Here is a 144,179-nt window from a genome sequence, read left to right on the forward strand (position 1 = left end):
GTGTGAACTACGAGCCCAGAACGACCAGCCTTTGAATTGATTGTTAGCCTCGTGGCCTCTCGTATGAATCTCTTTCGCTGCGTAATAAGTGAATTAGTGGGATGTAGAAGATGATGTATGACGGAGGCTGGCACGTCTAATACCTGCTGTAAATCCACATGCCTCAGCCACTTAATAATGCGGTCAAAGAGTCCTGGCATCATTCTTCACTGTACCCATTGACAACCTGAAGCTAATAAATCTCTCAGATTAAGACGGTGCTCTGAGTTTTCTGTTAAGTCATTTGTTCTAAAATATCTATGTTAAACGCTTTGTAAGAATGGCCCAGTTCATTTTAAAGGACTTTTGAACACACTGCCAGCTCCAAAATATACTGAGCAAGACAAATAATAAATTAAAAAAAGATCCTTTTCCTGATAATGCAGCAGCGTGTGAAAGTAATGCTCCACATGTGTAGCGGTTTTTCAAATTGCAGTATGTCATTTGCATAGGCTTAGACACATTTCCACAAATGCAGCAATGTTTTCTACCGTGTCGTAGCGGTTTGTATAATCGTTCTTCTAAAAGAAAGTTCATTAAGTTCATTCAGTGGGAGCATAACATTAGCATTAGTTAAACTGTGACTTTTGGCTTCACCCTCAGTTTTTTGTGGGGATTTGGAAAAATCCCAACCATTGAAATATGCTCAGTAAATTAGATTTTCATCACAAAATAATATTAAGTCTTATTTAATGCAGGAGGAATTTCTTCAGACATTCCTTTTATCTCGGAGTAAGACCTCCTGCTGCAGCCCACAGTGCTATAAATTACAGTCAGGAAATTACAGTCGTTTGAATTTCGTGGCAGTTTCTACAAATCCAAGTGTAGCTGAGTCGTTGGCTCGTGTGTGTGTGCTGTGTCCTTTAACTTTTCCCATACGTCAGATGCCTTCCCAACCTCCAGCCTCCAACCCCCCACCACAACAGCTGGCGTCTCAGCGAGGGCCCTGACGCTACACGGCCACCCCAGCCTTTCAGTGCGGATCAAGTGCTGTGGTGTCAGGGGCCCCTAATGGCCCTCACAGAAACATGCACACGGAGAGACCCAAATACAAGCAGATGATGTGTCCCTCCAAACAATGATGAATAAAACTCAGTGAACATTATAACATGGAAAAAGCATAGATAAACTTTATGATGTTTTCTTCCATAAGTAGGCTATTAGTTATGTGTTAGCATATGTTAGAAAGTCATAGAAAATGAAATATTTAAACATAAAGACAACTTTCAGTATGACTTCAGTTATGTGATTTACATATTGCGTAACAGCCACAGCAACATGAACAAAACAGAATTGTTTTCATTCATTCATTTTCCCTGTGTGCCTTCAAAAAAAAAACAAAAAACCTGACTGCTCGTATATTCTGCATCAGTTTCCCTGTGACAAAATAAAACAAACAACTGGGTTCTGTTTGTTCCATAATGAGGTTAAAAAACATGTCCCTCCTGGCCATTTCAAAGTCTGCATTAAAAATGACAGGATCCTGTTGGCTGTTCCAATTTCTTGATGTAAAACAAGTGGGTAACATCGGTCGCTCCGGAGTCAAAATTAAAACCAAGACGTTCCTTATGTATGATTCTAAATCACAGACCACTTTCGGCTTTTTTTATATCTTATTGACTGTCCCACTGTCTTGTTTAAAAGAAAAGAAATTCTTATTGTCTGTTCAGTACATTTGATTGTTGTTCTAATAAAGGCCTGTAGATCCTGGATTGAGCTGCTGTATGGGCCAAATAAAGCCTAAGTGACATTATTATTTAAATAGTTTCCTGCGAGAGTGAAGCAGAGGAATAAGTGAAAAGATATTTGGTAAATGTGATTGAATTATTTCAGTAGGTCACAGGAACATGTTACCCTTTTGTTTGCAGATAGATTTCTAATGTTTCTCTTGGTCCCTGCTCTCCGTTTTAGTGAATCTAATAACAGTTTTTGCATTGGCTGTAAAATATGTTGAATGGCTGCGTTTGTCATTCACGTCCAGAAGACGCCTGTGGTGAAGGATCTAAACTGACCTGTGGTGAACTCGGGCGCTGTGTTTTGCTGTCTGTCAGACTCTGTAGGACCCAGCGGAAAACTGCTCCAACCGGAGGGAGACGGAGCAAGAGAGAGGGAGAAAGCTGAGTGGAGAGAAGACGCTCTCAGATCAGTCAGTGGCTTCATGGAGTTATGTACCTCTGATCCGCCGCCATGGATTGCAATCCGCGATCACTCCTTTTCATTTTACCCCTTTTACTGTCCTGCGTTGTTCCTGCGTTTCCCATCATCTACCCCCCCAATGAAGGTAAGGGCACTCTCCGTCTGCGGACATGTGTGTGTTTCTGTGTCCTATGCGTGTGTGTGTGTGTGTGTGTGTGTGTGCGCGCGTGTGTGTGTGAATGGTGCGCCACGGCACGCATCTCGGGCAGCGCTGTGCGCTCGCCGCGGACTTGCTACTGTCCAAAATTATAGTGATAACAATAACAAGATGATCTAAAGCGCGCGGAGGTGACGCCGAGGATCACGGAGAGCCGGGTTAAGATCACTAACGGACGATAATTAGACGATAAACTTGAAAGTAGAGCCAAACAAGGCAGACAAGGGAGCCTCATTTCGGATCATCTCGCGAACGGGGGGGTTAATAGTTGTTTAAACAGGGATGAATGAACTGAGCGATATGGCGACACAGCTCCAAAGCGCCCATCGCAGAGTTATTACGGGGCGAGGAGATGCAAAGAAACTCCGTGTTTCCATCAGAGCTCCATGTTGATCTGTTTTATCCAAGAACCCGTTCGGGGTAGACGCCCCAGTTAGGCTCACAGTCACGCCGGTTTTAAAGGCAATAAATAGAAGATGAGCACAATCGCACAGTGCGTAAAGACGCGGATGTCTGCTTTTATTCCTCTTACCTGAATAAATCCAAACCAGTTGACTTGTACGCTGCTGTGGGGGTCCTGTAGACTGTCCATCTCATGAAGTCATGTAACGGCTGCGTTTAAAATTAATTTTAAATCCGACCTTTCAATTAACGAGTGGGAAAATGACGAAGGTGCAGACGACTTAATTTCACTTGTTTGAAATGCAAGATTATAAGCATGTCTCAACATTTAGAAACCCGGCAGGATGAAGGCACATCGGAGTCGCTTCCTCAAACAAGTGAAACTGCGCTGGAAACAAGTGAAACAGCCTCCTTCTGAAGGCTACTCGCAGACGTGCTTAACTTTATTCAAATGTTCAAATACATTGCCACTGTTACGCCCTGCAGTAAATACCTGTCGTGGTTAATGTCTTTGGTACAAGGAAAGGCACCCGCGAGCTGAAGGTGCTCTGTAAAGGTTAAACTGCCCACAGGGGGGGGGGGGGGAAATACATTTGGTTGAAGATTTGGGTCACACTGTCTAAAAGGGACAGGGATCACAATGACCCCCTGCAAAACGAATAAATCAAATAGTCACTCTACATGTGGTGCATTGATAGTTCCCTCATTCTGAAATGGAGCCTTATGTGAATTATAAAGGAAGGTATCAACCTTAATACCAATGAAGTAATTAAATGAAACGGAATGAGCCTTTAGTGGGCGTAATCTACTCTACAGTAATTACGTGCTCCGAGAGAGACAAGTGAAGCAGCGAAGGCACAAAACCATGTTCCTGATCCTTCTGACGCCCATGCAGGGAAGTGAAAGAAAGTCAGTAACTCATCCTGGTGTTGTGGGATGAGTCTGGAAAGTTTGGGTCTGAAGGCCACGTCAGGAGAGCAGTCCTGATCTAATAGAAACCTTCTGAAGGGGAAGCTGCCCAGAACATACATGTAACCCAAATAAACTATCGATCGTGTTGTTTCCGTTCACTTTATTTATACTGCGCACAGCTGAGGACTGCTGCAACTGAAATGGCCAACAACCAGACCTCTGAAACCGGTTTAATTTTCATCTGAGAACTTACGCCGGATTTCCTTCTAAACTTAAAGCTTACTCTGTCAAACACAGTTATTTAAGAAGTTCAAACCTGAAGCCTGATTGAGTCTTCTGAACGAAATTGTTTGTTGTATGTAGACTATTCATCCACTATTAAAAAAAACGCCTTGTTAACAGTTTTGTCTTTTTGTGTCCGACAAAGTTCGCAGTCCTGCTCTTTGCTCAGTTGTTAACGCAATGCAAGAGATAAATGGGCTTCATTCGTGATACTTTCAGGGAAAACCACTGATCGGTGAGTGGCTGTGCGTCGAGGTCAGCTGGGCCTACTGCAAATCTGTTCTTTCATTTTAAACATTTAATATGTAATTGTTAAGGTTTAAGTAGTTTATTGAGATATAAAGCTGATGGACATTTAGTATCAGCGACCTCGGCACTGAAAAAAGAAACAAAACCAGATAAAATACACACCACCCTGACGAAATATACAACAGTCTACTGGTAACAGTGTGTGTGTATGTGTGTTTGTGTGTGAGAGAGAGAGAGTAAGAGTGTGTGTGTGTGTGTGTGTGTGTGTGTTAAGTATTAAAAGCGTTATGCAGAAAGTAAAAAAAAAAGAAAAAGAGAGAGACAAATCCTGTAACACCGATTTACAAGTTAGCAGGGACAGCAACAGTGCTAAGTTTCATTATGAAAAACAAATCGGGTAATTAAACTTACCTTTCCAAGACATAAATCTGCCAGAGAGTGTCAGTATCGAGCCGCTCCGTCTCCATATTGTATAGAAATTGATACAGACTGCTACACCGCAAATGTGACCCTATAACAGGACCAGTTTAAATCCGAAAGAACGGGTCCTGTCAGATATTGTTGAATAATAATGAAGGGTCGTAAAACCAACATACAGTTACAAACTCACTGATGAGTATTTCTCCTCGTAGAATAAAGTAAATCAGGGGACAGAGTCCCTTTTGACCATCTGAGACAACCAGATTTGGGACTACTTAACGTAAAGTCACTAAACATGGCAGGCAGCAGGCTATCTATCTTTTTTAAACTTATATTCATGTTTATAACGACGAATCACAAAACCTGACCCTTTTTTTTACTCGTTGTTCTGTAGGTCAGATTGAAGCATGAACAAAGTTTTACTGGCTTTTATTTCTATGCCGCCTGCTGATCACAGCAGATCGTGACGGAGCATTCAGAGTTAATCGAGGACGCCTGTTTGTAAACGTCAAAGTCGATGGTCATAAAAGGACGGATTTCTGTAGTTTATATCAAAGCTATATCATTAAATTAGGGAATTAATTAAAGGCCTTATAGACTCCATGGGACCTTTCATGGACTTAATATAATAAATGCATTAATACATGATAATTAAAGAAAAGCATATTTTCATGGAAAACAAACCTGAACTTTGAACGTGATCACGGAAAACTCGTGTTATAATTTTATTATTTTCTTCCCATTTATGAGGAAACCAGAAGTCTTGTTATATTTCTTGTTGTCTTCTATCCAATCCCGGCACTGTGCCTCGGCCAACATTTACTGTGTGGCTTTCATTAAGTCGTAATGATCTTGTAGGCAATACAACTTTGGAGAAAAGTTGAGGGAAATGCAGAGAAAATCCCTGAGAATATCATTTAGTGGCGCGGATTCATTTCAACTTTGGGCAGATATCAGATATTATTTAAACATATAAAAAATATGCTCCATATTTAATCGAAAAAGAAAATGTATATATAAAGTTGTTAGTTGGTTTTGCTGTGGTGCAGCGTGTCCCTTTGAGCGGTTGCGTGGTGTGATGTTGGCCCGCTGCGGGGCGTCGGGAGGCCTCGAGTATTTTTAGCCGGCGGTAGGGAGGCTTGGCCCGGAGAGCCCGGCGCAGCAGTCCCGCTGGGACCGATGGGCGTTTGTGAGCGATGGTACCTTTCAGAGGTGCTGGAAATGTGCTTACACATGCCCCTCCTTTAAAAATAAAACCCCTTTCTCCACACACACTGCAGGCCTAGATAGTTATATGTGTGTGTTGGCCAAACATTTGAGCTGAAGATGGAGAGTGGCATCTTCAGTTTAACAGCATGCCTCTCAGGCTCCAGAGTTAGATACAAAGAAAAGGGTTTTGTGTGTGTTTTTGTGTGTGAGTGCGTGTAGGTTTATGTGTATGGATATAAGATGCTACAGTATGTGTGGAGGAGTGCTGTATGCCTTTATGTGAGTGTTTAAGTCTATGTGTGTCGGCAATAAGGCATATAAGTAGAAGGCGTAAGGTATAAGAATAGAAGAAAGAAAGAGAAAGAAAGAAAGAAAGAAAGAAAGAAAGAAAGAAAGAGGAATGGGGGCAGAGGGGTTGGGCAAGCAGCAGCAACATCAGACAGAGCGACTCTGCACTTGAATAATTCATAATGGGAGGTGAACACTTCACCCTTTAACACAGACACAAGTCGCCTTGCTTTGCCTGCACTGCGGCCTGCCAACCTCCACATGCACAGAGCCAGGCTGCGAAGACAAAGCCGTCTCCACTTGGTTCACTCTTAACTAGACGGGAGGTATTAGCAGAATGTGCATGTAACTTTTATTCTATTCTATTCTGAATGGAGAGACTTAGTCCAGATGGGAGGGTCCCCGCTCTGCTGATCAAGCCATGTGTTGATTCTGGACCAGCTTCTCTGACTGACAGCTTTGCTTCTTCCTCCTCTCGTCCAACATTTTAATTGTGTCTGTGGCTGAGGATTAAATTTCCATTTACATCTGCCGTGAATCGTTTTCCCCTTCATCACATTTTACTGGAAGTGAAGGAACTATTGAATTCAAGTTGGTGCTAGACAGTGATAAATGTTAACTTAGCTGTTAAATTGTGAGAACATAGACATCAAAATCGGCACCCCGTAGTTCTTCGCTCCAACGTTTCATGTTAATATTTCAACATATGCTATGCCAAGCAATACTAGGTCACTAGCAAGTGAAAGAAATGAGAATTAATGCTGCATGACGAGTGGTCTCAACTTGTGGTTTTCACTGGGTTTAGTGTCTGGATGATACAAAAAAAAAGGAAAAACAAATCTCTATATTCAGTTTATCATGCAAACTTGCAGGACGTTCTGGTTGCCTGTGGCATCTCCTGCTTCCATTTTGTCAGGGTCTGTTTACGTGTGTGTGTGTGTTTGATGGTGGCCTGGGTATGTGTTATATATTGATTCACCTGTTTCTACCTCTGTGATGTTTTGCTCCCTCCCAGACAGGCTGGCTCAGTTTGCTATTAATACTCCTAGTTCCCGTTTAGAGGCACTCTCTGATGGGGCAGGGTCTATATGCTTGGCTGACGCTAGCTTGCTAACTGACTGTGTGTGTGTGTGTGTGTGTGAGAGAGAGAGAGAGAGAGCGAGAGTAAGAAAGACTGTCAGAGAATGTTTGTGTATGCTCTTATTTTGTGCCCGCTTGAGTACGCATGTGCGGGAATATGTGCATGTTTTGATGAGTGTGTGCATTGAGTATATGTGGGTGTGTTTGTAGATGCTTTTATTTGGATACATAATACATGTTTCAATGTGTGTTTACGCCTCTTGTTTCTTGGATGGGGTGCATCTTTTGGTGTGACTTTGTATTTTTCTGTGCAACTGAGCATCGTGTTAGTGTTTATGCATGCATTTGTGAGTGTGTGTTAGTGTGCGTGTGTGTGGGTGCTGATTTCCCCAGCCAAGTGCAGCTGGAGGGGCTTTTTCCTCCTGCGATATGAGAGCCGTCTAATTTTCTGCTCTCAAATTTCCCTGCTCGGCTCAATTTGAGTGGTGGGCTCGGCTCGTTGAGAAATGTAAATTGGAAGCAATGGTCCTGGATGCTGAGCTGCTATTATCTGACATGAACAGATAGCTTCATTAGACTCTAATAGGAATGTGTCTACTGCCACTCAACTGGCTGAGTGGCTTAGCTTGGCTACAGCTCAGGTGAGCCTCGCTTTAGTAGCTTTTTGAGCCTGGAATTCGATAATAAGTCTCCTTGTGTGTCTTCCCTTCTCCGCTTCCCTTTCAGGCTCTTTTTTTTTTTTTTGCCACACTGGCTGATAGTTATCAGACTTGCCTGGAGAAAATGATGATTTCCATCTCAACCTTTATTCTAGTGTGAAACAATTAGTTCACAGAGTGGCAAAATCACTTTTCCCTGCAAATTCAGTTGATGCCGCTTGTGAGGGGTAAATTTTGCTCGACTCAAATCGTTTTCACAGTGCCGCTGCAGTCCTTCCTGACCCACTAATACTCTCTTTGGAGATGTGTACACTCTTGCCTACTGAAGCTTTGAATGGGAGAATAGAGGGAGATTGTATTCCTCATATTTTCACAGTGAATAGAGTTACAGCTGCAGGGCCTGACTGCACTGCTGCTTCACTTTGTTGTGTAAGTGTACACTTGTGTGTGTATGTATCTGTGTGTGTGTGTGTGTGTGTGTGTGTGTGTGTTGAGCTGTGGACTGATTTGCTCTCAGCAGGAGAAAGAGGAGTGAGTCAGTTTCAGGTTCAAACTTAAAGGAAGAGACCATCGAGACCAACTTTATTGAGCTACGATCTATTTACATCAGCTGATTATTTATCCTCTACTTTTTCATGCAGGTCTCTTAGTGTGCATGTTTGTAACCGCAGCAACATGTAAATTCATGTGTTTTTTTGATGATTGCTAAGTCAAAATGTGGCACAGTAAACATAAATCAGTTACGTCAGGAACATTTTAAAGGTTTGTACCCCAAAAGAGGCTTTGGAAAAAAGCAGTTTTAGAAAGTAAAGTCAGTTTTTTTACACATCAAAAACAGAAAAAAACTTGAATATCTTCCATCAAAATGTGTACAAATGAGAGTCTTGTTCGCCATGGTTGTTTCACCATTTGTCACACTTTAGTCCACTGGGTTTATCTGTTTGTTTCTTCTTCACACTACAGGCGCTTCTCATTCACACTACAATAAGGCATTGCATTTATTTTTTCTATTTGAGAAACTGAATGAAAAGGGATAAATCTTAAACTCCAAATGTAATTGATTTAAATGAATATTGCCAGCTTATTTCCATTAGTTGCTTTCTGTTGTTTTATCTCCAGTGGAAATACTCATATAAGCTGCTTTTGGTTATTGTTTCTTGATTGACCCTTAAAAGAATCTAGTGCTATTAGTATTTCCGGCTCCATGTGTCCGTCCTGACAGTCGTGGTTGATGACAATCATTCACACCACAGCCATGTGTATATATAAACTAAGAATAGAAAATGTTGTAGCTCATTTTTCTATCTGAGTCAATTTGGCCAACATATGTACATAAAGGGTTGGTAAGCAGAATCTGTTTGTGTGTGCACAAAAGTCACCTGCACTTTGCTTGTACTGATGATTTTGGTCTGAAATTGCTCTGTGCTGCTCCTTAAGTGCTGACACGGCTGCTACTTTGGCACCACACCCTTCACCATAGGAAAACCCGGCCACCAACCCAAAGCCTTAACTTACACCGTCACATTAATGGAGTCATATTCCATCTATTAGATATGGATTTTCCTCTCTGCATCTTGGTTTCAGTTTGGTGTGAATGAATTCTTGGTGGGACACGCATAAAATTGTATTTCCATTCATTATCAATTGATGCATATTTTGTTTTCAGTGTGGCCAATTGCATTTCTGACCACCTCTGAAAGTGGCGATTGCATCTGAGTTTAGATTGGATGCAGTTTCGCTTTACCTGGTGACAGTCCAATCATCATGTGAACGCAGGGTCCAAAGCATGAGACTTGGAAAATAAATACTTCTCAATATTATAAAGAGTACAGTCTAGACCTGCTCTATTTGACAAGTGCCCTGAGATAACTTCTGTTATGATTTGAAATTCTTTACTTCAATATCTCTTCAGGATATCTGTGTTGTAGCCAGTATGCCTGGCCAACCTCTGCTTTGATGCTTTACACAGCAAGACAAGAAAGCCAGCTCTCGCTGTTGGTTAGCATGGGATATGTGTAGTGTGTGTCTATGTGTGTGTGGCAGCTGAGTAAACAGAATCATGATCAGTGCTTGAGGTTGGTGATCTCTCCTGTGGGATTAGATGAAGGCTAATTGGGGCTAACAAGGACTAGATACTCATATGTTCTCTTTGTTTTCCCTCTGTCTTTCTCTCCCTCACCACAGTCAACCTGTTAGACTCTAAAGCAAGCCAAGGGGAGTTAGGATGGATTTCCTACCCATCGCATGGGGTGAGTATCCTCTATCTCTTACCCACATCATGTCTGAATATGCTTTACATTTGGGAGACAGATCCACCAACATGAACTGGGAGTGGGATTCAGCCCCACACCACATGAAATCAGGATTTTCAAACTCCTGTGGTTCTCACTGTCATGTCGGCCCAATGAGCCAAATGCAGATTAACCCACTTTTCTTTAGACGTTTTTGTCCATTCTTTGTCTCGCAGGTTAAAGGTTAAGCATTCGGAGCATATGGCCAAGATGCTTAAGGGAAAATGTATTGCGTGTGTGTATGGCCGAGTGTTTAAAGAAAGATTAAGGTATTAAAGGATTTTAGGTTGAAGGCACAAGAATGTGCGGAATAAGCTTACCCCCTTTTTTAGTGAATATTACATCAACAAGAGATATAGCATTTTACTGCTGCTGCATGTTTCATTTTTGAGATTTTCACTCTCATTTGAAAATACACACCACCTCATTCTGTCTTTCTCACTCGTCTTTTAACAGACATTTTTCATGTTTGTGAGTGTTATGCGTCAATAAATTTGAAAAAAAGTAAATTATGAACCTAATCAAAAAGTTGTGTTGCGTTACTTTTAATCAAGACCAACTATAACTGCAAAAATCCACGTATGGCAATCATTTTAAAGATTTTGTTTCTGTTTTTGTGCTGAAATTCTCTCTAACTACCCAGCAATGTTGCAGCAACATAGTCTCATACCTTCAGAAAAAAAAATCACCACAGCCTTGTCTATCAGCGTCTCTCTGCTACCAAAGTCCCTCCAGTGGGCTCTCGCTCAGTGTTTATTTGTCTAACTAGTTAGACTACTGTGCCTTAGGGCTGGCCCACTGACACACACACACACACACATGCACACACACACATACCACACTTCCTTGTTTTTCCTTTATTAAGTGTCAGAATTACTCCCTGGCAATGGCTTAAGGTAATCCAGTCATTTGTTCCGTGGAGCTGCCAAAGCTTGTTTCCTTCGGCCATATACAGTGCTGGCTCCGTCAGAGTTCTTTATGAGGTTGAACCACAATGAAGGAATGACCCAAAGGAAAAACTGCAGGCTGCTTAAAATGCATTTAGTCCAAAGACAATTACAGGCTACAGAACAATTGCGTGACCATTGCATGGGAGAGATTGATGTTGTGCTAATAGAAGTTATTCACGTGTGAGCAAGTAGGCAAATGCATACCGATATCGGGGGCTGGATCCGGCACTGGACATTGGAATGTGTGACAGAGGTTATGCAGCGTGCGCAGCGAGCTCTGCTTTATTTCAAGTTTATTTGCTTTGAACAAGTTCAGAAGAAAAGGCGAGCGGTTAGACAGTTCCTAAAAATGCTGCAGGAATGGAAGCCAATGTCATTCTTAAATGTGAATGACTCCAGAGAGAAAGAGAGGGGATCGGAGAGGATCAAAAAGAGGGAGAGGGAGAGAGAGAGGCAATAAGGGATGAAGAGAGAGAGAGGAAGAAAGAGAGAGGAGAGGAGAGGGGGAAGGACAGGAAAGGATGAGAGAGAGATAGTGCTGATGATCAAGTCCTCAAGGTGAATCATCTGTAATTACTCACGTCATCCACTGACTGCGCTCCGATAAGCAGCCTGCCCTGGGAGACTGCTGCTCACAAATGATTTCTCATAATGTGGCAGTGGCACTGAGCCCTCACACATACACACACACACACACACTCATTCACATTGATGGAGAGGCCGTGGCTATTGGCCTACCGAGACACAACGTGCTCCGGTCACAACAAATTAAGAGCTTAGCCTCCCCAGGATGTTCACTCCGGAGCTACCGACTAGACTGACAAGTGTGTGTGTGTGTGTGTGTGTGTGTGTGTGTGTGTGTGTGTGTGTGTGTGTGTGCGCGTGTGATCCAGATATACAGTTATCTGTCTGGGAGGCAGTCTGATTGCTGAGCAGTGTCCAGGGGGCTTAGCCCTTCACAAGACTAAAGAGTGTTAAAGATTACATTCTTGCATGCTTTGAAAGCATTCTTCAGCAACAAACCAACACCCCAGACGCTGGCTGTGCATACAAAATAGAATTAATGGACACATACAAAGTGCAGTCCATTTTTCACAGGAACCAACAGGGGATACGACTGCACTGTTTTTGCAATGACTGTTGTGTATTGACTTGATTAAAAAAAAAGTAAGGTTTTTGCTTAGCTAGTTATTATTTAGAATTTGTACAATTTGACACGTTCAACTGAAACGCTGAAATATTCAAAACTTTTAAATATTGAAAGTTTAAAAAAGTAATTAAAACCCACATATTTGATTCAGTCACATATATATAAAAACACGTTTATGTGAGATGTTACAAAACACACGGTTCCTTATAGGAAGATCAGTGTGTAATGAAGTCAATTTGTATTGTATGAGCAGTGAAATATCCTGCTCGTAAAGGTTTTTACATGTTTAGTCATGTACCCTCCAGAGGACTGTGTAACAATAGCACTGACTGAACTTTTGTATTAGAATGAAGTGACATCTATGGAAAAAATCCGGCAGTGATGTGTGTGAACTCTGCATATTCTGTCAAGAATAATGAGAAATATTTAACACACACAGACGTTCACATCTCACATTCCAACTGTCGGGTCTGGAAGGAGAGGGTGGGCCGGGCACAGTCGAATGGCATAGCTTTTTATATTTTGGACTAGGTCCACCACTTCAGTCAGCCTGCTTTCTGTGTTTGTTTGTTTTTTTTTGCTCTCAGAGTACAGACTGCTGTTTCAACTTCTTTAGTCACCCAAGGGCTCTTAAAGTCCCCCATGCACTGCCGCCACCCCATCTGCGAAATCAGCCAGACCAGCATAAAACGCTCCCCGCCAGAAAGAGAGAGAGTAGAAAAAGAGAAAAGTCCATCCATAAACGAGGATTAGCAAGGCAAGGCAAGGGCCCAGAGAGGAGGAGGAAGAGGAGGAAGTGTGTTATGTTTTTTTCCTGGTAAAACTAGCTGATGCGAACCCTCTGACTGACAAGCACACAGCAGGGCAAGGCTTTTTAAAAACAGGGGGAAGGAGGAAGAAGAGAGGGCATGAAGTGTGTATTCAGGTTTCTCTTTGGTAAGACCGGCTGATGAAATGTCCTCTGACTGATATGCTGCAGTTGTCGTGTCTGTGACCCCGCTGACCTCCATGGAGCCCAAAATGAAAGCTGGCTCGCACTTGTTGTGGACGCTCCAGATTTTTAGATTACCCCTCTCCAGCTGTAGTGGTGTAAGGGGCAGTTGTAAATGTGTTATATATGAACTCTGTTTCTCCCATGATTTTTATTATAAAGTCCCATTTAGTAATCTCATGTCTCACAAAATTACACATTTTACCACTTATGAATTTAAATTAAAAAATAAAAATATATATACAAAAATGCTTAACTTAAATTACATCATTATGTCATATATTTTGGCAAAAATCACTCCTATCCTAAATTAACTGCTGACAGAGTGACATAGCTAGAATAGAGTCCATTAGGAAAGAAAAAAAAATATTATTAGGTTGTAAACCTCCCCCATCATTAACACTGCCATTATTGATAAACCTTGGAATAGAAGAAGCTCATTCTCAATCTTCTTTCCTAAAAGCAGCTATCCTTGGTATAAATGCATTGTTACCCTACACTTCCCCATTTACTGGCACATTAACTCCCATTGACCTGCATGCCTTTGAAGTGGGTGAACTGGTGCGCTGACTCTGTGACTCTGAGACGTGCCTGTTGCCGTAGTTGTAATGTCATGAGCAGATCAAGTTACCACGCTCCATTTTACTGTCCCTTTAGCTGCTCTACCTACCTACAGCACAGATCAGAGAAACTGAGGGCAAGATCACACCAGGCTGTGCCCCAACTGTGACCATCAGGGGTTGGGGTCAGAGGTCACAAGGACCGGTGTAGGGTCCTAGTGTTGTTATATATCAATTAGAGGGGAGTTACGCCCCCCTGGAGAGAAACAAGGCTGCTCACTTTAGACCTTTATTTATCCTGGCTGGCATACAAACAGTTCCACACATTCACCGTGGCAGTTGCCAGAGCTTCATGCTGTTGCAGAGAAGTAGTCGTGGTAAAAGTAGTAGAGGCAGAATCATCCAACGTAGTCACTGCTGTCCAGCAACAGGGTTGCTCATGAGATAAGTGCGCAGAACATGCTAGAACTGATCTTGTGTCTGTGGCTGGTTATTTCTACATAGAAGTGGCTGCAGACTCATGGGAGCTGTAGTACGTAGTGCAACGTCTTTCCATACAAGTGATAACTTCCACCGGACCATAGAGCGTGTCACTCTCTCCCAACGAATGCTTTTCTGGATAATCATGTTGAGACACTCTATTTATTCCCTCACTCTGTCATCCTCCTTGTCAAGGGAAGGACAGAAAAACAAGCCTCAGCTAACTAACCCAGGGAAGTGATTCAAGGTTGGAGGAGATCATTTTTATGATGTAATGTTTGGGGATGGGGAAGAGGAGGAGGGTAGCTCCGTGTAATAGATGCTATCCTCCAGAGTGGGCTCCTCACATCATAGCGGAGGTCTCATTTACTTTGGCAGAGACTTGCTCAAGTCAAATCATCTCCTCTGGAATAGGATATTGCACACACACACACACACACACACACACACACACACACACACACACCTGGGTTTGATATTGAACCCTGTGCGTGTTTTGCGTTCAGCAAACTTCAGACCCCTCCCAAAGACAGCTTTAAAGGGGAGAGCCGTCATTCGCCGTCGCTTTAGATTTAGCCCAGTTTGCATCAGAGTGGTGGACATGAAAGTACATAAAGGGATAAGACATAAAGCCTGCAGCTCATACAGACATCTGCTTACAAACACAAAGTAATATGCACACACACACACACACACACACACACACTCATGAAGAAAGGCGGATGCACAGAGACACACAACTTGCTCATACACAGGAAAGCAAGTGGAACATCGTTCATATCACAAACACACACAAACACTAGCTCAGTCAATATGAAATATCTAATGTGTACACACACACACACACACACACACACACACACACACACACACTGTGCCCTCCACTTTCAGGCCACTTGTTCTGTTAGAAACCGATTTTGCCAGAGATTATTTTTCAGGGTAAGGGAAAATCAAATGTGTCACAAGGAAATGTAACAATAGTTTTCTCAGTAAGTGGAGAAGCTCTTGAAGCCATAGACAGGGGAGGCACTCAAGTTAAGATACTCAAGTCTGCTCCATTTACATTTGCTTCATCCTCCTTAGTTTTTCATTAGATGGCAGATCGTAGAGAGGCAGAAAAAAAGATTAGCAAATATATATATATATATATCTTTTTCCAGCTATAATACTGATATTTGACGTTTTTATGCGGCTAGAAATTACATTTCATTTGTTTTGACAAATACGGAGGAAATATAATTGTTGCCTGGATCATATTCACTGACAATGTTTTCCTTTCTTTTATAAGGAAGTACTATGATATTGTTTAGACTACTAAAACACTTTGGTTTAGGTTAGGAAACAATTGTGGTTTTTGGGACAAATATAGAAAAAGTAAACACATCCACTGCTTCAAGTCAGCATTAACTTTTGAAATATCAAACCAAGACAAGATCTTTCTCTAATCATAAAGTGCTTTGAGGGCCTAAACATAACCACAAAAGCATTCATCATGCTTTATGCTACAATGCCACAAACATGTATGGGGAGAACAAATGAAATGGAAAAAAAACAAAAACATTTTGCGACTTATATTAAAATGTTTCCTCATTCCTTTGATAAAAAATGTAATTCCTGCAACATTAGGTCTCTCTCAAAACTGATTTGCTGCTGTTAGTTAGTAATATAATTTCTAGGAGACTGTTACAACTAAAGATATGCTGTAATGTGCTCACATCTTTGTGTGATGACGTTGGACTATCCACACCTTCATCACCATCAACACCTTTAGCTAAAACAATGGGTCACAGTTCACGATTCTAAACATATAACTATGTTTTTCTCACATCTTTCTAACCACATACACATCACAGAATGATGTATGGGTACATGATGTATAATCTGAGGTGAAAAGTGCAATAAAACTTAAATGTGTGACGACAATAACAACAATTCCATTGAGAATACATTCGGGTCAGTTTTGATCCATGTTGCGCATTTATGGGGTAGTGATATAAAAATGTATTTTATGCAAAAGTTAAATATTAAGACATTAAAATAAGTGTTTGTGATGTTAAAAAACAACTTAGTTGAAGATATCATGAAATATTGAGAAATAAAATGCATAACGTGCAAAGATATGAAACATAATCAGTCGCTCGGGTCACTTTTGACCCATGTTGTGCACCAGAGGGTTAACAGCGGTGACGGATCACGAAATAAAAAGTTAGATTCTTGGTTATGCTGCTTTCAATCCTGACAGAAAGACATTGTTTAACTGAACACATATAAAGCTGAAGCAGAATAGGATGCTTCCTTCTCATTATGTTCAAGTAAGTACATTGTCTTATCAAACATGTCACCAGGATCACTAATCATAGAGGCGGATCTTGTCTTCCCGCTGCTTTCTGTTGTGTCAAAGTCTATCATCAAACCTTTGTGCATGTCACCACATCATTATTTCTACGTGTTTTCAAACTCAAGCTATCAAACTCGCGGGTAAAGCGAGGTGAAATGTTAAGTTTAGCTTCACCTCTTTATATTTAGCCCCACTCCGTTCTGTCTACTTTCCCCTGTTATTGTTGGACCTATAGAGAGCTTGGACTACACTGATGAATGAGGTGACGCCAAGGAAAGCATGACGGGGGAGACTAAACACCAATGGAATCTCTCCCCTCAATTTTTTCCTCTTACTTTATCTCCCCCTCCTTCTTCCTCTTGCTATTGTTCCGCTCTATCTCTTTTACTTTCTCTACTTTTTCTTTCCCACTCTCTCTTCCTCATCCTCTCTCTCTCTCTCTCTCTCTTTCTCTCTCTCTCTTTCTGTCTCTCAGGGGTGTTTCATTAACTTTACTGTGAGATGAAAAGCAAGTGGCCATCCTTCAGCCTGAGAGCTCCTTGAACACCAGACACTCATAGAGATGCTTTACACCCACACACCCGGGCACACACTCACACAAGGCACACAAAAACATGTAATAGAGAACCTAGACTTTCTTAGCTCGTCATTAATTTCTATGTTCAGGCTGAAAGCACCTGCTGTGTCCGCCTGCTATGGGACTTTAAACACTTCACATGAGCCTTATGTGAATGTATTTGTGTGTGTGTGGGTTTATGTTTCCATTAATGCGTGTGTGAAAGGGGCGATAATTCAGTTTCCACTTACCCAGAAAATGTTTCTATTTCTCTGTCTCTCTGAAGAAAGCACTGCCCATTCAGGCATACATCCATTCTTGAATTTTACAGAAAGAAGAAAACAAAAGCAAAAAAAAAAAAAAGCATCCATTTACACATTTAAGCCCATTCATTCTAATGACTGTCATTTTAACCACAATGAGCCCAGTGTTTCAGGTGTTTGCCCATTCATCAACGCTCTGATTCAGTGTTGATTTGCCTGGACAGCGAAGCCAAAGCGCATGATCAATGAGTCTTCCCGCTGTGTTGAATTCAAAAGGAATGACCCCGCTTTCTTTTTTTCTCCTCTCCTCTCATTGCTTTCTCCCAGTGGAGGGAAAATGTAAGATAGACACGAACGTTCCTGGTATACACTCATATCTGTCTATACTTCGTAGCTTCTTTTGTTTCATAGTGGATTCAGCACGTTTCCTTTAGTAGCAGTAGTACTGTGATGCAAATAACCAAGACTGCAGCTTGAGAGTCCTCACTTGTAGAGAAAAAAAAACATGTTAGTATAAGGGTGGAAAAAAACACTATAAGATTTTACTAATATTTAACAGCAATTAAGCAGCTTCACACACATTTAGTAGGATTGAGATGGGAAATAGCACTTCATGGTTTTTCTCTGAGATATTTTCACAGCGCTCTAATCTAGGAAATTTGGCTAAGGCAGCAAGCTTGCTTTTAATTAATTTGAGTAATTTACAAGAGATCTGGTAGTGTGATTTTTCACCCTTAAGTGTTTATTAGATGCTTAGTATTCAGCAAGAGTGAGTCTGACTTTAAATAATTCATCTGTAAATGCTTACAGGGTGGAGATAACTTTATTTTTCTCTCTGCTATCTTCCCCTCCTTTCCTCTTTCTTCCTCCTTCTCTGACTCCAAATTCCCTCTTTCCTATCCCTTCCACTTCAACTTTCCTCCAATGTCTTTGCTCTTTTGTTCCTCTCTTTTGCGCCTCTTTTACCTCTATCCCCCTGTTTTTTACCTAATCTTTTTCATCACTTTCTTAATTCCTCCTTTCCTTATAACTCTGTCTGCTTCTTCCATTGTCCTCTTCCTCTTTTTTCTCTTTTTACCTTAAATTTGCCCCCTTCTCCCCTTGCATTTGGTTCTCTGTCTCTCTTGACTGTTGCTCCTTCTCGTCTCCCTCCGTTTCTCTCCTCCACCTCTCCCTCTTTCCATCTTTTTCAGTGGGAGGAGATCAGTGGGGTGGATGAGCACTACACTCCCATCAGAACCTTCCAGGTCTGCAATGTGATGGAGTACAGCCAGAACAACTGGCTTCGCACCAACTGGATCCCTCGCCAGTCAGCCCAGAAGATCTACGTGGAGTTAAAGTTCACCCTGAGGGACTGCAACTCCATCCCGTTGGTCCTGGGCACCTGCAAGGAGACCTTTAACCTTCTCTACCTGGAGACAGACGACGACCAGGGCAGCCACTTCAGAGAGCACCAGTTCTCTAAGATTGACACCATCGCAGCTGATGAGAGTTTCACCCAAATGGACCTTGGCGATCGCATTCTCAAGCTCAACACTGAGGTGCGTGAGGTGGGTCCCATGACTAAGAAGGGCTTCTACCTGGCGTTCCAGGACGTGGGCGCCTGCGTAGCTTTGGTTTCAGTGAGGGTTTACTTCAAGAAGTGCCCGTACACTGTGAGGAATCTGGCCTCCTTCCCTGACACGGTGCCTATGGACTCCCAGTCACTGGTGGAGGTCAAAGGCTCATGTGTCAATCATTCCAAAGAGGAGGAGCCTCCACGAATGTACTGCAGCACAGAGGGGGAGTGGCTGGTGCCTATTGGGAAGTGTCTTTGTAACCCGGGGTACGAGGAGAGAAGCAACACCTGCCAAAGTAAGCTCTTTCAGTCATGTATTTTCTTTCTCAGTTCTCTCATACTTTCTTTGTCATCCTTTCATTTTGTCTGTTGACTACATTTCTTCTTATGTAATCTCTCATTTCTCTTGTGCACCTATCCCATCATAGAACTGCAGCCTAAAAAGTCTTTTTTTTGTCTATCTTTGTTTAAAATACTGTGTGAAACAATGCAAAGTTTGCCAAGGCTGCAAAGTGTGCGAAATGTTTGATGAGAAGACTGTCACACTTCATATCTGTCAGGCCAAAACCTTTAACGTCTGATGTGTGTGTGTGTGCATGTGAATTCTGATGTGTGATGCCTTCAAAAAAAAAAGTTGCACATGCATATTCCCATGCATGTGTGTGATGTGTTCTCCAGGTCTTTGAGCCACAGCGTGCAGTAGTCCAATAGTAATCTCCTCTGTGACACATCATTAGCTATGGGAAGATCTTAACCAGAGTAGCGAGGATGGGACTGATAACGCAGAAGAAAGGAGTGGGCTGGAGTGGATGGTGAATAATGGAATAGTTGTGGTGATGGTTGCGGGTGTTGGTGGAGTCATGAGTGGGTAGACATTGGAGTCTGGAGATACTCAATCGCACTCCAAAGTCGGTTGTCGCCTTGGAGGTGGTTGCAAAAGTCCGCCTGACTTTGCCTTTCATTTTCAAACTGTCTGCTATACGTCATCATCACACATGTTTTGCAGGGGGGCTGATTTGAGTTGTTGCCAGTTGGTTATTGGAAAGAATCAAAATGTCACAATGATGGAAGTCACTGAAGATGTGTTTGGCTCCTGGTGCTACAGAACTGGACTGATACATTACATACCTGAGGGTTTCACTCGCAGATGCGTCTGTTTTCCAGACATCTTGCATATTGATTGTAATTGTCCTTGTTCCACTTCATTTCACTTTATTTCACCTCAGCTACTTAGTCAAAAACATTAAGTAAATGGTGCCCAATGACATATGTTATATCCCCTTTGGGATCAAGCAACCAGTGGGTTCAAAGGTTAAATGCCATAATGAGCCTTTCATCTCAGCGCATAACATCCCAGTCTGATTGAACTCTCAGTGTAATGGGTCATAAACTTCCCAAATGTATGTTTATTTTTCATTTATTGCGTTTTTCATATAAACCCACTTTATATTAAGGATTGCACGTAGGCATACAGACATAACACAAGTAGATAACTTTGCTAAATTGAATTTCCAATGTGTGTCTTCTGTGGCTACTGTAACATCTTTCATCAATTACATATGCAGCAGCCCCATAATAGTCTTTCCATAGTGTCTCATGTTTTTGTAGAAAGTATTGCTTCATTTTATATGTAAAAGTACATAATATATTTAATAACCTGTTATATAATTTAAAATAACAATATGTGGTATATACTTGCTCACTTCATCGTCCACTGGTTTATGTTTCTGTATATTTTATTTGACCATGCCAAAGAGAAAACTGCTTACAGTGGCTTTGGCAAAAGAGACAGAAGCTCCAGCTGCATGCGCCATCAAACCCCACCTTCTCTTTATTGTAGCCGGTGTCTGTGGTCCATGTTGTACTAGATGTGCTCCTCTTTTCGCAGTTTCAGCCGGCTCCTCACTCTGCTAAAGAAGCCCGAAACAGAATCTATTTAAAAGCAGCCACCTCTGCCACTGAAGAAAAAGCAGACAGCCCTTAGCTCTCTTAGTCCTAGTTATTGTAGCTGGTCCTAAATGCCCCCATGTTCATCAACTCTGTCCTCTCCAGGGCCGTGCCCAGTGTTAATTAAAGATCAAAGGCAGTCTCCCAGGTCAAGCCCCTGCTGTCAGGGCCAAGGGAAGCTCTTCTTCTGGGGTTGTGGACTCCAGACGAGCCTGTCTCACTGTCCAGATGTGAGGAGAAACTTTGTTGCAGCTGTCAGATTAAAACAAAATGTAAACAGATAGGGGATGACATAAAACTTTAGGGAACAAAACCCTGGAAAATTTGATGGCAACAGTCAAGAGAGACTCATGTTGCCATTTCAAAATCTTTATCGAAATTATATTAATAAATTAAATGGAAAAAAACACTACTTTGTTTTAACATTTTGTACAAAATGTTGACAGCTTCACTCCATAAATTTAGCTTTCCCCCCCAAATTTGAAAGGACAAAAATTGTAGATGCAAGAATGGGACATTATGTTGACAAATGGCAGACCCCTGTCCCCTTTCCTACCACCCTCCTTTCACTTCCTGTCTCTCTGTGAATTGTGTGAATGTTTGGATGTATTTGACAATCTCTTATTGGTTTCAGAGAGGTCTAATGGACTCTAATAAGGTCTTATGTTACCCTAGAGTGGGACAGCTGCACCAACAGGCCCCCACAGCCCCCGCGTGCAGCCATCGGGGGCCCCAGCGCGCAGCCCGCTCCTCAGGCCCTCTGTGTTAACAGATAGATGAGTGCTTGGGGTTAGGTCACCGTACAGACAGATAGCGAAAAAGACGAAAACATATTTACAGTGTGACAGCCAGATAAAACAGAATGAAACAGATGTCGAAAACATGGTCTCTCAAGTGTTTACATGTCACAGACCTACAAACAGACACCAATTGGGCCCCAAAACCCACATGGTCATATTTTATCCCATGACTCCATACAGAAAGAGTCTGGTTGTTGATTTGTTATTAAACTGGCTCTACATAGAAAGATAACATACATTTCGTAATTGGATATATTTCCCTACATTGTTGTTTCTCTAAAAAGGTCTAAAAGACCACAAATGAATAATCTGGTAATTGAACACTCAAGCTGTCAGGCAGCAGTCGCTGGGTAGATTAAAGACCCAGAGTGAAGTGTTTGGATTGCGTTGTTGGATTTGACTGTTAGCTCTGAGTCAGATGTGGATGGGGCACCTTCTCTGAATATTTCATGCTTTGTTTTCTTTGACTGAACGCCTTAATGCAGCATCTTACATTTAACCAAATCTCTGTTTTATGAGTGAGTGTGTGTGTGTGTGTGTGTGTGTGTGTGTGTGTGTGTGTGTGTTTGTGTGTATAGCCAGAAATGTTTGTGAAAGCGAGGATGTTTTTTCAGTGGCGCCTTCAAAAGAACACATGAATTCTGTCTGGCTTTGGCAATGGGACACCATGTGTGAGCTGCTGTTATAAGAGTGTCTGCGCATGTATGTGTGTGAGTGTGGCGGCTGGCTGCAACGCATGTTTGTCATTACATATTTCACAGGATGCAGTGTATATTGCCGTGAGCATATATTGATATTTCATCATCCACATGAGAGCAGAAGATGTCATCGGATCTTTTGTGAGGGAGAAACGCAGTGAGTGGATGTGGAGTTTGTGCAAGGTGAATGGATGCATCCGTCATCGTCTGGATTACTGTATGTTTTGTGAGCAGCCTTCAGCCTTTCCACAGAGAATGCGAGGCCAGATCTAATCTCGCTAAGTCAGTCTTTCATCTGTCATTAGAACAGACTGGAGCAGGTGAACTAACTCCTATCTACCATCAGTGTGAAATTCCTGCAACCCTAATTTGATCCTAAAACAGCAAACGGATGTCTGTCTGTCGAGTTTCTGTGTGTGTGTGTGTGTGTGTGTGTGTGTGTGTGTGTGGTACGAATGCAAGCAGCTGTTCTGCTGTACGTTGAGTAGAGACCCAGGTTTACATTCTTACCAGCTTTATCAAGACACACAATCCTCATACTTGCCAGCACCATAATGCTTATTATAATTACACATTTATAGTAAATCCATACAAGCCTGAGTTGCCGGACTTGCCCGGATTACTTACCATATCTTATTATGAGTCGAAAAATGGAGAAAACCTCTTTAGATAAAAGTAATTGTATTTATTGTAGTTTATTTTTTATTTTATTTTTAAGTTTTATGCCACTATAAAGTAAAGATTTCTATGATTTCTAACAGATCATTTTGCACTGCTGATACGTGTTCTAAAATGAATTGTTTTTCATGACCACAGTAATCTCAGCATGGCCAAATAACAGGGCCTTTTTTCTCCTTGTTTACTACTGCTCCTTCTCCCCTCTCTCTCCGGTCACCCTGGTGGCTGATGATCTTGGCCGCTGGTTCAAAGCCCTCTGTCCATCTCAAGTCGAATGTCTTATATCACTCTCCACCCTCTCCCTTAAGTGATTTAGCTGCTGGCCTCATGCGCAGACATGCTTTGCTTTCAAGTGGACACATTTTACATCTTTCATAGGCTTTGTCACGCAAACCTACATCGTCTCAATGATTCAGCATCCATTTTGTCATTTCAAAGTTGTATTCAGCCTCAGCAATGGATCAAATGACTCCCTGTAATGTTTTTGGGGTTGATACTACTGCCAATGAGTCTCTATTTCTGTTTCAAATATGTGCCATATATGTGGCCTTCCTTCTTAAGAGGCATAAAACTCAATGCTAAACATTTTATTTTGGCTTCCATTTTAAATGTTTATTGATCAAATACTCATTCAGACCAATAAACAAAAGCAGAAGAGCGCCAGCAGCTCTGTAGAAGTCCCTTGGTTATGCTTACATTTTCCGTCTTATTTTTCTCATCACCCACAATGTTTTTTGTACTGTGTTTTTTTGTACATTTTTATTTCTGCCAGATTGTTGAGGCTGAGTGCTGTGAATTCATGGAGCTATTGGCTCTCCTCTGGTCCCTTGGAAGGACTCTGTTTGTTTGTGTTGGCCATTATATAACGGCCCGGCTCTCCACAAGAGCATGTCAGTTCTACACACACACACACACACACACACACACACACACACACACACACACACACACACACACACTCCACACACACAATCTCCTAAATTACAATCACAGTATTTTTTTTAATCCAGCAACAAATTAATATACATCACAGATTCTTTTCTTGTCTCCTTTTGTTGCCAAGTATGTTTTTGCATGTACTGTATGTGTGTTCATCTGCGTGATGTAGCCTTTATTTTTCCAGTTCACTGAGTCCTCTGACCCATTGTTCCCTTTCCCAGCAGCACCCTGCTACACATCATATACTAAAGTTGCACACATTCACAATGGGAGCGGCACAGTCTAGCAGAGTATAACAATAGCTTATTACTGTTACTGGGCGTTTGGTTCTTCCACAGTCGTTGTTGTAAGCCGGTGTTACTCATACTTCCGCCACACACATTTTCAAAGCCAATCCAGGCATTCACATCAATTCATGCTGTCCTGTGTGTGTGTGTGTGTGTGTGTGTTTGTTTGGGTGAATGAAGTGTTATACTGTACATGGCTCTGCTCTAACACTAGTGTTCCATTGCATCAGTCTCCTCCTCTCCTGTCAGTTTAGTTTAGTGTGGAGGCATTCTCTGCTGCAGCTTTTTGGCTGGGTGCTGCCTGGCATTTGGCCTTTTTGGAGCTGAAAAGGAGAGGAGAGGCTTGAGTGAAGGACAAGGCCTGGATTGAGAGCTCCTGTGAGAAAGATTTTGAATTATGATGTTAACACGACACCGTACAAAATTTCCCGAATGTAAAAATACACTCATCTCTTTTTTTTTTTCTTTTTTCGAGTACTCTCTCCAGAGAAAGTTGATGGCAGAAACTTTTCAGGAATTTCTTTGGGATTTTTTTGGGAGTCCAGACCTCTGACATTCATCTCACCACCTATATGTGTCAAGTTGCATTCGATCTTATCGTCTTTCATTGACTTGTAAGCAGCTACTTTGTGGCTGACCATAGGGCAAAGGGGCATCCATGCACTCGCACACAAAGGTGTGCATGCAGTAATGTACGACTGACCGTGTTTAGAAGAGCATCCTCAGTTCAAGCTGATCTATTTGTGTTCATTTTTTATTTTATATTTTGAGCCCCTCCAGAATTGTTTGACTTTTTGAGGATCTTCCATAACCTTGATGTGCAAAAAAAACCCTGAACTAATTAAAGCATGCCAAAAAGCCCGCAGCAATCATACTGACTCTCACTCCACAACACAGCAGCCAGAAGGGAAATCTGACTGGAGGGAGGGAAAAAGACAGACAGTGGGAGAGAGAGAGAGAGAGAGAGAGAGAGAGAGATAATGAGTATAGCGTTAATTAGAGACACCATTCAGCTGTAGTCCAAAGGCGGGAATTACTCACTAAACAAGAAAACTCAGCAATAATGTTGTATATGCTCATATACTGTATGGTGTATACACATCTGTGTGTGTGTGTGTGAGAGAGAGAGAGCGCCTTCATGCATTGCTCAGCCATTGCTGTACGTGGAGATTGAAAGAATACATGAGCGTATGTCTGTTTGTGTCTCTGTCCCTCTTAAATCAATGTCTACTTCTTTATCTCTGTGTGCTCTCATATAGCATGCTGATGCAGCGTCAGTGTGTGTGAGTGTGTGTGTGTGTTTGTGGTACACACAGCCAAGGCGGAGGCTGTAGCCAAAGATGCAGGAAAGGTTTGTTCATTCGGAGTATTATTGCCTGTTTGCTTTTCTCTTTATGGGCCTTCCAGTGCAGGCTGGGGGTGGCGGGTAAGCCTGTCACCCCGGGGCCCTGGTGCTGTTAGGACTTCAAAGCTGTTGGTAACCACAGGCTCAGGAATTCAACTTAACACAGACAGACAAATACATCCACACGCACACACACACACACAGGACTAAAACAGAAATGGAGGGATAGATAGATGGGGTGTTTATTGGCTGGAGAGGCCCCTGCCAGTTGATAGGACAACTTCACAACGGTCAGTCTTTGTGTGCGTGTGTGTATACATATGTGGGTTCGTGTGTGTACTGTACACAGAGATATGGTGTGCAGAATGTGTAAGTGCACACAAAAATAAGAAAAAGAAAAGGACACACATATGACTCATCTGTACATATGTGTATGTAAGTGTGTGTGTCCATGTGGGCGGATGTGGCTTAACACTGATGGATGATCACTGTGGGGCTACTAGTGTGTGTGTGTGTGTGTGTGTGTGTGTGTGTGTGTGTCGGTGGACAGAGGGATGGACACCGCGGGGAACGTCCTGTTTGACAGACACAGTGGATGTCTGGATACACATGTAATGTAACGGGAGGGAAATGCGGGAGTGGAACAGGGGAGTCACTCCATCATTCCTGATAGATGAGAGGGAGCAGGCTGTGGTGGGGGGGTTGTTGGAAGAGGGAGGAGATGGGGGGAGGTGAAGGCAAGAGAGAAAGAAAGCGAGCTGTCACTGGGATATGGACTCCCGCTGAAAACTCTTTGGCGCATAATGCTTGTTTTGTGACTTGTGACGTTAGCGCTATCAATCCAACATCCACAGAGGCCGACATGTCTGTTTTTATTTTACTTATTTATTTATTTTTTTTGGAGCTTCTCTCAAATGTTCCAGTAAGTTGGCTGATAAAATGATTTTCCACCCGCAACTTGAAGTCGCACAGGTCACAGGACATTTACAAAGGTTAATAAATATTTTGCTTCTCTCCGTCACTGTTTAATGCAGTAGTGATTAAAGTAATCACTGGGGCTTATTCCTCCCAGTTTTATATTTATTTTGCATAAAAAACAGATGAAAACATGTTACATTGCAAAATTCCTCCTGAATAATTGATTAGAAAAACACAATTTGTAGGGCGAACATGATGTACCTTCATCATTTTTAAAAATGTATTTATTCAATTTTTTTGTAATTACTACTAGGGACTCTGGGACGCTGTTCTACAGCATAATCAGCAGCTCACTATTATCTCTTTCCAATACTATTATCAGAGCTTCACTTCGAAACTCTCTATCTTTTATCATGTGCACTGCTTTGATGTCCACCTTCAGCAGGAGATGGAGTTTAAATGACTGCACAAAAAGCCATATAATACAGACATGGCCTGTCAACGAGCCTGATCATGCTACCACTAGTCTTACTATAAACAATAGATATTCAATGTAAGCTTGTATCACAACTAATGAATAAAATTCTATTACTGTTACTGTAAATCCATCATATGTGATGTGTGCTGTCCTTGGTGCTGAAGATGTGTTGGAGCCCTCAGCTGCAACCTCAGTCACATCTAGGAGCTGCAGCTGTCAAGTGTCTCACTTATCTAAACCTGTCCTGTAGGCATGCATAGTGACACTGTGAGTAGTTGTCAGAGGCATCATCTCAATATACAGCTGCGATGCGTTCAGTGAGGAGAGGCCTCTGAGTGTCATTTCAGTTTGAAAAACCCAAGCGTCACCACATAAATGTCTGTCTTCCAGCAGCTGTCTGATCTCGCTGTGCTGCCGCATCACAGATGCCGGCATAACAAACCTTTCCGTTTCGACAAACACTGCACTCTTTAATGACAGCCGAGCAAAGACAGCAAAGTCTGTTTTAACACGTCTGAGAGGAAGGGCACAGCATGGAAACCTAGTGGTAATTCTGCAGTGAGGCTTTAGCCAGTTAGCATACAGACAGTAACCACTGATGTAATGACACATTAGAACTGCTGAAGCAAGAGCTGTCCAAGAAATCACAGTCACTCACAGTGTTTTTGGAGATTTTTGATCGATTCACTTCCTGCATTGACAGCGCTAACACTATGCTCTAATGCTAACCTACGTTAGCATATCAATACAACACAATCAAGTCCAAGCAGTCACCCCCAACTCAACATACTGGGATATTGACTGGGATTGGTCATTGTATCTAAAGCCTTTTATGCCTTTATTTTTTAAATGATCAAGGTAATGTTGGTAATACTAAGACACCACATTTTTGAAAAAGAATAAAAGGACATTACTACACACTACACAATATCAGCCTTATTTGCGTATATATTTCATTTTATTTTTGTGACACAGCTCATCCTGATCCATGGATATATGTATACATAACTCTGGTTTTTGTGTGTTTTCAATCAATGTACAAAATATCAATGTATATATTTATGGTCGTAGGTCTCAGCAAGCTTCAGAAACCTAGAGAGTAAAAGTCTGAGACCTAATCTCATCCATGGTTTACCCTCAGCTGCTTTGTATTTTTCAATGTTTATTTCTTCATACCGGTGTCTGCTCGTGTGTAGTTGTCCTTGCTATTGTAACCTTGGTATTTTTATTGTTTGTGTCTTCGATCTTAATCAGGTGTGCAGGAAGAGAAGCTTCAGAGCTCCTCTGGGATTTGTGTGTGCTTGTGTGTGTGTGTGTGTGTGTGTGTGTGTGAGAGAGAGAGAGAAAGAGAGAGAGAGAAAGAAAAAGAGAGAATAAGTGCACAACATAAGTGTGAGAGTCATGTCTGTCAATATATACAGATCATTAGTAAACCAGAAGTGAGCAGATGTGAGGAAAAGAAGACAAAGTGCTTACCACAGCAGGAACTGCTTCTCACTGACACTCTCTCACACACACACACACACACACGATGCTGGAGTTAAAATATGCTTTAACTTGTCCTGTATATTAATTTATGTTTGTCAAACCAATCCTTCATTGTCCAGTGGTACATTCAAATGTCCTCCTGTCTACATGTTTCCATTAAGACATCAATTTACAGTTTCCAAAATGTATGTACGTTTTGCTATGGCAACGCCTTGGGATGGACTGGCTGCCTGTTAATAGTGTTTCCCTTTTTGACCCAGAGCAGGCTGGAATGGATCAAAGGAACCTGGTCAGGGGCGAGTTTTAAAAATCCTGAACTTTCAAGGACTGGAATGAAAGGCTGTGAAAAGGCTGCCCTCGAGTTTTCAGGTCCAGTTACAGGTCCTAAGGTTGTCAAATTTCTATTGCACTCTTTTCATGCACACCATGACTGAGTTTCCCGAGGTATCCTGCTGGAAACATTCTGGCAGTATGGGGTACAAGGGCAGCTCCAATCTATTTGGACATTATAGAGTGAAGTATGTTGGCATTAGATCAGGTTTATGGCCATGATGCACCTTGTGCCATTTTATTTGTAATGTTCATTTAACATGATGTCAACAGCAAAGATCTTGACTTTGCAGTTCAGTTAAGGGTGTCATGTAGGCAAACATCTTCCAGGCTGAGGCCATGGTTCTCTACAGGGAAGAACATGCACTGCTCCACTCTGGCGCCTGCTACCTGGATTTTGTTCACAAGTGTGGGCTAAAGGGATAACGTGAAGGCTATATTGGGGCGGCCATGGTAAAGAAAGAGTGGAGCCACAAAACCACCAAAAGGTCTTTGAGTCACAGGTCAGTTTTTGTGGTGACCATCAAATATGACCTCAGTCACCAGTGTAAGCTTGAGCTTGTGCCTGGAAAAATGACGCTGTGGAGAAAAGCAGCTCTGGTGACCTTTCTTTTTATGGTTGCTGGCTTCCCTCTCAGTGAAGGAGCTCAACGAAGAGAACTTTGGAATGAAGTTGCCACATGGGCACAAGGCACAGGTGACGTGTCCAACACATATTGGGGCACCTATGTCAACTGAAGAGACTTCATTTCTCTCTTTTGGTTTGGAGGCACTGGATGTATGGGTTATGCAGAAGTTAACCTTCTTTAACTCCAAAGAAAGTGGAATCTATTCACTCATCACTGAGACCTGTTGCATGAAATAAAGTAAACCATCTCAAGAGAACTTATTTCTCAGCCTGTGCCCCTGTTGAAGAGTCACCGATGTCCCAGACAGTCCTGTCTCTCTGAAGTGATCCATAGACTCAGACTACATGCATCCTTGACTCTCCCTACTCCCACATTTTATAGAGATAAAGGAAAAGGTCCCTGCACTCATTTATTGCATAATCTAGCCATCCCTATCCACCCGCAAGAAGCACAGTGGTGACATTTTACATTCAGCCACGGCAGTTGACTTAGAAATGGTGTCAGATGGGACGACACGCCCTGTGGTGTGTGCAAGTGTATGTGTGTGCATGAGAGAGGGCGCGGGGGGGGGGGGTCATTTGCGTGTGAGATATGTACTTCTGTTGTGTATGCATATGAGTGTGCGTCAGTTTGTGTGTGTTCTGATTAAAGGCGGTCAGGCCTCAGTGATTACGCCTTTAGCTGTCCCTGCACTCTGAATGGCAAACACAACAGAGCATGCCCAGAGCAGCCAAGCATGGAGACTGAAACGCTAGACCACACCGGACAACCATAAAGGTCTGCAGCTGTGTGTGCGTACGTGTGTGTGTGTGTGTGTGTGTGTGTGTGTGTTTGTGCCTTTATGTTTTTCATTGACCATATCAAGCAATCTAGATAAGAACCATTCGTATTGAATAAACTAGTTTTTTATCTCCCAATACCAATTTCCATCATCTATACAAAACACTACACTGACTTTGTCAAATGCTTTCTCCATCAATTGTCAACCAAACTCATTTCAAGTCATTCACGTTGCTCAGCCACAGTTTCTACAACTCAAAGAATACAATTCCTTTGCATTTGAAAATAAATGTAAACAATTTACATGAGATTTAAATGATTAGGTATAATGAGTCAGAATATTAATGTGTATAAATGTAGCACGGATAATTTGGCCATATCAAGTGCAAATGAAGAAAATGTACTTAAAAATATAGAGGTTGAATGAATATCATATACATGTACAGATAAAGCATTGATTGTGAACAATTCTTTATAAATCTCTATCTATCTTTTAAGTGCTGCTGATGGCCAATACATGAACTTGGTTCTATGGTTGCATTGTCTATGTCTTTCTCTCACATATAGACATTTTATCTGTTTTACTGTTTTATCATGAGCTATATTCATACTTCCCTTACTTCACTTTATTTTTATTTAATTTGATTAACATGCATGTTACGTGGTAAATGTACATATTACAAACAAGAGACATTTTCTTATTGTTGTGCATGTATTTTAAATCTGTTGCTACTTACTTCCCTATTTTCAGCTTCAGATTTCTATACCAGAGCTGAATGCTCCAGTTAATGTGGTTTGTTTGGGTCTCAGTGGTGAAGTTAAAGATAATGGATATGAAATAAAGTTATAATGTTAGTAGTGTTAAGCTGTGATAGTGGGTCATGATATCGAGTTGTTGCTGGTACAGGTGACAAGCCGTGCAGCTCGTTATCTTAAGTTAGCCCCATAATCTTAGTCCCTAAAACCACGACTGTGTGTCAACAAGTGTTTGAGCTGCCAAAAATATTTAATGCCACTGCTCTTAAACTAGAGGCCTCTCTCTCTGTCTTTGTCTACATCTTTCCTCTTGAAGAGGCTGGTAAAAGTGTCACTTATACCAGGACAAAGGATCCAACCTTTAAAGGTTGAGGGATACTGTGGAGATGAGCACTGACCTTTCTTACACATTACACACATTCCCTCTCTCTCACACACACACACACACAAATATGCATGGAAGGTTAGAAGCAGTGCGAAAGATGAACAGAAAAAAAGGGCAGACAGCAGTGTCCAACAAGATTACTGTACTCATCATCCACAGATTTCCCGATTCATTTCCCTTCATCATTCCCTGTTCAAATGGATGGCACCAGGCATTTGTCAAGGTGAAGGTAGCACGGCCCACGCCTAGTGATACAACCCACCAATCTTTCCATTTCTTCCGCTCTGCTGGTCTTTTGCTATTAAGTGTTCAATTTCAGCACCTGGACGCGATGCCAAAGTGCAAAGCCTCAAGGAATGTTAGAGAAATCTCACTGATTAATGCCTCTGCATTGACTGCTGTGTGATTCCCCACTTTTCTGACTGGCTTTGTATTGCTGTTAGTTCAAACTGCTAGATTGATGGCTTGTTACTAAAACATGGATATCAGATTTTGTCCTCTGATATGATTTTTTTTTGTTCAATCACCACATAATGCATAAACAGGAAAGCAGTGTGGTTGAATCTGAATTAGTTTTTTTTGGTTTTAATCTGATTCTGCAAAAGCATTCAGACTTTAGTGTCTCGGGGAAGTACTAGTAGATTCTGCTAACATTTGATGACAATTTTGTCAGTTGTGTAAAATACATAAAGATTTTTAACAAAGTGATGTTACAGTTAAAGAGTCAAATTGCATTATTTATTGACACAATAATAGAAAATGAACAATCTATAGGATAAAATAGCATCATTTAAAAATAATGCTTGGCGGATCGTGAGTTCCCGATCAAGAGGCCTCATGTACACCACTGGTTCTTGTGTGTGTGTTTGTCAGTGTGTATGGGGGTTGGGTGTGGGATGACAGCTCAGTGCCAGGGGTAATTGCGGTGTGTGGTATTGATGAGACCCCAACTCTAATGAGCTTTAGCCAATTAATCCATCGATTTACATGTAAATGGCTCCTGAAAGGTTACTGGCTGTGGCTGCCATCTGCATGTACTTACCATGCTAATGTCGTGCTGAGTGACACATACACTCTCAACACATGCAGAAAATGTTGGGGTTGATCGGGAGGGGGAGACATGACTGCTTGATCGCTGATAAATTGCACTGCATCCCATTATCGGCAAACTAAGGTGTTAATTACACAACTTTTAATTATGAAGCAAACGTCTTTCACCTCGTGTGTCACCCCCCCCCCCCCACACACACACCCACACATCTCTGCACTTCAGTGTATCTGGATTGTTTTTTCTCTGTGTGTCTGATTTTCTAACTTTACAGTTATTTATTCCTTTTGGAATAAATCAATGTCATCCAGTTCTGATATTTAGAAAGATAATGCTCTGTCGCTGGCTCGTGCATCCTCCTTGACAATAACACACATATGTGGTAAACAGCAAATTCTAGGAGGCCAAATAGGTCGAATTTCTTTTACTGCTATTAATTACTTATGAGTATGACTATTTGTCTGCCAGCATTGAGTCTCAGAAATTAAAAAAATGTTGATGAAATTCGTAGCACGCAGGCCTTGAATTAAGGAACTAAATGAAATATTTGAAAATTTTCACATGTAAAACCAACTACATAACTAATCAACAGATTTGGAGACTTCAGAATCTTAAGGGATCATTTGAAGCATCAAGACGACAGTTTACATGAGTACAGAAACTGATAGGAATGATGCCTTTGGGTCTAACACAGAGCTGGAGAGTTGTTCAGCATCGCACTCTTGAAGTGCATTCTCGTTTTACAGTAATTAGTCTTTCACTCCATATGAATTTGAAGTTCTCTTTCTAGTGTGAGGATACTCCAGTGAAGAATAGCTCATTCTGGTTTGCAGAAAAATGGGCTCTGTTAAGTCTTTCACCTAAAACAATGCAGTAATGCAGAGTTCTGCTATCAGCCAGCTAACTGAGTGGGGTTCAGTGTTAATTACCAGTGTGTTCAGCTTAACTGAGATACTCAGTAAATTGTCCCCAGGTGGGGAAAGAATAGGCTATCTTCATTTCTCATAGCTGCAGTTGAGCTAATTATGATGGTGTTTGGTGTGTGTGTGTGTGTGTGTGTGTGTTCATGTGTATCTGTTTAGAGAGTATGTGTGTGCATGTGAATATGGTGCTTCAAAGAGCTTTTGTTAGCTTTCTCTACTTTGTATACTTTGTATGTGTGCGCATGTATGTGTGTGTTTGTACATTCAAGCAAGGCGAGACTAGATTTGGCACATGCGAAAACATGCAACTTCCAAAGCCAACAGCTCTGTTAAGTGAGATGTGCTGCGTTGTAATGATGCCATCTATCACTCCCTTCATCTCTCCATTCCTTTATCCCCTAACTCCTCCATCACTCTCTCTCTGTGGCCTCATTAATTTAGCCCGGACTATTTACGGGCCTATAAAAACAATAAGGAAAGAGAAGACGGGTTTTACTGGCACGACAGAGACGCTTCCAGTGCATGGGAAAGATGAAGAAGCATGGTGAGTTAGATGGCGCATACCACACCACTTTCAGTTAATTGCACTAAATTCTTAACATCTGGTTGACATTGGAAGATGTTTTCATATATGCAGTATGTTTTTTGACATATCACAGTTTGTCTGATGTTTCAGAACATAAGTGAAAATTAAGCCTATCTATACGAACTGCCTGTTGGGAATTGAAGCGGCCAAATTATGTCTATATGCCCACATACAACGCAGTGATTCCAGATTTGAAATGACTGATAGAAGAACCTTCACTGCTTGTACCATAACAATGTATATTAATTTAAATAGATAATAGGCAGTCCAGCAATGTATTACATCTTTAAAAATGTTATGACCAAATTCAAAGCAAGGCTCCAACAATCAAAAATAGTTAAAAGGTAAAGATACGTGGTTGAACCTTTTTTTTTGTAATTATCAAACCTGATACCTATTATCTATTAATGTACATTCCTCAGGTCTTTGGATCCTATATCCCTTATATCACAGTTACACCGTATACACATTATTCAACTTTGCCACAAATAATATGTTGCAAATATAATTTGTCATGTCCTCACATATAAAGTTGTTCTCAGTTTGCGTCTGCTGTCTCATCAGATGTGTTACTTACATAAGGTAACAATCACACTGGGTGTGTTTTTCAGCTCGTGTTTTATCCACCCAGCATACGTCTCCTTTTTGGAGGAGCACACTGAGCGTGTCAAGTCGAGTAAAATTCAGCTCTGAGCAGATAAATTCTCTATATCACAGCGGCTTTTACTCTGTTATCCTATTGGAAAAGCAAAGGGGTTGGTCTTCCCAACAACAATAAAAACAGACAAAAGCCTGGTGTGATGCTTGTCGCTGACAGCCTGGAAATATTTGATTAAACAGCAATAACAATAGCACGACAAAAATTAAGGAATATTAGTAGGACGCTTTGAGCTTTGAATACACGTGTGTTTTTGAATGCATGAACATAGCTGCTATTGATAGTCATGTATAGCTCACCAGCGTACGAGTGATTGACAGCTGACTACCTGCTACCAAGCAACAGCAAGACAAGCCGCAGTGTGATTGGAATCAGAGCTCTAGGGAACGTTCACTGTGATTGTGGCCTTTATGTAGAATATATGGGAGATGGAGCTTAGCTCTCTTTAATAAACAGTTTGATCAAATGTAACAGCACGGCCGCTCATGACCTTGGTGTGAGTGAATATGCAGCTATTGATCTCATAACCTGCTGCCTATTGGACTGTCCATCCTACGCTGTGTGTCCAACAAATGGTTTGAGGCTAAAGGAGTTTAGGCCGCAAGAACTATAGTAACCTGTGGCTTCTGTCTGTGAAGAGTCTGTAACACACACTATAGACTAGTCCATATGGGGTTGTAACATGCTCCTGTTGGCTCCTTTGAGGCTTAAAACATGGGGCCACATGAAGCGGCATGGAGCTCAGGGTCCCCTTCAATGGGAGGCCACTCACACATACTGTTGTCAAACGCAATGGAAGTAAGTAGTAAGAGATAAACAAGTTGGTTTGTACTGTACAGGTATTTAGTAAATGCATCACAGGATTTTAGCTGCCAGTGTGTGTATTATACAATGTATATAAAATAAGCCAGTCATCTCAAAAGAGAGCAGTTTTCATATATTTGCATACATGTCACCATGCAGCGTTCTGCATCTGCTTGCAAAAAGAACCCTTCACCAGGTTTCTTTTTAATGATGGACTGCTCTGGGTGGCAGTTATTGGGGAGAGTGGGGGTTATCACCGTGTTGCAGAGTGAAATACCATGTGTGCGCCCAGCGGGAGAACATTCCTGCTGGCCCCATGATTTCCTCAGGTCATTCATGCAGTCCTCATCCCCACTGTAATGGCATTGTCCTGGGGCTCAGCCGCCCCGCCAGGCCCCCCACGCTTCAGCCTTTGGCCTCCCTGACAGCACTGCCCTTCAGCTGCCTGTCAACCACACCGAGCACGGGGTGGTTGATGGGAGAGTGTGTGTGTGTGTGTGTGTGTGTGTGTGTGTGTGTGTGTGTGGGGGGGGGGGGGGGGGGGGGGTTGTCAAGAGGCTGGGGCTAATGCTAGAATCAGTTAATTTGATAATAATGGTGAAAATGATAAAAATGCTTTGCTTTTACAGTAAATATCAGACCTACCTTCATCAGCTTCTGATGAAAGCTGAATTTCTTATCCAATACTGTTTGAATTTGAGTTCCTTTTCATGAGAGGCATGCAGTGCTTTATTTTCACATAAAAAGAGAAAAGACATACTCAGTTTGCATTCAACCATGAAATGTTTTAACTTCTGTTTTGAGTGTGTGCATGCTTTTCACACCTGGAGAGCTGAGAGCACACTTTAGCATTCACAGCGCCTGGCACTGAGGGTTGCAGTATATTTCTGTCTCAGCTTTCCGTGGAATTTTCTATAGTAAAGTGGCAGTCACATAACAAAACAACACCTCCTTCTAGCATTTGCTGAGCTAAATGAGGACATTGTCTGTTGTCACTTCATTTTGTTATATGGTAAAGATACATGGATGAGGCTGTACGAGCCAAGCGGAGGAACACAGTAGCCGTTGCCTCGTGAAAAGGGAGTCTGCTGCATTGACTAAGTGAATGTATGGGATGAAAGCAGAGGAGGAGGGACGGCATCTGCCACTACTTATGAATTCAACAAAGAGTACGCAACACACATCTTTTCTCAAAGCTTCTCTCTCTCTATTTTCCGCTTTCTCTCTGCATTCTGTGTGTGTGTAAAAGGGGCTGTTCATCATTATTCAAGGACGGGGCTGATTAAAGGTGATTAAGCCCTGCCCATCCATCACTCTCGCCTTTCAGCCTGTCACTGGCCCCAGTATTAAGGGGGACACCAGTGCATGTATGTGTGTGTGTGTGTGTGTGTGTGTGTGTGAGAGAGAGAGAGGATGTCCGTCCAGCTTCGTGTTTTCCAGATATTTTTTGCCAATAATAATTGCAACTAATTGCAAATAATTTCTCAAATAGAAAGAAACAATATACTTGGCTCCTTAATAACGCTCCCTAATACTAAGATAATACACAAAGGCATTCAAATTGTGGTTTGGTTTTAAATGGGCTGTGGCAGTCCATTCTTTACAGGACTCTTTGGCAACCCTATGATGAATGTCCACTTTCTCCCTTGATGAATGGCGGCAGTGAGAGCCTTTCTTGCTCTTGCCATTCCTCATTACATTAACCTACAGTAACGCAAAGCAATGATGCTAAAAAAAAGAGTTAATTGACAGTTAGCCACATAGACTGTAAGTCTTTCAACAAACTGTATAGACCGTGGGAAGAGTTTGACCAAAATGTTTGTGATAATAGCCATTAATTTTTGTAATGAAATCTTAATATGATTTTAATAAGGATTGGAAACAGAAATCTAGTGTTTCTTCACAATGCGACTCTTCCCGGGGCGGGTACAGCTTCTGAAAGAGCATTTAGACCATCATTGGACACTATTAACTTTCTGGCTTTTCAAGACAAGTTTCACTGCAGGTTTTACAGACTGTTGAGTTAAGTTTCACTGGCTGTGGTCAAGGAGGAAGCTGAGGATGACACGGACTGACCAGTATCTGATTTCTATTAAAAGGCCAATATCATCTTGACAATGTGAGTCAGCTTTGGTTTCTGCTGCCCGAAGAAGTGCTTCTTTGATTGATGGTTGGATGTATGTGTGTGTGTGTGTGTATATACTGTAGTATATGTGTCCTGATATTGACATGACACAGAGGCACTCTTTGTATTTAACTCAGTTTGTATTGTTCCCTCAGTCCTCAGGGGATAATAGCTCTACCAGTATGACGAACTCTGTATACACACACATCTACACATCCTGCTTTACAAGATCCAAGAATGATAATAATAGTACAAGGCAATGTGTGAGGCAAACAGTTTTCAATATGTGTGCTCATGGTTGAGTGTATCATTTTGGGCACAGTACAGGTGTGTGTGTGAGCAAGTAAGACTAAGCATACTGTATTTGCTCATAACAGTAACTCCGGTGAAACCTGTAAGCATCGCTTTGGGAGGAAGACGACTAGAATCTGGTTATTTAACTTTTGTTTCCCACTGCGAGGAGCCGCGGCTCCGCAGACTCCCACTAATGGTAGCTCTGCAGGGTGCCACACTGGAAATACACTTCTGCTGAACCTGCACTTCTCCAAGTGTCTCAGCCCCACCACCACCAAACACCCGCTCCACCACACCCTTAGTGCACAAAGTCACGGAAATGAAAGTTTAGAAAGTCCCGACTGACTCATTGTTGAGCAAAGGTAAAACGTGAATGTGACACTCCAGGGTTTTCTTTTACATTTGTTGTATTTTGACTTCAGATGCCAAAATTAAACCAATTTATTTTAATCTATTTGTACCATACGTTTGTATTGTTATCTCAATTAGTCCAGCTTCAATTTGTCACACTTTCTTAGGTTGTTGTTTTTTTGTGAGTGTGTTATATTATCCTCGTCCGTCCTCTTTGTAAGGCAATACAGTTCTAAAGATAATTGTGTTTTTAATACAGCATCACAAGAATAAAACACATGGCCACACTTTGGCTCTACAATGCTGAGTTGATCCACAGTTCCCATGGTGTTTGGATCTTGCCATGTGTTGCAGCTATATTTACGTTGTATCTTCTCTCTTTTCTATACATTTCTCAGGAGTGTCTCTCATCTTAAGTAGCAGTAATATTCCTTGTTGTAGTCATTTGTCATATTCTTAATTGGCCTCCAGTGTGTTCTTTCAGAGCTCTTCTTAATCTCCACAGCATCCTTGGTTGTGTTTGATTTGTGTGTGTGTTCTAAGATTAGTACAGAAAGTGAATACTATCCATGCTTGTGTCATCAGTGGTGACTCATCACTGCACACTCACTATGCACACAGCATGTTGTTTACACACTCAGCGGGATTCTGTGCCTGTGGTTGTACACAGAATACCGTGCTGCATGTGTACATGTGTGTTTGTTTGATTGTGGCAGGTGTGCATTTCTGTGAACATATGTGCACTCATATGGATCATAGGTAACATACAGCGACACATATTACGTCTGATATTTAAAAACACACAAGTGAAGAAATATTAATGATACATCATTAGCACTTTAATTGGTTGTTTGCATCCTTACATGTGTGTGTAATGTTGTGTGCAGCAGCTGAGGATGATGGGAGAGGGAGAGGAGGAGCCAGAGGAGAGGTGGGGAGGGGGGGTAAGGCGAGAGTCTTGATGTGTACTTGGATCGTGCCAGGATGTCTGGCCCTGTCTGTAGTTCACCTGCGCTGGTCTGTCACTCACACACACATACACACACACTTACACTGGCAGAAACGGGGAGCACACATGCATGCAGCAACACACACACACTTCCAAGGGCATAGCAAGTATACATTCAGTCGCTCTGTCTCTGTCTCTGTCACACACACACGCATGACTTACAACAACATCACAAGATGTTGATTTATAGAGAGGTTTATCTCTCTCTCTGTGACCCAGTAACCGCTACCCTGGGTCTCTCTCTATCCCCCCTCCCCCCTCTCTCTCTCTCTCTCTCTCAGCAGTAACACATGGCGGGACACCCTGTGGTGAGGTGTGTCAGTTGAGGAGTGATTTAGCGCTGCTCTGCCCCAACCACTGCTGAGACACCTGCCCCAGGAATCCTGCTGCACACACACACACACACACACACACACACACACACATATTTCTATGGATACACACAGATGCATGCATTTGTACATGACGGACACGCATTCACACAGCAGTTTAGCAGTACCATAACCTCCTAATAATCTGATAGCCCCTATTGCCCAAGGAGCAATATTGCTATTTCCACAAAGTGCTGCATACCAGCTCTCAGTGGATCATGAACTGAGAAGTCCAGTTATGAATTCCTGAATATTCTCTAGACACTTAATCCTTTCCAGAGGGACTCAACATGCATTGGGTTCAAGGGAGGAGAAACACCCCTGAGAGTTCACCACCACCACACATGATCACATTCTCACTTCACTCCAACCAAAACATAGAACTTATATTATTAGCCATTATATACCCAATAAGCCACACATTGTAGCCAAAGCAAATCCCAGAGCTTTGGGAAGCAGATAGCTATTCCATCAACCACCAAACACTGTAAAATAAAATATTTTTATATGTATAAAGTTGTGGTGAAACTGCTAAGATTGAGACACCATGATAACTTCTAAAAGGCAGCTTAAGTACAAATCTCTTACTCCTGTAGGACAACAGCTCAATCCATCTCCCTTAAAGGCAATGTGAAACGTACATGGTCACATGTGTATTCAACATAACATGATAGAAAAGGTACTTTCTAGTCCTTTCTGTTAGGCAGCCAGATTAAGTCTCTTCCATGATTACACGCTTAAATTCTTTCCATCCAGCAGATGTGCTTATCCATGGCAACAGTATAAAACAATTACTGGCTGCTGTTCCAAACAACAGTCCAAAGAAAGTAACACATAATTATTCACAAACGTTAATTTGAAGGTCCTGCTCTTGTTTCAAAACTCTTCTCTTTTGTTTGCTCTCACAAAGGAATGTCACAGATTAGGGACGCCACTGGGGATCATAACAAGGCAAGGGGCTGCAGCATTGGCGTGGAGCTGTGAATGTTATTATCATTTTGTTATACGAAACCTTGATCAAATTGCCTCTCATTTTCTCCCCCTGTGGCATGCAGGAGAATCCTATTAGCCACCTCGGGCATGGGCTACACAGAGGAATTCTCAGACCTTAACAAATAGATTCTGACCTTCCTGCGTCTGTCAGAGATTCATAGTGTGGTGTTCACTTTCAAGGTGAGACCTAATGAGATTCATGTGGAGTATTTTGGTTTGGTTTGATATAATGAGATAAGTTAAGGTGTGCTAATTTGCAATTTGGTATAATATGGTGGTGGTCTTAGATTAATATTTTGAGAAAAGGTACATTGTGCCTTTAGTTGAAGAACCAGTTTGAATTCCTTTGTTCTGATCACTGCTGCCCAAATACTCCTGTATGCCCCAACACACATGCATCCCCAGACAGGCTTGGGCGTATTTAATCTAAGGAGAGGCAAATACACCATTAGAATGCATGAATTGAAAAAAAGCTCTTAGAAACAGTTTTAGCTTCAGACAGTGGAAACTAAAAGTTGATAAAATGGTTATGGATTATATCCCTGTTTTTACGATAGTTTATGTTGCTTCCCATAGCAACAAATGTTAACCAGATGTTGGAATTTCAGACTGCAGAGCTCCAGTTTACTGCTATTTGTTTCAGAATGAAACCATCTATATTCACCACAATATTCAACAAGAAAATCGACACTAAGACGTGTTGAATTAGGGACAGCACAGAGAGAGGGTGAGTGAGAGAGAAAACAGGACACATGTATTTATGAATGATATTTCATCCTGCGATAATCTCCCAATGATGATGCTAGGTAAGGACAAGAAAACAACAGCCAGGAGTTAATGAACTAAATGTTCCTATTCTCCTTCAATTGTCAATTCGTCCCAGCATCCACTCTCCAGTCTGGGTGGTACAGATCCCAGGAGAGTAACACGTTGGGCAATATGAAAGCCAGGATGTCTTGTTGTTTGAAGTGAGAGGAGCCTGGGGGCTCTTTAGCATATGGCAGCAGCCACATACTGAGGCTCGTGTGTAGGTGTCTGTCAGCATATGCATATACGTGTGTGTGTCTCCTTCAGTCATCCTCTGGGCCTCCAGCAGTGAAAGTGGTCTTCCCTAGTGGGCTTTACCACATTTCTCCACCCAGACCTCAGCAGGCAGAGTAACTTCTCCCTGACTGGGGCTCAATGTCAGCAACCATATGGACGCCAGTTCATCTGAATAACAATAGACACTAGAGGCTCCTCAAACTGCAGTTAGAACACCATAGTCATATTTATAAGAAATTAAATCATGACGAGTGAGTTTATTCAAAAATAGACAATAAAGAGTCACTGTATACTAAGTGAAACGAAGCTTATGCTTCCATGCAATATCTTGTAGAAAAACTGTTTATGGATATTACGGTGGAAACGCTTCTGAAATTGCATTTATATCATTGCTAAGACTCAATAAAACCCAAGATGATAATGATGATGAATTGAAAATACTTTAAATGAATTTGCATTTCATCAAAATTCCAGTTAAGAGTTTCCAATGGTAAATACTCCAAGAGTAGTATTTATAATTTTTCCAATAAATTCTGTATGTGTTAAAACATGTTATAAAGATATAATAATATCAGTAATATCATAGGTTTAGAATAGTGCAGTTGCTTGCGTTTGTGAGTTATCTTGCCTCAATGTGATTATAAAAGTGCCTAACATCAATTTCTTTGTGTAAGTCTTGCCGACTGAGCACATCGAGTGAAGTGGGTCAACATCATCATGTGTGTGTGTGTCCAGCAGCATTGTAGATGGCCTATTTTCTCTTAAAGTAGAGAGTGTGTCCTCTCTGGCACTGGTCAATAAAACTGTCCCAGTGTTGCTTGTGTCTCAGAAAGAGGCTCAAAAAAGGACCTGGCACACACACACACACACACACAAGCACACACAAATAGACCCATATTTACTTGATGTTGAAAGATGCATATGGAATTGGAATAACTACGTAGAGCTCCTTTACTTGTTTGCCATCCCTCTCCCATTTTTTCCTCTTTCTCCCACTTTTCTTCCCTATTTCCTCAACCTCTCCCTTTACCCTATACCTTTTTCGCTCCAGTTTTTGTATCCATCCATCTAGCCAGCAGCTATTCATCTATCCATCTGTGCATCTCAGTCAGATTCAGACTGCTGACATTGGTCGCAGCACGTCAGTAATATCAAAATTATGGGTCTTCTCATCAAAAAATATGTTTTTATTTTCCTCCTCATCGCCAAAATGTGTTCTTGTAACTGGTCAATATTCTCTCACAGCGAACCTCTAAAGATGATTTGTATTTCTGCCACTTTCATTTCAAGGATGACAGCAACACTGGATGTTTGGTTTAGCTGAGGTTTGGTTTTCATCATAAAGATCATCCAAAACAGCCTACATACGCAATTAACAGAAAGTAAATGCACTGTAATGTAGTACTTATATACAATAACATTACTTTTAAATTTCACATTAGTAGCAATACTCCCCTACTATAAATCCCCTACTTGCCAACCAAGCAAAGGATGGAAATCTGTCTGAGTTCCACATCAATTTTCCTATATCAGCATGGAAACAGTGACATGGTTGCCACCGGCTACTATTGTCACACATGGGATTATGGTACAATGGTCTGTCCAGCTCTAACTCACCAAGATAACGACAGCTTGTGTGTTTGTGTGAATGTGTGCTTGGTGTACATGGCTGGTTATCGGTTGTATTCAAAGCAGCACAATGGTCCTGTAAAGAATGAGTGGAGGCCAATGGGTTTAAGACCAGTTAAATTGTGCAGTGTGTGTTTCCAGGGAGTGTGAATGTGGAATGTGTGTGTGTGTGTGTGTGTGTGTGTGTGTGTGTGTGCGTGTGTGTCGGTATTTGGGCAAGTGAGAGGGCATTAAGAGGTCAGAGTCATCTTCAAACACAACACAATAAATGCATTTACCCACAGATACACACACACACACATACTGGTGTGTTGGATTTGTGGCAATGTCAACAGTGGTGGTGGTTCTGTGTGTGATGGATCAAGACAAATAGGTTTATTGTTGGTGTGTGTTAGTTAGTGTTTATGCGTGGGAATGGCGCTAAAGTGTTCTCATACTTTTGATTGTGATTTCCAACTCGCTGTCCTTCTGTGTCTCCCTGCTCTCAACCTCCTTCGTCCTCTCATTCTTCTTTCTCTCCATCTCCCCATCTATTACACACACACACACACACACACACACACACACACACACATAGTTTGGGGGGTAACAAAGTCATCCATATGTAACTTGGACAGACATGTAATAAGGACAGAAGATGAAGTGTTCATGTGTGTGGTAGAGTCCTGTCTCCCAACATCTATAGCAGTAAAATTAACATCACCTCAGTGTGTATGTGTATGTGTGTGTGTGTGTGTCTGTGTGTGAGTGTGTGTGCTGGTTGCCCTGGATTCTCTTACTGACCTGGCTAACCTCCGGAGTGTGGAGAGTGTAGGAAACTGTTATTGCATCCTTGATGGGTACAGCAGGGAGTTGATCCATGCCTCTGCGTGTGTGGGGTTTGTACAGTACTTGCCCTGTTTTGCCCCAGTTTATTGTCCTTCACATAACAGCAGCTTTTCTCTCTCACACACACACACACACAAACACATGCTATTTTAATAAAATAGCTATTTCTCTCTCATGCTCCATTTATTAAGTTTTAAGGGAAGGTACCACATGTGGTATCCTTCCATACTGTCATAATGACATTGTAGAGACACCGTTTTCCTTTAAAGTGGCTTGCATTGAGCTTGTTATTTATAATAACAATGCAAAAATGTATCATTTTACATCACTGTAAACAGATGGAGGTTTTAATGGAATCATTAGAGGCACTCGTAAAAGGTGAAAAATCTCCATAAAGCATCTTGAGACGTTAACTGAGTCATGAGTCTGAGTCCATGCCTCTCATTGTTTTTATTAGGTTTAAAGGGTCTCAGGCTGGTACCACAGTGCAGCAGCTCAGCAAACAAGCATATTCTAATAGACGCCTGATGTGTTGATTCTGCTGATTTCCCCTTGAACTGAGCAGAGCTTTAGTGAATATAAAAGAGAGAAGGACGAAACAAAGAGAGGAGTCCAGGCGCCAGTCCTTTTTATCACCAAGGTTAGACAGATATATGGAGGCCAATATTTGCTACTATTAAAATCTAATTTAGTGCACGCAGCATACTTTGGCTGTACTGCTTGTTTGATAATTACATAACATTAATCACTAACAAACTCTTCATCTGCTGCAAATAATTGGGTTTCATTTCAAACAGTAATAATGATAAATCAGAGTGTTTGGAAAATATAGTGGAAAAGATGTATCATTTCACACACAAACACAGTATCGCAGGTCACTTTAATCATAAAACCACACACACACACACACACACACACACACACACACACACACTGTTTGGTCTGTGTTTTTACTTACACACGTTTCCTTTCTGTTTTCCTGTCTGCTACAAAACATGTGATGTAGACCTTCCTCACCTTGCACTTCTTCCTCCTCCTCCTCCTCTATTTCACCTCCTCACATCCTCCTCCTCTACCTCCCATAATCTTCCTCCACTTCCTTTCGTCCTCCTCTTATCCTCCTCATCAGGCTGCTTTATTATGCAAATCAGTGTTGGATCAGATCACTTAATTAAGCTTTACTGTGCCAGTTTGCGCGTGCACTCGCACACACAAGACACACACACACACAAACACATACACATGGTAACTTTCTTTCACACAGACGGAAATTGCTGGTGGTTGTGTGGTATAGTGATTAGTATTCTAGACTCTGACACATACACACGCACACACACACACACACACACACACACACACACACACACAGTGCATCTAGGCAGCAGAAGAGCCTCTTTGAGTGTGTATAGATAAACAAACTTGAATAGCGGGGTCTCTCCAGGCCATTAGCCTGCAGTTAGCATCACAAACTCCAATCTGGCCCTCCACTGCTCAGCTGATGAAGCCAACTGCTTCATTTCTATGGCTGCTGAAAATGCAGCTTATGAGGTCATGGCAATGACACTGAACATCAGGGTCAGAAATTGATCTGTTGGCCCATTTTTAGTTGCTCTGTGAAAGCTAGATGAGCACAGTTGCTTGTTGTCCTATCACAGAGCTGGTTTATTTCTCATTTAAGTGAGAAATTTGAACTGAGACTGAAATAACTAAACTAAAATAAATGCTTTAAACGTCCGGAATCGTAGGATCACCAATTTTTTAGCTTTCTTGGATGGAAATGAAAATGAAAAATGAAAAATCTCCATATGCATTCACTTACTGTATTTCATAACATCGGCCAAGAAATTTAATAGGCAATCCATTCTCAAATGTGTCAATGATGAGCTCAGTCTGTGAAACAGTGTACGATTCCTTTGAGAATTCAGACTTTTCTTTCCTTTATCATTTATCCTTGATCTACAGAATGTGCCAGTTTTATAATATTCCAGCTAGAATTAAGTTTCTGGGAATTGTACAGACATACAGATCTCTAACATATCAGCAAAGAAACCACTAAAGACTGGCTGCTATATCCCAGCCTGATCCTTCCTCTAACTTAAAGCTGTGCCAGTGCAGGACTGAAACGACCACAATATAACATCACCAGCAATTACGACCTTAAGAGCTGAGAGCCTATTACAGGCCCTTGTTGTATTCTGATTAGCTCTGGCAGCTCTCATCACTGTCGCGGAAAATGAATTACTCTAAAGGTTTAGTTTGCACAGTTAATGTGTCCTGCAGTTGATGGATACTAGCTCTGGAAACTCGCAGATATACAGAATCACTTCTCTGCTCAGACTGGCAAGCAAAAGCACGCTGGACTGCCACACTGACAAATGAATAAACTCCAATATTGTTCCCAATGTGACTATCATGGAAGAAAACGACACAATAATTGAACATAAGAGAGATGGAATGTGTAGCAATTCATCCCAAGACAAAACCTGTCAATTTTGATGATTGCTTTCATTTATATTCCTGAAAAATTAATGAATTAATTCTGAAAGTTAATTTTGTCAGGTTACAGGCATATTAGCTTTAACAAATTGATTGTAAATCAGCATAACGGATGTCTGTGTTACTTTGCATGTTAGAGTGAGATAATCATGAACTGGAGCCTCCAGTATGTCAATGTGTCTTTCTTTTTCTGTGACACATGCGCTTGTTATTATGATTATTATCTCAGGATTAAGGCTTCCAGGTTTCTTAAAGGTAATACACAAGATAATGTTTATGTATTGTAGCTGCTTCATTATCTTTAACATGTGTAAAGCATGCAATAAATCCTAGAAATTTCACATTTAAGCTCTCCACTGATATTCAGATGGATGGTATTAAGATCATCATTGCATTGTTACATGAAGCTATGCTTCCATTTTTATGTATTTTCTCATTAGTCAGCAATGCGCCTGAGTCATACCATGATGCACTATTTTTTAACAATGACATAATTATTAGGCAGTGAACATTTCCCACCAAAATGCACCATGGTTTCATAAAAGACTTTGACCATCTTCAGATTTCTGTAACTTGTTACTGGTTGCCCCCAAGGGTGATTTCATGGCGGGGGGCGAGATGTTTACTGTTGCCATGTTTCCAGTAACATTACAAGTGGCTCCGGATAAGACCGCCAGCCAAATGCCTAAGCTGTCAAAGTAAATAACTTTTCCATTTCAAAGAGAGCTATTCCAATTAAGGAAAGAAGGATGGAGGGAAAGAAAGAGAAGGGAAAGCCACAGAAAAGAAGTGGAGGAGGGTGGGCAGGATGGAGGGGAGGTGGAGACGGATGAAGATGGAAGGGGAGGAGAGAGGGAGTGAAAGTCATTGGGGTCTTGTTGGATTGAAAAAGAGGTGGCGGGGGTGGTATGGAAACAGGAAATCAATTGTCGGGTCGTTGTTTTTCTCCGGCTGTGTTTGCAGCTAGACTGAACCTCGAAGTGTGTGTGACAGAGAGAAAGAGCGAGAGATGGAGACCAAAACCTAAGCTTCAGGTTAGGCTGACACACACTTTCCCTGTGTGACACCAATCAATTTGCCAGTAACGAGCGAGTTCAAAAGGACATGAGTCATGTCAGCAGTTACATGTTGAGCGTAATCCTCTGCCACGTTTTTCCTGATGATGACAGTATATTCTATTAAAAGCGTATCTACATTTCTAATGAGATTGTAATCATGTAATTTTACGTTACTGAGCTTTAGGTACCGATCACAAACACGTTCCAGGTTCCATTTTAAAACCACATCAAATATTTATATATTAGATAGATATTTATTTGCTTTAGAATCACCAATTTGGACAATAAATTTTCATTGTCTTCTCGCAAGACTTTGAAATTGGTCCCATATAAAAGATGCATAGTAACAAAATCCGGTCTGGCCAAGGTCACGTCAGGGTTTCAGCTAACATGTAATAAAAAGAGGGACTGCATGTGTCCACGAGACCATCCAGCAGTCATGTTAATTATTGATGAGGGTGTCCTATGATCTACACTATTGATTGAGCAAATTGTAGCCCCAGTTATTTTACAACCACCATATCATGTGGCTGCTGCAGCTGTGTGTGTGTGTGTGTGGGCACGTGTCTGTGTGTGTGTGTGTTGCTCTTTAAGAGTGAAGGATATTGTGTTTCAGCTGTCATTACGTACAAAGTAGCAAGACATTGTGTTATACCCCTGTGAGTGTGTGAGTATTTGCAAGAATTTCAACTTGAATGCATGTTTGTGTGTGTGTGAGAAGTGTGTGTATCACAAAAGACTACTTACAGGGACAATGATACAGTCCTTACATGCTGTTCCTGCTGCTGTTATTGATTTGAAAATAAATAAAAGATGATGCAAATATTATTTTCTCTCCATTTGTCAAGGCAGTGATGCTCGATTCTCTCTGTGAGTTATTTTCACACATGCGCGCGCACACACACACACACACACACACACACACATACGTACATCTTTTAATTAATCACACATAATCTGTCATCTGAAGAGGTGCTGAGTTTCCTCTCTCGGGGCACACATACACACACACACATGCAGCCAGGCACAGTATCATACTATCCACTCGTGCTCCTGCATACGCTGCTGGTGAATGTCAGTGTAACACATCTCGGTTCTCCTCTAGATGAGCAGTTAACCTCCTACGGGCCAAATCTGATTTTACCATCAGCCTCTGTCAGAGCTACTTTTTATCCTGGCAGACACACAGGGAAGGAACAGGACCTTTATTATCCTTTTCCAACTGTTATAAAAATATTTTTAGGGCTGCGGTCAAGAAAATACAACATATCACTATACTGTCATATGAAAACCTCATACTGTAAGTGCAGCTTTGGTTATTAATTTTTATATTGAAAGTTTATGACATCCTCTATGTGCCTAATAAGTTTCACGGCTGTGTTGCGCACTGAAAAGTCCCAGTGTATTTTTAACTTTGAAGTGGAAATGAGGCAGAGTGTTGACTTGCCAGAGTCGTTTGTCCAAGTCTAGTAAGATGTTCCTCCAGCAGTTGCAAAGGACCAATCTTAAAGGATAAGTATGGCGATATTTTATGTGTTTCTTAATATTAACAAATTGATCCTACCAACAAGTATTTTTGGTGTAGCCAAAGAATGATACAGCTCATTCCTCTGTGCTACAGACCTCCATTGTTGTCCAAAAACTATTAAAAACACATCTGAGAGCCGCACCATTGCACAGGGTACCGTAAATATGCCCTAATGCTTTTAATGTGTATTAATCCACAGCTGAAAATAGTCCCCAATAAATGCACCATTTACTCCTGCGTGAGTAATGTTTGCTAAAAGCTACAGTGCCCAGCTGGTTAAGGAAATTATTTAGCTTTTTTCAAAATGGAAGTATATATTTGTGACCAATTTAAAAGAGTTACACCTTCAGTAAGAATCGATGTGCTTGGGGCTGAGAGCCACAGATGGTTTTGGAAAGTCCAGACTTGCAAAGCCTACAAGTGTCCATTTTGGGATAAATTAATTGTCTTGATCTTTCTTCTCTGTCTTAATCTTACAGAACAAGAAAACATTATCCACAATGCATGCAAGTACATACAGCAATGATATAACTATGACTTGTGAATATGAAAACTGAACAATTCTTGCCAACAACTTTCCCTTTGAATATGGATATCTCCATAATTGATTCGTTTCTAATCCGCAGTGAGATTGATGCCAGGAGTTAGTACATACAGTAGCAAAAGGGAAACAGATCCAGTTGGACTCAAGCCCAGCGGTTTAACTGTCCAATGAATATAGTGAAGGCATCTTTGTTTGGTGTTATCCAGGGTTGAACTGTTGGGGGCATGTGTGCTCTGTCAGAGGTTGCTTGGATGGATAGAGGGATCAGACGAAGGCTCAGTCCGCCACTTTTATGAGATTAATTCATTTGAACTTTTGTCTGTTTATCCACACTCCTGCTTTATGTTCCTTGTGCATTTCTGCTGACCCGGCGGCTATCTCGCTGCTTCTTTCACTCGATTGGCTGGGGGTGCCGGCTGTCAGGTCCAATTTCCTGGTGTGTCCTCCAATCAGGGTGGTCTGTTTTGTGTGTGTCAGCAAGTGTTGTGGTTGTCATTCCATCAGTAGGATCATATTGGGCCATTTAAAGCCACTTCACATCCTATTACTCTCTCACACACACTCACACTCACACTGTAAAGGAGTATTCAGTGCAGCATGGGGACCTTGGTGTGCCAGTGTCAGTGATGGATATGGCAGTAGTATCAGCAATGTTGGCTTTTGCAGAAGTGTGTTGTCCACCACTGGGATCTGTCAGACCTGTTCTGCTGAGCCCACACATTCTGCTGGCTCGCTGCTATTGCTGCTAGCCATCGTTTTAATCTAGTGTGCGTGCATGTGCATGTGTGAGTGTGTGTGTGTGTGTGTGTGTGTGTGAGAGAGAGAGAGAGAGAGAGAGAGAGAGAGCTTGTTTGTATGTGTGTGTGTGTGTGTGTGTGTGTGTGTGTGTGTGTGTGCAACAGTATCAGATTACTGTATGTCTGCATATTAATGAAAATAAGGTCTTGTCCAATCAGTGAAAGACGCTTTTTGTAAGTTTAAATAGATACGATGACAAAGGTTTCAACCTATGATAGAGGAGAAGAAAAGAGTAGAAAATAAAGGAGAGTGGGGGAACTAAATAGACAGAGAAAGGAGAGATAAAAAACAAAAGGAAGAGTTGGGTTTTTTTTCCCCCTGGTCCCTTCCCCTTGATCTTCCTTCCTACACAGACACACAAACACACTTACACATGCAATATGCTTTACACAGGTAGAGTGTCACCCTACTTGCACAGATTGCAACAGATTTGTGGTGAGTAGGAGTTAAAAGAGCTGCTGAGTGCAGATTTAATACCACAGATATTTAAAGAGAACAGCCCTTTTATCTGAGGGGACAATTTGCATTATTCATGTTGTGCCTTCTGAGAGATGAAGAGAGAGAGAAAAAGAGACAAAGATGTTTCAGAGAATTATTGTTTTTTTACTAGTAGTCAATGGATTCTTGTTACATTAGCAGCAGATTTACATTCAGTCCTCCTCTTGCAGTTTGCTCGTGTGTTTGTGATCTGTGTGTTAAATAATCTCCATCTTTCCTTTCTTGCTTGCTCTTGTTGGAGGTGCTCTGACGAAGAATGCATCTGTTAAATAGCTATCGATGTGCTGGTTCAGCACGACGCTCATGCATCTGCCTGTGTTCTTTTGTCTCCAGTGTGCAGGGCAGGCTTCTACAAATCTACTCTCGGAAATATGGAGTGTGCAAAGTGTCCGCCTCATAGTTTCTCTCACCATGAGGGGTCGCTGCACTGTAGCTGTGAGAAAAACTACTTCCGTGCCGAGGGAGACCCCGCCTCCATGGCCTGTACCCGTAAGTGTGCTTTGATACACAGTTTGCTCTACATTATTTTGACCAAAGAAGCCCTCCAGTGTTACCTCCATTAGCTTATAAAACATTCACTGAAACCTGTCTTAACCTTGCCTCGAAGAATTGCTGAAACCCATTTCTTAGGCTGTCATTGAGTTTTAGTGTCCTGTGATGGTCCAAATGCTTTCGGTTGCTTTTCACACTGAATTCAATTTGCAGAATACTATGTTTGTCCATGCAAAATCTTATACAACAAAACATTATTCTTGCACTCATACCTATGTAGAACACAAAGAGCAATTTGACAAAAAAGGTGTGTATACGCATTGTATGCAAATTAAATCCAGAAGCTTCAGAATTTTTTGTTTTTACTGTTTCTCATGTAAACAGTCAAACTGTGTTTACAGTGTATTTTTCTACTCAGCGGGATCTCATTTATAGTTAGATACCTACACCTAATACAATTGAAGCTTGTTATAATAGTGTGCAATTTGCCAATTCTCCAGTAAAAATAGCTCACTAATAGACAAAGAGCGTTAAAATTCCTTATTTATTTAAAGGTCACCAAAGCCGCGGCTGCCCCAGAACTCTTTATCACCTTCTCCGCTCCCTACATGATTCCCTTTTGTGTCCGTTTGATGGAAATGGATAGCAGATGCAGATGCAGATGCCTCCTGCGAACCGTCCAAAATGCATTTCCCATAAAACTATAAATCACTGCATTCCCTGATGTCAGGTTATGGATACATCCGTTACTAAATGGGCTAGGAGGAAAAAAAAATGCTTTCACCGTGTGGAGAACAGTAGAAAATATAAATCGACGCCCACAGCCATAGACAGAATCCTAATTAGAAAGACAGTCATGGCAGGTCCCTGTTGTTATTATCTCAACACCATCTTGTCAACTAGGCAAATTTCACCTCATTGGGACAGACTGAGCGACGTGAGGGCTGCAAATGAATAGATAAGTCGTTAGAAGATAATGATCATGATTATAGCGTTAGCGGTGTGATAGAGGTTGTTAAGAATTGACTCTGGAAATTTGAAAATGTTGGCAGGAAAATTTCAGAGGGCAGGAAAATGAGGGAAAAAAACTCTCTAAAAAGAATACTTTCAACCTTATGGTATTTCCTGCTACATTCAACATGAGACATTTCTGTAACAGCTGTCTGAACTGTGCATAAAGTATAGTTTTGTCTACTCCCAAGAATTTAGTTCCACCAATTAAAAATGCATCAATGCATTCCCCTACGTCCCACAGCACCGCCTCCAAATTTGCAGAAAAATGCACAAAAAGTGCTGGTCCGCCTTGCTGATCGCCACCATCGCTGTAAGTTACTTAAAGACACTTTTTTTCAAAATGTAAAGTTTTTGAGTCTGCTGATATCTCAAGTGACAAGTAGGAGGCTGGAAGGAGCCTAAAGAGAATTGTCAATACATAAATCCCTTTGTGAGGGATTGGAGATTACTCACACATCCTCAGTTCTTACACAGTATAATTCATGTCACATGTTAATCTCGATGTCAATATATTATTTTGACATTTGGAATTAGTATATGATTGCCTGCATGTGTACATGTGCATGCCTGTGCAGGTAATATCTTATATGAATTCCAGGTCCAAGAGTTTAAAGTGGTCAGTGGAGTTCGCTGTGTCGGTGAGCCAGAGGATCGTCATGGTGTGATTAGGATCAAAGAGTAATACACTCTCACTTTTAAGAATACACATAGTGGGGTGATATAGACCTTTTTATTAATGGGTGCTGTCGATGAAGAGATAAATAAGCTGGTTTCACTGTGTTCACCTACCTGAGGGGAATATTCTTTGGAAAAGGAGTAATTGTTCTGACAGTAGATCTTGACAAATGATTTAATGTTCATTGCTAAACCAGAATTGGCTGAATGTCAACATCGATCCCAGTGGTTGAGAAAGATTTTTATGAGTATTATTAGTATTATAGGAAGTGCTGCCTATTTGTACTTTGAATCAAATGTGCCTAATCAAATTTAAATTTGATCGTAAGAGGACGTTGAATTCTTTGCATTTGGTGATTTCTGTTTGGGCCGAGGTGGAGACTTTAATGTGAAATCATGCAAAACCATAAATTGTGTTTCTTTTATCATAAATTTGAGTGGGACTGGTAATTGTAATAGCCTAATGTAATAGCCCATTACGTTGGTTGCCCCTGCAGTGCTTCCTAAATGTGTATTCAACTCTGAATGCAGAATACATCTGTTTTATTTCATTTCATTATGTGCTTTCAATTACAAACTGGTCGTGACAGATTATTTAGTCTAGGAGCTGCAAAGCTCTTAAACTTCAGTCATGTTTTGATGTCTTACAACATTAAAGACGTCTTAAGAAGTCTTCAGTTTAGATTTGTGAGACTTGCAGATACCCTGATGTCATTTTCAGATTTTCTCTACAGTTGAAAATTTGGTGTATTTTCCTTTTGATTTCTCCTGTGCACAAGCGCTGTCTACAATGGTGATGCAGATTACCAAGACAGGAGCTGCGCATAGTTTGGGAGAAAAGTAACTTCTTATCACGTCAAACAAACCAAACAAAGCACTTTATCTGGAGACACAATCCATGTAAGCCTATTTCTATCTCCCTCCCTCCTCCTCCTGAAAGTTCTCTACAGAGTTATTTGGCAGCTTTGTTTTGTCCTCCATGTAATTACAGTCATAGCTTTGATATAAAAATCTGGAAATATTCAGAGAGATCTGTTTGTAATAAGATGTTTTTACTTTTATATGTCAGTCTGAGTTTGACAGAGACTGGGCCATGCCTTTCTCTTCTCTTACAGATCCAGAAACAGAGAGAGAAACACATACTGTATTACATACACAACACAACCCTGATATTACACTGCACTATAATTAAACTACAATGCCAGAGGTACTTGTGTATATGTTGTACAGCACATATTATAACACTTCTCTTAAATGTAAATCTCAAAAGTAGCAAAAGTAGGTGCACTACTTAATGAAATAGAGAATGTCTTTCTGGAAAACTGACCAGTATACTCACTGCAACTGCTGTCCCCATGCCCTTGGACAAGGCACCTAACTCCCATTTGGTCATTGTTGGGTAGCTTCCCGGTGCAAACACATGTAAAGTACTTGTATGAATATTGTGTTTCTGAACAAGAGCAAACCTTTCTCAGGGATTAGACAATATTTTACATTTTTAAGACTGGCTGTAGCATGGTGTAAAGTTTCTGCATATTGTGCAAATTGAATTCATCGTGTTCATCTTACATGCTGTGTACTGTACTTGGCAGAAGACTGTGCTGTTAAATCTAATTTCATCTAATGTCAGTCTGCTGTTTGAAGTTGATTCTACTTTTCTCCTCTAATTTCCCTTTCTTCTATGACCTTTCAACCTTCCTTTCCTCCTTCTGTCATCCCACCCAAAACCTTTCTTCTCCTATGTATCCAATGACCTCCTCCACCTCTTTTGTGTCTACCAGGTCCTCCTTCAGCTCCTCGAAATGTGATCTCTTCCATCAACGAGACTTCAGTCATCCTGGACTGGAGCTGGCCGGAGGACAGTGGCGGGCGCAGGGACATCACCTTCACTGTCCTCTGCAAACGCTGCCGCGGTGTCGCCGCTAACGGCAGCAACGGTGGGACCCAGCGCTGTGAGCCTTGCCGGAGCAACGTTCGCTTTCTGCCAAGAGCCACGGGCCTCCACAACACCACGGTGACGGTGGCCGATCTGCTAGCCCACACCAACTACACGTTTGAGATTGAAGCGCTGAACGGTGTGTCGTCGATGGCACCCAAGATGAGGCAGTACGCCGCTGTCATCATCACCACCAATCAAGCCGGTGAGATGTCACAGCAGATGGATAGATGGATAAGGGCATGCACTCAGATAATTTACAGAAATAACTTTATTAGCGGTTATTAAAGTCCATGTTTTCACTCCAAACAACCACTACACCAAGTAGTGGCACCAGTTGGAGTGAACTCCTTCATACACGTGCCACATGGCTGAAAACCACTGACTCACAGGTAGAGCTGAAGCTATTACTCAATTAATTAATTAGTTGATTAATTAAGCAGAGTCATGAGTCATGAGTCAATGAGTCATTTCAAATGGGGTCTATAGCAAATGATTGAATATCGTCTTCTTCAGTGACACATCAACATGGATGCCTCATACACCTATTTTTTATAATTTAATATATATCCTGGTTTAAATAGTAGTGTTTCAGGAGTTTTCAAGCTATGATGAGTCACATCATCATCTCATCTAAACCATTTCCCCAGATCCACTGAAACCAACATCTTCTGATTGAGCAGCTTGATTGATTGTCAGTGAATGTTTTCTAGATGGCATTTTTATAAAACTTGCTAGGTTCAGGCTGATTTTAGTAGGGCCTAAGACTGTGAAGTACAAGATCACAAGCGTAATGTGTATTTTAAATCATGCTGTGCTTAAGTGTGTGAATAAAAAAGAATAGGAGCCACCTAAAAAATGTATAATATGCAAGTACCTCTCTCTAAACTGCACCCTCTTTCTCTCTTTCCCTTGAAATATCCTTATCATATAATACACTAGCCTATAGTTTATGTGCTCCAAACATATGCACTCCAACCATCAGCCTGGGACATTTACAAGGCGATCCCAGGCCGCTATTCTCTTGTTTAACGACCAGGATCGAATGTCTCCCTGCTCCGCAAAAAAAAATATCTCATCCTTTTAACAGACACTCTTAACATGAGGACGGGCTCCTAAAACTCCCATCAATCCTTTATACAAATATCTCTCCACACATCCAGTCTTTAGAAGAGTAAGAAGGCAAAGGGAAGTGGTGCTGTGAAATCCAAGAGTAAAATAAATCTAGCTGCTGTAGAAAGCGCCAAACCTCAGAAATCCCTGACTCTAGCAAGGAATGCACAAAGGTCTCGCTGTAGTGCATAAATTTATTCTTTTCCTTCTACCGCTCCCTTTGCTGTTCTCTTACACAGTTTGCCTTTGTGTTCAGTAATGTTTTTGTTTCTGTTTCCCTCTCTGTCATTATCTCTCTCTTTGGTCTTCTTTTCACTGTCTTTCTTCATCTGGACACGGGGTCCTTTCTTTCTACCCCGTCACTTTCCAACCCCAACCCCAATCCAGCTACTCTACCAATTTCTCTGTGGGGCTTTTTTGTTCCAGACTTTGGGAGATGATTTAGCTCTCGAAAGGTGTTTTTTGTCCAGAGTGAACAGATGGGAGTTTCTCTCATAAGTTGCCATACAGCGAGGTCAGACACACTCCATCACATCGATGATGATAGGCAGATGGCAAGAGCTGTGAATTTGAACAGAGTGGTCAGAGAAGGTATGTCCTTAAGCATTCTGCTTCAAGCTCTTTGTCTGTTTTGATTTTGCAGACATGGCACCGCCTTGTACCTGCTTTATTTCAGGAGTGGGTGCATTGGCTATTTTCAGGTAGAATCAGTGAGTCACTCAGGACATGCCACATTTTCTTAAAACAAGGCAAGACATAATTAAGAGGATTGATCATTGAAAAAAATGTCAAATATAGCGTATTAACTTAAGATATTAAATATTCACACAGAGCTGCAGAAGTTGTGAAAGGTATTCAGTCATAAGAATAACCAAGGGCATGGAGAGAGAGAGCGAGTGGAATCAAACTCACAGCTCTCTGTTCTCTCTGTTGAGGCTGTGTTGGGCTTACTAATTAAAAAGGTTTACACTGTGAAAACCAACAGCATCTGCACCAGCAGAGTTCTGATGCCTGTTGATCCTTAGCTTATCGTATTTTGTCTGACTGCAGTGCTGTTGAAGTACGTTTATAGTAGAGAGAGAAGAGACACATTTCATACAAATGCATTTGGTATTGTGTTTCCAGATTGGTCTGTGAACTGTCGTGCTGTGATTACTTAGTGTAAGACTGATGGAAATCATCATCTGTGGCTGTGACAGTTTTTAGACAGTTTTCTTTTTCTCTGATTAGTAGGTAGAATGATGGTCGAACAGCATATACCTTTAACTTTAGAGTGCTCTAGGGCAAACATAACACACGCAATATAATATAAGGATAAATAATAAAACACTCAATCATACATATATGAACTCTCTAAAGAAGAAACTTGTGATAAATGCGTAAATGTAAAAAGTTGTGTGTACACACAATACATATACTGACAAATGTCCGCTGTGTTTGCTCTGTGTTGTCACAGCTTGGCTGTATATTATATGTGACAAGGTCCAGACATGACCACTTTAAAGTGACAAGACAGAGATGAGTAGTAAATATAGATTTTGTGTTTGTGTGTGTGTTTGTTCACATAAATTCGCATGTGTCTAGGCTGAGAAGTCAGGACTCATGTAATTTGTTTTTATGAGGAGAAAGGGCAATGAGAAATGAAATGAAAAAGACAAAATGGTTTGGCAAAGCTTTGTTAGCATTATAATCTGTGTGGTTAGTCAGAGGGATTCTCGCTGCAATCAGAATATATATGAGATTTGAAGAGGATTTATCGACACTGAGAGGGCTGTGTGTGCTCTGAATGTTGAAAACCATCTTTACTGTTTGAGTGATCATCAGAAAAGATGGATCTTTCCATATCATAGATCAAACACACGCACACACATAGAAGCACACACACACACACACTCACCATCCTCTCTCTCTCACACAAATATCTCCGCCTGCAGCTGCACACTCTCCATCAGCCCTGAGAGTTTACAAGGATTAGGTATGTCAGTGCACTAGCCCCACCCGTCTATACACTTTCTCTCACATAAACACACACACGTACAGATGCCAAAGCTGTTAAAAGCCGGATTAAGTGTTTCCCTGGGAAGGAGCAGTGTGTCCTGGCTGTGCTGTCAAGGTGCTGTCAGATAGCTCTCCTCCTTGCACCTCCCTTGCCCTCCACTCATTGTCATAACTATGCTAACAACAGAGTAACTGTGATCCACATTTAGAATAGTCTAATATCAACAGTCTGAACTGCAGCTGACCTCAGCAGAGTGGGTTTGAGAGAAGAAAACGCAGGCACACACAGTATACTGTACATGTATGCCTGTGCCAGTCTCTTCTTCACCTGCTTACTGATATGATGATGTGGTTATTGGGGACCACATTGAAACATAGAGAAGCATTCTACTAGTTGATTCAATCTAGTCAATATTTCATTTTAGTACGTGTTCACATATCAATATTGTATTCCTACAAAGTCTGAAGGTGGTGAAGATCAAAAGCTGTGCAGTCCGAGAGAATGTGCAAACAAAATGGTGTGATTAGAAGAGAGAGATGACAAGAAAACAAAAGACTAAGTAGAAATTAAGTTATGGCATTATTGCTTTGAGACATTAAAGCTAGTCTGGGATTCAGTCTGCCAATATCAGATATCTTTTAAGCCATTAGACAGCATTTCTTTTCATTGAATTCCACAGTACCATTACCAATAAACTACTACCGCTTCTAATAGTTCACCAGTGTTGTATGGAATAAATAGATGTGTTCCAACAGCTGTATCAGGTCCCTCAAATCACAGGTGAATGACGCTGAAGGCCAGTATTGAAGTACCTGGTATGTTGTATAAGTTTTACAGTTATACCACAGACAGAAACATAGAGTGACAGCAAATTAAGTGCTTGGCAGCAGACATGCAGGGATAGAGAGACAGAGAGACAGAGAGAGAGAGGGAGAGGGAGGCAAGGAGAAGGAAAAGAAGGAGGAGAGGAACTTGAAGCTGCCTCCAAGCGGCCCAGACACAGTAAATCATTACCACCATAAACCACAGAGCCAATAAAAAGCAAAGCCTCACCCCGCTATCAGAACCAGAGGGAGAGGAGGAGAGGAGGAGCAGGGGGTATAGAAACAGATTCTCCCCATCTGGATTCATTACAGGAGAAAAAATAACTTCCCGCGGAAATACACGTCTGTATATGCACGGAAAGACACAAACACACACACATGCAGCTATATAATCACAATCAAGAAAGGCTCGAACATTCAAAGACAAACATGTTTTTTCCTGTGGTCTAATAAAATTAAAAGTCGATGCCTCAGATGCCGGGCTGGCCCCGGAGCTGCCTGGCAATTAGAGAGCAGTAAAAAAGGGAAATGAGAAAGGGAGTGAAGAGAGAGAGAGCGAGAGACAGAACGAGGGAGGGAGGGGTGCATGGCCTGATAGAGGGAGGGATGTGCTGAATTACTAGATTGGGACCATGTGAACTCCCCGAGGCAAGGCAATGCATGGGTGAAGGATTGGCGAGGAAGATTGGCGAGGGAGAAAGTGCCACACCAAAAGAGATGGGGACAGTGGCGAGGGAAAGGGAAAAAGATGCTTTATATATCAAATTAAAAACACAACACTTTTCCGAGAAATGCAGAGGAACAATAGATGCTACAATGAACACTAAAGGTCAGAGCGCGTGAGAAAGCAATTTAAGCAGGAACTAATGTAATGTTTCCGTTTGAAACGTAATAAATTATTTTGATATTTGATTTGATTCTTTATTTTAATAAAACTAGCCTGCGATTCTTCCCACACATTACTTTTGTCAGTTTTTACCTGGCAGTCGTGTCAGCTGGTCAATGCTGCTTTATTCTGAAAAAAAGACCAACAAATATTATTATTTTTCTTAGGAAAGATGAAGAAGACACTGTTTTTAGAATAATAAATAAAAAAGAAGAATAAGCTTTTATTCGGTTGATGCTTGCGTTATAACACAATTCATCTACTGTAGCAAAATAGATATTTCTTCATGTGAGAGGAAAATGTGAATACTTCAAGATTAGGTTTCATCTGTAAAGATACTGGAGGAGAAGAGTGTCGAGGTGAGTTTTGTGCTGCCACTGCCGGTATAAAACTCATACACACTGAGTCATGGCAATTTCACTTAAATAGTAAAATAGATAAAGTTTTGATGAGTTAAGGCTGAATTATCTAACCCTGTGTGTGTGTGTGTGTGTGTGTGTGTGTGTGTGTGCACACGTACATGCACAAGCCAGTGTTTGCATTAGTGTATACTGTCTCGTTCCGCCCAACGACCCTGGGCGGCAGCCTTTAATGTGGCCCCACAGGGCAGCAAACTGAATTAGGCTAACAGGAACCATAGACAATTGCCAGGATGCAACACCGGGGACTGAACTTCCACTGAACCTCACTGTGAAGGAACTCACTCTCTCTCTTTCACTGTGTGTCTGTCTATGTCTCCCGCCCAGCTCCCTCCCCGGTAACAGTAATCCGAAAGGAGAAGACATCCCGAAACAGTGTCTCCCTGTCCTGGCAGGAGCCTGAAAGACCCAACGGCATTATCCTCGACTATGAGATCAAATACTACGAAAAGGTCGGTGCAGAATATATCGCTGTTGTGTGCCTTTGAGCAAGGCTATGTCATGAACTTCTTAAAGGCGAAGTTCAACAGATTGGGAAACAATGACTGAGAGTTTGATGAGAAGATTTATACCAGTGTCTATCAGCATATGATATTAATATATTAATTAATGATCTTTAGTAGCTAGTAGGTGGAGTTTGTTACCTTTGGACAGAGACAGGCTAGCTGTTTCACCAATTCATGTGTTAAGAAGAACTGGATACTGAGTTCAAAGTTGGCAAACCATTAATTACGTTAATTGCATGATGCTGACAGCAGTTGCAATAACAAGTGTGGCCACTACACCAAAATTGCCTCCCAACCCAAAGCTATTCCTGGAGGCTTGGCTTCACACTTTTTTCACTAAGCTAAGCTGCTATATTTACCAGATAGATATGAGAATGGTCAATCAATCTTTTCGTCTAACTCTTGGCAAGAAAACAAATAAGCAAAATCCCAGTGTGAGAAATTATTGCTTAAAGTGCAGTGTTTGTTGGATTGTTTTTGTTTTCCATCTGTTGTTGTCACACAACAAAACATAACATTAATATACATTTTTTGGGGGTTTAAATTGCTAATAGAGAGTGTCCTGGTTTCTTGCTTTAAGGTGCTATGTAGTGGTGGCTTGATCTCACTTGTGTGTGCTCACACTGACAAAGTATGATAGAGTATACCATAAATGCATCTAAATATCACTTTTAGAATGGGATTCAAGTCGACTAAAGTTGAATAAAATGTCTTTTCTGCAATTATATACTAGTTTGTTACAAAAGACTCACACTCTTTGTTTGTTAATTGTTGATATTATTATAATTTTTTTCAAGTGTGTTAGTGATACAAAAGTGATAAACAGGCTGTTCGTGCGAAAAGTTTGTCTTCACTCTTCTGCTCCTTACTCCTCCTCTCTTTCTCTTAGTTTTACCTCTCATCTCCTCTTTTCATCCTCCTTCCATTTCTCAGCCTGTCCTCCGCTCCCCTCCTCTCCTTAATGGAGACAAGTTTTATGGCAGACAGTAAATGCGTCTGTGGGGTCGCTCATTTCTCTGTGAGGGAAATTAGTGCAGAACGAATTACACTGGCTTTCAGCACCAATGCTGTGCTATGGCTGACATTTGATGGTGAAATTAGCCATGGATGCAAGTTTAATCACTCTGGCAGATTCAATGTGTGTGTGCGTGTGTGTGTGCGTGTGTGTGTATATGTGTGTGTGTCCCAGATCACAGTTTGCTTGAATGCCAACAGTGGCCCCTAATCTCTTGATTAGTAGGCCGACAGAAGCTGTTTCCTCTCTAAACTGTGTTCCCTGCTCAGCCATCCTTACCTAAGATGTTAAAACAAGGCCGCAAAACAGCAAGAGGAAAAGTTAATGACTGATACTGGGTCAGAGCTCACCGTAGGTCTAATTCTTAGCTGTGGATTTTCAATCACACTCATGTTCACACATCACAAATGCACATTCATTGAAAGAGGATAGGGAAAAGAATGAAAGTGTGGAGTCTAAGGAAGAGTCTGTGTGACAGACTTATAATGAAACATCTCTGGGCCTTCGCACTGATCCCTGTTAATCACATCGTTTCTCAGGAATTACTGGAGACACTCAGACACACACACACACACTCACACACACACATGCGAACAAACCGAGTTCCCAGAGGATTCTCCACAGCAGCCATACATACCCAGGGATTTCAAACCCCAGACAAAAGGCTCTTCCATGCAGAAGAGCAAACTGGGACAACCAGGAGAGACCCCCATAACAACCCAGGACAGAGGCCTCTTCGTGTGGCAGGCAGAGGGACGCTGAGGGCCTCTAGCATGCCAAGGATCAAGGCCATAGGAGGACAAGAGTTGGAGCACAAATTCCCCACACCAAGACCACACCATGACTCACTTAAGAGACAGAGAGAAGCTTTCAGTGACACATACACAGACACACGCAGTCATAATTGCATGTACACATAAACAGGATGGTGAAACAGAACACAAAAACAGACCGGCAGAGATTAAAAGAGAGCATTTAGCAGGAAGGAGATTTGCAGACTTTCTGCTCTTCTGTGGTCTTGGTTTTCTCTGTCTGTATTTTCACACATTTAAAACAGACATACACAGTGGACATTGTCATGTAATCCAATAGCCATTTAGCTTCTCTTAATGTAGAAAAGGGAACATTTTGCCAACAACCACACAACATCACTCACAGCAAAATACTTATGCGTAATAGATGAGTTACTCAATGGGCCAATAGATTTTTGGGATCAAATTAACGGCCGACAAGGAGAGCCAAACAAGCAGTTATATTTTCCCCTCCTGTGGGGACTGTTTTTAAGTTTTTCGAGGGGCATTTTAAAAGTTGAGATATTTCATTTGTATAGCTTAGGGCTTTTCTAATGTGAGCTCTACATTATGAGACAGAACACAAATATTAATCGTCACAAGTCATTCAGTCTCATGCTGCTGTAAATCCTCTGTGCTGATTGGACTTGCACCAGTTTTGTGCAACATTTCTTTCCAACTGTTGAAAACATGGACTTCATAATGTTCCATGTGCACCTAATAGATCATTTCACTTAAGCTTGCCAACACATGAATTATGCTGAGTCCTTGGCGGCTCCATGATAACACTAAGTGAGGCATTAGCAGGTCTGTAGCATTAATAACCTTCAGTGTGTATGGCATCTGTTGCTTCCAAAATTGTCAAATAACTGACAAACCCTACAGAGAGAGATTTAAACTTTTTATAACCTTAGGTTTCCTTAGGAAGTAGGGATTTGGTTAATTTACCATGGAAGTTTTTCTTTGGAATCAACTGGAATGATCACATCTCTATTGCTAGATTTTGGGCTTAAAGGGAACTTAAACTTAAGTAGAAAAACAAAATGTGGTTGAAACTGATGCACTGACAGTCCCTACTTTATACTGATTCCAAATAAGCAGAATATCATAAACGTACTGTTGAGTAGCTACAACAAAATGTATATTACTTTATGTTATGATACATTTTAACAGAGGCAAACTTTTTGAGTTACTGTAGAATAATTTAAAGTTATACAGTGAAGTTAAACATTATGTGAAAGAGTGATGAGAATGTTAAGCTCACTGCAAAGTCATCTTCAAGATCTTTGCTGGATTATTTTCCAGGGCTTGAAATAATAAAAGTGATCTAGTACTCTGGATCTTTGGTCTATTTTTTATTTTAAGCACTACCTCCACCATACTACTTTTTTAATGCAGTCCTGCTGAGTAAGTAATGCGTTTTAACTGCTTTTATGACATAGAAATAATTACGAATAACACATTCAGGCTAGGTGGTATAAAAACCACTTAAGAAATAGTAATTTCAGACATATTTCTTATGATGTGTTTGTCAGGACGCTGATGGATCTCAGGGGTGAACTGAAATTTTACAGATCTCAAATAAAGTGATGTTAGTATAAACTGGGAAGAGGTTCGTGATACTAGTAGCTGACATGCCAAGGAAAGCCTTGCAGCTCCTCATTTTTCATTAACCCCACTTTTCTTTCGCTTCTCTCTTTGCCCGCGCTGCTCTTTTCGCCAACACATACCACTGTGTCACACGGTCGTGAAACCAGAGGCCCAAGTTTCTAAAGTGCGGGGGCTGTTCCCAAACTATGCATCCTATATATGGGAATTTTTAGGGAATGTTTGGTGATATTCTTGGGAATTCCCAACCAGAAAGCTTCCCAGAAGAAGAGGTGTTTCACCTTTGGAAATCCCAAGCTAACTTGATGGTTTTCCTGTCGCTTTAACCGGCTAAAGGGCGCTCTGCAGCATTTCAAGTGCACTTTGTGAAAATAGAATTTGTGGGAATAAACTTTGCTGATTGTTTTTGCATGTTTTATCACTGTAATCTAAAGAGCAGGGAGAGAGCTTCAGATCCACTTTAATTTGGGCTGTTTATTTAGTCTTAGATGGAAGGAATTCTGGCTGAAACACTGTATTTACAAGACTTCTGCTGTACATCTCCTGTTTTGGGGTCTGTATGAGTTTGCATCTATGTGAGTGTGTGCGTGTGTGTGTGTGTGTTTTATCCAAGCTATAATTTGCTACAGCTTTGTTTAGATTGTCAAAGCAGAACGCAGCACAGAGGCCATATTAAATTCTAGCAGTGTTCTGGTGAGACACACACAGCTTGTCGGGCTGCAGTGTGCATTAAAGAGAGGTGTCTGACCTGAGTTTCTTTCTCTGTCTCTCTGTATCTCTCCCTCACACACACACACACACACACGTACATGCACACAAAGGTGCTTGTGCCACACCTGTGTGTGATTTCCAGGGGATCACATGCTGTCCTGAACGCGGAACAGTGACAAGCTGCGAGTAGATTTATAGCTGTGATGAAGAGTTGTCCCAGGGCAGGTCTGGTGTATCAGTTACCTCCTCACACATAGAGCAGTTTAAAAAGCTTTGTGCGCCATAAAAGTCTGATCCACTCCATTAATGGGCGGGAAGTTTCTTTTAGACGCTGCTTGTGTGTGTGTGTGTGTGTGTGTGTGTGTGTGTGTGTGTGTGTGTGTGTGTGTGTGTGTGTGTGTGTATGTGGACGTCTGTGTGTTTATGCCGTTGCATATACCAGTGCCTCTTTATAACTGGGTCTATAAAATGAGGATTTGACTATGCCTGATTTGGCCTTGAATGATTTTTATGAGCTCGGCTATGTTGCAAAACATGTAGCTAATTTTCAGGATTGTTGAAATCAACCCTAATAGGTTGTCATTAAGATTTAAGATCAGCTTTGTCCTATTTTCCCTCTATTTAACAGTTTGTTTCATAGCATGGAATTTGTTCAATAATAATGTGATTGTAAGCCTGTCTAGAGCTTGGACTGCCTCAGCAAATTTCCTCCTGGACTATTCAAACGACTATGAGGCACAGACAGAGAAACCCAACATTTTGCTTAACATGTATTTTTATTTATGCAATAGTTTTGCTTTTTCTTTGATGAAGTGTTTTCATGCTGGTGCTGAGTTATGTTACGCTGTGTTGTGTCTCCTGTCTTATCCTGATAGTGATAGATACTTATGGACTTCTACTTATAAATTATAAAGCAACTGTCAAACTAGGGTTGAAAAATATGCTTTTTAATCACTCTTAATATCATTCTTCTTTAATAATCTAACATTAAGAAACAAAAAGAAAAAACTTAATGATGAATAGAACTGTATACAGTGTGCTTTCTGTGTGTTATACGTTATTGATGCATTATAAAATGCTTTGGTGCACAGTAGTAACTAAAATGGACAATATTACTTTTTTGAGTGGAAGGTCCTGCATGTATTTGTATCAACTCACTAAATATATTTAAACATTTTCTTTAACTTATTATTTTCATTATTAATTATCTCTTGTTTAATCTATCAAATGTACCCCTTTCCCGATGTCTCTATAAAAGTAACGCCTGACAAGTATTGAGCACACTACTGCACAAAAGCTGTACTTAAACGTAAAATAACATTAATGTATAGAACTTTAACAGCAACACTATTGGATTTAGTCCTCCTCTTATCCCAACTGTGGAAATTTCACTGCACAGAGCCAAAAATCAAAGGGTTACTTTTTCTCCTCTACCTCCTGCCCTCTCATCTTTTCTCCACCGTTTTTCTTCCTTCCACATCTGGAAACAATGTGCCGAACTCAGAGTTGCTGTGTAAATCCTCCTGTTGTTTTATCAGTGGAGATCAGTAGGAGAGAAGTCATAAAATATAAAAGGCATAATTCATCAGATTGGGAAGAAAGCTGCCAAACTGTCTGGGATGTTTGTGTGTGCATGTACATACACAAACACATCCTGTGCTGTACTGTACATATTGTATGTGTATATACTGCATTCATTAATCGTTCCAACACAGACTAAATTGTAGTGTTTTTCTAAAAAAGATGCCAACTGTCTCACAAATGTTTAATTCCATTCTCTGTCTGTCTCCTCATTTGTCGTCCTTGTCTTATAGGAGGAGCAGGAGACCAGCTACACCATCCTCCGTGCTCGGGGTTGTAATGTGAGTCTGAATGGTCTGAAGCCCAACACTGCCTACCTGCTGCAGATCAGAGCTCGCACCGCTGCTGGGTATGGAGCCAGCAGCCCCAGTTTCCAGTTTGAGACCAGCCCTGACTGTAAGTTTCATTGTATTTCTTTTACTGCTGTAGTTGAAAGTGTGGTTAGAGTTATTTGTGGGGTTTGCTGATTACTACAGCTTTTCTATATAATGGTCTAATAGCTGTTTAAGCTTTTCTGTAGCTTTCTGTAGCGTGTTCATGTTTTACTTAAATGCTATTAAGGACAGATACAAATTAGAGTTATTGTTTAATTGTGTTCAGTTGTGTCTAATTTTGTTTAGTTATTACTACACTGTGAAATTAGGGCTGTGGAAGCATTAGTTTCAAATTTATTTTATTGCCAAGTGACCTCAGAGACACTTGAACGACTTTTCTGTCCTTGTATGGTAAATTAATATATTGCATCAAATAAATATCTGATATTGATTATATTCTGTAGATGGAAGGTAATTGATGTGTGTATTTTAATTTTCAAATTTTAGTTTTTTATTAACACTGCTCATTACTTGCTGCCCTCTGTCTTTCAGCAGCCTTCTCCATCTCCAGTGAGAGCAGCCAGGTCGTCCTGATCGCCATTTCTTCCGCTGTGGCCATCATCCTGCTCACTGTGCTGCTCTACGTTCTGATTGGCAGGTCTGTCCACCAGTCACTTGACTTGAGTGTTTGCTCCTCCAATCACAGCAATCCTTTCGCTCTCCCTTCAGTGGTACCTGAACGTTGATCGTTTGTGTGTTTCTCAAAATGACCATTTATCTGTTTACACAACAAATGCTATAAATTCTGATGTTTCACCCAATAAGTTTCCCTCTATTTCTCCCCTGTAATTCCTGTAAAAGATACTGTAACAGCTGTATTCAGGTGTGTGTGTGTTTATAGGAGAAAGCAATGAATTGTGTGTGTGTGTGTTTGGCTGAAGTTGGCAGTCAGTACTGTTCAGAGAGAGTATAAATCCACAGCTCATTATAAGACTTACTGATCCTCTCTTGGCTTATAACAGCTGGGATTAGACACACACACACAGCTCTCGCTAGCCTTCAGGCTGGGCCAATGGGTGAATTCTTATTGGGAGATGTGTCACTACTTATGACCTTTTTTCTGTTTGGATTGGCAGGTTTTGTTGCCACAGCAAATCCAAACATCCTGATGAGAAAAGGCTGCACTTTGGAAACGGCCACTGTAAGTACTGGACTGTGTTTTCACGAGGCCATCGTTTCTGCACTCTACTAGTCACTGAGTAGAAATACAACTAGGTAGTCACATCATAGATAGTTTGATAGTTACAATCACGGAGATGTTTTTTCTCAGAGCATTTTCACACGCCTGTGTCCCAGCTTGAAGTGGTTTCCCCTTTACTTCAGTTTGTTTGGTCATACGAGAAGATAGTAATCGAACCGAGACCATGTTGAGGAGGCGGTTTCTCGGTCCATTTGCAAACCAATCCTGGAGGCTTCATTTGGAAAGTTCAGACTGTTCTCCCAGCCACAATCTCTAATTGTAGGGTTTACTCCAGAGAAAAGTCCTTTCCATTGATACATTTTGAACTGCTTAAGAAAAAGTCTCACTTACGTGGCTTTGGACCAATGTGCAACATACCCAAAATAATAATTTCTCCCCCGATGTGGACCAGGTCATGACAGGTTTAAAGAAGTACCCTACACCTAACTTTCATTTTCTTTATATCCACCTTGCTCCCTCTTTGTTGCTTTTTCTCCTTTTTTCATATACGATGTGTTATTTATTAGGAATCCTCCTACTTTTAACCTTGACCCAGGTATTGGCCCCCAAACTCCCCAGGCACTGAACTGTAGCTGTCCACTGCTTCATGAATAGTTTGGATGGTCAGACCCAGAGCATAAACTTCCCCACAGGGACTCATAAAGTACAACTTTATTACTTAAAGGATAGGTTCACTTTTTTCAAGACTGTCTTAAAAATACTCACATGGCCATAAGTACACTGAAAAAGTTCTTGGTGACCTGGACAAAATCCACAGTGTTCTCTCTGTACAATAGTGCGTTCTCAAGTTTAGCCAAAGCTAATGTGAGACTGAAACACTGTCTGGGGAAAAACAAAAAGCGGATTTAAACTGTCTTTATGCCTATTTGTTCGATGGGATTTAGTTTATTGCTTTAGAGCATCCCATAAAAATGTTGAGTCATTCTTTGTTCGTTGATTTGCAACACAAATCAGCTGCACATTGATGACTGTGTGTGCATCTGGCTATGGATTTCCTAATTGAGATTTACTTAAACAAACAGTTTTACTTGGAGACATGCCATATTGTTCTTCTCAGCGGCATCTGTAGGCCGCTGTTATTCTAACACATGATTTACTGCATTAACCCCATCGTGACCGGTTGCTCAAAGGAAATTCTTTGCCAAAACTCAATTATTGAGACAATGAAGACTACATCATCTTTAAAGCTTTGGTTTTGTTGTGCAGCATTCATTGTAGACATGTTATCACTTAACAATACAATACATTCTGAGTCCTGTTTGTCATAATGGAGCTGTGCACTAGCACGGTGATATGTCCTTGCACAGTCATGTTCAGAGAACGTACGGATGTTGGGACTCACAAAAACTCATCTTACATGCTTTCTGCTGCTGCAGTGCGTCTGCCGGGTATCAGGACCTACGTAGACCCCCACACATATGAGGACCCGAGCCAGGCTGTGCACGAGTTTGCCAAGGAGCTGGATGCCTCCTGCATCGCCATCGATAAAGTGGTGGGAGCAGGTGAGTTATTTCAGAAAAGCAAACTTAAACAAAGACTAAAGCAAAATGACAAATTCACTTTGTTTCATTTCTAGCATTGACACTCTGAAAAAGTGTTGTGGTACAAGTGGTAATTTCTACCAGTCTGGTGGAATGTAATGTGTTAATTACATTTTAGAAAAACTGCAGACTAGGTAGATAGCTCACTGAATAAATCACATGAATATACTATATAATAAATAGGCTAAGATCACCAGTTTACTCACGTCATAAAGGGAAATGTTTATCTTCAGGCACTGAAGAGTTATTCCACATAAAACCTGTAAAAACAGAAAGTACATTAAGAGATTTCTTCCTCTCCTTGACCACCTCTTTCCCACTCTCACCTCATACTTTCTTACTCTTTCACGCTCTGCTTAAATGACAAAGACACACCAAGTGCTCACCACATGAAGTGCTTGTAGAGCTCTCATTTATCTAAATTTTCATAGCAGCTGGCTAGTTTAACTTTGTGCCATATACTGCACAGCTGGGAATGAGAAACATTGAATGCCCCAGCTTGAGGACCGTTCTTTCCAGCCCTCCTCTATGATGGAGGGAGGGATGGTGAAATGAGAAGCTGCTCTGCTCACCTTCAGTTGGTTCATTTCTGCCTGTCCTTTTTTTCTCTTCATTCCCTTCTTTCTTTGAATTTCCCAAAGGAAATTGCCTGATGCTCTAATTCTGAACCAAGTCTAATGATCGCAACAGTAAAAAAAAAGCTTCCTCTCCTCTCCTCTCCATGTACTCTCTGATAACTTGAGCAGGAGTGCAGACGGGAGGGTAATGCATTGTGATTCATGTCGAGTGCAGGGAGAATAGATGGAGACTAAAGCACACAGCCCATAACGGCAGGCCGGTCTCCAGAGTCCCACCAGCCTTCCACACTGTAAAGCTGTCAGGACGGCCTGAGAGTCTAATACCTGACTCTACACTGGACTACGCTACACTCCACAATGCGTTTTTCACAGTACATAGCAGAGACAACGCATATTCATCTCTATATGGCTACAATGATACATCGTTAGATATTGGCTTTTTTTTAATTAGAAATCAGATACGGACAAGCAACTTCTGATATGAAGTATTTATGTTAAATGTATATTCACTGTAGAATCTATCAATACTACACTGGTCCTCTATGGGAATCCCTACTCAGGATTTGCTTCGAAAGTAACATTTTGATTCCATACAATTTAGCATTAACCTCTTCAGATCTGTCAATTACAGAGAAATGTTTCAGATATATAGGAAAGAAAAGATAAGGGTAAATATTGTATTAATAATATAATACATAATTAATACCACTATCTGTATCATCCTTCTAAAACCAATATCAGTTGAACCCTAATACCCTCACACACAGCTGAGGTCAGGCTACACTACAGTACGCTATTCATTTTTAATGCGAACAGTGTAAAGCTGCAACAAAGTATATTTATTTTAGTGTGTCTCCGTACTTGAAGTGATGAAGAACTACATGAAGTTCAACATCACATTGTGCAATAAGTCTGTTTTGTGAAATCATGTTCAGGGGGTCAACATTATATCTAACTTAGTAACAGACGACTGGCTCGCTTTCACTCTACAACAACAAACTCTGTATGTTAGATGGCTGCAGCCAAATTCCCTTTGGATGGTCCAGTGCTTCACTTAGTTTAAGATTCACACCTTTGTTGATTTATAGCTTTTCATTTCAACGAAGAGAAAAAGATGATTATTTTGTTAGCATTTTAGCAACTACGGCTCCCTTGAGGCTTTGACACTAATTGCTTAGACCTCTGGGGTATGCTGTGTTGTTGTAAGTGAAACAGTGTTATGATTGAAATGCCAAGGTGATCAGATTTTAGTAACCAGAACAGTTGCGGCAGATACCAGCTTATTTTTAAATAAGGAGAGAAAACCTTTTTGATGCTTTTGAAAAAAGCAAGAAACCCTCTATGAGCAAACCCAGCTCGGAAAGGGAGTGGGACTTCATCTCTCTACTTCTATTCTATCTATTGTGAATACCAGAGGTGAACATTAAACCTTAAGCCATGATGTAAACATTTTTTTTCTGTCAGTTTAAATACAACGTATCACCCATCTGTGTGATTTTTATGAAACCATATAAGCACCCTGAACAACACACAACATGCCCCAATCCCCATCTGTCTTCATTAAACATGTTAACAAGACTTTGATCTTCTTGCCAATCGGTGATTGTGTGTTAAAAGACAGAACACATGCTCCCCTCTGCTTACATGGGTCAGACTTTAACATCAAAGTGGGATACCTATAGTTCTACTTAGAGCAGGAAAGCAGTGAGTGTCCCTAATCAAGCCTTGTTAGGCCAAGATCGTCTTTCTCAGAGTGACCACATGAAAAGGTGCCTTTGGCCTGGCTCGTCTGTCCACTGCTGGGGGCCAGTATAGCAGAGCCAAGCAGGAACAGGCATGCGTTTGGTATTTAGACAGGTTGTAATTATTCTGGCTTAAGTTCTTCCAGACGCCGTTGCTTCAAGTCCAGGGTTTTGACCCACGCTCTCTGAACCAGAGCTGCTACGGGAAATGATTGTAGTGGACGGAGAGAGATCTGCACATGTCTTAGCTCTGACATCACCTCGCATGAGCACACTCAATATGCATATACTGTACATTATGGAGTAAAACACACTCGCGCAGAAATACACATTCCACTCATCTTCTACAGCGCAGCCAAATCCCTGTCACCAGCTGTAACATGGCTGGCTGCCTTTGAAGTGGCCAGACTGCTTACAAAGCGTACGGTACCTAGAGAAACACACAAAACTGGGCTGAGGTAAACACACACACATCCCCTCACCAGCAAGGAATGCTAATTGATCTCTCCCAGAGTGGATGTTGAGTCACGCTGCGTTTTAGTAAGTTGAAAGGTCACTTTCTGCTCTCTGTTCAGTGTGGAGTTGTTATCTGAATCGCGGATTCAGTTGGATCACTTTCAAAGTTCATTACTACACATGGTGTCATTACTATTGCTGGTGGTCGCAACACATAATTATGCAGTGATTTCTCTCCAAAATCAATACATTTCCTGATTAATAGGAATTGAGTGATGACAGCGGTAATCATCAAGATCCTCTTTGATCCGCAGCTTCATCCTTGGCACTTAGTGGTCAATCTGTTCTGCAGATTGAATGAGTTCCTTGTTGCATCATGAATAATTAATTAAAGACGGAAAAAGTTCTATAGGGAATTAAAATATGAATCTTAATGTCTTAGCTTTACACAACAACTATCCTTATATATATGTATATATATATATGTATATATATATACATATATATATACGGTATATATGTGTATATAAGCATATGCAACTTAATCACTCATAGATATTCAAATGGAGAAACATTTGATATCTATCTATTGTCTTATGATCATACAAATGTAGGTACATTTGTATGATCATAAGACAATACACTGTTTATAAGCAGTGTTGCTGATATAAGTAAGCAGTCAGAGAACTGAAATCCTGACTTTTGTATGTTTGAGTACAGCAACAGCTCTTCAACTTGTTTTATTGCATCTTCCATGACTTTATCTTCAGGTGAGTTTGGCGAGGTGTGCAGTGGTCGCCTGAAGCTGCCCAGCAAGAAGGAGATCTGTGTGGCTATCAAGACTCTTAAAGGAGGATACACAGACAAACAGCGGCGGGACTTCCTCGCTGAGGCGTCAATCATGGGACAGTTTGACCACCCCAACATCATCAGGCTGGAGGGGGTGGTAACACGCAGTAAGTGCATCCATGACTCATGACTTGGCACGTTGAACAACAACAATTACTGCTGCCAAATAAGGTTTTGCTTAAAGGTCATCTAATGATCCAATTTTATTTTTATATATTTTGGTGTTAATCTGTTAAAAATATTGTTTTTACTTGTTTGTTACTTCAAATTAAATAAGATGAAATACTACATTTTGGGACACAATTGGCAATAATGTTAAGCATATATAAAGTTTAAGAACAAGAATAGAATACAATAGAATAGAATAGAGTGAGAGAGAACGGAGATAGGACTTTTTATTCACATTCCATCACAGATCCGGCCTCACCAGAGTCTTCATACCGATTACGGATTTGCAATTGTCTTTGACAAATGGCTGTAAAGTGGCTGACACTTCTGCGAAAGAGCACAGGAGTTTTATTGAGTCGCCATGGTGTAAATCTCTGCAGATCAATGTGGTCTGATCAAAGCCTGTGTCCAAAGCGGGCATAAATCCATAAATCCATATCTCTGACTCGCTCCCCTCTGGGCCTCTTTATAAGACTATCATTAGCACACAGAAGGCCTCTTTAAAAACGAATGACTGCAGAAAAAGGGAAATAATGAGTCTGAACTTTGTCGCTGAGAAACGGGCCTGGCCTCCATCTCTCCCTGCGGCACCAGGCTTGTTAAGTACTTCTGCCAGTATGGTTATTCTAAAAAGAAGAATAAAATACATGGAGAACTTCCCTCACTTTATTGTCCTTAATTTTTTGGTTCTCTTCTTTTGTCTCATTTGTTCTTCTTTTCTTGATCTCTGCTTTTTTGTATAATCTCAATGCCTTAATTGCTCCATGCCTCATAAATTTCAGGCATTTGAATTCAGTGACTCACTAGCGTGACTTCTAATCAAAAACAGTGTCGCCAAATGTCATGTCCAAACAGCAAAAGACAGGACATTCGAACCATATTGTGTTAATTGATTAATGGTACTTCTTATTTTGTTTTTCTTGCTTTCTTTCTGCAGTTATAATTTTGTCAGAAAACTGCAAAAAAAGTAAAAGTAACTGTGAAAACTTTTGTAAGGAAAGCACATTCACTCACAAATCCAGCTGTGTTCTTAGCTCCTTGTTATTCAGCCTTGAACACATCCTGAAAGTGAAAGAGTTTTTATGTGTGTGATGCCTCATCATCGAGACTGTTTGTCTAATACATCTTACAGTGCACCATTCTTCCTATTAATGTCCAGCTGTCCAGGTGAAAAATGCTGTAATAACAGAGGACTGTGGTTTCATTTGCTGCTTTTAGACTAATAGGGGAAGCCCAATATTCAGTACTATGCGCGTGTGTGTGTGTGTGTGTGTGTGTGTGTGTGTGTGTGTGTGTGTGTGTGTGTGTGTACATGACATTTGGAGGGATACCCTGAACACATGTACGTGCGCTGGAGCAGCATGAGAGCAGGGCATAGTTTTAGGAGGTCCATTTGATATGCCCTCACACACACCTACACACACACACGCACACACACACACACACACACACACACACACACACACACACACACACGCTGCTGTAGGGTGATTTATTAAGCTGCTCCTGTTAATTCTTAATAATCCTGAGACTTTCACACCCCATTTACCTTGCTGCTGCTTTTGGCTGATCCACGAGCTGCATATTTGCAGGCACACACATACACACATGTACTCTTCTCTTTGCTCTGATGCCCACACACATCCACACTTGCACACACACACACACGCACTCACTTGTGCTCATAGAACAAAGGGGCTTGGGGGCCTTTATCTTCGCTGCCAATGTTGAGAATAGAGCGAAAGAGGGAAGGGAAGAGGGTGGAGGACAGGAGGGAGGACCGGGTGTGTGTGTTCCCGTCTGAGACTATAAAAGCCGTCCGCTGGTAAACGGAGCGATCCATCACAGCCTTTTAAGGACGGAGGGGGGGTGTGGGTGGAGGGTGTTTAACTGTATCTGTATTTTTAACTGTAATTGGAGGAGAACGTGTTGCAACTATATTGAGACAATGCAGTTAAATTTCGTTTTTTTTCAGTGGCATAAAGGCAGAAAAGCTTATGTCATGGCCAAAAATTTACATTTTAAATTGGGGTATGCATGCTTCATGATGATCATAAACTGGAAGTCATAGTTGTTTTTATCTCTACAACATTGACTTAACTCAAGCACACCTCCTGTCTTGGCTCATTTACTTTAAGCTGTTTGTTCTACCAAATAGTCTGACTCATAGGGACATTTTGAATTGTAATTCACACCATATCTGCTTTGATTTAATTAAAGATATTGAGTCAGCCAACTTCCATTATTATCAATGGAAAGTTTGGTTTTTTTTTCCCCCAATGAGAGTAATAGATTTGTTTCTTTTAACATCCTGATTCCGCCAACCTCTCCACGCAGCCCGTGCCTGAAAAAGAGTCTGTCCCTCCAGATGTGGGGAGGGTTCACATTAATACATGCAAGAGGGATAGAAAGAAAAGGAAAGGATGAGGTGATGGGGAAAGAGAGGCAGGGATGATAAAGAAAAGGTAGGTCGGGAATGAAAGAGGGCAGGGGGGAGGAGGGTGGGGGGGGGCACATTAATCAGAATAAAATGGAGAAGAAGCATATGGCTGGTGGTAAGTAAGGAGTGAAGCAGGGAGAACAAAGCCATCTGGGACACAAACAAGTCCTGACACTGACGCTGTTCATTTAACAATGGCTGATTTAAAGGTTTCTCAGAGAGATTTCTTTTTCTTTTTCCCCTCCTGTAATAAACCTCGTGCTGGCCGTAGTCTGATCAGGTACAGATGATAGCAGGCAGCGTGGATTTACAGCCAGATCTTCCACAGAAATAAAGATGTCACACTTTGACAGCTGACCTGCCGAGACCCTAAAACTATGACGAGGACCATTTTATTTCAGTGTGTGTGTGTGTGTGTGTGTGTGTGTGTGCGACAGACAGAAAAGAGTTCAGCTTGGTCCCTATCAGGGCTCATGTATGTCTGCTTTAAGTCAACTTGCAGCTCTCCATGTTTACTCCCTATGACTTTTCAGAGAAAGAAATCTGAAATCAATACAATGTTGGGCTATGAGTGTCTTTTGTTTGGCTGGTAGTTCTGTTGTACAGAAGCTGTTGTTCATACGGCTGATATGATGTGACCATAGATTGAAACTTTCCCTTCTGTTACAGGTAAACCCGTCATGATTGTCACAGAATACATGGAGAATGGATCCCTGGACAGTTTCTTGAGAGTAAGTATTAACATGGACAAACACACACACACACACACACACACACACATTTTAAATTGGATTGATGCGTCATAGACGTACACACCCTGAGGCAGTTGGGGGAAACACATACTTGATGGCTAGCTGAGGATTAAGGAACACACACCAGGGAACACCTTAATGTTGTGGAGAAAAAAAATGTCTTGCACCAGTACAGCACACAGTCTAATGTTGCGTCTCACATCAGGTCACTCTGTCAAGCAGTACAGTAAATCTTTGCTTTCACATTTTAAAAATGACATCCATCTATAAAGTGTGCATTTGTCAAACGTTGAACCATGACATTTGGTTCGAACAGGCATTAAAAAGTCCAATTGTTTCCCTTTTAAAGTGCAGGACTGTATGAAAACATGAACGTGGGAATGAAATAGCTGTCTTGTGCTTTGAGAATGTCTTTGAGCATAGATTAAGTCTTTCTTTCTGGATGCTCTCAAATAATATTGCATGAAACCTTTCTGAATTGTTATTATTATTATTATTATGTAAGAAACCAATTTGGTCCACTGGCAAATGTCCTTACTTGTGTAAAGAATATGTTTTAATACTACTCCAATATCAGTAAATATGTACCTGAGAATGGTTGATTTTAGCAGTTCTGACTGTTTCAGCTGAACTCTCCATACAGGGCTTATCAAATGACAGGGTTTTACGAACTGTATCCCCACTGCTCTCTTGGCCAGGAGTGAATTTGATTCTTGCCATGCCTCTGTCTCTTAAAGAGGAATTGACCTGCCTCACTGAAATTAGCCAAAGCACAACACTGGCATGACAGCATGTGCACTGATGCCTGTTTAAGCCCTTTTCCACGTGTGTCTGCACAGTATCCAGACATGCAGGAGGAGTTCTGTAGCTGTTGTCTCCTGACATATTCCCAGAGGCCTGCACTTCATCATTGAAAATGTGTCATATATGCAAACACACACACACACACACACACGCGATGGCATAGCTTATGCATTGTAGCGTATGTCTATGTTCTGTACGTGCAAAGCTTTGAAGTGACTAAGCCAGGTGGTGCCACTAATGGCTCCAGACGGAATTGGAGGTGAGGTGGGACCGGTTGGTTTTCAAAGGGAAACACACTCGTCTTACACTCATCCCGCAAATGATGTGGTCTTTGAAAAACACAGAGCAAACCAGTGCATGTGATGAGACACACAGACAAACCAAACTCACCCGCATACTGATCGGAGCCTAGTGCAAAACTACCATAGATAGATAGATAGATAGATAGATAGATAGTTGCTCAACTGCTTTCTAATGGTTTTTCGTCATCTCAAGCTTTTGCTCTCCTTGTGTAATCTTTGTTGATATTTATTTCCCATCTAGATGTATAAGTTTACTCATAAACACTTGCCAGTGTAAACCAGTGTACTGTAAACACCCCCGCTCGCCAATGCAAACTGAAAATAATTGTGTTTAGTGTTTATATCTCGTCCAGTCTGTGTTTGAATGCTGCATCTAACCACTTTGCAAGCATTTTGTTGAGCTAGGATTTGCATTATAAAAATAGTTCTCTGCATTCTTATTTAAGTAGCATTTCCATAAAGTTTTGACTTGATTTGAATCGAACTGGTTTAATGTATGTATCGCGTGCATTAAGTATTCATTAAAGCATTTCAAGCATTCAGTGTTTCCCCTAAATAATGTATGCAAATCATATGAAGCCTTTAAAACTGTATTTAGAAAGTTAAAGTAAAGACATATTCATGGATACTTGTGAAGAAACAAACCTAAATGTCACAGGAATGAAGTCAGTGAAATCAAGGCGAAGGGCTCTCATTGGCCATCACGTTCGCCATTAAACAATAAATATGTAATAAAATAGCATCATATGAAAAGTGGGTAACAGTAACTAGACTGATTGAAAAAGAAAGAGCATTTCAGTTATATATTGGTCTGATCCTAATTTCCATACATTACTGTGTCTCTGGCTTTGGTATTTCACAGTTGAGCTGAAGGTGAGGTACAGAATGTCAAAGGTGGTTTTTAAAGGTTAATGAAAATGCTGTGGATACTAATGTAGAAAGGTTTCATTTTATGCAAATAGTCAGAAAGGTCAGACTCCCTTTGTGTTCTATAAAATATACACTAAAAGTGTGGCATTAACAGCGTGCCCCTGATCTTTTCTTTCTTCTTTGTTTCCTCCTTTTAGAAACACGATGCCCAGTTTACAGGCATCCAGTTGGTTGGCATGCTGCGTGGCATCGCCTCGGGCATGAAGTATCTGTCAGACATGGGCTACGTTCACCGAGACCTGGCAGCTCGGAACATCCTGGTCAACAGCAACCTGGTGTGTAAAGTGTCAGACTTCGGCTTGTCCCGAGTCCTGGAGGACGACCCGGAGGCTGCGTACACCACCAGGGTGAGCTGGGACACAAACACAATCTCAGGAGATAAATGACAGCTGAACAAATATGTTTGGCACTGTCCTGGGGCACGCCATTTATTTCAGGAATGTATTGCTTCAAATCCAATCTTACATAAAACTCCCTGAATGCAGCAATGGAATGTGGTACACAATACATTACTTTCCCGTCTACTGTAGCCCTCAAACTGGCTACAGCATCTCACGTTCCCTGTTTAAATCAGAACAATTCTATTTTATGTCCAGCAAAGATCAGATCAGAAAAAACAACAGTGATGCTCAATGTTCTCGTCTTTACGTGTATGCGTAGAGACAAAGGACAACATGCACCACTTTTCAATGGCAACATAGCTCACTTTTTGAGGTTTGTTATAATTAAAAAACGAGGAGAAAGTTTGAGACATGGGAAATTCAGTTTTTACATTTTCTTGCCCGTTTTCTCCTGCCATATTTATTGCTTCAACCTTGGTGATGCATTTACTTTGCGACTTGGCCTCAACCCTCTCAACCTTTTATATGACGACACTATAAAACCTGAGCAACAACAACAGCTTGGGTTGCAAAATGATTTGATTTACCAGGAATTGAGTTTCCATATTAACTTTACTGCACTGAGGGAAATCTCTTAGTGTCGGAAATTTGCTTAGGATATTTCTCACAACACCATTATAGACAATGCTCAGGCAAGGAAAAAGAAACATCTTAAGAGAAACCTTAAAAACAAAAACTTCAAAGCTATTCCCCCAGAAGGTGAGACAATTCTGTTTTTGAGAAACAAGAGCCAACATTTGACCCTATTTGCAGTTTTTCTTTACTTGTTTGAAGCACATGTCACAAAGTGAAACATTATCAGCAGGCACACCTCACCTGTACTTTTTGCAGCATGTGTTCGTCTCTGTGTGTGTGTGTGTGTGTGTGTGTGTGTGTGTGTGTGTGTGTGGTCATTTTCATCATAGGGTCCTGTGGCCTAGACCATGCGTGCAGCCCCTTTAAACAATATATAATTTGCTGGCTGAGAATTGCTTGTCAAATAAACAGTCAGCGTGCCGTTTGCCTTTCTCCCAGAAATACAAAATCTAAAATAATAAGATGGAATAATAAACTCTGCCATGTTACAGTAACTGACAACGCTCCACACATGCTAGCAGATTTCCATCCAGCCCTTACTAGAACTTTCTTTCTTTCTTCTTTTCTATAGTTTTACTTTGTTTGTGTGTGTTTCTGTGCATGTGAGTCCAGTGTGTGTGTGTGTGTGTGTGTGTGTGTGTGTGGTGTTCACATATCTTGCACTCTTAGGGGAGCAGGTGGGTGCAGTATGTGTGTTAGAGCAGTGTATTTGTGTTTCTGTTTGCATTTAGTGTTTCCGTGTGCACCGGTGTTCATTTGTGCAACCATGTGTGTTTTTCTGTGTCTTATACATTCCCCAGTGTTTCTTTATGAATCAGACAGTATAAGAGTGTGTTTTTTAGGGGGCAGTGTGTGTGTGTGTGTGTGTGTGTGTGTGTGTGTGTGTGTGTGTGTGAGAGAGAGACTGCACAGCACCAGGCAAGAGCTGAGTGACTTGGCCGATGTCTCTGTTAGCTTTGGCTGCCACCGGCCTCCTTTCCTCAGCTCCATTTTCTTCATTTGTCCTGCTTCTCAGCTAGAATGACAAATGCAGGAGACACTACAGTGAGAGGTTCTGCAGGAAACTTTGGATTATCGTTTGATTTATATGTTTTTTCTTTCCCTCTTTCAGGTTGATGCAGACACTTTTTGATTAAAACTGAATATGACCATTATTTCTTTTTACAATAAGGTTCAATGTCACCTTTATATGGATACTTTCAAATCCCAAATCTCTGAAAAAATATTTCAGTATTTTATATTTAGTTGAATTGTATATACTTTCCTGTATGGAAGAGCAAATTAATCAATCTGAGACATTAAAAATGCCTTTTGAGGGTTTTGCTGAAAGTCCTCCACACCACATGATATTAATATTTCAGATAACTGTTACAGTTCTGGATCTGACGTTGAGATCACTATGCTCAGTCCAAACCACAGAGCCCAATCGGGTTGAAGGGTTTTAGGACAGCTCATAAAATTCTGAATCTTTTACTACATATATGCATCATGCTGTATAGACCTGCAGTCATTTTTGTAATATGTATACCATAAAACTGACATTACAACACATTGTTGTCACCCAATGTCCTAAAAATCCATTTCTATTATGCAGGATATTATTTTGTGATACAGTATGTCTGATCTGTGGTCTTTTATGAAGTTTAAGCATAAAAGTTAATTTAAATACAACTTGATCAGCCAAAGTATATGGGAATATCAGGTAGCAAGATTGTGCTCAAAAATATTGTTTTATTGAATGATTGACCGACTGACTGACTGACTGAATGAGTGATTAACCTTTCTCTTTCTCTCTCAGGGAGGAAAGATCCCCATCCGGTGGACAGCTCCAGAGGCTATTGCCTACAGGAAGTTTACGTCAGCCAGTGATGCCTGGAGTTACGGCATTGTCCTCTGGGAAGTGATGTCATATGGGGAACGGCCCTACTGGGAGATGTCCAATCAGGATGTGAGTACTGCCATGTTGCCAAGTTAACTTCCTTTAGCAGGGACACCTGTGTGGCGCACCCACCACTGCAGCAGTGCTGCCAGCTTTGCACATATGGGAAGTTTTACTGATGGGAAGTAGGTGAAAGCCTGGTGCTGATTTAGATGTTTAGTTCATGTTCAGGATTGTGTGAAGAGGCTTATGGCACATAAGAGGGAAACAAGGGAATGTAGTCCCACAGATGCAGCAGGGCACTTTAGACACTCTATACACAAAACACTGTTAGCACTAATAAGTCAATTAAGGTTAAAGAAGTAGTGTTAGGTGCTGTTAAACCTTCAAATATCAAGACTGAAACAGTTTCAGTCTAATGACCATCCCGAGGGTGTATTAGAGTGTGTTTTGAATGGGTCTAAAAGAGCTTGGTGCATTTTATTAACTGCAGCACCATTTCATTTCATAATTTATTAGGATCACCATTCATTGAAGCAGAAACTTTTCTTTTCCTAGTGTCCATACAACACACAACACTTACAACCCCAAACCACTTGACAAAACAACAAAAGACAATGCAACAACTAGCTCCAAAAATTCAGTATCTTAACTGATCAAGTGGGTAATCCACTATTTAGAGCATAATGATATACTGAACATTTCCAGAAGGATATGAATTTATATGTAAAACCCTGATGATGAAAAATAAGTACAGTAACTACTACAATAGAGCACATTAGATATGGTTTTGATGCTGAACATATCTCATCTGTCATTTCTCATATCTCGTCTTTTCCTTCGTACATCTAGGTAATAAAGGCTGTAGATGAAGGATACCGCCTCCCACCACCCATGGACTGCCCTGCTACCCTCTACCAGCTGATGTTGGACTGCTGGCAGAAAGAGAGGAACAACCGGCCTAAGTTTGAACAGATTGTCAGCATCCTGGATAAACTCATCCGCAACCCTGGTAGCCTCAAAATCACGGCCAACACCACATCCAGGTATGAGAAGGAAATGTTTTCATTTTTGGTGACTGTTGGTTGCATGTGTAGAACTTGTCTGACAATTACCATCCAGTTTAAGGAGGCACTTTGAATCTAAAAGGCAATGTCATGTAATCAATTATGATATCACACAATTTAAAAAATAAGCAGATAAAGCCTAGAATGTGGTTATTGTTTTCCTACCTGCTTTTTTCTCCTGCTTTGGTTCCCATGTACTTGACTAACTAGCACTGGAAGAAGTTCCCATTATACCCTCCATGCACAGCATTATGCATTATTGCAGGTCAATGTACTTCAAGCTCTGTGATCACAAGGCATTGGGACAGTCATGGCAATTGCAGTTTTATTCTCCATGAATGAAGCACAATTCACCATACGTAATGTAATGGACGACAAAAAGATGAAGGTATGCAGTTTGGCAACAAGGGATGTTTTGTGTTAGATTTAAATTCCTATCACCCTTCTTGGAACCAGGCAGTACAGGAGCTCGACATAAACATTGCCTTCCTGCTTCCTGTGTTTGCAGGATGATACATGAAAATGAACTTGGCTTATCACATCCTCCCCTTATATATACCTACAACAATTTAAATACATATTTTCAATCAATTTCATCTTCGCCTTACCCATGCAGTCTAATGTCATATTGCTTTCTACTTTTTTTACTTTTGTGTTCCAATTTTGCCTCCTTTTTACCCTCCCTTATGCTTTGCTCCTTTGTTGGGACCGCCATTCTCTCCCAGGGGGCTGTGAGGAACCAGGGCAGCCCAAGTACAATTGTCACTTCTGAGCAGGGAGGGGGGCAGGCACAGGGTCTGCGGCAGACGGCCATAGTATTATGGAGATGACAAAGCTCATAACATTGACTAATGATTTCTTAAGAAAGTGAAAATAGGTCCCTTGGAGTTTGCATGTAATTTCCCTGATTGGCTTTTAACACCGGGTGAGCGCAGGCTGGCCGACAGAGGTGGCTGTAGTGATTTATGAGAACTGTGAGTGTATGTGTGTATTCACGAGTGTGTGTGTTGGCGGCAGTTGCACAGCGTGAGCAGCTGCACTCAGCTCCACACACCTCGTTTGTCTCAGGGCTGTCCTGGCTGGCTAATGGAGCGCCCCCTCCTCCACAAAGCCCAGACCAAAGCCTAGGACCTGAGTGGAGCATCTAGAGGCTTCAGGGGTGGGACCTAGTCAGAGTTTACTGTCCCTGCATGTGGATGGAGAGGGACTGGGGTCAGTGGGCCAAGGTTGGCTGTCAGAGACTAATTATGGGCCAAAAGGAGCCCAGTCAGGGTTAGAGGCCACTGTCTATCCAATTGGCTTTACAGGGTGTCTAAAACATGAGATCACAGGTTATCCTGTTTTCAAGCTGAAAAATGTTTTTCTTTGTGTTGAAGAAAACATGGCAATGGCTTCAACCAAAATGCTAGAATACAACTAGTACTTCTTCTAAATACATGTCAATCAACATTAATCTGCTGTTTACAGATGTAGTTGGTTTGGGCTTTTTATATAATCAACTTTTTCTCCAAGCCATAAAAGGCAAAATGAATAATGACAAGCCTCTGTGAACATGTAGCAACAAATCAAATCTATTACATTACTTCTCTCTGTAATTCATTTTCAAACAAACTTTGCTTTGGAGAAAGGGACTGGGGCTTTGGCCATGGCTGCTGATCTAACTGAGCTGAGATCTGTGTTGGTGTGGATCTTGACCCGCTGGGTAAGGTTGGGACTAGGATTGGAAATGGAAAAGGGTTTCTATATTCGTAGTCTTATAGGAAGACAGATAATTGGGCAACACCATCCATCAGTTGAGTTAATAAAAAATGTCAAAAGAGTTCAGACCGAACCCAGAGTTGCGGAAAAAACCCCAGTCCTCCCATTTCATTTTTTGGGGGGTTTGAAATGAAATTATCCAAATGCCAATATTTTGTGTATTATACTTTATATGTTCAAATGTAAGGTAATTAAAAGAAAAAAAATTTAATACAAGTAAAACTCTACACTGAATCGCTGGCTGGTAATATGAATGAAGAGTTCATTGTAAGAACCATGCATGCTTGACTGGAATCAAATCAAAATGTCACACTTGAATCAATTTAGGTTAATAGCTTCCTACAGACCACCTGAGTAGTATTGATTAAAACAACATCATATCCATCACATCCAACAGAGGCAGAGGATACCGAAGGCCAAATATCAAAATTTGGATTCAAAGGCCTGATTTTGGGCCTATATATCGGTCTAACCTCTCCCAGTGACATCCTGGGAATGGTCACAGTAACACAGTGAGAGGTGAATTCTTCCCACTCTGTCCTGCCCACATGTATCTGCTCAAGCTCTTCTCCTCATCCACCTCGCTCCTCCCTTGAGAGCTCTAAAAACAAGAGACTACACAGCCCTGGTTATTTTGAGGTCAAAAGAATGAATAGATAGAGCAGAAAAGGGGAAGGGAAATGAAAACAAGAAGGGGGGTAGACTTTATTCTCTCTCCGGTGTATTTATACTTTCCTCTGTTCGAGCGGGTGTTTTCTGCATTCTTATATGGTGTTAAGTCCATGAGGGGTTTTAAAAACCTCCTCTGCCGTCAGACAGATGCTTTCTCTTCTCTTTATTTTTCCCTTCATTGCATCCCTCTGTTTCTCTGTTTCTTCTCCAATCATCTTGTCTCTTGAGTTGCCATGAGATGTTGCTGAAAATGTAACAACAAAGGGAACAAAGAAAATGATAAGGGAGGGGAAACAAGGTCATCTGCAGTTTATCTCCCAGAAGAGACAGGAGAGGGGAAAGGAAAGCAGAGGATAAAGGGGGAGATGAGATCAGAGGAGAAAAAGAAGAAAAGGGGTACAGGAGAGGAGAGGATCAATAATCCTGCAAAAAAGAAAATTCTTATCCTGACAGCCCAAAAGTTATAGTCTAAGACATTTTGGATATAACACAATTTCAGTCCCAACCTGTGAGTCAGTTAGCACATGTATATTGGGAAGAAGTCTGTCCTCTCAGGGAGACTCACAGACTTCCTTCTTTTCCCCTCATGCAAACCACCCCCACTTTCCAGCCCCAATTCCCTCCTTTTCCTACAAACCAGTCTCTCCAGGGGGTCCTGGGGGCCCTCAGCATTTTGACAGTCCTCTGATCTGGCAGGAAAAGACTCAATCATTGTAACAACACCCACTCCACTGCTTCAAATGCATCTTTTCTCCCCCATTTTTCCTGTCTCTGTTTGAGATGTCATCTCACTTTTCTACCCTCTATTTACCTCTTTGTTGGCTTAGTATGGTGTTTTTGTCTATGTTGCTTGATCGGCAGCTTTATGATTTTCTATTGCAACATACTTTTGATTGTATTTTGCTTATTTCTTTAAATCAAAATATACTGCATCAGCATAAAAGGTACAGAGAATATTTCCAGTTTACCAGTGCAATACGGTACCTCTCATCTCAGACAGGAGGGCAAAACAACAAAAAAAAACTAGTTACCCTTGTAAGAAGACTTACAGTTAAACTGAGATAAGAGGTAACTAATAAATTATGATTATTTTTTTTTTTACAAGAGATCACAAGAGAGTTGAGGAAGTGCGTATTGGTGATTTTCATTTTACATACAGTCCTTTGAATTCCAATGTACATTTTACCAAAAGAGGGCTACTAAATTCCAAATGTTTGAAACATTTCCTTCAGTACAAGAAAACGTTTTTTCACCTGCCAAGTACACCTTCCTAATTCCCTGAAGGAAGAATAACCTTGGGGAATATTTCCCACATTCTCACACACATAAACACGCAAAGTGGCTCGAAACCTCTCTGCCAATCCAAATCAGCCAGGTGGAGGTGGACTTCCTGGTATTCTAATGAGTTTATTTACAAGGCTATGAATAGTATTCCCTCAGGGAAAACTACCCTCTTTTTTTGTCCTGTCCCATTCCCTTATGTGCATGTGGCGTGTGTGTGTGTGTGTGTGTGTGTGTGTGTGTGTGTGTGTGTGTGTGTGTGTGTGTGTGTGTTTGTGCCTGTGCCTGTCTTGACGCAGGTGCCTCTACTCTGCAAGACAGGTGCAGTGTGTCCTTGTAAAAAAAGAGTGCCTTTGCAACCCAGTTTTAAATGCCACTCACAAATTCGGCTATAAACAAAAAATACAAAATGCTCATATATGCTTATATTATATGGCCATTGTTTGGTTGGTCGTCATGTTTTGAGTCCCAGTTTGACCGAATGTGGTCTGACCTGGTTTCCCATTTCCTGCCTTGATGTGATCAGTTTTCACGACAGCAAAGTGAAGCACATTTGTATAAGACAAAGCATCAGTAGTGACATCAGAGATTAGACACTGAAAAAGAAAATAGCATTCTTTGTCATCATCAGCTTATCCTCCACTCTCGCTCTCCGTATGTCTTTCTACCTCTCTCATCCTTCCTCTTCTCCCGTCTTTGGCAACCATCAATCAGCGTGAGTCAAAACAGTGCCTGCAGCCTTTCCGTCACCCTCTAGTGTTGACTGAGCGCTCTAAAGCCCAACGCAGTGCATTTAATTTGATTTGATCCAATTGAAACCATCAAGTCTAATCAAATCTAATGTTGCATCTTGCCACATGGTACATGTACTGCAGGAAACGGTAATGACATTAGACAGAAACTGATGCCGCTTCTGTTAGTAATCTTGTTCTTGAATATGTTAAATATATTATGGAAATATTTTGTGTGACGGTTTAATTTCCCCCCTGTATTTAAAGCCCAAAGGCATTGTACAGGTTTACTGTATGTAACAGACACATAAGGCCAGTCTCTGTGTGTATGTGTATGTGTATGTGTATGTGTATGTGTGTGTGTGTGTGTGGCTCCCTGATGAGTGCTGCTCTATCAAATCAAGAGGTCTAGTTCATGTTTAGTTCTCTGTAGATGTGCAAGCATAGAATGCATAGTATGTATGTTAAAATGTATACATGTAAATCAATATTAAAGGCATATTATTTCTTAAACATTTATAAACACAATGCTTTAAAATATATTTCAACAACTGAATAATTTAATTTACTTACATTCCAATCACCATCGCTGATTTCATTACCAAATTAGATTTTATTAAATTTCAGTTTCCACATGTGTCAATAAAATTATAACCTCCGACCAACAGATTGTGTACAACTGTACTTAATCATGGTTGCACCAAAAACCTGGGACATTATAACAGTTTCAAGCAGCAAGTAAGTACCAGTCAAGGAGAGTTGTATGTCAAGTGCAGGAGTGTTGCGGTTAAATCTGACTATGATCTATGCAACCCTGGAGCCCAGTCTGACACTGTTGCTTAGTGTTGCACAACTAGATGATGAAAGATCTGTTCCACGACTTGGAATGAAGCACAAGCTGCTGGCTAGTTACTGGCAACAGTGGATAGTGGCAGCCATAACCAATTAACAGCATCAATGGTTTAAACAGAATGAGGTAACATGACATCCCTCTCTCTCTGCAACATACAGTACGTACAGTGCTACCTACTCTTTTGTTATGCCAATGAGTTGGCTACACTGCTCTTTGCAAATAGTCCTGCAACACTGCTGCAAACATAGCCGCTACTTATGCTGCTGCTCACGTAGCATTTCATGAGCCCTGTCCCCATAGTGTCCACCTGTAGGCATTGAGTTCCCTGTGGGGAGGTTTCTTATCATCACTCTCCATTCCAGTCTGTGCTGACTTGTTTTATGTTTGTTGGATTCTCAAGATCAGAGCGAATATGCCAAATAGCACCTCTGTACATACTTTGTGTTCACATTGTAATATATCCCTTCCACAAGAGGTGGCTAACAGAAAAGCTGTTTGGAGCTGGAGTAGTCATAATATGTATGGAGATAGATATTTAATTAGATAAATTGTGTAACTGTCAACTGATGATCTGGATGACGCTAGTGCCTTTTGTGTTCCTGAAACTAGACTATAAAGTCAGTTTTATTTATTTGAGTATGTTACAGGTCGTTACCCAAGGTGTTTATGTTACTCCTTCCCCTGTGTCCTCTCAGGCCGGCCAACTTGTTGTTGGACAGGAGCAGTTCAGAGGTTCCCTCGATGGGGACGGTGGGGGACTGGATGGATGGAATGAGGACCTTGCCCTGCAAGGAGGCCTTCTCTGGGGTCAGCTACAGCTCCTGTGACACCCTGGCCAAGACCTCCACAGAGTAAGACAACCACACACACAGACACACACACTATGCTACTCTGCCTATTCATGTCAGCAGTTTTTACAGGGCCCCAGTACCCGTGGCAAGGCCCAGGAATTTGAAGAGGCTCTTGGTGAAGAACACACACACACACATACGCTTGTTCTGAATAAGTAAAGGAGGCTATAGAGCCCTTACTAAAGGTGTCCAGATGAGAGTCATGGTAATTCATAATGACAGGCCTTTAGCCACGCTCTCAATGTTGCAAGTACGACTACAGAGAGAGAAGGTGAGAGCATTCAAAGAAAGAGAGATAAGTAGAGAAACAGAAAAAGACAGAGAGGGGGAGAGAGAAAGAGAGAGGAGCTGTGAGTTCCACGAGGGAGAGGGAATAAGAGAGAAACTATTGAGGGAGGGAATGAGAGGGGAGATTTGACAAGATAAAAGAGTAGAGAGAGGGGCCTTTGAAAGAGCAAATAAAGGCATAGCTGTCAAATAGGTATGCTAGGCACTCTCTTTACTGTGAGGCATTAAAATGCAAAGCAAAGATCAAGCAAAGATTGTCAGAAAATGATTTGGAGGCCAAATCTAGAGAAATCACATTTAGAGAGCACACACTGCAGGACCTATAGTACAGTATGTCCTCTCTAAATTGAGTATGTTGACCTTGAGACTGAGTCTGTTCAGTCATTGTTCCATCAATCCCAAGATATGTGGTCACTTAAGAATATCTCCTAAAATATATGTTCCTATTTAACTCATTAGCATTTGCAAGTACTTTATAGCAAATGTAAAGTCACACAATGAGAGAGAGTCTGACAATGAGACAGTGTCCACAGTCGGGGTATTTGCTCCTGGCAACAAATACATAGTTAATATGTTCATGGTTACGTTTAGGTAACTCCGGTTCCCTATACATAACCATGCGATTGTTGATTTTGGTTAAATATTGAAGTCAACAATGACTTTTAGCAGACCGGACACGTTCACACATCGTGGACAGTGAATGCAATCCAGCTATTTCTGTTCCTCCAAGACATAATAATGTTGTTTTTTTTGTTTGTTTTTTTTGTTAGGGGTACATTCTTGTAGTATGAGGAACTTTTGGTGGGAAATGGTATTAGAGTCAGTGTATTTGTCACAGCTTTGGGTTTAATAAAGCAATGTTCCCGGATAAAGTAAAGTAAGTAACAGAGACAGAGATTATAGGTCTGGCTCTGCTGACAGCATCCTCAGGCTGACAAAAGGTTCTGAGATAGTGGATCAGGTTCTGGCCAGAGTCCTGTACTGGCAGACTGAAAAGTATTATGAATCCCAAGCACACTGATAATAGACCGGGAGATTATGCCGATGAACAAGCCTCCTTTAGACATACAGTTCAGAGTGCAGCTACTTGAGAATATAAAGGACAGCTAGACTAGTTTTATATATTTCTGTTCTCTTTTTTGAGTGCAGAAATGTTCTCTGTCTCCCTGTTGTTCTCCCTTTCTCCCTCGCTCAGTTGGCTTGCTGCTGGTTTAATTGATGTGGAATGTGACTGGGTAAATAATTGGACATTTCTAATCATTGTGATCAAAGCAGCCATTCACTGTGGCGATGGCAGCAGCGGGGGCAGTTGGGGAGCAATGGTCAATGCTGCAGCCAGCTTTAACTCCTGACAGTGGCTTACCAAACCAGCAGTTATTAACAGTGTAACAGTGGCTTAATATGGTAGAAACAATGTGTAATGTGTTTTTAAATAGTTATGAATTGTAGAGTTGATGTCACTCGTTGGCCATTAGGGGCCCTGAAAAGTACTATGAAGAGACGAGTAGATTAATCTTCACCAAAGGCAACTTCCCACATTGGCAGCTATAGACTGTAATGACTTGTTGCTAAAACGTATTACAACTTTACTTTTATAAGGCTACAATTGGGAAAAGTGTGAGGTGATGCTTTATACCAAAAACACCAAAGGAACAACGGCAAAGAGCAGCTTTCTGAGAAGAGGGCACTGGCACTGGAAGAGACATTTTTTGGATAATTTGAAAAATAAGACTTTTTAATTTAGATTTTTTTTGTCACTCTTCCTCAAATTATTTTTCTCTGTTGTAGCTCCACTCTGTTTCTCTGCATCTTTTCTCAGGGGTACCACACAAAAGATTTTTTTTCTTGCCATTTATTCAATGAAAGGTTTAATCAATGAACAGTTCCCTTCAGTCACAAAACTAAAAAGCTTACAATGCAGACTAGGTGGAAATCCACATTGTGTATTGACAAAGTAACATCTCAGATAAACTGCACCGGAGTAACCTCGCACTAAAGTAATCATATTGGTCTATGATGCTTTTTATGTAGCTAGATGCTAAATTGGATCACTGCTGTATTAATCCACTGAAGGCGGAGGCTAAAACATCCAAGGCTAGCTCTGCTACAAGGCTAGCAGCCTTGGCTGAGACTATGCATTTCTCAATATAGATTTCTCTATTGATTTGTACAGTCTTAATCTAGTCCTTGATATTCAGCACAAGGCTCGACAATGCTCTGACCTCTGAGGAACAGTAATCATACTTGGCTGCAGTGTGCTGACTCATCTGCTGTAGTAATTGAAGTCCTTTTTCAAGACAGGATAGAATAGATGGACTAGGAAATGTTGCATCCTTTGGACAATTTCCTTCATCTGGACAGAGTGCATGCAAAGTTCATTTCAGGTATTTGATTGAGGTAGTGATTACCTAAACTGCCAGACAAAGGAAAGCAGTTGGAAGTGACAAAACACTGACATGGATTTCAAATCAAAACACTGTCATACCCTAACCTTACCCAGCATCCACTCTCTTTCAGCTGCTTGAAACACGACACAACAATCCAGCCTCTGCCCATGTGTATTTATAAAATGATACAATAGTTAAAGTCGGTTTCAGTTCATGAAAAACACCAGAATTCACTTTTTAATTACATTGAAATTATAATGCATCGCAACTTAACACTGTTGTGGTTTGAGTTCATGCCCTGGTGTGTTATATTTTGTGTGCTTTTGAAATGTCACTGCACTCTTGAACAGACCTCCACAGTTCTGAGAAAGGACCACCAACATAGTCAATATTTAGTTAGTTATTAATTTATGCTGTTTAGCTTTTATTATTATTATTTTGAAGTTGTTTTTCAGATTTGATTTGGTAGATTTTAACTGAGATTTATTCTTTTTCTAAAATGACTGTCGACTAGTGTCCAATAAATATGGGATTTTCTGTATATTTTGCTTCAATGTTCACAAACATATGGGTTACTGTCCATGGTAGAGATTATCTTTCTTTCCTGGCTGTGACATAGATGTTTATTTTACATTGCATAGAGAAAGACACATAATTTAGCATGTGTAGGGCAATAAATTGTGATTCAACAGCTAAAGGTTAATGTTGTAACTGTTAATCTAAAGGTGCTGACAGCATATTGTTTTAAAAAGCAGCAGCTCACTGAATGACCATCACGTGAGAATGAACTTGTCCTGCTGGGAGAAGACAGAGAGCTCTGAACTATAGAGTGAAGTCTGTCTGTCTGTATGTGTATGCAGCAATTAGTTACAACCTGTTATCAAGGGTGATATTGTGTCAAAATAATATGAAGGTCAAGTTGGTATATGTATGTTTTTCTCTGATTATAAAAAGGAGAGAGATTTCATGAGTCCTCTCTCTTGTGTATACAAATAAAATGCTTGTATTTACAAAGACACATGATTAACTAAAATGTTCTTGAGATACCATTCTAGAGAGAAAACACATATTGATGGCATGTGTTAATGTTGCTGGGCCTGGCTGTGTCTCAGTAGAGTGGTTCTGACGGAGGTCCACGTCACACCGGCCACTTGCCCAGAATGGGAGCCGTCCATGGGAATGACCACTCTCTAACGCCCAGCTCCTCTCCGCCTCCTCAGGCTCTGGATGGTGGGTGGAGGACCAAGACCTAGGGCCCTGCCTGGGAGTAGTAACTTACCTCTAGAACCACTGATGGGCTTTCACTTGTCTGGCATTTAAAGGGATAGTTAGTATTCAGTGAGAACTTGATAGCAATGTTTCCATCCATCTGTAAGCTGCAACTACAAACAAAAACGACATTTGGAAAGCTGCAAAATTTAAAACAGGCTCCATAGAAACAGGATGGAGCTACTGTAATTAGGATGCCCACAAATACTGTTAAAGTATCTGGTAAAGTTCATTAATATTACAAGTATAATTAATATTACATGTTGCTAAAAAACAAAAGGACTTTTGGAAATAGACAATACAAGTCTGTGAAGGCTGCTATGTCGTTTCTATCATTTGCCTGTATTTTGATGTGTGTCAGTACATTTATGATAATATACTACAAGGTTACTTTTACTGCAGGCTGATTAATCATAATTATACATTATTGGTGTAAAGATGGAAACATATTGTCTCTCTATGGCAAAACTGGTTCTGTTTATTATTGCACCAGTTGTAAACTTTATGGAAATACACAATAAATTGTACAGTTTACATTTAAAGCATCACTTAGTTTGAGTTAACTATCCCTTTACATTGTAGCACAGAGTGAAGCAAGATTGTGATTTTTGTCACTTTCAGTTTCTGGCTCGTCAAGATGTTTCTAAATGTCTGCTGTTTTGGCTGCTTTGGTGAACTAAATGCTCTGCTTTCATATATACTACTGTATATAATACTGTAATGCCACCTCTCCGACTGCAACTCTACTGCTTCTACTAATACTACTGGCCTACAACACCATTGTTATTACCACTAGATGGGCAGAAGAGATGAGTCTTAACATGCACTGTGACTTTTTGAGTACTGTAATATCAACGATGCTCTGTGTGTTCTGTATATACTGTGTATTTTAAGGTTGTTGTCTGTATGTTTCACAAAGGGCTTGAAGTTTTAAACAAGCTGACAAACGGACCGTGTATTTGATGCATAACACATGAAACTGACACTGTTGCTCTAAATTATTTAAAATAGTATTATTTTTCTTACACTTGAATGCATGTAACTAATCTAAGCTTTTTAAGAGTATTAACAAGTTAACAAATTTTTCTGAGTCAGAGTGTAATATCCTACACATGTACCAGTGCTGCTCCTCTCCAACCTAACCTGTCAAAGAAATCCTGTTCAATGCAATGCAGGAAACTAGGTCTTCTACGCCACTGTTGCCCCTGCACGCCATTGTTTCCACCACTGACAGGGTCATAATATCAGCTGTCAGTGTAGGCCCATAGGCCCACCTCCCTGTTTGCTAGTGATGTAGAGTGAACACTCCCACCCCCCCATAGATGGACCCCCTCTAGAGACGTGGCAGCCCAGTGGCCTTCTGGGAAATGCAGTTCTTTGTGAATGACAGATGCATGGGAAAGTGAAGGGAGCAGCGCTGGGAGCATGTCATTAAATGTCACATGGGTGTCACATCCTCCATCACTAACGCACACTTTCCATCTTTTTCCCTCCCCATCTTTCCCTCCGTCACGTCTCTCTCCTTGGTTGTGTCTGGTTTTCCAACCTCTCCTGCCCTTCTCTCTCTGTCCCTTTCCTTCACAAACCAGGGATCTGAAAAAGGTTGGAGTGACTATCGTAGGACCACAGAAGAAGATCGTGAGCAGCCTCAAAGCCCTAGATTCCCACACCAAGAATGGCCCAGTACCTGTTTAAAAAAAAATGAACCCAACAAATAAAAACACCAGAGACCTCTCTGTCGGTGTGGTTGCTAATCACAGTCTAACACGATGGCTTCATATTTAAACTGGAAACGCATGGAAATGGAGGAAAAATATGATTCAATTGAGGGCTTTCATCGTTTTGTTGAAAGACGATATCAAGTCCTGGCAGAGAAACGAGGAAGAGTTCAGTGCAGACCTGCCAGCTAGTTAACTGGCTGACTCTTCAACCCTTCGTCCCTCCATGCCCAAGTTGAGATGCCTTACAGACAAATAGGGGGGTAGGGAGCACATAGGAAAGCCAAGGAGGGCAGTGAGACCTGGCCAGGGATACAAACTGGGACTGGACTGGGATACAGGGCAAGGACTGGACTAACGTAAAGCCGGAGCTCTCCAATATTGGCTACGCTGGATAGCATAGCCTTCCCCTTACAGCTAAAAGGGGACAGGCATGCTCACAGTCTCCTCCCTACATGCCTGACTTGCAGCCTGTGGAACGAGGCGGGGGAATCAGCTGAGATGCCTTGTGTGGAAGAGCATGGCAGACAGCAGCAGCTCACCCGGATGGTGGACCCTTCCTGGACTAATGAGGTCTGAGGCGTGAGATTTTCTTGTAACTACCTACATTTACTGTCTCTATCCATGAGAGAACTGAGCTGGTATGGACACACCTAGACGATAACCGAGCCATTTTACTCCATAGCTCTAACCTATAGCATTTGCATTCAGTAGTCATGTCACATAAAAGCAATAATTACAATAATCAGTTAAATAGTCTCATTGTATTGAAGCCATGAGTCCGTCACATGTACAATGTATTGAACGCTGTGCTTTGAAGGTACAGGGGCCATAACACACTTCACACACAGAATTTTCTTTATGGTGACATCTATGTTCTATGTGCTTATGAACAGATATTGTACAGTTATAGTGCTGTTCCCTCAACCCAATTCCCTTTGTGTGAAATCTCAGGATGTATACGTTATTTGTTGTATTTTCTCTAACGAGGGGAAACAGAGAGGATGGAGCAGAGTCAGCTTAAGAAAGACAGAGGCAAGAAAAGGGGAAACTGTAAGAGAGAAATGAATAAGAGGAAAAAGGAGAGCTGAAATAAGATGAAGTGGTGTCATTCAGGCCTCTGCTTCTGGCATTCTTGTTGTGTTGCGGAAGTGTTTTAAACTAGAAGCGAGTTTGTACTTGAGTTTCTTCTTCAGGTAAGACAGGTTAGCATCATCAATCCCGTACAACATCAGGTGTCAGTTCCTGGGGGGGATTTGTTCTCCGCTTCTCACTTCAGGAGGTTGAGATCGACAACTGCTGATCTGAGGGTGTTGTAGTCCCTTTGCTTTGGTTCGATCCATAACTTATTAACAAAAGCAGAAATTTGCTGTAAAAAAAAGACCTTTGTTATAGTATAAAATTAGCTCTTAATCCATAAATCCTGGTGTGTTTAATGCAAAAAGAGTGCCTCCGCCTGTTGGGTTGGATCATGTTGGGATCACCAAGCAAAAACCTCCAGTTTTGATTTATTTTCAAAAAAGTCTTGGTCTTTCCTCTGTGTTCTCATAGGGGTATGGAGTTTTTTCATGACTGCTCGAAAATGCCCTGAAAGAGATGCAACATTTCCAATAAATGATTGCTTTCTGAGATAGTATCCTAGTACATCATATGTCCAGGAGGGGATTTCCTAAAGGCACCTTAGAACTGAGATGATCTTTGGACTATGAAGAACAGAGTTAAAGATTTGAGTCTCCTGCTTTGATGTCACCCAGTCAATCCCTCAGTGCAACACATACACAGTATTTCTAAACTGGCACTTTGGTACTATGTGCTGTTGGATGGGTAATATTTAACCACGAGGGTGCTATCTTTAAGATTCTTCCAAGCACTTAGTACACGATATTTGAGCACTTTGAATGGAAATGTTATTGCCTTGGCTACAGACTAAGCTTAACTAATGGAAAGGGGTGATTTCAGTGCTTTTGGGAAACCCAGCCCCTGTGTGTCAGTCGGTCCTCTGTTACTTGGTCTACCTGTGGATGCTGCTGTTGCTGCTATGTGTTCTAATTAGCATGTACATAATGTAAACCATTGTACTGATAGCAACTAGCGCTACAGATCCCACTATATGTACATGGCCATCCTTCTTTGTACAAATGTTTGTATGTATAATAGAATAAATAAAAATTGTGCAACATTTTTAATTAAAAAAGAGACAAAAATCATCTGTATTATATTTTATCTTATTTTGAATTATATTTGTCTGCTTTGTTTTTTTTTCTTTTCTACAATAAAAAGGCAATTATGATTACATTATTATTTATTTGTTAACATTATACAGCGCAATGTTGATGGTTTTTTGTAGCATACAGTAAATTATGTGTCAGTGCTACCTGTGTTTTGGTTTTTGACTTACTTTATGAACCTGGGACATTTGAGAGAGCAATACTGTTATGCACCCTATATCCAGATCCCTCATTTTCTGTCTCAAGACTGACCCGTGTGTCTGTGTGAGAGTTTACGTGTGCAAATGTAGATGGCCTTGTCTACTAATGTAAAATGATTTGTAGTGGAAACATTTATATTTTTATAATAAATATTCGCAAAATATTTTCCAAAAAATGGATGATGATAGACCTGCTCCTGTGTTTTTATTTTATCATGTGCTGATGTCGCAGTCCAACAAATAATGTTGACTTTTCTTTTAACTGTAAGCATATCTCCATATGTTTAAAAGATCACAAGTGGAAGTGAAACACTCATAACTCAGATGTCGACTTTTTTTTATTTTACATTCCATAGATCAATCTTTTGGCACATCCTGCCTTGTCAGGATAAAAGCCAGCAATCTTCTGACCGACACATATAGTGTACAGGACAGGTGTTTCAAATTACTGAGTTCACAGGGCAATCAAGATGAACAGAGAAGGAGTCCATAGAAAGGTCATTCATAGCCAAGAAAGATCTAGAAAAATATCCAAATTCTTATATTAAAATTGAGCAATAAGTCTATAGAAATAATATAAATATATATCCGAGTTACACAAAATTCATTCTCAGTAAAAGAAAATCAGATAAGACCAGTAAGCATGTAATATCAAATTACAAAATAAAAAAAACCCCAAAACATTTAGGTACACGTAGATAGCGCATTTCAGCTAGTTGGATATATAACCTGCCTTTTTTAAAGACAAAAAAAATCTTTAAATCAGAATTTTAATTTTTATACAAAAATCGAAAATGAAATGAAAATTTCCAGTTGATACAATTATTTTATTTTAGTACTGGCAGGCCTGGACTTTCTTTCTTTGGTGTCTACCACTGAGCAAGCACTCGAATAAGGGTGGGCAAAGGTAGTTCTTAATTCCCCTATGCTTAACCAAGTGTTTTTAGTTACTTAAACTTAACCAGACTTTAACCATAGTGTATTTGCCTTAGCCGTGGTTTCCCATTCATTAACATATCATACCCATAGTTGCTTTGCATGCCCCTTGTGAAAATAAATAACTTGTAAAATGTTGGTATTGAATGCTTAAAAACATTATCACCGAATATCTGGGGTTTTGCAGAATTGTCCACTATCAGCATTCTGTCAGGTTAGAGGATTGTCACAAGAGGCATTTCACTCTACCTGTCTGTACTGGACCTACCACACTCACACCAACATCTGTTCACCAGCTTCCAACTTAACCACCTCAGACTCTGTTTCTAATCCCTTGCACCTTGCTGCCGCCTCCTTGTTCCGCCGGCCACATCTAATAAAGCATTTTGTTTCCGATCATCGGTGGTTAAAGTCCATTTGTTGTGTGATTTTAATGTGGAAGATCTGCGTTTTTTCTGTTTTGCTGACTGGGAGGAGATGAGATGTGTCAGACAGGGGAAAGAGTGATGGTCGCTCTGCTCAATGTTGAAAGCCTGACACTATCCAGATGTTCCCAGGCAGATGTGCACAGAGAGAAAACAGAACATTGCCCTCCCCATTTCAGGAAACAATGAACACAGTATGCTTGACAACGCCACCAATTTGGTCTTGTTTTTATCTAAAAAACCTCCATGGTACTGAAACCACCGGGGTGATGGGAAAGACAGAGGGAGGGCGGAAGTGGGGGAGGCAGAGAGACTGAAAGTTAAGAGAAGATGAAGCCATGGAGAGGAGGATGGAAGGCAGGTGTGCTGCTTGTGATGCCTGCTGCTGTTCTGTCCAAGTAGATGAGAACTTTCCGTACAATGGCATACGATAATGCAATATGCAGAAGAAGATTAACCAGCACCATTCGTCATCTTGCTTGGCAACGTGCTGTTGAAATGCGCCCCCCGAACTGCTGCAGATACAGAGAGCAAGGTTCTGCTTGGAGAGTAATGATAATGAGAAAACAGTCATGATGTGTAAAATTCATTTCCCATTTTGAACAGGGGTGATATGCAATCATCCAAAATACAGCTCTGCCTTTTTCCAGATTTTTGACAGTCACCACTGTTTCTATATGGGCTTGTCAGGGAACCATCACTAACAGTTTTGCTGCTGTGTTTTTTAACTTGAATTTCATTTAAGAAACTAACGTACACTCCTCATGGGCCAAACCATCTGTTAGTCTATGAACGCCTACACAACAAAACAAGGGAAAATAGTTACTCAGGTTATTCACTTAATGTGCTAACATGTTTATCCTGACTTGAGGACAAAATTATCTTTAAGCTTTAACTTTTTTTGTGTCAACCATTCCCTCCATCATTATTGTGGATCCATAGTTTGAATTAGAATTTTGCATTTATTTGTTTTAATAAATGCAGTGGCAATCATCATTATTAGCTTTCACCAAAGACATGTTCTTGAAAGTCTCTTTTTATTTTCTACGATCTGTATTTAGTCACTTAAATACAGCTGATGGAAACGCTCCGGTTTCTTTTTGTTTTTCTGAGAAAGAGCAGGACAGTGGCCCATATCCCATCCTCCCCATGTAGAGATGTGTCCTCCCTTTGAAGACTGCTCTATGGCCTCATCCCTCTATCTCCTTTCTCTCCTAAAAACTGGCCTCCTGCTGTGTGCAGCTGCTTTGCAGGGCCTGACGCCATGTTGCAAACTCATACCGCTCCGTTCAGCTACCCCTGCGGCCTGCTGTGAGAATGTCATCCGCGTAAGCTCACTTCCTAGATTCAAAGTTCACTGATAAAGGACCGGGATGTCATGTGTTAATTATCTTTGTTGCAAACCATGTTTATCTGTCTGCAGCAGTAGATTGTGGAAGAATTAAAGCTTTGCCCCTCCAGTGTTGTACAGAGTTTGCAAGAACACACACAAAGCGTGAGGCAGTTGCTGACACAAAGAGGATTTTATATGTACACATGTACACTGCAGGGAGCACTAAGCTGTCACAATACTGTCTCTGCCACACACATGTACAAGTGCACACATACAAAGATAGATGGATGTTGGTTGTTGGCTTGGTAATGCCTGTGCTCTCTATGGAACCTAAGCACACACCGACTCTTCAATCATTTTATTACCAAAGTAACATACAGTGTTATCATCACAGCACACACATACACACACACAGGTCCCAGGACTGCAATGCTCAGACCGCTTCTGTCACTTTAACAAATGGTGCCATCACAAAAGGGAAGTGAAGCTAACATCGCAGCCTCCTCACCAGTGGTGGTACGGCAAAGAGACAACCACAACATATTTGTGTGTTTAAGTGGAAAGTACAGGCAGGTGTGTATTTTGATCAAGCTAGACCCGAGGTAAAATCGCTGTCACCAAGTGTGATGTCGGTGCTACAAGTTCATCAGAAGTTTAAAATCACCCTCAGGATTTTTGCATGTCAACACTGGATTAACAGAATGATTCTTCGTATCTCACTGTTTTCTGTTTCTTAGAACTAGCTGTTTCAAATGTTGGATTGAGTTTTCCCACAGATCGATCCATGTGTATGACTGACAACACAGAAATCTCAGAGGCCTTGTGAAGCTAAACAAGACGGGCAAGACGTCACTTTTCACCCTCTGTTGTAGCCTGTTGGAACTTCATCTAGAGGAGAGTCCAATCCCATTCAACTCACTATATTTACACTATTAACGCAAATTCATAACAATGTATCCTAGTGACCATGGTGGTCCCCTGACATTTTCTTCCATACATTATAAAATCTTGGTTACTGATGTGCTACATTAAAGAAGATTCACACACATTATTTCTGCCCATACAACAAGACAAATATAGGTTTTATGCTTTAATCGAATCAACTGATGGCATTTTGTGTTTGTATTCAATATCAATACATTTGATTGCATTTTGTGCTTCCCTCCCAAATCTCCACAAAATGACCTCTAAAAACCTTTCATTATAAGTTACGACAACCCCTAAAGACACCCTGCTCTGGAGCCCAGCCCAGAACCCCATATGAAGAACAGAGTGAGTGTAATGATACCTGAGTCAGTGCCATTACCACTCTGTCTGTTAATGTTAATGGTTGAAGTGAAGCTATAGAGCTGCTGGTCCTGCCCGCTGTTGACACCGTTGTCCATACCAGAGAGAATTGATTTTCCATGAAAGCTGAGTGATGTGGAGGGACTGCTGGCCCTCTGATGTCAGCACTCTGTCATCTCTCTCTGTCTGTCTCTCTCTCTCTCTCTCTCTACATCATCTCTGTCACTCTCTATCCTCCTTTCCCTCTAGTCTCTTTACCCTTCCCCCTCCTTTTTTTCCTCCATTTCTTTTCTGTTGAGTACCTTTTCCTCGCTCTTCACCTCTCTGCCTTCACTTCTCCTCACTTTTCAACTCCTCCTCTGCTTCTCTCTCACCTCCTCGCCTCAATCCTCTGCTCCCCATGTCAGTTCTGCTTTATTGGCATCACGAAGTAATATACGGAGCATTAATTGAGGTCAGTTTATAGACATTAGCACAGCTAATTAGTATTAATTAAACAGAAGTAAATACTTAACTCTTGCTGTCCCTCTCCCTCCCTCTCTCTCCTTCTATAGCAGCAGGCAGGATTACATGATGAGATCATGATGCTAAATAAGAGCCTGATTTCCACTGCTGTCACACTCTTTGCATCATTCACATGAATGGATTTCACACAGTTGAGTCTTTATTTTGGAACAAGATTGCCTTTTGTTTACTTTGCATCCTTACACAATTTTTGCAATTTCGCAATTCTTACTCACATTTTGGGAGTTAGAGCACATAAATCTTCTTCTGTTACCAAGAAGATGGCTTGTATGTGCAACTTTTATGTGCAATGAAATTAAATTTCTACGTTATTGTTTTTATGAATGTTGTTAAGTTTGATTTATAATCAAACGTATTATCGCATATAATTGTAAGAGCAAACGTTTATGTGCAGTGTCAGCACAGAAATTACATTTCTACGTTATTGTTTTTATGAATGTTGTTAAGTTTTCTCCTGATGCACACACGTAACTCAAAAAGTCACTCTCTATGTGCCATTCTTCCTCTCTTTGTCTCTCTCTCTTGCCTTCTCTTCATTGCCCCATCTTTCCATCCACATATTAAAGCCATATATCACCAGGATCAAACCCAGTGTGTCAGCCAGCGACAGGCTGATTTACTGGTGGGTTTCCTCTGTGTCTGTGAGTTTTATGATTGGGGTCGAGGGCCAGGGACACAGGGATACATTTCTGACAAGGTCTGTCTTTGACTACTGGTTTTTCTAGCACTTTTCATGCCTTCTCGCTCAGCTTGCCCCCGTCAATTGCATGGCCACGTGTTAATGCCATTTTTGACTTAAACAGCTGAGTTCCAGAAGATGACCAGCTGCTGCAGTGGTGAAGGAAAGCCGTATATATTCTCGGGTGGGTTGTGATATTGTTGAAAAAAGTCAGCACTGCTATTTGGTTAGAGTGGCCAGATTACGCTAAAAGTCAAGTTTCTTTGACAAATTATTTGTGAATGGGTGACATAGGAGTGACTGAAATCAGAGTGTATTTTTTTTAAGGAAAAAGGCAGCACTTTACAGCAAAACACATACAAAATAGTACTAAGGTGGTTGCTTCTTCTGAATGTAATACAAATAGCTTTTGTGCATGGAAAAACATTGCAATTTTTATGATTCATTTATTTTTTAAGAATGAGCTGTTGATAACATATTGTTGCATCAGAGTGAACTTCACTTATATTCCTATGAGACTGCCAAATTGTGCTCCACGTATAAGTGTTTGAAATAAATATTCAAATTAATCTTTTTATAAAAATACTTTTCTTTAGACAAATTAATCATTTTATTAGAACAGTTGCATTACTTCCAAAGGCACCAAAAGGTGTCCACTTTGTGAAAATAAAAGTGCCTCCTTTTACAAACAAACAAACATATATAGGATTTCATGCTTAACAGGAGAAGTTAAGGATTCTTCTGACGTTCAGATATGCTCTGGTGAACACATTTCAGAAAGCTTTCTCAAAACATAGATTGGAAAAAGATTGAAAGCAGTAAGAAATTTTAAATTAGCCACTACTAGCATAACACACCCACATTTCCAACCAAACTGTTGGTGATTGAGTTGCATTGTGGGTAATGTAGGCAGGATTTGACAAATACAAGGAATGCATGGAATAAAAAAGACAATGGTTCTGCTGCATCAATTTTATTCTTTTATTTTTTTAACTGCCAATTTTATAGTTGGCAGTGGAGTACTCTTTTAAGAATACTCACTAGACATTAGATCTACTCTTGTTGTTTTTTTATGTCTTGCATCATATGACTAAATCCTGCTGCACTGACCTCATTACCCCTCAGGCATGACTGACATTTCAATCTAATGTTAATACAATGCAATAAAATGTGATGATTTCTTAATTATACTGTTGCATTCCAGCCAAAGACAAAATGACGGTTAGCAGATGGTTAGAGTGCATTCTCTGAATGTGGAGCTGCTGTGAGGAACTCTTCCCAGAACAATCAAAAGCTAATCCATACCCAGTCTAGAAAGACTCAGGCCAGGAACCATGACCTAACCCGTGAATACAACACCAGATATGCACACATAAATACAGAGCACTGGGCAACTGGGACATAACACAGTGAAAACAACAAATGACACAAGCAGACGCACTGCTGAGACCATAAGGCATACATGCATGAATGCTTCCACATAGTGCATAAAGCAAGATTTCTATCTCTCTCACATTCTCTGCCTCTCTGTTCCCTTTATTCCTCTTTCCTCTCTTGTGTTTCCATGTCAGCAGAGGAGACATGACAAGTTCTTTCCGGCCTTTCCCCAAAGTAAGCCAGTTCAGATTTTACCACAGTCCGTCTGTCAGCCAGCCAACCAGTCAGTCAGTCATACCACACTAGTCCTGCAGGAATGTAGAAGAAGAAGAGTCCAGCCCTGGGTTAGTCCTTTCATCAGTCATTCCATTTGTAATGTGATCATACTGAGGAGAAGAATGTGGAAAAACACACTTGAGTGTAATGGCACGGTAAATGTATTCTGTTGAAAAGCCATAAATGTTACATGGTTCACATATGTGTAATCTGTTTATACTGTCAAAATGTATAATTTGATGCTTTTTGAGCACTGGTCATATTGCCTTTAAGATTAAAAGTATACAGAAGACATGCTATGGAGCTAGTCGATGACTGACTTGTGTAAGGCTGCGTCTTAGGGTTGTGCTGTAATGTTTCTCCCTTTTTTCCTCTCATATATACACATAAGGGAAGTAAAGCTATTTATTTTTGTGTTAATTCTGCCTGACATTTACAATTACCGCTGTGTTTGGTTGCAGCGGGGCCTGCTTTAATAGGGCTGTTGACTGTCAAACTTGGTTAGGTCTCCTCAGATCTCTGCCCTCTTTCATGGAGACCTTATTGTTTGTGTGTGTGTCGGTGTGTGGAGGAAGGAGGTATGTGCGTGGAAATCCTTGCTCACACATGCTTTTATTGTACAGTTCTAAATGAATGTGAGCTCGGTTGGCATGCACGGGACATTTTTTGTGGGACTTTTATTTTGTTCACAAGTGAACATGTGCACCTGTATATATGTAGAAAGACTTTTGCAGTCCCAGTGAGGGCCTTCAGGAACCGGATGGAGCTGATTGAGATGATAAAACCGTTCCACTTCCGATGATTGTCATAAGAGGGAAAACGACATTAACGAGCCAGGCCGTGCCGGCTGGCTTTTCATGCTCTGATTCTGACTTCCTCTCCAGTTACAGCCGTCCAAACAGTTCAGGGAAGTGCCTGTCGTAATGCACTAATGACATGAACAGTTAGCAGGGGACAGATAGATAGACAGACAGACTCGTGGGGACTGTCAGATATGTCGGTATTGATTTGGTAAGATGACACTTTGTCCTAATGGAGGCATTATGACGTTAATACAGCATTATAGCAGGCCACTGAAGGAACAAACTTAACATTTAGGGGTAATAAAAGCCTTTTTGCTTCATTGATTACATGTCTGACTACATGTATACTTATATACGCATGCATGGAGAGTACTATGTGTTAAAGTCATGATATATATTGTGTTTTGCAATGATTCAAAATATTTGGATTATTGAGTATTGGCAAAGGCAGGTTTTGGCATTGACAGATCATCAGAAAAATCATCAATAAGGTGCAAAAAAGTAGTTATGGTTTGAAATACATGAAACTATGATAATAACTCTAATCTGGAACCTGCACAATGTGTCCACTGCCTTCATAGTGAGAAACATCCAACACTTCACATTTATACATAACCACATTTCTACTGTTGGTTGCTGAGCAGCTCCACTGGGTTTGTGTGAGAATACATATCTTGAGGATTACAACATGACGAGGATTCAAATTAGCCACCTTCTGTAAGCCCACTTTAACTAAGTGACTATTACCACCGCTGCTTTAAGGACACTATAAGATGGCACTGGAAAGACAGTGATTATCAGATGATCACATTAAAACTGATTGATCCCTGGGGTTAACATAGCAAAGACGTGTTAAATTGAGGTGACTAAACATATGCAAAATGTATAACGCAGGCATAATGAATTAAGAATTAGCTAAAACCCAACCCTATCCTGTATGAATTATGCTCATATTAAGTATTTTTGCGTAACCAAAACATTTGGTGGGTTATGTAGTGTAGTAAAGTAGCTGTCAATGTAATGGGACGGTTATGTTTTTCTGATTTAATCTTGACATGTTTTCTAACATATTTGTTTCTCCTATACAGATCTGTAAAGATATATTTTCATTCAATTGCTCCTTCTAGATTAGATATAAAGATATGTAAGTTGTGAAATGTGAAATTCCTAGGTAAAATTCTACAACACAAAAGCATCAGGGTACAATATATGACAAAATAGAATAAAATGAGAGTACAAACAAACAAATTTGTGAATTTACAGAATTACAACACACAGGATACAAGCAATATGCTTTGGATTATTTCAAAGAGTCAATGAGGAAGAGACAGAAAAACAATTTCACTAAGAGAGCGAGAGAGGAGGGAAAAAGCATTTTTTAAGACAAATGTTAGATGTTGACAGAATCTTATATTTCAGCTTGGAGCGCACCTTGGCAAACTGAAATGAGCCACAGACAGACATACAGACACAAACACACACACGCACACACACACATACACACACAGACGCGGGGCACCTTGCCTACTTTCCTTTATAACAGAGGTATGGCTATCAAAGCCTTGTAATGATTTGATGGTCTGCTAGCGCCTCAGCCTCTTTGGATGGAAAATGTGAGTAGAGATCCTAGTAAAGGTCCAGTCTGATCAAATACAATCCAACACAAACCCTCCAAATCCCCCCTTCTCCCCCCGTCTCCCTTCTGAAAAGCAAGGTGGAGAGATTGGAAGGAATATTTTCATTGTATTAAGCAGCTTTGTTCGGATACCCTGGTCCTCGTCAAGCTCGTAAGCTCCAGGAGCAGAATACCTAAACGGATGATCACTTCATCCTATGTGGAAAGTCCTTCTTCCTCCCTCATTTCTAGTCCAGAGAATATGCACTGTTCTTAAACTGACATCATAGGATGGAAGAATAGCGTCAGTGTATGAAGAATGCGAGGGAAGGTGGACAGTGTGAGTAAAGGTCAAGGCCGGGCCCTGCACTCTGTGACAGCGTACAGCAGATGCAGGGAAGATGCATGGTTTATGCAATACGCAAGGTTCTTTAGTTGGGATTTTTATGGGGTCAGATAAACCAACAATGACTTAAGTTATAAGCCTAGCATTGCTAATATTTGCTAGCATTAACATTACTTACATTTTATTTATGAAATAAAATACATTTCATAAATAGCCGAGAGAAGGCACACTTACTGTATTCACTATGCTGCTTTTTGACCTTCCGCGTTTCAGACAGTAATGTTATATATTTTCAATTTATTTAACTGACACATTAGAACACAATTTGATTCCCACATGTGTCTAAAGAACAGAGACAGTTAAAGTACAAAGTTAAGGTACAAGAGAAAAAACGTGTGCTACCAACTTGGCATGTCTGGAACTGCAGACTGCCTCAGCAAGTGCTGCACAAAACATGCACAAAAACATGGCTGCCTACATTACCGCTTGTCACTCTTCACACAGTTTGATTGTGATTGTCTAAATAGAACTTCTCCCAGGAAATCGGACCTGGGCCTTTATTTACACTCCACATATTTCAAACCGTTTCAGTTGCCTCACCTCTGTAGAGCTTGGAAATCTCATGTGACAGCCCGAATCCCTATCTGGGTGAGATCAGAAACTAGTCATCAGAGCCGAGACCATCTGTTTACACCAAGACAAGCCACAGAGCTCTGAGTCAGGGTTACCCAACACCGCCAGACGAGGCAGCTGACTCCCAGTGAAAACGCAGACCTTGTGGGGTAGCAGCCACAGCTCCTTACAAGCCTTCTGATCGGAGATTGTCTAAACAATAGGAATAAAGTGGAGTGTTGTGGAAGTGATAGTTATGAATAAGGCTAAGCTGATGTAATGAGCTGCCAAAATCATATCTATCTCTGTCAGCATTTTCCATGGCTTATATGGTGGATACAATGCAGTTTGGTTGAATATCTAATACACTGGTTTTGTATGGAATTTCTCTTCGTCTTCGTCTTCATCTTCTTCTTCTTCTTCTTCTTCTTCTTATTATTATTATTAGTAATAGTAGCAGTAGTAGTAGTAGTTTTAGTTATAGAATTTTAGCAGTAGAACATAATGAAATACTGCCTATAGTATCAGTATTTTAATTTAACCAATTTAACCGATCAATTACAATTTCTGCTTCTGTGTGTGTGTCCATTTAGTCTTTTGTCCTTATGACAAATGTACAACGACAGAAAGATGAGAAAATAGTTTGGTGAGGATTTGGATTATGGGGAATTAGGTATATTTCTGGTAGTAATTTTTGGGTGTGCATGTGTGTATTGTTGTAGGAGGGTGTGCAGGACACCCACTAGGAAAGCTCTTACAGCTATGTCATTCTAAGCCGTGATCAACTCAGCTGGAAATATCGTCAAACATTTATGTCTGGTAGAAAGAGTTATTGTTCTCTTTGTTGTTGGGTTTCACCCAAAGGTGCTTCAGGAAATTCTGGAAATCAAGTTAAGTCACAAAAAAAGATATTCTTGGAGCGTATTGTCCACAATAGTAACGTTTTTTTCCCCCTTTTTTTTAAACAGCCCTATTTGCTACAGTCCAGGCACTGCTCAATAACAGTTAGGCTCTTTGTTTCAGTTGACTTGTTTTATCTACTTTAATAAAAGTCTAATTTAAAGCAGGTCACCAAAACTGGCACTCCAGAATGATTTGATCTTTTTGTGCTTAGTTTTGATCAGATTTTATTGTCATGAAATTATATATTTTCTTGTATTCTTGTAGCAAAACAATTTCTACAAAGTGACAGAAAACATAGCTTCAAAAGATAGTATCTGTGTCTTTGTTTGTTTTTTAAGAAATATCATTATTGATCATTATACATCCATCTGTGTGTGTGTGTGTGTGTGTGTGTGTGTGTGACACATTCATTTTGACTGCATGTCCTCTCCACATTCTACTGTTAAATAAACATTGCTTGGCTTGTCAGGTTACACATATCCTGTTGACAAAAGGCAAAATTACTGTAGTAAAAAAATTTAAGTTTATGTTATTTGTGTTCCTTAATTAGAAATTCCTTAATTTTTTTCTCTGAAATTTACTTCAAAACCAAATAGAAGAACTGAAAGCGATGAGTTTGACACCATTCACTTAAATCACCAGCAGAAGCCCAATAGTATCACACTTCTCTAACTGGTGAACCTGTCAAGTTTTGTGATAGCTGATTAAAATAAACAACAGGTTTGCACACAAAGCCCTTCACAACAAATCCACCATCTGCATGTGAATTCACACCTAATTCCAATTACGGCTCACATTTGCAGAGTGAAACAGTGTGTGGAAAGTTATAGATCTCAGTGTTAACTTACTATAGTGGATCTACTTGGTAATAATTGATTGTACATTCTGATCTATGAATCTGTCAGTGCTGCACATGACTATCATCTCTCGTCTGTGTTCTCGCTGTCCAAAAACCCTTAAAACCTTCCGTGTCATTAATTGAATACAAAAAAAACATAATCTTTTTGTCATAATATCCATCAAATGATTTACTGCAGACGTAGCCTGTCTGAAAATAAAATCTTATAATAAACAAATTTCCAGTGGGTCAGCCAACAACAACAGACATTAGCAAGCAATTGTCTCATTCCCCAGCTACATTATTCCCATACACTGTGTAATTCCCCCTTTGGCGTAATTGCATGTAAAAGCCATTATCATCTGGGTCCATGCTAATCATATTTTGAGGCTGGGCTCGGGGGTAATTGTTGAACTTTCTGTCAATGTGTGGAGATAGAAATGCAATCCTGGCACTGGCATGGCTGCAGCTGCTTCCCTTCTTTGGTCTGAACCCCTAAACCACTACAGATTGCTTTTCACTCTGCCCTATATTGGACTATAGAGCAGAGTTGAGTTCTTTTAGATGACTTGGAGTTTTATTCTTGTTACCGTACCTTGAGAGTTGGCACTTCACTCCTCGGGATGAAAGATTGACTCCAGTGTGGCTCAGGCAGACTGAGACAGAGAGAGAGAGAGAGAGTGAGAGAGAAGTGCCAGCAGAGTGGGATGGAGAGCAGAGGGAAAGAACAAAGGGAAGGGAGAGCGGGATGGAGAGTTTCATGTTAACACTGTATGTAGAGACAGCTGTCACAGAGCAGCTCGCTCTTTGGAAACATTTACAGACTCATCAGTCAAAAGAGCTGCACCTGCACCAGTGTGTGTGTGTGTGTGTGTGTGTGAGAGAGAGAAAGACACATATATGCAAGCATATGTTGAAGTGTGTGTGGGCACATTTGTGTGCGAGATTAATTACATTTTCAGAAACACTGAGTAGTCTGTATTTACATTTCTTTATGCTCAGTTTACATCTGTTGCACAAGGATTATTGTACCTTAAATTTCCTCCCACTCAGCCTAAACTGGCTGTTTCCACAATGCTTTCACTGATCCAGAGACTGATATGGACTGATGTATTGAAGGGCCGTACAAACAATGGAATGTTTGGAGTGATGCTGCCAATAGCTGACAATGTGTGCCAGTATTATTAAGGCTAGAAAATTACTTAGGAATTCAGTGTTTTCTCCAGAACTTCACCCTTGACAGACTGAAAAAGCCAGCAACAACAGCAATAGTAATGATATATTATATCATAGAAAACATATTGTTAAGAAAATACCATCATTTATCTATTTATTAATTAGCTTGTTTGTTTTTGCATTGGCAGCATCCAAGCTACAGCTGTTATCAATGACTGGACTGCAACTCGAATTTAAATGTTCTCTCAGTGGAACTTTCCATAATTTTAATATGTACATACAAAATGCGAACAAATGTATTCATAACCACTAAGTCTCATGAAACATTCATCACAGCGATAGGCGGTAATGATTCTGGCGTCACATTGCTCAGGAAAATATATGGCTCCTAATTACTATGCTATCAAGCATATTTGGCCTCCCGGTATATCATACATAATGTGGGCTTGAATCCCAATCACAGGCAGGTTTGTGCTCTGTCACTCTCTCTCTCTCTCTCTGCCAGATAGATGTTTGTTTAAACCAGACACTTTAAAGGGGGGAAAAAATCCTTCTTTCTTCAAACTATTTTCATATCTGTGTACATGTATCAGCATGGCTGCATGTAGACAATACTACCAAATACCGACCAAATCCCACACCCTTTCTAACCCCAAAGCAAGAAAATACAGATAATATAGATATATTTTCATGCATTAATGCCTAATGTAGAATGAATAATTGCAGTAAGTTACTTTACTGGTGTACCTCTTTTCAACCATCCTCATCTGTTCTTGTTTCATTCTGTACATTTTGTTTTCATTTGACTTTGACTGCTATGTATTTTCACTGCTACAGTACCTCTTACATTGACTTTTTGACAAAAATGTATTTTTTATCTTTTTAAACTTGATATCTAACACACATAATATTTATATTGTGGAATGTTTGTATCCTAGAAGATAATTTCAGAGTTTTATCTAAAAGGCCATTTTGCTGTTGATTTAAACTGTTTTTTTAATTTCATTTTGACTCAGTTAACTTTTTCAAAATACTTTCATTTTGTTCTGACCTCAACTGCCCCTTATAATTTGCATTCCTTTTGTCTGTTTGTTTTCCGTCAATGTAGATGGATTTTCTCATTTTTTATATTATTACAACTTGAACCCAAAGAACTGCTAACCAGCCGCAGTAGCATGTCTGGTTCCCTTCAGAGTGGCTGTCTCAAGCTTGACACTGGCCTGAGGGAGTAACAGTGTAAGTACTCGCGGTAGTGTTGTTATACACAAGCGTTAAATTGAAAGCATGATGTGGTATTTTAATAGAATTCAGATTACAAAAGATAAATATTGCAGTACTGAATAGGATACTATTTTACAGTTTATATGTCTTCCTACACATCAAACAAAGGGCAGTGAGGGAGGAGAATGAATGAGGAAAGAAATGCAACTCAGTCCTCAAACCTAAACAACAAAATAGGTCAACAATGTGATCATTACAAAAACAAGTCATATAATATGAGCTGCAGTTTCAGTGTAGTGTAGTTAAGTTTAGGCAACTAAAACTGTGTGGTTGAGCTTAAGGTATGTCATGGGGTTGAGAAAATATCACTGTCATGATTAACATAAACCATTGTTTACTGTTGGTGTGAGACGAGATGTGAACCACGGCCAATAGTGTCAAAGTCAAAGGCTTGACTCGATCGATATAATGTGACGGTAAAACAACTTTGTGCTAGTGGAAGCCTTGCAAGCCACTCACAGAACTCCAAACCGTCAACATCTTAATTTTAAGTCAGAAAAACTGAAAATTTACTGGGGCTGTGGTAAAAGTCGTAACAGCATCCACTACTTCTTTTTACAGACATACAAAAGCCAGTTTGGAAGTGTATAAAAGAAAGTTTACATTACATGAACTCTGCAATCTGCTCCTGATAAAACAGATTATCCAGCTTTCAATTAATACCAGAGTTGAGCGGTGCAGCCTAATTCCTTGCTTTAAACAGGACCAGGCTTTGGATGTGTGTGTGCATGTGTGTATGTGGCACTGAGTGTGTGTTTCCGCAGAAAGGTTCACTGAAAGTCTTCCTTTTGGTTTTGCCAAAATGGGATACTGTCACCAGTGTGGAAGTGTAGTGTAAAAGTCATATCCTCAACGTAGACCATCACACTCTCTCTCACGCTCACACACACACATACACACACATACACGCAAAGCATAGGCTAATAATCACCCATCACCAGGACGCTTCCACAGCTGAGATTATATGGCAATCATTGTCAGTTGAAAAGAGAGGGGAATTGTGGTTATCTGATGACTCCTATGATCCCAGTAGCATTCAGCATCACGAGTTGTGTCACAGGATCTTGCCAACCAGTAATTTCCAAATACATCACTGAAAGACACTGGATTGAAGTGGATATGATGTGATTAATGACTTAAACATGGAAACGTCATCAAATACACCCCTTCTACAGAATGTACTGTAACCGCGTCAAATAAATCAAAATCAAGTGACTATTTGAATGGAAATGTCAGAGAAAGAGTACTTGAGGTACAGTACATACAGTCGAGAGCTTCCTCTTTGTTTGTGTGTGACATACACTGTATGTCTTACCTTTAGATTTCAGCTTGTCAAAAAGAACTTAAAACAGTGTCAAAAATCCATAATTTTTTTTCCAACCACTCCTGCAGCACAATCCCCTCCTCCATATGTCCATCCATATGCTCAGTGTGTTGCAAACACTTGCCAAAATATGACTACATTCGTTACTTCAGAACTTCAGAGCACAACATACTTAGCTTAGTATGCTAAACGTTCACCTCGTCCAGCCACTCAAAGGGTAGCTATTTGTTGGTTCCTTGTGTAATACATACGTTACTGTAAACCAACATGCACTCGACAGTAACCACATTGCTAAAGTAGCAGATGGTTCAAAGTAACCAGATGCACTTGTATTGTCATTGAAGCGGTGCATTCTGTGGCTGATGCACTCTGTTCAGAAGAAAGCAAGATGTCTGTTGCTTGACTCTGTTTGGACTGAAAGGACTGGCCTCTTGGCTCACATGCAGGAATACAGTGCTGGATTACAGGCCTGTATAGACCCAGTGTTAATGTTTAATGCGTGCCTTAGGGCTGAGTATGCTTATTACAGATTGGTCAAAGCAACTGTTGCATTTCAGAAGGTCTGGTGTATGGATGGGGCTGTTTATACCGCACTTCTTAATGTAAGCTGTATAACTATTACAGACCGTGGTGGCTGATGCGGCTGGCATGATGTCTGCTGCTCTAATGTGTGAAGAGCTGGCCTGCTGGAGTTTCTTAGGGGATTTGCAGAATTGTTATTGATGTTTAAGGCTGCACTTGCGTGTGTGTATGTGTGCAGTTGTTGTGTATGTGTATGTGTGTGTGTGTATGTGTGCAGTTGTTGTGTGTGTATGTGAAACAGGGAGGTCAGCTTGGTGGAAAGTGTGTGAGAAGATTGCGAAGGGTACATTTGCACTGTACATTCTGTGTGCAATGTTTTACTAACACATACACGCAAACACACACCATATCAGTCAGATGACAGTGACTTGAAAACAGTTACTACTCAAAACTAGATTAAGAAATCAATATTGTGTCTCTTTCAGAGTACATCTTAATCATGTTAATGAACAAATCCATGTATTTTAACAGATACACACACATATAGGCTGAGAAAGGCTGCAGGGAGAGAAAATAAACATTATCAGTAGACAATGCATTGATTTTCACACTCCTCCTTCCCCGCCACAACCACCCATGTGCATGCACACAAAAAAGATGGAGGTTTTCAAATATTCTGTGATATAATTGTACGTGCCACTTGCCAGTCACATGAAGTAAAATTAAAACAACAGCTTCAGACAGTTCCACTGGCATGCAAGGGAGTCATTTCCATTGGGAGGTTTATTTTCATATTAAAATCTCTCTAAATATTTTTCATTTCACTGTCCATCCTTCATAATATGTATGAATGAAGATGTGAGTTCTGAGTCACCTTCACTTACCTTGCGGTCAGAGCAATACGTTTAAAAAACATCAGTGAGTGGTGTGGAAAGGGATTTACTGCCTTTTCTTCTCTGGGTTTTGACTCTCATTCTACATATAGGCATTTCTAGTTTTATGTATATATTTATTTACACTACCATTATAATAGATTTATTATCCCACTTCATTGCGCACTTTTCTAAGACACAACTTATCATCGGGAGACTGCATATTGCTTTTTAGTGTACAGCAAATGTTGATGATTAATTAGTTTTAATTTTGTGCAATATTTCATTAGGTTTGAGAGTCATTTTATGTAAATAGTGTAGATCACATTTTGAAAGGAACCTCTTAGTACGAGTGTTTATGTGGTGTGTGAGCTTTTCCCCTCACATGGAAAAAGCAAAAGATCAGTGGAATAAAACTGATGATGTTTGTTTGAGTAAAGCCCTAAACATGAACAAAACTGAAATCATGTCAGGCGCTCAGCTGTCTGTTTAGTGTGAGCTGTCATTAGGTGATTTGACATTGTTTCTAAACATGTCAGAAATGGCTCATGTTTGTTATGGGACAAATCTGTGGGATTCTTACCCTGACTGAATTAATGTCTGCCATATGATTAATAGAGGCAATAAATGAAGGACCACCATGATGGGGAGACTGAAGGCAGGGTAGAAGCTATATTAAGCCCCTTTAATCCTCATTCATTTTTGTTGACAGTAAAATTATACAGTAAAGTTCTGTTTTACGCCAGAAGTAGTTGGGAGAATTTACTGTAAACAGTGTGTTTCAAAGCTGTACGGGATAACTGAAATGGACCTTGCTCTTTGTCCGTTAGTAATGACTACACAGTTTAAATATGCTAACAGTGTATTAAATATTAATCGAAGAGCTTTTCATAATATCAGATTGCTGTAAACATACAGTGTGTTTATCTGAAGTATATTTATATATTTTCTCAAACAAAATCACATCTTACTGTACATAGATATACAATAATGAGGGTTATATATCTTGCATACTGTATACTTTATATAGTATATACTGTGCATAACTTCATGTATATAACCTATTGCATTACCCACTGAATATTTATTCATTTGCACTCTTTGTATTTGTTTACAATTTACAGAAACACTTGACTTGTATGTGGACATTACTGTATATGTTGTTGGTCATTTTATGCACCCATTTTTTTGTTTGTTTGTGTATGTTTATTTTTACCTATCTTTGTTGTCCTTGCTTTTAGCTACATGTCTATTTCTGTCCATTGTCTTGTAAATTATTGTTGGAGCTGCATGTAAGTACACTGAGAACAACTTAAAACCGAGTCAGATTCCTCGTATTCGTACACAAACTTAGCCAATACAGCTGATTCTGATTCTGATAGTCATAGATGCCACGTTTAACATTCCTGTAACTTAACTAAAATGATGTACAATATATTTATATTAAAACCTTTTGATAAATTGAACTCAAGTTTTCCTACAACATAATTCTCTCTGTGTCTAGATTGATAGCTTGCCAGCTCACTTGAGTCATCAGTGTAAACTGGGTAATCAGACATTGATAAGAATAGAAGATGGTTGGGAGGCAGATGCAGCCAATTTCTTCATTATTATCATTATTATCATTATAATGATATGAATTTTTAACATCTTGCATACATTATATATTACATATATACATACAACAAGCAACTCACACTTTAATGAGCCAGTTAAACATAGTGTAAGTGAGTAAGTGAGCGAGAGTGAGTGAGATGCCAAGTTCATGAGGTACTGTGCTTTGCATCTAAAAGTATAATGACAGATGGATGATGCTAATTGGCTCTTTGAAAATATAAGAGGAGCAAAGTGATGGAGAGGACACATGGTTTTGTCAGCACACGGTGTTTAATCCCCTCTGCCGGATAAACAAACACAACCATGGCTGAAACTGCACTCTGATGATGTACAGGAGAAATGCAGAATATCAAGCTAATCCATGAAGATTGGATTTTATCTAAATCCACAACTCCACAAATCTGTTCTCTCGTGTATTAATGTCTACAGGGTTTCTCCATGTATGAGTCCAACCTGACACAAAACTGTATTGTAGACACAACTACTAGTCCCTGTCATTTTTCAGCACACTGGTTGTGACTGCAAATAAACTGATGAAAATGCATTTAAATATGTATACTATGTGGGCTGTTATAAAAGTATATGTATGTATGCTTTTTATTTTTTCTTTATCCACATTTTTGAAATGTCAAATGAAGTGAGACCAAAACAAAAGTGGTCACATGCATTTCCTGCTGAACATGCATGTGAATGCTGACAGCTGAAATAAATCACAAAGCATTGTTGGAAATGCAGAAATCTGAAATGAATTTGCTTGAAAAATCTGAAAGCTCAAATGTATTGCACTACCCTGCTCAAAAACCTGGAAGCTCAAATGTAAAACTGGTTGATATGGGTGTTGGAAAATTTGAAAAGTTGAATAGAAACATAAATGTCCTTAAATGTCCATTTTTACAATCTAATTGTTTCTGTAGCTGAAAGTATGCAGAAGTATTAGTCAGCCAAAAAACATACAGCGGAAGAATAAATTGCAAAGTGCAGAATGCAGAAATGTGAAATAATTACCAGAATTGAAAGCTGAACTGCATTACATAAAGAAGCTAAGAGCTGAGATACATTGCTAGAAAAGCTGGAAGCTAAACTGTAGTATTGTCAGTGGTTATTTCTATTGTAATAAATTGTTGAAAAAAACACAATATTTTAAAAAGTATAAATGCTAGAAAAAGTTCAATAGAAGCACATACATGTTCTAACATTTGAAAGGTTTCTGTAGCTTAAAATATGCCGAAGTAACAGTTAACCGAAAAACATACAGAAGAAGAATAAATTAAAAATAGCTGAAAATGCTGAAATCTGAAATTTCCTATCTTTTCCTATCTGCCATTACTGGGACATTACTTTCAAGATATCTCATTGGAATTACGAGCATTTCTCATTACAACAACCATATTATTTAAATTCTCAACAAGTGGCTGTCTAAGGCAAATAAAACAGTGGCAGAAGTCTACAACTTTTTTTCACCTCCAGTGGTGCTGCTTTGTAGTTGACCCTGACCTCTGACCTATCTATAAAAGGGGGCAAGAGAGACATACTTCTCTGTAGGGACCAATAAAGCATCATGTTAACATTATGGTCTCCTTCCTTATTTTTCAACCTTAGCCTTTAGAATAGAAATATATACAAATATAAATAAATATATATTAATCGACTGTAGTACCACACACCTAATGGAAGGTTATAGGAGATACAGTATAATTCTCATTTGTATGTTGTAAGTGGTAGAGAAACTTTTCAAACACATAGAACAAATGTTTTAATTTAGAAAAAAAATCCTGATTTTGAATCTCCAGATACCACCACAACCAGAACCCTGGAGAGATTTCTTTTAATACCATGAGGAACTCAACCAGAAGCCGTTCCCCTCCCTTCTCCTGCCTGTCTAAGATGATGGAGCTGCAAACAGAGACATAACTCCGTTGCAACACACTTCTCAGATTTCTACATGTCTCCCACATGTCCTCTGACATTGCACTTTAGATCCAGAACACCCTATCACTAAATCACCACTAACCCAGAATACAGGCCGAGTTCGTGGGATAGTGAAGCAATGCGAACCCCTGCTGACCTCTCTGGAGCTCTACCATCCCGTGTATCGGTAAATCAGTCCGCCGACGCTTTCCCAAGGCTGCTCTGACTCTGAAGGTCAGGGACAGGGAGGATGTGACCTGAGAGGTCATAGGCCATAGGGAATGTAGTTTAGGGCCCTGAATCCCACTGAGAGAGAGAGAGAGAGAGAGAGAGAGAGAGAGAGTAAGAGACAGACAGGGAGAGAGAGAGAGATGGGGTCTGAAATATATGGGCACAAAAACAGAAAGACGAGGGTTGAGTGTTTGATGGATAGAGGAATTAACTTGTGAAAACGACATCCTACTGTGGTTTGGTATGTAGGAAGGGAAATACAGACACACACATACAGCACAGACACACATACAGCCCCCAGCCTACAGTTGAAAGTTATGTATGTATGACTTCTTCAATTTAAACTGCTGAGCACAAAAGGAATGAAAAAAAATTCCATTAGCAACTTGTTTAAAACCAGCCATTTCATATCAGCTATTGTATTTCTCAGATGTCACCCAAGCTTTAATATGATACCGCCTACTGAGTGCTTTTATACGTCCAGATGACCCAGCTTTTGCAAGCAGTTAGTGTTATTCAAGTTAAACTGAACCATTCATACCCTGAGATTGAGTCTCCCTGCTGCCACGAATAAACCATTTATCCAAAGTATGAAAAGGTTCACCTGTACTTTTTTTCTGTTTGAAAAAGACAGATGAATTTCAGATGTATAATAAAGTAACATGTCCAGCATTTCAGGAGGAAAAAAAGCAGAGATTGGGGAGAAATCTGAAAAACTGAAATCGTTTGGTGTTTTTAGCCATGCTTACCAGAGATGTTGGTCTGTCTGATGGTCAGTTGGTCGGTCCACCACTTTGGTACAGACAAATATTTCAACAGGATGAATCCTATTGACTTCGATGATCCCCTGATTTTTCCTCTTGTGGCACCAGCAGATTTACATTTTCGTTTTTTTGTAAAATACCTCATCAACTATTAGATAGACTGCTTAGGAGATCTCTGGACTTCTCTTAAGGTTTACATTTGTTGTTTGGAGTGAAATGTCTCAACAACTATTGCATGGATTGCCATAAAATGTGGCACAGACACTCATGTCATGACACTACCTGTACAATCTAGTACAATCTATTCCAATAGCCCCACAATAAATCCTTCTCTGAGGCTTAAAATATTCATGTTTTGTTGACACTGTAGCAGAGAGGTGTCAATTCAACTCTTTGGCCATTTTTGAGTCTGTTGTTGCTGGTGGTGTTGTATTGGATTGCATTATATTGAGGAGTGTCTCTAATATTCTGTTTCCTTCATATATGTAATTATTGGTGATCAAAACAATAGAAACACCTGAAACCTGATATAATCATTTGCAGTTATTACAGTATTGGACTGCATTAGAAAAGACCGGTGCATTCGATGGTACAGGTGCAGCAAATAAACTGGTAACTCTGTAATTAGATGGTCTTGGTCATGTGAAAGCAATCTCTGACTGAAAACACACTCACACATACACACACACACAAACACATACCTCATAGCGAAGCCACTTCTGGCCCAGGAGTGAGGTGAAAATAGCATTTTCTTCTCATCTGAGGCTTCATTCAAGGTTAGCCAAGTGAGAAAGAGCTTACCACACGATGTGTTATAGCTCAGCCTCACAGTTATGTGTTTCTTCGAGAGGTGGAATATTGACTCCTACACCTCACTTTGTTTTGCGGGGGAGTTTTGATAGCGTACAGTGGGGGATCCCTGTTGTTTGAGATACTATGTATTCAGTTTGTGTGAGCAGCGTCAGTGTAGTGTGATGATTAAATAAATTCCACGGGGATGTACACAGCCTCAAGGCTAGCAGTTTCTGAAAACTTCAGAGGGGGATGGATCATTTTGCTTTTTTCCGAAATGTATTTTTCATAACCACAGAATGTGTTCTAGATATGGCACGGTAGTTGTTATATCCAGGTGCATATGTACAAAAGCTATTTATAAACCGAAAATGATCAAAATCCAAACATGCTGCATACTTCAAATCACTATGATGTATCTTAATAGAAAATATTTATAATTAATATCAAGTTGCTGACTTCTTTTCATTGTTCTGCAGAGGCTTTTTAAATACATAAACATAGAACAGAAATGGGAGAACAGAAGGCGAAAGCCTCATAGAAAGGTGATGAACCTCTGCGATTGATTAAAAGATATTAAAGTGTGAGAATAACATGACTCTGTGTTTGAACCTGGGAAAATTGATGCTGTGCATGTGTTGAGGAGCACATTATATCTGAAGAGATTAGCGTTGTGAAATCACACAATTGAGTGTGCAGCAATCAATTATGTATTGAAGGGGTTTTATTAAACACGTGGTTTGGCAGAGGGATAAAAGGGTTAGAGATAAACATTAATACTGACCCTTTTCTTAAAACTCAAATTAAAACAATTATTCACATATACAATGGGTATGATTAGGTTTGAATTATAACATTGTGTAATCTTCATTTCCTCTTCATCACTGTGTTAGTTCTACAGTCAGTAGCGCAATATGTCCAAACAGACAGTTCAAATGAGTGATCCCATCAATATCCATGTTCCCTCATCAGCAGTTTTATAGTGGATTTTCTATAGCAGTGTGTATGTGTATGTGCCTGTACAACAGATGGGCCTCTGTAGGGAGCAAGGTGTGTATGTGCCCATCTCCTGTCGCCCCCCCCAGGACCCATAAAGCATGTAGAACAAACAGGCTAATTAGTCCTCTATACACACACATGTTCACACACACACACACACACACACACACACACACACACACACACACAGAGTAATGTTTCCATCACTTCAGAGGACATAACATTGACTTACATTCATTTCCTGAAGACTTATCTAACCCTGACTATAAACACTGCTTACCTAAACCTAACCCTAAACCTGACCTTACCCTAACCTTAAACCAAGTCTTCACCCTAAAATTTAATGATGTACTTTATGGGGACTCTTCCCTTTCCCCAAAAGGGAGGCGAGTCCCCACAATGTGACTGTGTAAACAAATCCCCCCCCCACACACACACACACACACACACACATATATATATATATATATATACAGTCTTGTCCCTCCATGGGTCAGATTCAGATCATATGGAAACCTCGCCTTTTAAAAGCCTTTTATTTACATGATGGTTTTTAGTAGATTCTGAGAAGTTGATATTTGGTATTGTTTGCTGTGAAAGTATTGTTATCAGTATTTGTTAATTAGATAATAATAATTCACTGATTAGAATAGCAGAGGTTCTAATATGGCACACATACTCACCACACTCACACATTATGGAACAACATCTACTATAAATAAAAATGGTATGTGAGGTATTAGACATGATCTAAGTTACCCTTGCTATTGTGTCTGTTTTCTCCTTTTGTTGTGACAAATGCTCGGGCCAAAAGATATGATCCATCAGATCCGTGGGAGGCTGATAGAAGCTGTGCTTATTCAAGCACAACCCGGATTATTCAAACATGTCAGGCTGAGACACCAAGGCCAGGCTGCTGCCGAATAAGAGGAGATGGCCAACGCAGTTGTTTGTTGACTATATGTCACATAAGCTGCATTTTGTGTCTCCGCATCAGCGTTCCACATCATGTACAGCATGTCTGCATATTTCAGTATTTGTGTGGATGGATTAAATGTAATCCCATCCACATCAACAAAAGTAACAAGTACGTTTGGAGATTTCACATTGGTACAGAAAAAAAGTAAACAAATAAGTTTACATTGTTTTTAATGTAAACTGTTAAAGAGAAATATAAGCTCATGTCAGTGTTGCACCTGAAATAACCTTTACATGGTTTCTTGGATCTACACAAGGTGTTTATGTGTGTGGGTGTGTGTGAGTGTGTTTAGCTCTCCCTCAGGTCCCCTTTTGTTAAGCCACTGTCATGCACCTCCAGTCATCAGATAGAAACTAATCTGTGTAGAGCTGGTGGCTACCTCTGCTTCTCTCTGACTTTTCTGTCATGTATGTAGTGTGTGTGTACATAAGCACGGATGTCCCTGTGTGTGCGTTTTCCACAGGGTAAGGCTGAGACGAATGTGTGTGTCAGTGATAAATGTCCTAAATCTGTGAAACACTGGTGTCCTTGAACTTCAAGGTCTGCCATATGCTGTACAGGACAGAGCCGGGGGATATGTGTGTAGGTGTGTGTGTGTTTGTGTGTGTGGTGGTTAGGGTAATACCTTCAGGCAGTACTCTCAGACCAGCATGATGTCCGCTAGATGCCGTCTGTTTCTCAGAGGTCATTGGGTCACTCAGGGAAATCTTTAATGTTGCAGTGACCAGTTTGATTGGTGGTGTTGATTTATTGCCATATTTGGCACATTTGTCAGGATGCGTGGGGTATGGTAGGTTGGTGTTAATTTCACCTTGTCCAAGAAGACTGTCACAAATGAGCCTGAGCATAACATTTCTGAAATTGTTTTCCTTCATTCTGTCTATGTATTTTATCTTATCTCCTGTTCTTTAATGAGTTCTGGATGACCTTGAATTTGATTTCTCATTAACTGAAAAATAAGCGATGTGTGGTCAATTCATTGTAATAAGATATGAAGTACAGTACAAAAGTAAACCTCTGGAAAAAAAAACTCTAATCTTTTCTAATAATATTGAATCACATTTTCAATTTTCTTCCTGGCTTGACCAAACTAAAAATGAATGAACCCTCAGGCACGATAAGACGTTCTTAGTGGCTCCTATTTCCCCCCAGCCTGCTCTTTCTGAAGTGTTTATAGGTTCACACACTTTGACTGTGAAGAGTGAAGCGTAAAAAGAAACAGGCTCCCTCTTTGCAAAATATTTCTCCAACTAAGTCCTTTAGTTGTGGGAAGCAAGAAAAAAAAGCTTTGGAGAGGTATCCATATCCAATGTCATCTGTTTCCTCAGGAGATGGATGACAATGAAAGTTATCATCCAAACACTACATGGATTTTAGAGGGCCAGGGGGACATTATTTAGGCGGGAAGTGGGAGTGATATATACAATCAAATCTTACAAAAAGAAGAAAGATCTGTTTAGACACCTCAATAGGAATCACTATTGCAGTGACAAGGACGTGATCCCCCTCTGACTTCCCACCTACTGTATGAACACTGCCAATTACGTTTGTCAGAACACGTCTGGAGATAGAGACACCACTGCTAGGTTCAGTTCCTGGTAATGGTGCCTCTGGATTTGTCAAACAACTCCCTAGTAAAGCATTTTAATTGAAATTGTATTTCACATTTATCTGGGAATATGTGTTTCAATATACACTTTCAGTGTCACTTTAAAGAGTGTTATAGTGGCTATTTGCTACAGAGTATATTCTCATTTTCATTATATTTCTTGTGGACAAGGTACAGTTTGGTGATGAGATTGTATGGTGGGTCAAATTTAAAAATGAGAATCAGAAGTTATTGCGAATGACAGAGTCTACAGCCATGCTAACGGCTCTGTGGGGCTGTACTTAGCCACAGTGGTGCTTTAAGCATCATCTTTGCTTGCACAACAGCATCACATTATCAGTTATAATGTATAATGCAAACAATGCATGTTTTTGTTTTGTACTTTCATCCATATCATTGAGAAAGACTTAGCTGACATCACTTTTGCCACCGGACTCTATAATCGGTTTAGTTTCTTAGATAAATTCTTAACCTGCAAAAATGATCCTATTTTAGGTCAACTTTGTAGTTTGGTGTATCAAACAGTATCACCGTGTGTGTGTGTGTGAGTGTGTTACATGCAGGCTACTTGCCAAGAGGCTGGACACAGTATGGAGTATGGAAACAGCAGGTTTATTTCTCCTGAGTTAGAAAGTTATGCTGGGTTGTTTATATGGAACATAATTCAGTTACTTTTCTTCTCCTGTTTCAAGTCATGAATAATTGCATGTATGCGTGTGTTTGTGTGTGTGTGTGTGTGTGTGTGTGTGTGTGTGTGTGTGTGTGCAAGTGTACGTCTAAGGAAATGAATCACTAACAGTCTGTATGAGCTAATGGACTTCAGCCAGTTAACACGGTGTTTAAGATATCCACAAACTGCAGCCATGTGCTAAATAAAATAATGGAATTGTCTTTCTTTCTTTTTTGCTTGCTTTCTTTCTCTTACGTTCCCCCGTCTCAGCCTGCCTCTGTTACTCAGAGAAAGAGAAAATAACACTCGAACTTGTGTTGCCAAGTTCATTCACTGAGAATGTATTGTGCTTCCAGGATGATTGTTGAGCCTTTTCAAAAGACAAAGTCAGGTCCTTGGAGATCGGTGTGAACATGTGTGTGTTGCTTGCCACGTATGTGTGTGTGAACACACTGTTTACAGCATTATTATCATGTATTATCATGACAAGTTGAACGGCTTTGGAATTTCATTTGTGAAATGATGTGTTGTCACCTGCTTACTGCATGATCATAACTTATTTGTATAATTTCACCATTCTACATGTTGTTTTCTTTCTGTTGCCATGGGAACGCCTCAGGGAACAGCTGGATGACACGGTGAGGGAAAAGGATGTATGGGCTACTTTTAACATATGGGACATATAGCCATGACTCTGAAAATAGATGGAGCAAATGTACCTTTTGATATTTTTGGACATTTCACCCTCTTCTTTCAGTCTATGATCAGAATTTCAAACTCTCTCACCCTGAAATAATTGGTATTTCTCTCAGAAAAGTTATGATTGCAGTAATTACAAAGGGTATTTGAATATAAATGACAGCTCTGAATTTACAATTATCATATGTGCAAAGACACATTAGAATATAAGACTGAGGGAAATCTTTATCTCTGTAATGGTGATAGCAGTTCAGAATCACTGATGGAAGAGATGAAGTTGAATGAGGTTTTGCTAATTAAATAGCGGCATTATAATTCCCCCTCTGTGGCATTCACTCTGCCTCCCTCTTTCTCTCACTCCTTCTCTCTCTCTCACACACACACACACACACACACACACACACAATGGCACAGTGCTGTATGTGCAGCAGAGCAGGAGGTCTCGGAGGCCTAATCTCAGAGCTAGCAAGGTACAGCCATAAAACTGACAGGCCAACTAATTATCCCAAAAATTACAACATCTTAATGTTCACTAGAAACTGAGGCTGTGTGCGAGTGTGTGTGTGTGTGTGTGTGTGTGTGTGTGTGTGTGTGTGTGTGTGTGTGTGTGTGTGTATGTGTGTGAGAGAGAGCGTGTGTGTGTGTGTGTGTGTGTGTATGAGTGTGTGTGTCTGAGTGTGCATATTTGCTTGTTTATAGTGAGTGTGTATGTGTGTGTGTTAGAGGGAGTGTTTATTATGCAGACAGCTGGAGGTGGTCTCCTGCATGCAGAGTAGAGAGGACAAATGCGTGTTGCGGCTCTTTGTTCTGATTCTGCACTTCTTACCATACACACACTAAAAAACAACAAAGAAGCATAGGAGTTCAGTATTCCTCAAAGTTTAAAGAAAAATCTACCATGGCCACTTATTTTCATACAGAATTCCTCTTTTAAATGAGATTCTTAAACATATTTCTTCCCCTTTCACTCACTTTGTATCCCTCTCAGTTTGCATCCTACCCCTCCTCCCCTTTTGTGTCTTGGTCTTTGCTGTATGTTGTGAGCCCCGTGTAATCCTTTGGCTCTGTTCTCGTCTGATGTCCCATAATGTTCACATCCGTACCTAATCTTGCTGTTCTGTGATCAGCTGACTGAACTAAAACTTTCATTGGTTTATTCTAAATTTCAGGTGAGATAAAGAGGAAACACATTATCCTCATATGTAGGAACCAAAAGAGATCCTTCATTACAGTAAACATTTGTTATGTGCCTCTTTTATGTAGTCTTGTATAGAAAGAAAGAAAGAAAACAAATCGTAGTAGCCACCCCCTCCTTCCATTGCTGTCAGTGGTAAGCCGGAGGTGAATGTAATCCCTGGGTTTCTATGACAGTAGATAGTCAGTGTGATAAGAACTGTGCAAATACCATCATCGATTCACATCTCTGCTAAGGCTCCAATACCCTGTCGGAAAGCAGACACAGGATTACAAAAGGAACAAGAAGGGATTTACTCCTATCTCATTCTGCTCCTGACAAAATACCACAATGACATGTCAAGCTGGTTATAATAATTACAAAGAAGTGTCATCACTGTTACTGGAGACAGACTCACATTTTGATATAATATTATACATGATCAGTGAGGGCCTTTAATAAAAAAGCAAAGGAAATTATATAGCTGGACAGTGCAGTCGTGACGTATACATTTATAATAGAATAAATAAGGAATATCACCAGTCTCATTCTTTAAAGTATTGAAACTGATGAATGTATTGGGTTTTCACAGATTCCAATGACAAGTAATGGGTCCTAGATCTGTCTAACTGCAGCTATTACAGGTTTTGTTAATGCAATGCAAAACAGGAACAAAAAGAAAATAAAATTCTCAGTTTCCTCTTCCTGCGCACACACACACACACTCAGGAAAGAAGCAGCAGGTGTGAGTTACACTGTTTTGCTAATGCCTCAAGGTCATTAACTCTGTCCCTGATTATGTAGGAAAAAACGAAAGCAAAGCCAGGGAGAGTTCATTGAGAATATGAATACTGCATGAGAGCCACGGAACAAAAGGTTTCAGGCAAACTTCTTCTGAAAGTCCAATTCAGTCTCATGTATTCCTTTCTTCTCTGAAGTACCGCGCACAAAGACAAACTTTTCCCACTGCCAAGAAAGTCTGACTTTAGTCATTTTGGAAGAAAAGATGAGAGGAGAGAATGGAGATAGAAAGACTGATGAATGGAGATTGGCAACAGATAGGGAGGGTGATAGAGACAGGGAAGAAGGATGGACATCTGGGTCACAGTGATGGAACGGCAGATTGATTTGGAACGAGTTTGAGGAGCTGTACAGGTCAAAGCCACCATCTATATTACTGTCCCAGGCTAGTCATCTCATCTACTAATAAACTATCTTGTCTGTTCATTTGAGAAAAGAAGAACAGAAGATATACAAAGTACAGGTAGAGACAGAGCTGGACTGGCCATCTGGCAGACTGGGCACTTTCCCGGTGGGCCGACGTGCCTTTTGGGCCAGCACAACTGTCTTTTTTCTTTTCTAACTGGCCCAACGGGTATATACAATGTTTTTTCTCTTAATCGACACAGGGGGCTGGCTCAATCACATCCCCTTTCCCTTTCAGCTCAGTGCCTTCATTAAACAGCGCATCTGCACAAAAAAGACGGATAATAATCACAACACACGGGGGGCGTGGAGAAATTGCGGGCCAATAAAATGAAGAATCTGCAGCAGTAGCTGGAGTAGGTGGAAGGAGGAGAGGTGGCGGGACATGACCACTGCCAGGCAGAAAGAGGAGGAGAGTGTAATTGAAGTGGTAAACAGAGAGTAGTGAGAGGAGTGAAAAGGCTGTATAATAGGATACACCTGTAACTCTGCTAAGATGTATGCCTGCTTATGTATTAGCCTAGTACAGGAGAAACCAATTGTTTTCATTTCCAACAACAGGCAGCAAAGTTATCCTATGTTTATGTTCAACTATTATGATATAGACTATATGATATGGATTACTGATATCTCTGGGGTAACTGCCTGTACATTTTGACTTTGTGAGTATACAATCCATGCAACTTTTACTTTTTGCATTTTAATGGAAAATCATTGTACAGTGGATTTGAAATTGTTCACTTGGGTATGGATATTGTGTACTCCACAGTGAGTACGCTGGTCCACTTGCACTGGTATATTTGTCCACAGCACTTACTATTCAACTTTGTAATGGTTTGGGGGAATAGTACAGTATACATATTTGAGGGGACTGCAAGGATGGTGTACTGGTGGGTGGTGTTCGACCGATTGTGGGGGGCTATTTTTTTGTCCCAGTCCATCCCTGGGTAGAGAGTAGACGGCTGATAGCTCGTGAAAGCAAATCTTATTTTGTCTGTATGCCAGACAAAATAGCCAGAGAAGACGATTTGAAATTGTTTAACTGAAGTTTAACTGCATTTTATCATTGAGGTCACCAGATTAAATCACTAAACTTTTTGGCTTTGTGGCTCAATGACTGATGATTGAAACAGTATCGTAATTTGGTCAAACATTTAACGGAGGCTTAGCGGGAAAACGTCTTGGTTTGCGGCCTTGTCACACTATACAGTACCTGTGACGTTTGCTCCAGATTTCATTTTCTGTGAAAACCATAATAAGGACTTTTACAAACTTTTAAACATTCTTTTGTTTAACATTGTAACACTCCTCCTGGATATCATCATCAAAACATTGATTAGGGTTAATAGTCCTGGATTGTAGCTCTACAGCACCCCCTGTTGATTGTCATTATCAAAATTCAGCACTGCACTGTGGCAGACCCGAAGCAATAAGGTGCTAATTTATTGATGCCTGTCACACAGTGGTGTTGTGGTAACTGAAGCGGTACAATGAATATTTTTTATGTCACTCTTAAGGTTGGAGTGTTTGCATCAGTGGTCCTTAAGAAATAAGTACTGCAGTAAATCCAGACGAAAAATAAGTAGCTATACTGGCAATACTTAGATACAATAGATACAATACACCAGTGGGCTGAAGGAAATATGTGTCTTGTCTTGTCTCCCTGCGCCTCCCTGTGAGGTCAGAGATCAAAGTTATACACAGAACAGATCCCCTGTAAGACAGGGATTTAGTGGCTTACACAAGGACACTTCAGCAGGATGTTTACACTGAAATGTAGTTATGAATCTCTTTATCGCAGTTACTTTAAAAAAAAAATCCAAAATACAGTACATTAAAAAACATTACGCAGTGACATTTGTAAGTAACTGCTTCGTAGTAAGTCACTGGATGAGAGAAGAAGAAAATGCCTGTATTGTCTGCATCTGGATCAACAGTGAGCAAAGTATCACGCGTAGATAGAAGCACAGATGGAACAAACAGATGTATGATTTGTTCCATGGGAGATAGCAGCAGAAAGATTGAGATGGATCAAAGTTCAACATCAAATGTACACTCATGGAGATACACAGGGATAGCAAGAGTGGCTGTACTGAAAAAACATTGATACATAAATGAACAAACACATACAGCAACTACAGGTGTATCTGAAGTGCTGCTCCAGTAGCTGCTGTACAGTTCTCAGATATAGAGCACAGATGAAAAGATGAGGCCATCCCACAGATAGAAAAGAAAGACCGGAGAGCAGAAGAGGGCAGGTGGAAAAGTATGAGATCATGTGAAAAGAGAAATTGTACTGGCTTGCTTCAAGAGCTCTGAGACAAATTCTCATTTACGATCTTGTGTCTTACACCATCCGGTCGCCTTTTTAATAATGTCCTGGGCGAAAGTAGCCATTATCCACACAAACGCAGACTGCTTGTCCAATGCAGTCACAACTTCAGCCCCAAGACACATGAGAGCGTCTCCTCTCGCCTTAACTGACCCACTGACAGAGGTTTGTATGAGTTTCCCTCTGTGTGAATTGTGGGTGGTGGCGAGGGGAAGGTGTGCAGTAAATTAGTGTGGGGAGCAGGTGGTCAGATGGCAAGCTGAGAATGATGTGTTACAGGTGTGCAACCGCATGATTTGCTGTCATCATCATCTCGTTCTTGGGACAATAGGGCACCATCTTCTGTTGACACATCCTATGTCCATTAAAGGGGACAGAGGAAGAGGTAAGAAATAAAGTGTGTGAAAACTGCACTTTGCTTCCCACAAAGTGAAGTAAATGTGGGAGAAGAAGGAGTTCTCTACAGGTGGACTTGTAAAGTGGTTTGTTCTTGCCAGTGATTGTGGACCTAGCCTTGTATGTAATGCTTAAAATTGCTTAATGTCTGAGTTTGTTGCTTCCTGTATGTTCACACCTCTCAATGCATTATTCACTTATGTCCAATTGGAGTTGCAAGGTCTTTGTTTCAGTATCAAAGATTTTCACATTGTCCTACTTTATTCAGCCTATTTGCAGTGACAATTTTTGGCATTAGACATGACTGTAAGCTTGTTTTTCTCTCATTTACTGTGACCGACTGTAGGTGAATATGATAAAGAACATAGATGTCCCAGGCAAAATATGTGTAGTGTTGAATAGGCTGTGTGCTTGTCATCAGATTTCGGTCAGTAAGTTCTATGGTCATGTGTTTTTACTAAAAGGAATGACTATACTGACAGTATTACAGTATGTCAGGTAATGGCACTCTGCTAATGAAAAATGAAAGTGAAGTGAAGTGAGTGTTGAACAGGTTTTTCAGGTCACTGGCACTGCAATCTATATGGAATTTAAAGCTGCTCTAACCAATATTTCCATATTAACTTAATTGGATCAAATGGCTATGTGTAATGTGAAAGAGGTCACTCGTAATGATGAACTCACAGAGAATCTGCAGTTCCCCTCAGCTTTACAGAGTATTTTAGCATGTTTCAAATCATTGTTTTGTTTGTCCACACCTTTGTTGTTTGGTTTAGTTTCACTGCTTTCATCAGCCTCATTTTCACCTTTTAGCAACTAAATAGCCAGATATTTCCCTCAGGAGCAGGTGGAGGCCAAAACAGAGCTAAAAGGAGAGTGAATATTAGACTTTTGTCTACCATGTAAAAAGAAACACAACTTCAAATGCATGGTAATGTCCTTTTGTGTCTACTGATTGTGTAGATAGGCAATTGTTTGCTAACCCTTATTAGGTGACAATTTGTCAATGCTGTGTTTACAACTTGCTCTGCTGCCCCCAAGTGGCCAACAACCAATTATTGCTGCTTTAATGACCATCCATCTACAACCAGTTCAAGTTACTTGGTTGGTTGATGACATCTAGCCCCAAATATTCTGTGAATTGTAATATGAAACATGAAGTTATATAATATCAGAAACAGAACTTAAGTGGCAGAGGCCAAGTTTGGGTGAGTGGGTGGGGATGCATTTCATCAAAAGAAACAGTGTCTGCAGCCATTCAGTCAACAATGTACTGACTTGGCATTAAATAAAAACAATTGCAACCCCTGCTGGTATATTGTGTCCACTTTGTGCAAAGAGGCAGTAAATTTGTACTTTTAAGTTAGATATAGAACACTTGTGCTGGCCTTGATTTCAATGGAAAGTTGTTGCTGGGAGGGGGGGGGGGGTTAATTTGATTAAACATGCTGGACATGAACGTAAAATTTCTCAACAAGACTGGTGCATACATCAGATACATGATGCAGAACTAGAAGCAAATACTCATAAACATTATATTTAACCTATTTGTTATTATTTTCTATTCCATCAGACTTCTCTGAGATGTATTCACAGATGAAAGTGTATTGTGCATTCAACACTGAAAGCTAAATATCTCACATTGGAACATCTATTAATACACATTAATTTGGATCTGTTCACAGGTAAACCCTAGATGAATGGCTTTTGAATGGCTTATCAGCGACTGTGGATTTGCACCTGTGCATACAGGCATATATCAGTGCAATACATATATAGTGATACACAACAGTGCAATACATACATATATATATACACATACATATACATTGTTATTGTAGATATTTTTACTTATTTTTCACTTAAATACTGTAAATGTGTATATTTTTTATTTTCTATTTCTTATTTTTATATTTTGTACATACTTTTAGCTCAAAATTATGCTACTTTCTACTCTTGAATGGGAGCACAGGTACTGTACAAATTCCCCCCAGGGATCAATAAAGTATTTCTGATTCTGATTCTGATTCTGATATTAATGTGGCCTTACAAAGACCAAATGTTCTCATAGGGGTTGAAAGATGGTTTTGTAAGGCACAGAGAAATGATGCAGAGAGCCTGCCGATGGGGGCGTCGGATCATAAAACACTTCTTTGTGTCGTTCTACAGGGCATGGATACATTACGTATTTTGCTGTTTAATTTGGAGGACTTGTTGGGCTCGACGAGTGGAAAGAAATCCTATGCAGTGATTCTGCATTGTTGAGGTTTGTAGCTCAGTCCTGGTTGGAGTTAAATATCAATTTTCTGATAAATACATTCATGAATAAGCCAGAAGGTGGTTTACACACGACTTCATGGTTTTCTGAAGGTGTTTCCAGAATCCTCAAAGACTCATCTAACCATGTGAATGAAAAACATATTCCCTGCATGAAAAAATATTTTTTATCATGGGGTTTCCCAGGTTGCAGCCAGATACCCAGAAATGACATACAATATCTCCTTGCTTATTTTGTACAACCCATGGAAAATATTAACCATTATTTTACATAAAGATATAAAATAATAGAAAGTGATCGCAATAAAGGCAAGTATAATTGATTATAAAACGTTTTAGTTTTGATTCAGAGAGAAATAGGGAATAGATTCTGTAAATGTCTTCAGAACAGCTGAAGTGTTGTTAGACAACAAGATTTTCAGAGATCACCAGGTATTTATATTTCTGAACTGGGTCCAGGTTGGAGTTTGCTCTTTCTTTTTCTGTTTCTGGAATTGTAGGAGGGTGTTTTATCGTCATGAGTGAGGTTTGGAGGAGGGACTGTGTGCTGTTGAAGGTATAGGTGCCACAGCTACAGTACACCGTATTGGTGGAGCTAGCCAACCACCTCTATGGTGCTAGCTTGGTTGCCACATTTTGATATGGATGGATATTTTGAATTTGCTATGTACCACTGTTCATTTGTACATACCGAGAACACAATTAAAAAAGATCACCAAATATTTGTAGAGCAAAATCAAACATATATGTTTTTTTAACCTAAAAGCATATGTTGCATGTACCTTAATGTCAGCTCTTTGCTCCAGTTATAGCCCTCAGAGGTGCATTTACAGATGGCAGAGTAATAATCATATCAGTATACATGGGGGATTGATTGCTACATGCCTCATACCAAAACATCAGACACCTAGGCACACACAAACACAAGCCCATTTGGACCAGTTCCCAGATGCAGAGTGGATTAATGGCTTTTGGCTGACTTTGTGTGTCTATGAGTGTGTGTATGCCCTTAGTTCTGCCTATTTCCATATGGCTGTGCATGTGTGCAAAATGCAAACAACTCTCTCAATGTGATGTATGGATCGGGGATGATAATCCTGGGTTATGAATGAGGAGCGCAGAGAGTAATTTATAATGTTTTCTTTGTGCACCCCAAGTACATTTTCTCTCCGAACTACACAGAGTGACAGAGTATCCCTCTCTGTCTCTCTTCATCTCTCCTACAGAGATCTTTCTCTCCTGTCCTCTCACTTCTCACTCTACTCCGCTCGATGAAGAATATTTGTCATATAAATTTGGGATAATGGATCACATTGTGCTGGAATGACAGATGATTCAACACTGGAGGTATGAAATAGTTGGCATGTCGAAACTATTACAGTTGCAGATATATTTCATGAATATGTCATACGTGGGTTGTACAGTGTACCTCGGTGAGTGAGTATGTGTGTGTCCAGTTTGTATGTGGGTCACAGGATCATGCTGGTAACGAGGACCTTGGGGAGTGCGACCGCTACACATGAGTTTGATTGAGAGGCCGACTAGAACATGGGACATAAATCACCAATGCATCAAACTTCTTCCTATCATATATAACTTTTTTTTATGAGACTTTCCCATGAACTTCTCCAAAGTAAACGATTCTGTCGTTATTCAAGACCTATCTTTGTCCAAGTGATCTGCCCTATCAGAAAGAAGTGATTGAAAAAGCAGATCTTTAGATATAGAATGGTAACATTTGGGATGGACGTTTGCACCGAAGTGGAATGTATAAACCGCACATATATATGGTATATACTGTAGCAAACAGGTGGCAGACATATGATGCTCTTCTGCCTTTAAAGTATAATAATATGCGAACATTTTTTTTCCTCAAATTAACGGCCACACTCACTAAATGTGCACATGATGAGATCAGCTAAATCCAGGTACCTTGGTGCATTTAAACACTAATTTAATACAGATGTGTCAGACGGCCCGGAATTCACAGGATGTTTCTGGTGATTCAATAATTTGATAAGAAAAACTAAACTACACACTAAAATAGCAGCTTAGAGTACTATGTATTTGTTTAAATATTACACATACACTCATATGCAACCTTCATTCACTTGTAGATCTATTCATGAGAAAATTCAATCATGACTGTTAAATTTAACTGTCTTTTGTATTTTTCATCTGATAAGTCTAACCTGCCATAGGTTCATTTCATTTGTGGCAGGATACGTTATATGTTATATGGAAATCTGCAATCCTATTGTCTGTTGATGTTAAGACTTCAATAGACTACAACAGAAAAAATTATATTAGACTAAAATTGTGGTTTGCGATACATCAGAGGTGGTGCAGATATCTTTAATATAAGGCTGATATATAATCCATCCATAACTGTGTTCATTCATTTTTCCACCCATCTTACCAACCACCAGCACATTGTTGAAAGCTGTAGAAGGGGCCGCACCTGCCGTGGGTTTGTGAGCCTTATGAAACACGTTCGGCTGTCTTTGACTTGAATTGATTTGCCGTGACATCTGGACGCAATATGAGATTCCAAACACATGCTAGTCAATGCACTTGGATAGTCATGCATGGACAAGCACGCACAAATGCATACATACAGACTGTTATCGTTCACACGGCTACGCTGTATCTCACACACACACACACGCACATTTGTGTTTCCTTACTTGTGAGGACCCTCTATCAACTACACTATAATTCCTCACTACTATGTGTATAGCAATAACTACTAATATTACCTAAATCAAATGCTAATTCAAACAATTAAGTTAAGTACAGCAGTACCTTCACAAATATCCAGTTCAGACAAAGAAAAACTAAAAAAGAAGATACCCAGATGATAAAATGGTAAAAAAGGAAAAACAAAATCTGAATTCATAACATTAAATTAATAAAGTTTTTAACCTTAAGCCTTCCATAAACCCCCTAACTCATTCAACAAAAATGATCTCACATCACAAAAATGTTTCCACTCCCAACGTCTAAATCTCAAATTGGTTCTCACAAAGATAGAAGTATAAAAGCACAGACACACACAGAAACTTGTGCTATTCAATCCTTGCCGTCCTGTTTTAATTTATGGCAAAGGAGGCTGCTCCAGACATTGGTTCCAATTCCCCGTCCCCGCCTCGCCGGTCGGCTCCCACTGGTGTCTCATCATCCATCAGCGGGGGCTGAAGTTGAAGACGACACCCAACTGGGGCATAGCATGACACCACGGCTGTGTTTCCTGTCAAACACACCTCTGAGATCTCTTTCTAACTCCACTACATTTCTGTGTATCATTGCTTTGCTCTTAGTCTTGTTCTATCATGCCTATTTGTCATTTGGCCCTTCTTTCTTTAGCAACTTCCCTTATGTTATCTCACCCTCTGTCTTTTGGTCTCCTGCTGATCCCAACTAGTCTAGTCTAGTTTGCTTTTGTGACAAAACACTACGTAGCACATTTTGGCACATGTACATTTTTCATGTCAAAGCTATATCAACTTATATGATCAGACATTTTGCAAAGAAGCAGTGATGCGTTATGGTCATATTTAGAGAATCATTTTAAGTTAAACCTCAGCAGCTGGCATCTACTTGAAGGGGTATAATAATATCAACAAGACATGCTCCAATCAGAAGACTACCAACCCCTATGTTACTGACTCCAACGTCGACATGAAACAGGCCTCCCGTGCTTTCCTTTTTGTGGTAAAGGGATACTTTACACCAGTATCTGCTGCAAGCCACGGCCAGATTTTCTGTACACCTACCTGCAACTTAAGATTTTACAGCACACATAAGACAATTTAGAGACCCATTTTAGACATTTCCACAAGTAATCAGTGATGTAGGGCACATTTAACTAAGCTGACCACTCTGTTCATTTGTAGAATAGAGTTTACCACATTTTTGAGGACATGATGCATCTTAAATGTTAAATTTAAAGTTAAAATGAAAATGGCATATAGACTGGACTATTCCAAGGTGAAAACTGGATCAGAAACATACATCATTTTATAAAAATGTTAGTTCAATGTAAATAAAATTTTCATTTTATATGGCTTTTATAAGATTCATAAGAGACAATGTGGCCACAAGTGAAAAGTATTTATTTCTATAAAACTCTCTCAGATGTTTCCTCCTCCCTGCTGGGACTCAACATCCTGTCATCCTCTTAGTGTGTGTGTGTGTGTGTGTGTGTGTGTGTGTGTGTGTGTGCTTACGTGTCTGTATATTGATGATGATGACGATGATGTACAATATGTTCAGTTTTCTGTGTGGCAGATGACAGATGCTTTACACAGCACTTGGTCCGGGTTTCCTGCATTCTCAGCTGTTCAATACTCAAAAGACAAATGTAAACCATCTTTTCTTACCCAGGACACACACACGCACAGATGTGCACAAGCGCACACAAACCACACACAAAACACCAGCGTGATTACCTCCTTCCTTCTCCTTTGAATATAGGCCAAATGTTAAATGAAATCTGTGCATCTAAGAACTAGGTGTGTATGAGTGTGTGTGAAGACGCCCCCAGCGTTTTGTAACACACGGACAGAGGCACATCGCCATTCATTTATTTTAATTGCTCTCCACCTGCTATGATAATCAGGACTTAAATAGAGAAATTTCCATTTTCAATTAAAAACTCCTTCCCTCCACATTTGTGTGGGAATGAGGCCCACCTTATTATGAAATGGAAGAAAATATATTACTCCCTCACCTCTGTGTATTTTGCTCCGTGTTGTATAATCTCGCGTCAAAACTCTAAGTCGTGCAGCAACTCATATTTTAATTAAAAAAGCAAAAAAGACCTTGATTAAAAGATATTGTTGAGTTTAATGTAAAGCCCCTTCATACCGATGCCAGTATATTCCATTTTTTTTATGAAATACATTTTTTGTTGGCTGTTCCTTGTTATCCTTTTTTTTTTTTGTCACATAACGTTAACTGAAGCTTAATGCTTTGCCGTCTTCACATCCGTGAACAATTAATCGCATGGGTGTCTTTAATACGCTGATCTTGCCTTTAATTATGAATCCAGAATGAAAGCTGTAAAGGAAACCCATCTTCAGCCCCAGACAACAGTGGCTCTAGCAAGGTCTGATTTCAAAATAGCTCATGCAAATTCCACCATTATCTGCATTATTGTGAGAGCTTGCAATATTGTATATTGTATTATGTTTATTTCAAGAACACCTGATTCCACCACATTTGAAGATCAGTTCTACCCTTGCTTTAAGCTGTTTTATGGTTGATGGTTATCTGCAAATTGTTTTTTTTTTCTTCTTCTCTTCATTTCCTTTTTTTTTTAATTTTTGAACATTACCACAACATAAATAACATTAAGATTCCCAATAATCATCCTGACGTAACTGAGGAAACTGAATCTAATTAACAAAATGTATCCTAAAAAAAGAATAAAACAAATCGTCTGTGTGCTTTCCATCTTTGGTTCTTTGTTTTAGTTGCATGTTTGGTATTGGCAGCTATCCTCCCCTGCTCAGTTTGTCAGCCTTTGTTTGAAACATGTAGTAGAGATTTTGGGAGGGGGGGGGGCGCACAGCAGTCCCTCTGAGAGCCTCTGTGAGCTATTGTAACACCCTTGCTGCTTTCCTAAATATGGTCATTCACATTGATTTTTGCAGAGGCATGATACAGCCTTAACCCTTGTGTGGTGTTAGTATTTTTGTTACTCAGCCAGTGTTCATGGGTCTGGTGGACCCGCTAGAGTTTTGGGTTTTCAAAACAACACAATCAAACAATTTTATGTTAAAATACTCAACAGATGTTTACTTCATCCCAATTACAAGTCATATGAACAGCAAACATGGTTAATATTTGCCCTTTACCTATTTTAGATCACATTTATGAATTAATGTGCAACTCGTTTTTTTTAATAAAATGTAATAAAAAAAGAAAATCAGTTATAATCAAGTGGAGTGAGTGGAAAAAAACACATTTACAAATGAAGCAAGATGTTTCACAACTATTGATTTTTATTCATTTGAACTTCATTAGACATACAACTCATTCAGGTCAGTTTACATAACACAAGTTGAACACATACAGTAACAATATCAGTCTCAACACATCAGGGATTCTGTGGATTCCCCTTTGGACCTGAAAACTCCATCAAGGATAAGAACCCCAAAGTAGGCATGTAAATCAGTTTGGTCCATCTCCTTCCACCTCTCTTCAAAAACACGCCTTCCTTCAAGATTAGTGCAATCCAGAATAATTTTCTGGATGGAATCTGGGATGAAAAGCTCAAATGAAGACTTGATGTCCTGCACATGAGTAACTGCCAGCCGTGTTGGCCCTGGTTGCATCCTTATCACATTAGCAGCTCTGCGGGGTGGCTCATTTCTTGAAGACCTTCTTCTTGAAGAAGACCATTCAATTTCACCATTTTTTGACATCCATATTTCTTCACTTGCTATCTGGTGGGCTTGTTCTGGTCCTGGAGCTGGCTGCTGACGGGCTGGTCCCGGTGCTGGCTGCTGATGGGCTGGTCCCGGTGCTGGCTGCTGATGGGCTGGTCCCGGAGCTGGCTGCTGACGGGCTGGTCCCGGAGCTGGCTGCTGACGGGCTGGTCCCGGAGCTGGCTGCTGACGGGCTGCTCGTCTTCGTTTTGGTACTAATTGGTGCTCAACCTCATCCTCTTCTTCAAAGTCACTGTCAGACTCTGAATTTTCAGAAATGTGATCTTCACATTCTGAAACCTCTTCCTCGACATCATCATCAGAAGCTTCTCTCTCTTCCAAAATCAATTGCAAAGCCCTCTCAGCAGATAATCTTTTGGCCATCTTGATCAGTTGTGATAAGGAACCACACTGGCAAAGCCATATTTATAGTGTTACGCCCCTAATTTGCAGGTGGGATAGGGTATGAGAAAATAAAGTTTGGTTCCTACAAGACAGAGGGTAAAATGTGCGGGAATGTAAGAGCAGACGGTGTTGGTAGTTGAATTTTCAATAATGTTGCAACTTTGTGCGGGAGCGGGAGGGGCAGAAACAAAACACACACACACTATCAGTATCAGTTTGCAGGTGGGATAGAGTACGAGAAAATAAAGTTTGGTTCCCGCAAGAGAGAGGGTAAAATGTGCTGCAATGTAAGAGCAGACAATGTTGGGAGTTAAATTTTCAATAATGTTGCAACTTTGTGTGGGAGCAGGAGGGGCAGAAAACACTATCAGTAGCCCCAGAAAGAAGGAAGACAGAGTGAAGGTACACAGGACCTACACTTTCCACACTTTTATTAGACCCGGGTCCAGTGGACCCAAACACCCTGTATGTAATATAAATGCGTAGGGTGGGTGTACAGTATGCGGTCATTGAAAATGTGTTTTGATTTATGTTCTTCACAGAAAATGAGCCAAAGCCAATGAATTTCAGGTTGAAAAAATAATTAATTGTTTCATTTTTCTTTTGATAAAAACTGAAAACGGGTCCCACAGACCCGAACACCATACAAGGGTTAAAGAGAGCAGTGATATTTCTGCTGGAGACAGCGGACCTGATATATATGATCGCAGAGTTTTTGAGATCAATCATAATCTTTGCTACACGAAGACTCCCCGGCTTGAGGTCTGCGTGTGTGTGTGTGTGTGTGTGTGTGTGTGAGGCCTCTGTCTCCCTATAGAGATCATTAGCAGTGGAGCGCCTCTTGGTCAATACTACTCCTCAATGCACCGTCTACTCGGCCCCTCTCCCTCTATGTGTAATAGAGAGGAAACTAATTCACAGGATTCCCAAATGTGTTAGACAATAAATGTACCACAACACCCAGGAAACTGTGAGATCACTTGAAGGCCTTCAGGGGGTGAATTGAGGTGGTTTTACACCTTCTGATGTGGTATTCCTACTCGCTGTGGTGTGAAAGTTCAAACAGCAGTCTGTTGTAGGGTAAGAGGCAGGCAATCCGCAGATACACCGGGGCTGTGAATGAAATGTAGAAGCTGATACCAACACTTAAAATGTAATGATTCCGTTTCATCCTAAACAGCATGGAAAATCCTTTGAAACAGAGCTTAAGTTATTAGATAGAGGGCATGCAGTCACAGTGGCTGACTTGGTTGATATTTGTGGGAATTTTCGCTTTTGGCTGTTTAAGATAACAGAAATGAATGAGAACCTGTATTAAAGCATACGGCAGGTGATAATCCACATTTTTCCTTGGGTCTTAGGTTAATGTGTATCAATCCACAGCTGAAAATAGTCCCCAACAAATGCACTGTTTATTCTTGTTTGAGTAACATTTTGTAAAATCTGCAGTTCCCAGTCGCCTTACAAATTGTTCATTTATTTATTTTTTGTTGTTTTTAAATTTGTGACCACTTTTTAAAGACTTACATCTTCAGTAAGAACGAACAGAAAGTACTGAGAGACAGACTTATACATTGTTTTATATGAGATTTGTTGACAAGAGGAAAGAATGCCAGCCTCATCATTTGTAGAAGGGAAAGTTAGTAATTTGACATCCATATTAAACCTTTTAATCATGAATTTGTCTAAACTACATAATTTAAAGCCATGTATTTAAATATAACATATATGTTACAAAATGTAATATAATATACATTATGTAAAATACATATTTAATGACTCAATCAACAATGTTTTTTAAAAAAATGCATTTTATCCCAATAAAACACGTCTTCCTCTCTTGCATGATCACATATTCACATTAGTTCAAAGCCTGTGAACGCAGACAAAATACGCTCTACCTTTATTCATGTATCCAGCCAGCCTCCATACCTGCTTTATTTGTGACACACAGGAAGTTTTAAGGAATAGGGGAAGTGAAGAAGTACAACAGAACAGAAGGACAGATACACAGACAAGGAGGACATGGTAATGACTATATCCATCACTGTGACACACACCGGCACTCTTCATGGATCAGAGGCTTTAAGTGCCGAGCTATGGTGGGTTCAACAATAATACACAATACAATACCAACCAGGGAGCTGATTTATTATGGAGCTGACCTGTCCCCACGCTGCTTGTAGGAACATAACCTTGAACGTGTTTATAGTATATATGTGTGTGTGTGATGTTCTTTGAATAGAAGTAGTAATGAAATGTAATGGCATTTTCTTATATGATAGTTCTGATGAATAGGAATCTACAGAGGTGTGACTACCAGCTTTCACTTTCTCCTGACCATAGCATTTGCACTGTGAACACAAACCAACGTGTAAGACAATCTATCTTTGACAAGTTACTGAAAGTGTCATGAAAATAGTTCAAAGTCAAATGTAATGGATGCATTTGCTCCTTTTACAAGGAATACAAATTTAGTGCAGACTGAAATCTTATTCACAGGATTTCTTTTCAGTGACTCACTTGTACCCACGTCTCTGTCTGTTTTTAGGAAAAACAAGAAGTAAGGAAAGGACATTTCCAAAATACGGCATTTTTGTAATACAGCAATTTTCTAATTGTTCCATAATAAAAGATCAGGCAAACCAGTGCCACCATATCAAAGATTTTCTGTGTCATAAAGAAGTTGTATAATGTTTCCCTGATGCTCAGACACAAAACACCATCATTGTCTGTAAGGAGTAAATTATTTCCATGGTAAATATGCAATTAGAGTTCATTTAAAAAATATTTGCACTGTTGTGGAGGATACTTTGGCCGGAAAAACAATTCATTTAAATCTTCCATTTATGGAAATACAAAGATGCTGATTAGAGATGCCATTGTTTTTTGTAAGAACAAAATCAATTTTCTTGAAAGAGTGTAGATCAGTGTCTTTTGTCTGAGTCAGATCTTTTTTGTTGTTTGCTTTGGAGGGTGGGGTACAGTGAAGCCTGGCATGACTCTGGTTTTCATTGTTACTGTAGATCATACATTTTACTCATGTAAATGTAATTAAGTTTTCCTTCTTATTCGTACTCTCTGTAGTACATTTTGGAGGTAAAATTGTTGCAACTGCTTTGCAATTTGCATTTCCATTAAAGCTATAACATGTATAAAGGAAGAGTATCCATGAGAGCAACTTAATTGTGATCTAACTGCAACATGTCCCACTATACAGGATTGGTATCCTGTAACTGCTGGGAGAGAAGAGCGTGAGATACATGGAGTCCCTCCCTCTAGCCTACTTCAGCTCTGTAACTTGTATATTTATATCAAGACAAGCAACATAGTGTGTACACAGTCTATTGGAAGCGTGCACCTATACAAGCCAGACTTTGTCAAGCTGTTACATGACATTTACTGTCCTGGTCACACTGTCTGCTTATTGGGACGATTGAATAGATAGAATAGATTAGTAACACTTTTCCAACTAAAAATATCTGCTCTGAAATAGGCCTATTGAGTCTCAGAACAGTTTAATTGAGGGGAACTTTTAGGATATAGTTTCACTAAGGGGTGCTCGAGAAAAATCAAGAATATTCTCTTAGAAATACAACTGAATATTAATAAATATGGAAAAAGTTGTATACATTACGCAAATAAGGGTAAATGTAAAATAAAAAGAAATTACCCTGCACACAGACCTACTTTTGTGATTCAGGTAAAACTTACAAACTATGTTCATGTTTGTGCTAATTTCACACATTGAAAAAAAATATATTTTATGCAGCATTAAAGGGTTGAAAGAAATAATTAACAAACACAAACTCAGTCAATGAATAATCATTTTTAATGAATAAAGCAAATTTAGTCAGCATGAGAGACTAGTGTTTCTCGAGTGACTAGTGACGGCACTATTACTGAAATGTCAAGTCCTGCAAGTGTCCTGTTTTTATTGTGTTATTGTGTTTTTAAGTGTTTATTGAGCAACATACTGAAATGCCTACTTGCTCATTCATATGTCCTGCTGAATACAGAAGACACACACTATATCATTTAACTCTTTGTCTGTCTGGATGGTGAAGCATCCAGAAAGAATTGTTCCATTATTTTTAGCTGCCTTTCCTGTTTCTACGTCGTGTCTGTTGCCACTCTGCTAATCTCTTTCTTTGACCCTCACATTCATTTCTCTCTTTCTCTTTCTGTCTGTCTCTATCCATCTTTATCTCTCTGTCAAAGTGTGCCACAGTCTCCAGCTTTGCCTTACGTGACTGGAGCTCATATCAGGGAGAATAATTTATGGCCACCATGAATAAGAGATGCTGTGGAGTTTCCAATGATTCAGGTCTGATATGGAAACAGTCTGAAATATTTGGACAGCGGAGGATTGAGTGATCAGTGTTTGCCGGCCTGTTGTTGGCAAACACATGTCAGTGAAACCAGCTGTCAGGAAGACCCATGAGGCTAAAGGAGAACAGAGGAGAGGGAGGAGAGGAGGGAAAAGGACAGAATAAATGAGCAAAATAAAAAATGAGAAGGAAAGAAAGGGGACAGAACGAAAGGAAAAGAAAAGGGACATAAAACTTTTTGTTTTTCTCAGCTATTTCGACAAAACCTGCGTCAATCCAAGCCCAGGTCACCACATGGTGCATTGTGAGACATTGGTGTACAGGTGTTCTTGTGAAAAGCTGGCAATTGAACGATTAATGGAAGTGTTAACACTATTATCACATGCCCACTCAGGTGTCTATCACCTCAATCACATTTAAGCTTATCTTGTTTCACAGCACACATGTACAAATACCTCTGCTGGAAGCTCTGATAATAAAAAATGTGCTCCAGCTTTGTTAACCGGTGTCTTTCTAAGCGTCCTCCTACCTATTGTGTATTGTTCAGAAGAAAGGGATATTCTCTCTGTAAATGTACACCCACATAGAAAAGGATGGGTAAGTAGAGTTCATCCTACAATGATACTACAGTATTCCATGTAAGACAATACGATAAGACAAGATCAAATTAAATTGAAATGCTCATATCCAGTATTTTTAGCTATGCAAGCCGCTTGGCTTTATGTATGGCAATTTTGCTCAGTCCACCACTTTGTTCCAGACGGAAATATCTCAACAGTTTGATGGACTGTAATGAAAACTAACATTTGTGGTGCCCACACAATGAATTCTAATGACCTTTCATCTAGGGCCACCAACAGGTAAAAGTTTTAACTAATCCATTGAAATATCTCAACAGCTACTTGATGGATTGGCACACACATTCATGGGTCCCTCACAGTATATCTTAATAACGTTAGTGATTCCCTGACTTTTCCTCTAGCGCCACCATGAAGTTTATATATTGGAACAGCTATTGGATGGGATGCCATGAAAATTTGTTGAGACACTGACGTCCCCCTCGGCATGATTTGTAATAACCATGGTGACCACCTGACTTTTCATCAAGTGCCATCATTAGGTCAAACTTTTTATTTATCCAATAGTTTGGTTTGTTACCAAATGAAACCTGTGAAACTAATAACATTCTCATCAACCCCAGCTGTACTTGGTGCTTAATGCTACTGACCAAATATTAGCATGCTAACGTGCTAAATTTGTTTGTCATCGCTTTCCTGTTACAAATGG

The 144,179-nt window shown here is 40.4% G+C and overlaps 1 protein-coding gene across 3 annotated transcripts; it reads left to right on the forward strand.

The window, feature by feature from the left end:
- Positions 1-2,226: 2,226 nt before the first annotated feature.
- On the forward strand, positions 2,227-94,488 carry epha3 (eph receptor A3). 3 transcript variants are annotated; one of them, XM_070914167.1, is made up of 18 exons: positions 2,227-2,320; positions 10,078-10,142; positions 17,800-17,811; positions 18,666-19,326; positions 51,407-51,562; positions 55,036-55,395; positions 60,759-60,883; positions 66,877-67,039; positions 67,510-67,615; positions 68,094-68,158; positions 69,595-69,720; positions 73,306-73,491; positions 76,662-76,723; positions 78,918-79,127; positions 81,556-81,705; positions 82,489-82,682; positions 88,694-88,849; positions 94,383-94,488. In XM_070914167.1, exons 1-18 carry the CDS (start codon positions 2,227-2,229, stop codon positions 94,486-94,488), a joined length of 2,997 nt encoding a protein of 998 aa, XP_070770268.1. The 3 variants fall into 3 exon arrangements, with proteins under 3 accessions (XP_070770268.1, XP_070770265.1, XP_070770266.1); XM_070914164.1 differs by lacking the exon at positions 17,800-17,811; XM_070914165.1 differs by lacking the exon at positions 17,800-17,811 and having other exon boundaries at positions 67,513-67,615.
- Positions 94,489-144,179: the final 49,691 nt, after the last annotated feature.

This window comes from Enoplosus armatus, chromosome 11, assembly GCF_043641665.1.
Source record: "Enoplosus armatus isolate fEnoArm2 chromosome 11, fEnoArm2.hap1, whole genome shotgun sequence".
Taxonomy (NCBI): domain Eukaryota; kingdom Metazoa; phylum Chordata; class Actinopteri; order Centrarchiformes; family Enoplosidae; genus Enoplosus; species Enoplosus armatus.

Coding starts and splice junctions, on each gene's coding strand:
- epha3 (XM_070914167.1), top strand. CDS start 2,227: ATGGATTGCAATCCGCGATCACTCCTTTTCATTTTACCCCTTTTACTG. Junction 55,396..60,758: donor CATCACCACCAATCAAGCCG/GTGAGATGTCAC, acceptor TCTCCCGCCCAG/CTCCCTCCCCGGTAACAGTA. Junction 67,616..68,093: donor CTCTACGTTCTGATTGGCAG/GTCTGTCCACCA, acceptor TTGGATTGGCAG/GTTTTGTTGCCACAGCAAAT.